The 142,494-nt window shown below is 38.8% G+C and overlaps 7 protein-coding genes across 17 annotated transcripts; 5 read left to right on the top strand and 2 right to left on the bottom strand.

The window, feature by feature from the left end:
• Positions 1-6,887: 6,887 nt before the first annotated feature.
• Positions 6,888-17,593, top strand: PYGO1 (pygopus family PHD finger 1). The gene is made up of 3 exons (XM_062583522.1): positions 6,888-7,004; positions 11,497-11,582; positions 13,379-17,593. Exons 1-3 carry the CDS (start codon positions 6,956-6,958, stop codon positions 14,498-14,500), a joined length of 1,257 nt encoding a protein of 418 aa, XP_062439506.1. The 5' UTR covers positions 6,888-6,955; the 3' UTR covers positions 14,501-17,593.
• A 6,426-nt stretch (positions 17,594-24,019) lies between these two features.
• On the top strand, positions 24,020-32,732 carry DNAAF4 (dynein axonemal assembly factor 4). Of its 2 annotated transcripts, XM_062584044.1 has the most exons (10): positions 24,020-24,176; positions 24,749-24,896; positions 25,681-25,814; positions 26,461-26,683; positions 27,419-27,564; positions 28,143-28,252; positions 28,966-29,119; positions 30,085-30,190; positions 31,307-31,353; positions 31,760-31,842. In XM_062584044.1, exons 1-9 carry the CDS (start codon positions 24,054-24,056, stop codon positions 31,315-31,317), a joined length of 1,155 nt encoding a protein of 384 aa, XP_062440028.1. In that variant the 5' UTR covers positions 24,020-24,053; the 3' UTR covers positions 31,318-31,353; positions 31,760-31,842. The 2 variants fall into 2 exon arrangements, with proteins under 2 accessions (XP_062440028.1, XP_062440026.1); XM_062584042.1 differs by lacking the exon at positions 31,307-31,353 and having other exon boundaries at positions 31,760-32,732.
• A 1,473-nt stretch (positions 32,733-34,205) lies between these two features.
• Positions 34,206-37,309, bottom strand: PIERCE2 (piercer of microtubule wall 2). Its single transcript, XM_062584033.1, has 3 exons — positions 37,276-37,309; positions 36,034-36,164; positions 34,206-34,968 (listed from the first exon to the last, which is right to left on the bottom strand). Exons 1-3 carry the CDS (start codon positions 37,307-37,309, stop codon positions 34,609-34,611), a joined length of 525 nt encoding a protein of 174 aa, XP_062440017.1. The 3' UTR covers positions 34,206-34,608.
• CCPG1 (cell cycle progression 1) lies at positions 36,292-61,249 on the top strand. 2 transcript variants are annotated; one of them, XM_062584200.1, is made up of 10 exons: positions 36,292-36,377; positions 42,025-42,096; positions 46,241-46,352; positions 47,341-47,420; positions 47,611-47,812; positions 51,909-52,163; positions 53,159-53,170; positions 55,363-55,484; positions 57,100-58,505; positions 60,501-61,249. In XM_062584200.1, exons 2-10 carry the CDS (start codon positions 42,037-42,039, stop codon positions 60,679-60,681), a joined length of 2,430 nt encoding a protein of 809 aa, XP_062440184.1. In that variant the 5' UTR covers positions 36,292-36,377; positions 42,025-42,036; the 3' UTR covers positions 60,682-61,249. The 2 variants fall into 2 exon arrangements, with proteins under 2 accessions (XP_062440184.1, XP_062440188.1); XM_062584204.1 differs by lacking the exon at positions 53,159-53,170.
• On the bottom strand, positions 61,238-70,024 carry PIGB (phosphatidylinositol glycan anchor biosynthesis class B). Its single transcript, XM_062584205.1, is given in 13 exon segments — positions 61,238-61,621; positions 61,624-61,723; positions 62,291-62,471; positions 63,247-63,457; positions 65,845-65,909; positions 66,401-66,612; positions 67,057-67,108; positions 67,537-67,677; positions 68,337-68,467; positions 68,637-68,741; positions 69,343-69,463; positions 69,695-69,827; positions 69,910-70,024. Coding segments are annotated over 13 exon segments (1,596 nt in total). The 3' UTR covers positions 61,238-61,592.
• A 51-nt stretch (positions 70,025-70,075) lies between these two features.
• Positions 70,076-109,208, top strand: RAB27A (RAB27A, member RAS oncogene family). Of its 9 annotated transcripts, none has more exons than XM_062583966.1 (9): positions 71,962-72,261; positions 73,146-73,291; positions 83,327-83,453; positions 98,968-99,140; positions 100,753-100,838; positions 101,585-101,688; positions 102,414-102,537; positions 106,760-106,995; positions 108,994-109,208. In XM_062583966.1, the coding sequence occupies exons 4-8, from the start codon at positions 98,988-98,990 to the stop codon at positions 106,956-106,958; spliced, it is 666 nt and encodes a 221-aa protein (XP_062439950.1). In that variant the 5' UTR covers positions 71,962-72,261; positions 73,146-73,291; positions 83,327-83,453; positions 98,968-98,987; the 3' UTR covers positions 106,959-106,995; positions 108,994-109,208. The 9 variants fall into 9 exon arrangements, with proteins under 9 accessions (XP_062439946.1, XP_062439950.1, XP_062439944.1 ...); XM_062583960.1 differs by adding an exon at positions 74,876-74,962 and having other exon boundaries at positions 71,963-72,213; positions 106,760-109,208; XM_062583956.1 differs by adding an exon at positions 74,876-74,962 and having other exon boundaries at positions 71,963-72,261; positions 106,760-109,208.
• A 4,224-nt stretch (positions 109,209-113,432) lies between these two features.
• On the top strand, positions 113,433-122,836 carry RSL24D1 (ribosomal L24 domain containing 1). The gene is made up of 6 exons (XM_062583542.1): positions 113,433-113,569; positions 115,907-116,020; positions 118,315-118,387; positions 118,836-118,899; positions 119,370-119,455; positions 121,348-122,836. The coding sequence occupies exons 1-6, from the start codon at positions 113,489-113,491 to the stop codon at positions 121,419-121,421; spliced, it is 492 nt and encodes a 163-aa protein (XP_062439526.1). The 5' UTR covers positions 113,433-113,488; the 3' UTR covers positions 121,422-122,836.
• The last annotated feature ends 19,658 nt before the right edge of the window (positions 122,837-142,494 follow it).

Raw genomic sequence — 142,494 nt, 5'->3', positions numbered from 1 at the left:
TATTGCTAAAATTTGCCCCCATTATCAACTCCCTATCCATATCCTTCCTACAGAGATCAGATGTACCCCATCATCCCTAAAACAGGAGAGGCTAAGCAACAAAGCAAAATTAATTCAGTGGTCCCCCAAAGATAAACCAGAACAGTAATATCAGACACATCTGGCATCTGTATCAAAGGCTGGAGTTTTGTAACCATGAGAAGAGCCAAAGTATTTTGTCTCACTACTAATACTTGTTGTTTTTAAATGAAGATACTGGGTTAAATCTATTCCTTGGCATTTTCCTTGACCAGAGCAGTAAGGTACTCATTGGCTTTTATGCAGTGTAAAAAGAGATTATTTACCCACCTGTAACCAGGGTTATAGCACCTATGCTGCAGACAGAGGTTGCCCATAGTGGTATCACATAACCCAGAACAGCCTAGAGGTGCTGAGAAAGGCTCTGCTTTTTTTTTAGTGACTCCATCTGACTATCTGAGCTGTGATTTCCATATGTTGCTAACCTTCAGCAAACAGGCATACCTAGTGCTTGAAAAAAAGGGTGTCAGTCAGCAGCGTTCAATGGCCCTGATGCATCCCAGAGACAGCACCAATGAATTGATGGCCTGTGAACTGCACTCTCCAAAACCACCAAAAGCAGAACCATAAAACAAGACTGTATGTATCTGTATGTGTGTAGGTTTCTTAAGATGAAAATCTTGTCAACTGAATATGGGTTACAAAACTTTGTATAAAGGGTTGGTGGCATTGTCTAAGAAAAAAGAGAAATCATATTCAGCAAGAGTACCTCTAATGCAAGCAGACAGATAAGAATGGGTCAGGAATACCCAGGCTTTTATTGCAGCTAGCTCTCAGCTAGTACAGAGGCACTGGCCTGAGATGAGAGAATATCCAGACAAATATCCTAAGACTGGTGAGCTTTTACTGCAAGATGCTCTACTAACTTAAATTATCCCTATTACTCCTTTAGCTTCATAGCAAAGATTTCACTTTGGCAATTCTACAATGAAAATCTCAGCAGAGTCATCACCTAAATTTAATTACTTAAAAATGCACTGATGCATAGGACAGCCTGGGACAAGGCTTGCTGGTGGTTTTACAGCATACAGACTTTGTAACTTTGTAACTCTCAGCAAAGTCATTAAGAGAGTCTGGATCCAAGAGCACATTCATAACCAATTATTGCAAAGATCAACATGGCCTTTGCAGAAAAACAGAAAGGGCACTTGAGAGAACTGCGTAAGTACAAGAAATAAATGCATACCTCTCTTTTCATCAAATCATGATATACAGGAAAATGGAAAGGATTAAGGATGATAATCCAAAAAAAATAAGAAATTGCATTTCTTTCATTTCCCCACAGAGTGTCCCCATTCCACTATTCATGCTCAACAGGAGAACACTTCTTTGAGTAGGGAAATAGTCCCTAAAGAGCAGCCTACAAAGGTTTGTTAAACACATTTATCTCTTTTTAAAAGGTATTACCTTGATAGCCTTAACATGACAATCTAAAAGTTCAATTTTACTTATCCTAGAGGAAGAGGGGAAAGAATACGTTCTTTGATGACAAGATGATCAGATGACATTTTTATGCATATATATATAAATCCACTGGATTTGACAAAACTTTTCTACTTTGGTATATAGATAAATGTAATATGTACATGTAATATTTAAGTTCATATAATAATAAACTTAGGTTCCTAAATAATCAGATGTCCTTCTCATATTGTAAATTTTTAGGTTCTATATTTATTAATTTTTATGTACTGGCAATAAAATCTTACAGTTTTAAAATGTTGGATACATTTTAGGGTTTTTATCTGTCATGCATTATGCTGCTAAGTGTTGTTGGCAAGAGTGTCTAAGCACTTTGAGACTTTTTTTTTCCCTTAAATGCTAGGATGTTGGTTTATTTTATAACTGTAAGCTGGAAAAGGCAGGTGTGCAGGTGAAAAAAAAAAAGAAAAAAGAAAAGAAAAAGAAAGAAAGAAAGAAAACAGAAAACAGCTGGCCAAGCTAAGTTTAAGAACTGTCCAAAAGTCTGTTTTGACTGTTAATAATTTTGCTCCAGTATGGATACAACATTAGAGTGCCTTAGCACACATTCCTGGGACTTTTTTATTGATCAGTACATGAACAACTTGTCTCAGAAGGTTTAGAAAAATGTACCATCAACCAGTGATCTGCTATATGATTAGACAAAGGCATGATCATTTTCAAGCTTTTTACTTGATTTCAAGCTATATAATGTACATATGGAAGAATTGGCTAGAGAAAACTCTTACATTCTTTCATGGAATAACTAGTACAGCAATCTGTTCTGTGCTTTTTTCCTACAAACAGTTTTGTATTCATTTTAGATTAAAGTTAAAACATGATTATATTTTGTTTGGTACTTTGTATTATGCAGATGATTGCTTAATGCAAAAGTTCAGACATTCTTAATTTTTGTTGATTAAAAGCAGAAATGAAACAGACATTGGCTTGTGAGACCTGGTTTACATCACCCTAACAGATGTATCATTCACCAGTAGGCAAGCAATTTGCACTGAAATAGCTCCAACGATTTGTCCTCAAACTTTCAGTTACAGTTACAATCCCCGAGACTAGGAGGGAGATGTGCTACATCTGATAGATCTAGAAGGGACCTGGTTGAACAAATCTTTCCTGTAAGACACCAGACACATATGCAGCTAGACTAAAAGAACATAAAAAGAGCGTCTCTGTATAACTTATAAACACTTACACATATGTTTAATTTTACTATCAGGGAAGAGGGAAATGTGGAGGAGGAGAACAAACGAGTCTGGAGGAAGAGGCATAATAGTCTGGCAAAACAACAAAAAAAAAAGATTTTTAACGTTGTCTTGTGCCTGACAGAGGCACAAGACAAGACAAGGCTGACTCCCTTCAGCCTTGATAAATAGTCCTATTTGTCACAGTGGTATCATGAAATGTGTATAGTAATTGTTTGTAGAACTAGCACTTTAATTTGTAATAACATGAAAAAAAGGCCTTTTATAAAAATGAACTATTGATTTTATTTATTGTTTTCCCCATATAGTAGGTGGAGGAATAGAATCTACTGATGCTGAAAGACTGTTATTAGCTAGGGCTATCACAACAAAGTTTCCCCCAAATGTGTCTCCTTTCTTCTATTCAACATTTTCTGTCCAGGAGGAAGAAGAAAGTACTGGCAATTTGGCTTAGGTTTCCACATGCCAGAATTCCTGCCTCCATGCTGCCAAGTCTCCTCATGCACGCGTGGTATCCTGATGCTGCCCAAGCAGGCTGGATGTACTGTGCCTGTACATGAGCCTGGAGGAGTTCCAGGTGTGTTACGTACATTGCACACTGCATAGGGGGTTGATTTCAGGGAGCTATTTCTATTATATTATTCTTCTGATGACACACTTTCCTTTTCTCTCCTAATTTTATTCCTCTTGGCCCTATAAAATCAAAAAGAAAGAAGCTTTCACTTCTTCCTTTTTGAGTTAATTTCAGTAAATTTCGCTGAGGTGTTTGTATTTTTTCCATTAGTGTACATTTATGCATTCATATGTTGTTAAAATGGGCTACTACGCTACTCTATTTGCTCCTGAGATAAGTAGTATATGCATGTGAAGGATGTGGTATAAACCCTTTAGATGACAACACTATGTTGTGGATTCATGTCTCATTGTTATTTCTCTCCTGATGATGATGCAATGCAGTGCTGAAAGTTCAGATGCTATGACAATGTTAGTCGTGACTGATGAAAGAACTTCCTTTACCTCCTGGTAGTTTGTATAGAAAAGCTCTTTCAATCGCCTTTTTTTTAACCTGAATTCAGGAAAAAGAACCTAGGCAAAGAACCTAGAAATCACGTAAAATAGTTTTCTATATATAACAACATTTTAAGGCCTGCTGTGTCACATGTGATTGAAGTTACTGTTATCTCATTGAATCCACTTTTTTTCAACAGTCAAGTGAGCTATAAAATATTAAACTTTAAAAAATTGTAATGGTTCACAACTGAGTACTCCTGCAGGAGTTATTGTTTAGAAGAAAATTAACTCAGACTCACAGAATCCTTCAGGTTGGAAAAGAATCCTCTGTAAGTCTCTGCTCTAATCTTCTGTCAACAAGGTCAACAATGAACTTAGGCCAAGCTGCTCTGAGTTTTGCCCAGCTGGGTCTTAAAAATCCTAAAAAAGAACAGATTCCACAACCTCTCTGGGCTCCTGACCCAATGCTTGACTGGCCTCATAATTATTTTCTTCCTGTCACATCCAGTCAGAACCTTCTTTTTTTTCAATCTATGACCATTATCTCCTGTTCTCCTGCTAGTAAAAAGCCTGAATCTGTCTTCTTAGTAACCTCCACTTAGGTACTGGAAAGTTGCTATTAGGTCCTTCCTAAGCTTTCTTAAATAATGCTAAGCTTTGAGAGAAAGAAATGCTGCAGTAATTTAGGACCACCAATGAGCAGGTGGCCAGAACCGTATTGTAATTACAGCTTTTGTTGACTTTTTTTGAATGCATGAGATGTAAGTGCAGGCATCATCTTGGGCAAGTCAACTAATTCACTTCAAACACTCACCATCTCAGCCATTTCAAACGTAGCTTCAGAAGTGAAAAGTCAGACCCACAGAATTTCACAGATCACACACTAAAACCTGAGCACAAGCTAAAGCTGAATTTGGTTGAACAGCAAAACAGAAGTAATTTTTTGCAATTAAGAGTACTGGGCAACATCAGAACTCCCTGCTCACATTTCTGATGCACACAATCTCCCCCTAGAAGCCTTTATAGACTCAGTGACATCAATCTGCGCATTTGTAATTACAGCCTACATTGCTATCACAAGGCAGCTTTGCACAAAAGCTTATGCAGTCCTAGGAGAATCATCTAGGCCTACAGCTACCTCCATCACAGAAAATGCAAATGTCTTCACAGATAAGATGCATAACATCTTCCTCCAAATAGACTAGCTCACACCCACCTAGCTGGCTAATAACAAGCTATACTTCAGCAAGATTACACAAAATTAAGCAGGAGATTCCCAAGAGAATATTGGCAATATGCTAGACTTCAAGGTATATGCATTTTGGGATGCTGCAAAGTAAGAGGTTGTGGATAAATAAAAGTGATGTCTAGGGAAGGGCAGAAATCATATAAAAAGCTGAACTTCTTTATTCACTTTGTTTGGAATAGAAATGCAAAATAATGTAAAAGTAAAAACATAAAAACATGGGTACCTTAGCCTTTATAAAAACATCACTTTCTCCCCCAAAAGGTGTCCCAAATACTGGAAAAGTTACAATTATCCATTTAACATGAAGTTATGTAAAGAAATAATGCTGTTATATAATGGAAAATAAGGTATTTAGAAAAAAGCAGGTACTTCACCCCTTGACATTATCTCAGTTGTGGGAAAATAAATCCTTATTCAAAACATACTTATTTTAATACAATTGTTTGACAGTTTTGGTCAAGGATAAGGACTCACTCTACTGTGCAAAACACTGAAAAATGCAAAAGAAGCCTCTGATACAAACTACTACATTTAGGCATGTCTTAAGACAAAAGGTATTGCAGGTTTTACAAAGCCCTCTCGAACTTCTACAGAAAACTTGACTCTCTTCATAGCAAGTGAACCTTCTATTTTTCTCCTGCCTGAATTTGCCATTATTCTGCTGAAGTGTTCTTTTGTTACTGGGTAGCACAAGAGGAGACTTTTTTTTCTGTACCCGTTACAAACTTAACTAGCTAAATCGCTCCTGAGCCCTTGCAAACCCAGTTTTCTCATTTTTGTTCTAGGACCGGACCATCCTCCCCACTGTTCTTCTGACCGCTTTGGTTTGTGGGCTCTGTGAAGCCAGTACCCAGCACTCTAACAAGGGCACGCGTCCTTCGAAGCCTCCCCCGCGTATTCTCTGGTGGTAAAACCGTGCGAGTGAAAATTTGGGGCGTATTCGCACGGTAGTCAGAAGTTATCTGTTAACACAGCAGCGACATGGGCACAGCGTTTCCTCCCCGAGCTCTGAAGGGAGGCGAGGCGGCGGCGCGGGCCGGACGTGGCGACCCTTCAGGGCGGCCCGCACACGCCTCGCACCTAATACCGCTGCACGGCAGCCATCTGGGGAGACAGAAAACTGGGGGAAACCCACGTGTTTCCACAGAATTACAGCGATGTCGGAGGCGACTGACCTCTCTCCTCGGCTTTGGGGAGGGACCGGGCGGCGCGGCGGCCCGCGGCGGCGGCGCGCGGCCTCGCGCGGGGCGCCTCGCCCTCGCCCCCGCCCCTCCCCCCGCCCCACGGCCGGCCGCGCGCGCCCAACGGCCGGCCGCGCCGCGCGCCGCTCCCGCCGCCGGCGAGGACCGGGGCGGCCGCTCGGAGGGCCGCGGCGCCGCCGCCTTTGTTCCGCGCGGCCGCCTGAGGGGCGGCGCGGGCCGGGAGCGCCGCGGCAGGGGCCGCTCCATGGCCGCGCGGCGGAGGGCGCGGGCCGCCCCGCGGGCAGCCGGCTGGGAGCGGCGGCTGCGCCCGGGGCCCGGGCCGGCGCGGTGAGCGGCGCGGGCCGCCGCAGGGGGCGCTGTGCGGGGCCGCGGCGCCTGGCAGCCCCGGCGGCGGGAGCCGAGCGAGGCGGGAGCCCGCAGCCGGCGGGGTCCCGCGCGGCGCCCCGCGGGCCCCCGCGCAGCCCTCAGGCGGCGCCGGCCGCGGCCCGCCGCTCGGCGCGGAGCCCCTTGCCCGGGCGCCGCCGCGCAGGGCCGCCGCGGCGCCCTCCCGCTCCCAAACTTTGCAAAGTCTGGCGGCTCCGCGGCTGGGGCGGCGGCGGCTACGGCAGCAGCGGGCGGCGGCGGCGGAGGAGGCGGGGGCGGCGGGGGCGGGGTGCGGGCCGGCGGCGGCGGCGGCAGCAGCATCAAAGAGCCCCGATTCCTGCCGCCCTGGGAGCCATGCGCCGCGGTCTGTAATGTCAGCGGAACAGGAGAAGGACCCCATCGCGCTGAAGAGATCCCGAGGTACCGGGAGGCCGGGGCGGCCGCCGGGGCCTAACACCCGGCGGGAGGGGGAGGAGGGCTGGCCGCGCCGCGCCGCGGGGTGCGCGCACCGCCCGGCCCCGAGCGCCGCCGCCCGCCGCCGCCGGGGCGCCCCGCGGCCGGCCGCTGCCCCCCGCGCGGAGCGGCGCGGCGCGGCGCGGCGCGGGCCGGTCCCCGCGGCGGCGGCGGGGCCGGGCGCGCTGCAGCCGCGCTAAGTTTGCACGGCGGGGCCCGGCCCGGCCCGCGGCGCCCGCCGCCGGGCCTCGAAATGCCAAACTCGGGCGTCGGTTCGGGTTCGGGTTCGGCCAGGGCGCGGGGCCGGGCGGCTGCGTGCTGACCGCCGTTTTGTTTTTCGGGAGGTGCTGCCTATTAGTATGCAGCGTGCATACTGTTGGTGCAAGGGAATACGGCGGCTGTGCCACATGTCCGAGGTGGTTTTGATGCAGAGCCCATAAATTACACTTGGGTTTTCACTCCTTCACCCTTGAATGTTTGTCTAGCTTTTGATTTTAGTCGGGGTTCCCTTTTTTCTTCTTGCCACCCGCAAATTTTACCCTCCCTCCCCCCCTCCCCTTTTATTAATGGTGCTGTTGTAAGGCTCTAGTGAGCTCTGGAGTATGCATTTCTTTGAAATGCATCGGGAAAAGGGCTGATACGCGATATCTCTCCTGATTTTAGCTGCACAACGGACTTTAAAGGGCAGTAGCAACTATGGTAGTTGTATCCTTACAATGATCAAAAGCAGAAATGTATCTCTGAATGAAATAATGGAAGATGGTCGGTTTCTTAGTTGGGTGAAAATTGTGACAAAATGATAAAACCTGGTATTTATTGCTTCTCTTTTTCTCAGCTCCCGCTTTACCCCTGGAATTCTATTGTTCGTGATGTTTTAAGCTTTTTATGGTTGGGTTAAGTGGGGAAAGGTGAGGATTCTGCTATGCATACTGCCATTGCTTTGCAGTTCACTTTTCTAAAACTAATCTAGTAACAGCTGGTTTGCAACCTTGAGAATGGGAGAATGAAAACATGCAGCAGTGTTACAAAGGAGACTGGGATTCATTAAACTCCTGCACTCTCAAGCCCTGATTCTGGAAATATTTAAGCACATCAAGAGTTTCACATGCCTGAGTTACCCATTGAGTTCAATGAGATTACTGCTTAATATCAAAACTGTTTACAGGATCAAGGCCACAGAATAGGCTTACTAAACCTGGTTAAAATTAGACTCCTTTTAGTTTACTGTCTGTAAAAGAAAGTATAATTGGCCATTTATATATCTTGGGAAAACATTCTTACTTAGATTCATACTTGCTGACAAATCCCTCTCAAGGTTTTTACAGGATGGGTGCCATAGTCTTTTTCGACTGTGCTTTATCTAAGTCGACTGTTTATTCACAGCATATATGAAAAATCATCATCTGTTCATGTGTAAACTAAGCTGCAAACTTCAGTTCTCCTGACTAAAACTGGAAATGTCTATCTTGTTTATATGCATATGTGAAATTGAAGAGAATATTGGATTTATCACAGAACTTCACAAACTCAAATGGCTGAAATAGCCATAATGTAAAAGAGGAATAGTTACTCAATACACATTTGTATCTCTAAATTCATATATATATATATATATATATATATATACACACACGATCTTTCAGATAAAAAGAACATATTTCTTTTTCCTGGAAAACTAGTTTCAGATGATAAAATATTTTTTTTGCTCAGTTAGTGCAAATATCACAACATTCTAAAATGCTCAGTACCTATTTCAATGAAAAGTCTCTGTGGTAGGTACCAAAAGTGACTTTCAGAAAAGTTTATTTTGGCTGCATGAAAATAACCCTTATTCACTCTTTTTTGGAGGTATGCTAGGACTAACATTCAATTTCCTTTCATGTATAAATTAAATCATTATAAAATCCATAGGGAAAACCTAACATCATAGGGCTAACTTAAATCATTGGCCTCACACAGTGAGAATTGAAAATACGAAAGCTTTGTTCGTTTTCAGATATAGGACCTAGTCCTGCAAACCTAGGCTTAGGAGTGGCTTTACCCATGTAAGTAATCCATACAGAAATCACTGGGAATTATCACTGAAATTCTTTGAGATCTGATCCTTCAAATATGTATGCATATAAATATTAGAATAAATGTATACATAATTTTATTAAAGTTTTAAGATATAGTAATAGGAAACAGTGTGCACTTTCATATTGTCCTCAGCATTGTACTTGATTGTAAACTTACTAATTTTTGTGTTACAAGCTGTAGAATTTAATTATAAGAAACTTATATATTTGTAATATTTTGCTATCAACAGTACAGAGTTAAGGGAACAGGAGAAAACTTCAAAGGGACAGTACTGTGAATCCCCGTCTTCACAACTACATGAAGTGAAGAATCCTAGAAAACAAGCTGATGGAGAGTGTGGGGACAGTTTAGAGCTAAGAGTTTATCAAGCAGATGATTATTACTTATCAGGTTGAAAGTTAAGGGACATTTGTATATAACTTTACTTGTGATTATTTATCTATATTAGTGGGGTTGCAGTGCTTCATAGCACTCTAAAATATATGCAGAGTTTTGCATTCTAAAGCAAGGCAAAAAGGACTTCTGTTTCAGAGTAATCCCCAGTTACCCTGGTGGTAGGTTGTACTGTGATACCTTATGCTCAAACATGAATTTTTTTTTGGAACATGGTCAAGACTTTGTGCCATGGTCTTTGAAATTCAGGCTTAAAATTTGCCAGTAATGATAACTATTGATTTGGGATGTCCATTTATCTTCTGAATGCGTAATGAAATGCTTTGGGAATTACACATATAAAAAATGAGATTAAATTTTAACAGCAACAGCCAAAGCTAAACAGAATTTACTGAAGTAGAGGCAGAGCTGGATTTTTATTGCAGGTAGGACTGGTAATTTCCCTGAAACCTCTTCATTCTTCCCCCCTCCCACCCCAAACAACAACAAAAAGAAGTGTGTAGGGGAGGAATACTAGGAGTGAAAATCTATCTCAATAGTAGTTACAGGCCTCCTTTCATCAGCAGTATTTGAAATAACTCTTGGATATTTTAGTTTGTATATGATAGGTCTAGTTTTCCTCTGTGTGGGAGATCTGATGTTACTTCACTGAACAGTCCTAAAGTTGGTTTAACTATCTACTGGGAATACTTGTCTAATGTAGAGCTGTTTAATGTTACACATTATGCTTCTTTGTGTAATACTATCCATAATTCACAGTTATCTTCAGGCTCTTTTTGGTAGTAAAGAGAAACCCATGTGTGCAGCAGCATGTATCTTGGTAACATTTGACTTGTGTTTTCAATATGAGTTTTAAACAAATAATACTACGTTTTTTTAGGTTATGTTACTGACTTTTTACTGTTCTCAGTAACAAAGAATAGTTTTTCTGTATAAAAATCTTTTTAAAGTAAAGAAGCTATTATTTTAATAGGCCCAGAGAAAACTATAATCACATACAGTTTATTAACGTGATGATGTTAATATCTTAAAATGTGTTGCTTTCATGTCGTCTGAAAGTGATTTTCATACTTTGTCTCAGGGGGTCATCTTTGCATTCCCAAATGAAGGCAAATTGGCTTGAACCCCGCAAAGGCAAACCTACCAGGGTAATGAGGAATGTATTAGAATCTCTTCTTTTTCTCTGTAGTCTTACTAGATTTTTAAAATTGAAAATCATGACTTACACAACTTTGGGAGTTTGTCTCTTTCTTTTGAAAGATGGAGATGAGTATCATGTCAAGGATAGATATTTCTTTGTATTGCTCCAAGTAAAATCAAGTGATCTGTAAAATGAGCATTCTTTATCTCTTTCTGTGCCAGAGCAGCGGTGCTTAATTATTACTCTGAGTTTTCTGCACAGGAGGGCAGGATTTAAGTGCAACTGTCTCATTATTTTTGGCAGGTGTCTTTTTGTTTGATGAAGTCTTGCATTTAAAGAAATTTAGATCTGATAAACTGGAGATCTGTCTAAACAATATGGCAAGTTTTCAGTGGTTTTCTTTCATAGATCTGCTGCTGTTTGCTTTTTCCTTCTCGGCATATTGTGACATACTGTTGTGGGTTGGTAGAATGAGGGTGATGAATGCCATGTCTGTGTAAGGTGGAGAATCTTAGGCATGGAAAGTTTTATGCAAATAAGAAATATTTCTGACTAGTGAAGAAGAGATGTTAAGAGTTGACGGACTGATGAACATAAAGTAAATGGAAATATTTATTCTAACTGCAATGATTGTGAATTGGATGTTAGAGTCCTAATGGTGTCAGCTGTATATGAAATATGCTACCTTTTACCTCCAGGTATGCTCCTTGAGAGCTGGTAATGCAAGGCAGCAGAGTTAATAAAAGCTCAGTATTTGTAATGGCCGTCTGTTGATGTGACAGACGAAGATTTAAAATAGTCTGTGAGGAAATTTAATGCAGTATTGCATTGATTGAAATTTTATAGGTGGTGACAGTGGATTGGATGGGTTAGGAGGACCAGGAGTACAGCTTGGAAGCCCTGATAAGAAAAAGCGCAAAGCAAATACACAGGTAAATTGTCTCCGGTTCTTTTGATTTCTTAATAGTGTACTTGGATGTTGGTTGCTAATATGACTATCTCACTGTTCAGAATAACAGTCCATTCTCACAAATAGAAGCATTACTCAAATATAGTTTATGTAAATGCTAAGTTCAAATCACCATTTTCTTGTCATTTTTATGAAACTTTATAATCCTAGTTATGCTCACCAAAGTTATTTTAGGCCTCTGTAGATTGCCAAAGCCCTATGAAGGGAGGAGCACAGTGAGACTGAAATGACTGTATTTGACCATATGGATTTGATTCTGAGACAGACTTTATTTTAATGACTTCGTGGCCATTGGTAGACATCTCTGTAAAATGATTAGCTGCCATAAGACTACTTTTCTTCTTACCCTTACTCCTATATATGTAATGGCTAATATGGCTAATGGATCTGTACAGTTTATTAATGTTTTGACAAAACTTTTGGCATATTCTCCTAGTGCTTTTCAAGCAAAAGCTGTGCTGCAGGTTCGGCTCCTTTCCAGTGAATGTCTACATAGTTGACATTCTATATAGTTGCTATTTCCAGAAAAGGAAGCCTAGATACAAAACATCTAAAGCAATTAGAGACCGATAATGCAGAATTTTCTTTTTTGTTCATTCAGCTTTATGATTGAGAGAGTCTGTTAATTTTGTACTGCCCAATGAGAGTAATTTTATTTACTTACATCAAACAATCACTTTCTGTTAGGCTTTTCCAGATTCCATTTAGATGTGGATCTGTTTTCTTAATTTTTGGTTTGTTCTAAAATAGTTGTGGTGAAACCTGCTCTGAGATAATTTCAGGCTTTCAGATCTCTCTTTTGCTGCTCTGGAGCGATGGTAACTGCAAAGAGAACACAGATCCGTTTCTTGACTCTTCTTACCATGTTCAAAACTTGCAGAACAGTAGAAACATAGGGGAAAAATGTTTCTTCAGTCTTTTGCTATCAGCACTTAGGGTGAAATGCGTATTATATGAGTACAGTTAGCATCAGGGACAAAGGTGACAGTGAACTGGCTAGACGTTCCCCACAAGCTAGTCTAGAATGAGCTTCTGTTGTATAGCCACTCAGATGATATTTAAGTGGCCTCTGAGCTCCAAAACATGTGTTTATTCCTTGTAACCAAAATTCCTTGTATTTTTATACCTACTGATGATACATTCCAGACCATCCTGACAATCACTGAATGTTCAAAGGCATAGGGAGCACCTTCGTCTGGTACATAGAAGGTAGAAAATTCCCATATGCAGACTCCTATATACTTTTCTTTTTTTGGGGGGGGGGGGTGGTATATAGTAACATCAGTGTTTCTAAGTCTGTATTTCCTCATAGAAGTGGATTTTCTTAGGAGGTTATATGTTCAGTAAATTGATCCCCAAACGAAACTAAAAATGTTCCAAATCTGCTCTTTAAAGCATTTGAAATGTTTTGTGCATGTATGTTTAAGTAACACATTATTTTCTGTTTCCTCATTTGTTAGTGAAAGATGAAGAAACACAAGTTATACATTAAGTAGTATCTTCAACAGCATGTTTGTGCAACTGCACAATCCTTAAAATACTGACATAACTATGAATCATTGTTAATCTGGGGCCCAAACTCCTCTCTTGCCTCCCCACTGAAATTTCAGATAGCCTGGCAGGGTACAGTGGTGAGCTTTACATAACAGCTGAATGGTTCTCTCAGCAGTAGTGCTGCTAATCCAGGACCTTTGTGGTTGGTCGTCTTGCAGGGACATATTAGAACTGATTAAAATGTTGTATTTAAAATATTTTTAGGGATCGTCGTTTCCTCCTCCATCTGAATATGCTCCACCACCGAATCCAAGCTCTGACCACCTTGTAGCTGCAAATCCATTTGATGACAACTATAACACTGTGTCTTATAAACCACTTCCTTCAGGAAATCCGTATTTTAGTAATCCTGGTTATCCTGGTTTTGGGGGCTATAACACTTTCAGAATGCCACCTCACATGCTGCCCAGAGTGTCCTCACCATATGGTGGTTCTTACTCTCTCAGAAATCAGCCACACCCCCTTCCTCAAAATCCTGTGGGAATGGGTTTCAGTCGACCCCACTCTTTCAGCTTCGGTCCACATGATAACCCAGGTTTTGGGAATCAGCCACCTTATAGTGGTGGGCAGATAAATCAAAATGTCAGTATTCCTAGTCAACATTTCAGACCAAATCCTGCTGAGAACTTTGGTCAAACTAGTCAGATACCTCACCCTGATGTGCCATCTAACTTTGGTCCTGGAAATAATCCAAATTTCCCAAATTCTCAGCTAGATTCAAACCATTCTTTTGTTCCTCCACCAAGCACTTACAACCAGACAAAATCATCAGCACAAAAGCAAGACTTTAGTCAAGGTGCAAGCAAAGCATCCAGCCAGAACACTGCTACTCATCAGCATCATCACAGGACAGAGGACATTGTGAGTCAAGGTAACAGTGACCTAAAAAATGTTACTCGAAACAATGTGGTAAATCAGGATAACAGCCATTCTAATAGTGCTGATAATGCTAATGCTGGCCATTCAAATGGGACTCAGAGTAAGTCCCGCCAGCCGCGAGGTAGCGCTGAAGGATGCAACTCTGAAAAGAACAACAAAACGCCCCTTCATCCCAGTCGTCATGGTCACTCATCCTCTGAACCAGTCTACCCATGTGGAATTTGTACACATGAAGTTAACGATGACCAGGATGCCATCTTATGTGAAGCCTCTTGTCAAAAATGGTTTCATCGAATCTGCACAGGTATGACTGAGTCAGCTTATGGCCTTCTTACAGCAGAAGCATCAGCAGTTTGGGGTTGTGATACATGTATGGCTGACAAGGATGTCCAGTTAATGCGCACTAGAGAAACTGCAGGACCACCTGCATTGAATACGGATGGCTAACAACATGAATTGGTGGTAGTGGCTGAAATACTTCTTACAAAGGTTTGATTACAAATTGGGTATTTTACTTTCTGCAGACAATCAGTTCTGTTTTATTATTATTATCTTTTTTTCCTTAATCTGTTTTCACTCAAACTTGCATCTCAGTTTTGGCACTCTTAGATGTGCAAGCATTCTATTGTTTAATCAGAAACAAGAAACACTTGATCTTGTAAAACAATTGACATCCGAGCAGAAGGAGGATGTGCATTCAAAATTTTGTTGAAGGCAGAAACTTGCCTACGTGAATAGCTCCTATTCACTGGTGTTAGTGTGTGAACTAGGACTAGCATTTAGTGCTCAGTTTTGATGGTACTATACTTGCAGGTGCTCGTTACTTTTATTATTATTATTGGTGATTGTCCATTACTGATATTCTTGCTAATCTTTCTTTGAAGGTAGTAGAGGTGACATGGAGGAATATGCCGTACTAATATTTTTTTTAAATTTAGGGATAAATAGAGGACTTAGTATGCCAAATAACTGAATCTTCCTTTTTAAACAATTCATTAACACCATTTTTAAATTTAACTTCATGCCTAGCAACAGAATGAAGCCCACTAACTCTCACACCTTTATATTTCCTTGAAAAGGCAATGAGCTCTTTGACTTCTCAGCAAATACTTAATTGCTGAGGACTCCTGCAAGGTCTTGCACTACTTAGAAATGGTTTAAAAAATATCTTGTCATTTAAAAAGTCAGAAAAGATCAAGATTGCAAAGTCCAATGCTTTAAATCTAGAGAATACCAAAACTAGGGTTGCCTACGTAACCTCTTAATTCATTTATCTTAAGCATATACATCAGGATACAGTCTCTGTTTCTGTTGTCATTGTCGAGTCATGCACCCCTGCTCCTTTCTCATTGATAGTTCTAGTCTCCAGCCTTGGTGCTGCCCAATAATTGTGAATGAACTACTGCAGAGAAAGTCCTGCCCATCTCCTAGGGCTTCAGTCATTCTGAGCTTACACAGTCCACCTGGCATGAAGAAGGGTGTGAAGGAAAGGAGTGTGCTCAGCACAAACTGAACTGCAAGATAATTTGGCCAGCAAAGTCTTAAAACTGAAATCGCACCACTGCCTCAGCCAGTATTTCAGTTTTTGGAAAAAACAAGAAAAGTCTTGGTTGAAGAAAAATACAACTCACATTACGAGATGCGAGTTCACTGCCTATCAGGAGTGAATAATCAAAAGTTTAGCTTCTTTGCTAAACTTGAAATCCTACTAAAAAGCATGAATGGCACTAGAGCTTCATGTGTGATTGTAAGAATTCTCTTTTAATATGGGTAATTTGATCTTATTCTTGATCTCAAATAACTGTGTTTTCTTTGGGTCCTTTTTGTTTGTTTTGTTTTTGTTAATATGGATGAGCATCTAGCCTTGAACATTTTAGCTTAAGCAGCTAGTTTGGTAAAGTTGTATATGCAATTGCAAATGAGATTTTTATGTAGAGAAAAGGTGTTATTTGTTTCTTTTTACTTAATAAAAGGTGGTACTCTGATAACAGACTCTGCTAATAATATGCACCACTGATGGAAAGTTTTAATTGACAGTCATTTGAAAACTAAATCATATGGCAAGCATTACAGGTACTAGTCACATTCCTTAATGTGATAAAAGGTGTTCAGATCTGTGGTGATGAGTAATGTAAGAACCTATATAGAATACAAATGTGTGTGTGTACCTTATCATAAAAGCTACTTTTATATACTAATAAATGAAAAATAAGAGGTGCTTGCCAGTTCACCATTGTGTTTGAATTAAATTGGCTCTACTTTAGTAATAAACTTTCCTGGGAGATGCATTTCTCTTTCTGCAGATATACATAACCCTTTTATTTTAATACTGACAAGTTTTATATACCATCTTTTGCCAAGGAAACATTAAGTGCAGTATCCCCCTTGTTTGTGTCTTACCTCTCATCAGGAAAGAGGAAATAATGTCCAAGGTGTGAATGAGACAATTCATATCTTGAGGATTTCCTGTATGGAGATGTAAAGAAAGTGTAATGCAGGTTCAGGGCTTCTCTTTTCAGCGCTATTTGCTTTGTTTAGTACAGAGATTATACTTAGTTTTGTTTTGTTAGGGGTGTTAAATTTAAAAAGAAAAAACCCACACAAACTCCTGAAGAAATATCTTCAGTAGTTTTCCTTGTAACTATTTGACTTCTGTTAGAATTTCCTCTTGATATCTAAAGTAGAAGCTAAACTAAACCTTGTTTAGGTAAGTTTGCTCCTGTGGGAAATAAAATTATTTCTATTTTAACAGCTTGCACAGTGAAGCTTAAGGAGTTGGTTCCGAATTACAGCAATGTGAATCAAATCAGAATTTTGTCTCCGTGTTTGGAAATTCACCAGAAGATCTGGTGATGATACTATTATCTAAGCACGCTATTCACAATACCCTATACCCCTGCTGCCCATTCCTAACATGAGAAGATGTTTCAGGGCATTTGTTCTCAGAAGTTCAATTAATGTTTTAAGATTTTGGAGCAGACACTATATTTAAAATAGCTATGTATTTCTTGAAATCTTTTCAATCAATTCTATGTCAAGTGAGGCAAGTGTTTTCTATATTAGTTAGCAAGACATTAGAATACACATATAGTGTTCTTATGAACTTAAAATTTACTGGAATATAATTATAAGGCCTAAATTGTATTTGTGAAAGTTATTCTAACAAATTACTTCAGTTTTTCTAAACTGGTACTATGTTGGGTTTGTAACCCAGTGAATTTTCTGAATATATTAACTTAAATATTGAAGGCATTAGTAAATGCCAATTTTAAAATATCAAATAAAACAAAAACTCTTACAACATTGATCATAGAAATATGACTGAATAGGATCTCAAAAGGTTATCTAGCCAGTATGCTTGCCCTACTGATATGCTCTTGGTATACCTGGATTCTTTACCTAGAGGGAGAATTACACTTCATTTTTTCTCTGGATGTATTGACTAGTAGTAGTTCAAGTATGCACAGGAAAAACAGCAATCATGTCTTATAGTAAGGTAATAGGAAAATGTCAGCTGGGTAGAAATAGAAATTAGTTATAGAAGGGTGGGAGGGAGGGAGGGCGGGCTGATTAGAATAGGTGAAGTTTTTGTATACTCTACATGAAACAATTTGTATTGAACTATCATGTGATTCTTTCGTTCTAAGTGACTTAGACTGCACTGGTGCTACACACCAAAATATTGCAAAGATTTTGTAAATCTTACAAACTTGAATATACTTGTGGAAAATGCCTGTGTCCTTTTTAAACAGCTCTCTGTCATGCTTGGAAGTATAGCCTATACTGCCACCCCCTTTTCTCCCTAGGCTGAAATAAACGGCTATAAACTGGATTGAACAGCCCTTAATACTGGCAAACTTGCTTTTTGCTGGAGACCAGTTTTAAATGAGAAAATATGTAATTTACCCTTTTAAAATACTCATTTTGTTATTAGTGTCAGTGAGTGGCAGTGCTGCTTATAGGCTAGAAAATAGATATCAAAAATCCTGTTTCTCACTGTTTTACTGATCCCTTGTGCAGCTTGAGGCGGACAGGTTAACTGTTTGTGCCTCAGTCTGTTCTTTTGTAAGACTGGATTAATGTTTACTTCCCAACGGTGTTTAGAGGCTTAGTTATTATTTGAGATCTTGAGATGAAAGATACTAAAGAAGTAAAAGGTAATACGATAAGTTTGCTCTATTTAAAACAAGGATATAATTTTGTTATTGTATTTTGGGCTGCTCAAACAGGAACGTACTTTGTCACCTCTAATTTTTTTTGACTAAGCACTAATTCTATAAGCACACTTTCAGGCTTAACTTCAAGCATGTGAGAATTCTTAATGAAGTCAGTAGAACTGCATGCCCAAAGCCAAGAACATTTCGAAGTGTTTGCAGTTCTGGGCCTGTGGCTTTTTTTGGATATTCTTAGGTAAAATGCTTTTTGTGGTTTGAGATTTTTGCAAGATCAGTGGTGTTCAAATGTAGCACCTCTTTTAACATTTTTCTTTCTTCCAACTTAATACAGATAATACACATCTGCATAAAATATCCTTTTCATTTATATATAAAACATTGCCTGCCAGTGAAAGTATTGGTGTAACATTTTTTTTAAAAAGGAAGTCATGCTGCTTATCATGTTGTATGTGACTTAAATGACTGTTTCATATTAAAACTAATCTTTCCTTATGTACTGCTTAAATATACCTGTTTTGGGATATCAGTTCAGTACTTTTTATACAATCTTGAATGTGTTCCACATTGGTGACATGTATTTTTGCAACTGCTTTTTGTTTTAATTTTAAATTAGAGCATGTCTGAAGTAATACATGCATTAGTGCTGTGGTGTGTGGCAAAGTTAATGTATGTAATTCAAATTGGAAAAAGTTTCCAGACTTTGTCCAACATTAACCCTGTGGCCAGGGATTAAATTACTATGTAATACAAATTATTTCATATCATGATGTGTTTTAAGCTACTCTATGAAGTATATGAAACATTATTGTTTATGGATTGGTAGCTGGCCTGGTATCTTGCGTAGAATGAGGTATGATAGATGATAGCAATTCATGATAATTAAAACTGAATACCTTTCAGAACATGCAGCATTTATGTGCATTGTAATCTTGTTGCCATAACATTAGTATGAATTCTTTAATATTAATCCGCTGACAAATGAGCGAACATATGGTAGTATGCTTATCGTTGTGAAAATCCTATTCTAACACTCCACACTTTTTTTAAAACAACACATGTAAGTTTTTTAGCTATTGGATATGATTAGATATATGCAGGAGGATGTAGAACTGGATGTATTTTAAAATTACTCTACAATTGCTAAGTTTTGTCTGAAGCTTTCTATATTAGAATAGACTCTTCCTTAAATTTGGAAAATTAAGTGTACTTAGAAATCTTAAGGCAATATAACTGTGCTATACTACATCTTGAGTTACACACATTCACTTCTGTAATTTCTTGTTGGATTTTGCTTTACATGGAAATAGTCCCATAGTGTCCTAGTGTTGTGCGCTATCAGTTCTGAGTTAACTAATTGTGAATGGTGTTCAGCCCCTTTGAGGTGCTGCCTGTAGCTTAAAGAGTATTCACTGTGGCCCTTAGTTTATTGGTTCAGAAACAGCTGAAAGATCATAGAGAATACCTATTTTTTTTATTGTTTAACATACAGGATGGTTTTCCTTTTTGTGTTTAAACAAACTGTTTCTCTCAAAAATAACTTCTAATTCAGCCTCATCTTTTCCTCAGAGGTTGTGCACTGTACCTCAGAAATAGCTGTATTGAGGACAGTTCGGTGACTGGAGTCATGAGAGATGTCTGTATTCCTAGACACTAATCTCATCTGCTGTTACCTGGATGTTTAATAAAGAATGGGCTCAGTCTGAACTTTCATACAATTTAAGAAAGGCAAGCCTTTTTATATATTTGTTCTTTATTATCTTTGCCTTTTATGATATTTTTTTTTCCTGAAATGTGAAATAATGTGTAGTTGTTGAGGGGTTTTTACTTTATAGCCAGTCTCTCCACCAAGCTTTTGTATATGGTCTTAAGAACAGACACTGTATTCTTTAGGGCCTTCTGACTTGGTATTTCTAGTTGGCATTCTCCTTTCAGTGTTAAAGACTAGTTGAAAAAGGCAAGTTACCAATCTACTGCCATCCAAACAGTACAAAATGTGAGCCGATTAAGATATTGTTGACATTTAAATTTTTTGTTAATAATGATGTGATATTTGACCCTTTAGAATAAGATATATCAGGATATAAATCACCCATTCTTGGAAAATGTATATGGCGATTTTGTCCAGCACTGTATGTAACTTTATTGCTTTCTGTTTTCTGGTTTCAGTTTCTTTTAAAATAAAGCTAATTTTTGTGGGGAAATGGCCTGTTGATTTCATGAAGATGATGTAATGCATAGATTAACTTTTCTAATGTTTTACCTGTGAGGATGTATTTGGATTAGGTGTAATCCAGGGCAAGAAACAGTTTGAGGTCATATTCATCAGAAAAGACATCTCTTATCTCTCTTGAAGGCATCTGCTGTTCTGTAGTGCCATTAATTTAGAGTAACTTGAAAGCAGATTAGAAAAGGTCTTGCACCCTAAGCCCTATTTCTTTCTTAGAGGATGAGAAGAGTTCAGATATTGTTTGGGTCCATGGATTGTAGATCTTTCTGCATTTGGAAGGAGATTATGCAAAGAATTACTATTTATTCTAATTTGCAAAATTCATACTAAGCTATTGCTGTTTGTTGAAATGTCAGAACTAACACAGTTAACTAACAAAGTGATTACCTAAACGATAATCTTTAAAAGCAACTAGTATGGGCCTAAGCCACACACTCAAAACTCTGTTCACTGGAATAAAAAACATCTCAGAATATATTCCTGCTCTTTCTAAAAAATATGGATGGATAAAAGAAAGGGGAGATAATTTAGAAAGGATGGGAAAAGGTCATTTATTAAATCAAAGATAAGAAAATATAAACTAATAAAAGGATTTTTTTCTATATATTAAAGCCTCTGACGTCATTAGAAATGAGCTAACTCCCAAAAGAGATGAAAATATATAGACAGCCAGAAAGTCCAGAGGAGTATTAGTAAAATAAGATTGGACTGGGATGTAAATCTCCATCTTTCAGAGCAGAGGAGATAGCAATTTAAGAATGAAGTTTTCGAGGGGGGATTTTATCTCTTTGTTTCTTGCACTTTTGCCTGGTAAGTTAGTGCCAACAGAAGAAAGATCCTGAATGGACTTTTAGTCTGGTATGATAATTGCCATATGGTTTATTTTGCCAAAGTGCCATAGCAAGAGCTCAGTCGCTTTTCCCAAGTAAACTAGCAATGTTGAATGCATATGAAATAGATGGTGTTTCTGCAGGTATGTATCAATACATGATTTACAAAGCTGATCCAAGACCTTGCTTCAGTTCCATTCCTGTATGTGGTATATCAGAAAAATCTGCTACATTAACTAGAAATTTGTTAGTGACATTTATTGCAAGTCTTCTCCAAGTGAAATACGTAATTCTTGCATTGGAGATCTAGGTCTTAATAAAACAGACATTGTTTTTCTTATGTACTGGAGCTATTATCTGTAACTCAAGAACAAAATACAAGTAACTAATTATGGCCTGTGTTGTATATACAGTATGTTCTTTTTGTCAGGAATAAGTAATAAGCTGCTTCTGTGTAGCACTTACTGATTAAACTAAAACAACACCTTGAAAGCCTGAGGAGAAGACAGAGGTCAACAGATCTAAGAGTCCTTATTGTCTGTGAATGAACTCTGCAAACTGAAGGATACATTCTGGATGACTACAGCTATGTTCTGGACTGGTAGGGGATTTTGAGTTACTACTACATTAAAATCATTCTAGCCAATGCTGCTGTTTAACACCCTGATTCAAAAACAATAACAAAAAACCCTCTTCTGTTACTTCATCTAGAATGAAGGGAAGTAAGATTTTAACTATTGTGTGCAGTTTTAGCCCCTCTAATCCTAATACAGTAGAACTGGATGAATTCAGAGGTTGGCAAGGAAGGTGAAGTCATGTAAAAGAAAGAAGTAAGCTAAGACACTTTCTAGAAAAAAAAAAAGTGCCATCTCTTAGAAGGCAGACAGCTCTGTAAAATCCTGAATGGCACAGAAAGGGTGTTGAGAAGTTCACTGTTCAATCTTGCCTCAATTTGTGTCAAGTTCATTGTCTCTGAATGCAACAACTAAGAGATATTAAATAAAGAGAACACAGGACAGGCTTAAAACAAGAAAAGGCTGGTCTTCACATGGAGAATCTTTCCTCAGTGTTTGATTCCCCTCACATCTTCTGTTTATTAGACTGAAATCTGTCTGCTTATGGAGACATCTTGTTTAAGTCTAGATACAGAACTAGAAACAAACAAACAAAAAAAAGTCTCATCTTCTTCCACTGAGGCTGAAAGCAAGACTCCTTTTTGGTGGTGCAGGTCTGATATTAGCCAGAAGTTCCATATCATGCAAGTTTTAAATAATAATAATAAAAGGCACCTTGCCTTTCAGTTAGATCTTTTTTTCCCTTATGCCTTCGAATGTTTTTGAAATGAGGAATTTAATTCGGATCTGATATTTCGGTCTGTGCAAGCAGCTGATAATAGTGATCTTGGTGAATGAGGGTGGAGACGATAAATCAAGAGATCGTATCCATTAGAATGCATTTCTTGCTCTGAAAGTTTTAAACCTTTGTGATACCTATTTATATGCTGCAGCAATGAACAGTGGTAGTCAGCTCTTAGTAACCACTACCACTTGAAGACAGAGCTATTAAAACCTGAAATCTTTGTAACATGATTCTTAGATGATTTATCAGAAGTTTTGACTGATATGTGCAATGTTAATCTCTCCTGGCCACATTAGAAAAAAGAAGGGGAAGGTGAGACTTTTCTGGTTCTTGTTGATTTTTTTTTCAGAGTTTTAAGGAATTGTATACTTTTGAGGAACTTGAGCATACCTGAAGATTCATCCAAAGTGTTTGGCTTGCCTTTCAACTGACATTCCCCTGAAATGCTTGCTTCTATATCCTAGACTTTATTTTGGCAGATACATTGTTTGTTTGAGCAAGTTTGAGCAACAATGCGCAAATTACTCCTGGAGTTTGCATTAAAGACAACAAAATGGACAAAACTATATAAGGCAATAGCATGAAGTTGCAAGGATGACCTAATTAGTTAGAGGACATCTGGAAGTTTCAGTGTATTGCTAAATCAGTACTCAGCTTTTAATACTTTTTACTAGAAATTCTCCAACTAGTAACAGGCTGTCTTGTTATGGAAAGATGCTTGGATAGTAAGAGTTGCATTCCTTCCTACTCTGCTTAGGTGTGAGTGATGAAAACCAGAACTGTGTGTTGCTTCATGTCTTTGGTAAGTAAATGGATCAGTATCTATAGTAGGATTTTGTCAACTAATCCTGCTTATATAAACTTAGAGCTTCCTTCACATCGCTGCGGTTACTCAGAGCCCCATGGATGGCTGTTACCGCTTTAAGCCATCTACAGGACTGCGGAAGTGAGGAACGCCTCCCTCGTGCGGTCTTGGACGGCCTGCGCCCTCAGGCGCCCGGCCCGAGCCCGAGCAGCGCTCCACCCCGAGAGCGCGGGGGCCGCTGGCACGGCGCCGGCGCAGCGGCCCTCGGGCGGCCCCGGGAAGCTGCCGGGCCGCCGCGGCGGGCCTCGCCGCGGCTCTCGCCTTCCCTGCGCGCGCTTCCCGCCGCCGCCCGTTTCAGTGTTTCTGTTTCTCGGGCGGCGCCAGGGAGCCGCCGCGGCCGGGGCCCTGCCGCGGGCCTCGCTCAGCGCCGCGACGGGCCGCGGCTCCCGGCCTGCCCCGCGGCTCCCGCGGCCCTGCAGGCGCGGCCCCGCGGGCGACCCGGCCCTCGCGCGCGCGGCGCCCGGAAGCGCTCTCGGAGAGCGGCGGAAGCGCGCCCCCCTCCCCTAGCAACGCCGGCGGCGCGCCCCTAGCAACCGCCGCCGCCATGCCGGTGTGGCTGCGGGACTACAGCTGGCGGCAGACCGACTCGGCCGTGTACCTCTCGCTGCCGCTGCGGGGCGCTCGGGCCACCCCGGCCAACATCTTCTGCACCGACCGGTACCTCAAGGTGGGGCGGCCGCGGCCCCCTAGCCCCCGGGTCGCTCCGCGGCCTTGGCCTTCGCCCTCCCCTCCCTCGGGAAGCTCCGTTGCCTCCGTGGGGCCGGGCCTCGGCGCTCGCTCGGAGCTGCGCTGCAAAGCGCACGCTCGGCGAGCCGGGGCAGCGCCGGCGACTTCCTAGCCTCGGGCGTCGCCTCCTCCCGTGTGCGCTGCGGGCTGCTAAGCGCCTATAACGCTGGAGACGGTCGCTTTATCACCATTCTCCTCCTCACCCACACTCAGCAGCTACCGGCTGCCTTTTCTCTCATAACTGGTCTGAATTATCCACATCTGAACAAATTGTGAATAAAAAAAAAAAAAAAAAACAAATTTGAAGTCCACTGCTTCTATTTCGGTTCTGAAGAACATTTTCCTGTCTCTTACTTGGTGTAATAAAATGTATAGCCTCTGTACAGCATACTAAGCAAATTACAGTTTTGTTAGTGGAATTTGTTTCTTGAGGTTTATTACATGTACTGAATATTTTGAATATTGATATGCAATAAAACTTTATATATTAGTACACATTTGCTATTTTTGTAGGTAAGCATCCCTCCCTTCTTATTTGAAGCAGTTCTATATGCTCCTATTGATGACACAAATAGCACAGCAAAGATTGGAAATGGAATCATTTTCTTCACTTTGTACAAAAAAGAAATTGCCATGTGGGATTCACTAATGATGGAAAATGGTAAGTTCTCTATTGTGAAAAGTAAATTATGCATAAAGAACCAAAGCTATTTCAAAACTCTTTTTCCGAAGAGTTTGGAAATTTGCTGCTTTTCTAATTGCATTGTTTGATCTAAAAAAGTACTGCTTTTACCTACGCAGGTGGCTTTGCATATGTAGTATCGATAAATCTCAGGAAGTTTATGAACTGTAATTTGTCACTGGAAAGTATGGTGTTAGTTGAGGATCTTGTATCATGCACCATTTGTTTTGAGTTGCCTGCCACTGCTTCAAGAAAATTATAGGTGATATTTGAAAACTTACCAGTTTCACATTTGCCTTCAAAATCTAACTTTTGGCAGTCACTGTTGTGTTCTTTTGCTGAAGAGCTGAAAAGAGATCTAAATTACTAGAAAAGCCTTTTTCTTTTGTGTGTGTGTGTGGGGGGGGCCACAAAAGTTCTCTGCCCTAACCTTGAAAAAAAAAAAAAAAAAACAAACTCTGAAATTTCTGCTTCTGGATCTCTGCAAAGTTAAACCCTATTGCTCATTGTTAGAATTGGGAGAAAACAGATCTATACAGAACATCTAGTTCTGGTATGTTTTATGTTTAAGTAAATCTTGGTTTTCTTTTTCAGAGATGTGCCTGATAGAATCCACTCTATGGATTTTTGAGCCATATTTTCTTGCCCTTTCTCAGATGAAGTAACTTGGACTTCTTTATGAACATAGTACATGACAGTAGAAATTTAGGCCTAAATTATTAGATTTATTTATTTATTTATTTATTTATTTATTTGTTCCCAGCTAACAAGGAAAAACTGCAGTATCTAAGAGAGAGTGCTGTTCTAAAAGCCCATGAAAAAGCAAAAGAGGAGGCAGAAGCAAAAAAAGTTACAAAACAGGAACACAAAAAATATGCTTTGGAGGCCACGATGAAGGTAAGTTTACAAGGACCTCTATCAGATGTGTAAATGTAAGCAGTTGCCAACTAATTTGGCAGATGCTTGTTACTTATCTTTATTATAGAAGTGAAAAATCTTTCTTCTTTGTATTTAAAACGTATTTATGAGAATAATACAAACAAATACTTTGCAGTTGTCTCTTTTTCATTAGTAATGCCAATGAAAATTTTCAACGAGGAGCTCAGATTTTTGTCAGTTGAAAGAAAAGTACAATAATTTGGCAAAATTTAAACTTTTGTGGCCTTTGCAGTTGTACGGGTGTGTAATCATTTGTCGCTGAAAAATGTATTGACTTTTTTAAATCTTCTTTATTCATTGTTACTTGTTACACCAGACCTGTTGTTACTACCTTTTTGTGTGATGGTTAGTTCTTCTGAATTTTATGTATTTTTAAGATACTTTTTTTCTCCAGAAATTTTTTTTCATGACTATACGAATGAAATGACCAGTCTTTTTACGTCTAAAAATAAATGCATTTTTCAGCATCTTTAATAACTCTGCTTATATTATTGCATTAATGATTGTACTGGGCTTGGCATATGAAACTGGGAAATAATGGTATCTTTTACTCAGTTCTCTTATTACTATCAGATATTACATATCAGTTTTATTCTACAAACAGCTAGAAGAAGTGGAAAGAAAAAGAATTGAAAATCTGAAAGAACAGGAACGGCAAAAGGTCACTAGGGAATTGGAGTTGTGGAAAAAACAGCAAACAGATATTGCGAGACAAGAAAGGATACAAAGAGAAAGGGAACTACATCAAGAAGTAGAACAACTAAAGGAGAGGCAAAAGCTAAAAATAAACAAACTTAGGATTCCTAATGAAGGAACTTCTACTAAAGGTTGTATTGTTGGAGTATATTTTGTTATTTTTACAAGCATTATAAAACTTTATTCCTGGATATTTATTTTTGTTTCCGCATACCATACTGAACATTTTTTTTCAGTTTGAGGTTATTTTTGTGTCTTTATTTTCTGTTTCTTTATTGGGCTAAAGCATGAGAGTCCTTAGCTCCCTTTTAAGTCACTGGAAATACACAGGCAACTTTTGTTCCAAGCTTTAGAAAAGTAAGGCAGAAAACATTTCTAATCTCTCTGAAGGTGGAATTCATGTTACAGCTGGACTATCTACTAGTTGACACGCAAAGAAGTCTCCTTTTGCTCTCTGTAGCCTTTATCTTGGTACAAAGAGTGCTGGTTCAGGAGGCTAAACCAACAGAAAAGTGTTCGTTTTTGTTTTAGTTGTGTGTTTGCTTTGTTAAGGTTAGTTTTAACTGTTGAACTTGGCCCACTAGGGAATCAAACAGGTGCCTGAGATATGGATGTCACAGAAATTTTTAGTTCACTTGTGACAGATAATTTAGCCAGTAAATAGGTTGTATAATATAGTAAGAACAAACCTTTTAAGAACCTTTCCTTCAAAAGAAGTCAAAACTTGTTCTCAAGTAATAGCTTGAGGTTTATTTCTAATGTGCAGAGTGATAAATTATGTGTACTTTGGAGTTTGTTAGAAAAACAAGAAAAAAATAACCCTTTTTCTTTATTTTTCATTTCTGGTACTCTAATTCTCTTTGCAGGTCCTCGTTCTGATAGTATGTTTTCAGAGAATTTAAAAGAAGAACTGTTACCAGCACCTCGATCTGCTGGTACAATTAAAATCAACTTTACGTCACGAGTTTTTCCTACAGCTCTACGTGAGTCTCGGGTAGCAGAAGAGGAAGAGGTAAGGATTGTTCTCTGTTTTAGTGTAGTGCTTTTGCTATCATCCAGGATGGAAGTTTTGCAATACTTCCATCTTCCAAGGAAGGCAGTCTTCTTTAAATAGTAATTTAAATACATATTTTTATATCTAAATTATTTTTACCAAGCTTTTGACTGTGGAGAATAATAAATAGCACGTTCTTATGTTTTTATTTTTTGAAAAAAAATTGCAGTATTAGTTGAATTCCATTATGTACAGTTTTGAAATTTCTTTATTTTTGTCTTTAAGCTTCTTTAAATTCTGTCTTTTTTAAAAAATAAGTTCACAGTTGTTTCTTCTGAACTCTACTGGATGAATGCAGTTGCTTGTGGAAGTACCAAAACAAACAAGCAAACAAAAATGTATTGGTTATGTGGTAACCTTAATTCATACATAGCAATAAAATATTTAGTGAAACTTGGAGCTTCTCATATCTCTATCCAAAAGTATGCGGTGAAGAGAATTATTTTGGTAGAAGTGAATGAATGGATGAAAGCAAAATATTTTTTTGGATATAAATTTTCCTGCAGAAGTAATACATTCATATTATATACTTACAGTGGCTACATAAGCAAGCAGAAGCTCGAAGAACAATAAATGCTGATTTGTCTGAGCTGGAAGACTTAAAAGAAGATGAAAAGAATCCAGATTGGTTAAAGGACAAAGGAAAGTGAGTTAGACTCCATTTGAAGATGCATTTAAAATCAAATTTATTAGTTAAGCGGTATGTGGCTGTTGTTCAGTTATGAGATACTTCTATTTATCCTAAACACAGATAGTGAGTGTCTACATAGGGGGGGATTTATTGATAGTGTGTAGAGTTTTAGGCTGATAAAAAGTCACGAGATTCAACTGGTGAAGCTCACGATGGACAAATTCAATGTAAGCACATGATGCATATTTTAATATTGAGACAGTTAATTAGTGGAAGAATCTAGGCAGATTTCCTTTTGCTTTTTTTAAATGTAAGTTTTTTTTTTTCTTTTTTTTTTACTATTTTTTATTTTTTTATTGAGACATTAAACATCTGTTTAAAACTTCAGGAATTTCATACAAATATTGCTATGTTTATGTAGCTGTGTTGTACAAAAAGGTTAGATTACACAGTCATATTCAGACATACATAGCTTTTACACCAGTCCTGTGTCCTCCGTTTACTATTCTTCATTGCTTTTAAGCAATGACTTTTTTTGTCAAGTTGGAAATCTAAATGCTATATTGTTAGCATTAAATTTAACTGAAATTTATGTTGAAAAGGTTATAATTGACCATTTTTAATGCTTAAATTTTAAATTAAAAAATGAGTTGTTGACAAGTAAATATTCATTTGACGATGTTCCACCTTGTTTAAAATGCATGTTTTACTTTTTGTTACACACTTAGCAAAATGTTTGCAACAGGAAACTATTTGGCAGCTGTAAATGCATATAACCTTGCAGTCCGGCTAAACAATAAGCTTCCAGTACTGTATCTGAATCGTGCTGCTTGCCACCTTAAATTGAGAAATTTACACAAAGCCATTGAAGATTCCTCTAAGGTATAAATAATATCATATAAATTTTCAGACTGTTATCTTATACATGATTATGATCTAATATAGTAATGGGTGGTTTCTGTTTCAAGCAGATCATTAAATAGCTTTTAAATTCAAAAATGAGATACAGAATCCATGGTGAAAGTTTAAAATTTGACATTGTGATTGACTAATGAAATTTCAGAACTTTTTTGAAATAAATACTCAGACCTATTGGGGCTGAATGGAAGTATGTTGATGCAGTACCAATTTCTTCACAGAAAAAATATTGTAGGAATATCTACACTTGAAAATAAGAGTACTTGCAGCAGGAAAAAATAAATCATATACCCAATACATTTTGTAATATGTTGTATTGTTCTTCATTTGGTGGGAAAACGAAAAAAGGTGGTAGTTAGGAGGAAGATACCTAACTTCCTCCTCCTTTCCCCTCCCCCAGGTCCCCAAGCAAACAAAAAAACATACATACATACATATTATATATATATATATAATATTTTTTAACATAGGGCTGGATCATCTCTATGTTTTAGCAACCATTATTTGTGGAATGAGAAGAGTGATCTCAAACAATACCTGAATAATTTGAAGAAAACTGTCTGAAAATTACTTGAGGCTTGAAACTTTTCTAGTAAAAAGTGCTACAACGCATGCACTTTTTAAATACTTTTTTTTGTAGCATTGAAGGTAATCTCATATTTGAAAATAGTAGTTGATTTTAAATAACATTAACATGATATGTCCTGTTTTTTAGCCAAGGCAGTAACACTGTATTTATAAAATTGTGGCTCTAGGGTGACAGATACAAATCTTAGTGACTAGATTCACAGGCTATATGGTTAAACCTGAGAAGTATCCTTTAGGTGAGAGAAGTATTCTTTAGGTATATTCTTTTTCTCGTATAAATGAGAAAAGCCAGAATATAGGAAATCTGAATATAAATATTTTGGGCGTTTTCATTTATAAAGGCACTAGAGTTACTGACACCACCTGTTCCTGATAATGAGAATGCTCGAGTAAAAGCATATGTGAGACGTGGAACAGCATTTTGTCAACTGGAATTATATGCTGAAGGTAAGATCCTGAATTTGTGAATGCTTATGCATTTATTTATGCACTTGTGAACGCATATGCTTGTCTTTAGAATGACGTATGCAAGTAATTCTGTTAAGGTCAGTAAGACTGCTCACACCTTTATTTTTTCAGGAGAGACATTAAAGGAGGCCTATACAATCTGCATCTCTGTTCATTATAAACCTCTATACCACTGACCTTAAAATTTTTTATTTTAATTTACTGGTTAATTTCAATCTTATTTTAAAAAAATTTACAAGTTTTAGGAAAACTGAGGAAGACAAGGAAATAGCTTTAGTGAATTGTGTGCCCTGTCTTTGGTCTGTTGAGTAGTCGGTCTTTGTGTGCATAACAGCCACTGATCAACCTATTGAACATAACAACTTGGTGGCCAAGGAAAAGAGATGTTGGTATTACTGAGCAATGAATGAGAGATCAGAGAAAGATAAATGTGGGAGATGAGTTTTTTACATTGGGGAGTATTCAGATATAGGATACAAGCTGATGTGGAACTAGTTTGGGGGTTAGGATTAGCTCAGTTGGTTAGGTTGCACTAGTTTTGCTGTTCATGAAGCAACTTTGTATTGGTTTTGAGATTTGATTTATATTTACACTATCAGCAATGACAGAACATATTTACTTGAAATAGTATTTTTCCTCTTAAAGATTTCTAAAATATTTAGTTGTGAAGAGCTCAGTAACATATCATTATAAACCTGTGCATGAAATCTGTTTTCATGAGCAAAATGTAATCTGTATGAACAGACCTGAATTAGCAGTATCCCTACTGAGTTATCTAGTAGTATCAGTTTGGTTTTGCAAGGCAAAGTTAGAAATACAAGATGATAACAGAAAGAGAAGAATATTCAAAATGTCACTGTTGAAATACTGATCTTCTAACTCCCTCTCATCTTTTTCTACCTCTGAATCCCTTTGCCCTGCTCTTACAGCTTCATTTGCATGTGAAAACCTTATTAAAAGAAATTTTGAACAAGATGTTATGTAATATTCCTTCCTATTCTTACATGGTTTCATAAGCTCTAGTATTCACAATTCGTGTATTTGTTCTTGTTTCCATGCACTTTTGTTCTGTCTTTAATTTTTTGTTTCCTGCAGAATGCTTTTGAACACTCTCTTCATCCATCTCGTATCCTTGATGTATGGTAAATGTCCAGTATGTTTGTGCTTTAATTTAGACTGTGATTCTGGTGTAGAATCTATTTGACTGGACTGCAGTGCTCATTTCTATATTTATTAACCAAATGGTATACCTACAACAATTGCAAGATTATCTGCAGGTAGAAGAATTACTATGAAAAGTCCAGTAACTGAAAATGTTTATATAGCAGAGCGTAATGTTTCCACTAAAATCTTTGAAAATAATATAAATATATATTTATTTACTGTCAAAGTTAAGCATAATGTTGTTCTGATTCCATTGTACTCAATAGCATTATCTATCAATATTTATTATGCATATGACTAGATAGCTTTTATTTCCAGTTAGTTGCTGAAGAGGATCACATATTCTTGCTTTGACTGACATGCTTATTAATGTATCTATATTAGGTCTCCAGGATTATGAAGCAGCTCTCAAGATTGATCCTAAAAATGAAACCATAGAAAAAGATGCTGAGAAGATTCGACAAATAATTCAAGGAACATTGCAAGACTCATGAAAAAAAGAAAAAAAAAGTAAGAAATTTTGAGGAGAAGGAATTTTGGTTCACATTCTGCCCAGAACATTGTTAACTAGGCATTTTGCTGTTACACTCAGAGCAACTACAAAATTAGTAAATGATTAGATATGTGTTACAGTTTTGTGGGAAGTATAATAGTGTAAGAGATATTTGGATATGTTTTATAGCATTTTGAGTCAAACCTGTCATGTATTTACTTTCTGTGAAAGATTGTATCATCTGAATAATAAAGCATTTTTTTGGGACTTTATTTAAAATTACTCATAATTAAACAAAATATTTGTCTGGAAATATTCACTGAATCTAAAGAGTGGATTTTTAAACAACTTCAGTAGCTACATATGGTCAACACTGTTAACTTTTTTTTTCCTCCACCAGAGCTGAAATGGTTATGTGGTCATGGACGTTAGTGGAAATATCTGTTGTGAAATACGAAATTTCTAAATGTATTTCATGTACTTCTGACATTTTATATGGATTTGCAATAGGAAATATTCCAAAATATATCTGCTTAAAAGTCTCAGACTTCAGGATTTGGTGTTATATAAACAGTTTGAATTTTTGTGCCTGTTGAGCACTCAGAATTCCTGCAGAAGACAGAAAGTCAGTCTATCTGTCTGTCTGTGTGTGTGTGTGTGTGTGTGCGCGTGCTTTCCTCTTTTCTTAGTGTTTGTACTGTTTGGCACATCTGAAACTAAAGTATTGTATTGAGATGTTTTAATTCAGGCACCCAATCTGGAAAATCTAAGCCTGAAAGGTTACAGGTAATTTTATGCACTGCAGAACATACTTTTTAGCAGTAAGCAATGTACATTAAATATTTACAGTCTATTTTGAAAGAATTTACTGGGCTGATGAAACAAGTTTATTGAAAAAAATGCAAATCTGTAGTTTTGTATTGCTGTGTAATGATTATTGTCCTATCAATGAATATGATATGACTCACTTTTTTTCATCCTAGTACAATTAGTAATCTTACAATGTAGCTATTCTAAATCAAAAATATTTGTAACTATATAAGAATATATATATTTCTTGAACTAATATTTTAATCTGTACTGGGTTCGCATTGACCGGTATCGTAGGAAAACTGCTACAATTAAAGTTGTTCAAAAAGGAGCACCCTGATCAGGTTACAAGTATTGTAAAACAACATGAAGCATGATAGCGTGTTTTGAAGTTGTGCACCTGTTATTCTGGTTAATGAAAGAATGTAATACAGAATGGTATTGTTTATACATACATTAATATTTTTATTTATTTATAACAACCTGAAACACTGAGCTTGAAGCAGTTTTGTTATGCTACATGTTTTATGGAAATCGTGAGCATTTCAAATACGTTCTTTTCAGCTGCAGTTTTTGTGGACTTGTGGATTTTCCACTTCAACTTGTTTTCTGAATACCATTTATAACTTTCAGGTTTCTGTTTAGAAGAAAATATTTATTATGCAGACTTACATTACCCTCTGCAATTTTTATACTTTTTGGTACAGTAAGAAGTTGCAGATGCTGCCTCCAGCTACTTTATCTAGAGCATTAAGAGGAGTGCTGAGGTGAGGCAGAAGTGGGTAGGATAGCTGCTGTTCCTTCTTTTCTGCAGATACCTACTGCATTGAAATGGAATGAGGGGGGCAATGCAGGAGCTTTAATGCCTCAGTTGAGTGTAATGTTACACTTACTAAAATATGGCTATGTTCTTCCATACATCTGCTGAGGGGAAGTGAAGATAAGAAAATGTAAAGAAGCAGAAGCTACTTACAGGTTCCTGATTCTCTAATTTGGTTCCAGAGCCTGCTAGAACAATCTGCATGTAACTGTATTGGCTATTTATATTGTAGTGATTGGTTATGGCCCCTAAAGACTATTTTGGATGTAGACACCTTTTCCTACAGCCACTTTCTTTTCCTGGCCTACACTTTAAGAAGAAAAGCAAACTGGAATTGGTTAAATGGCTCCACACTTCATAGGCACCCTCTTCTTCAAGGAGAACTTTTAGCTGGGGGTTGTACGAATGATTCCCATTTGCTTTTCAACACCATACAGTGTAAAGTGTGTGTAACAGGAAAGAAAATCTGCCCCAAAGTATTATGATACTTTTAAAGCTTTAATACAGTGCTGGATATAATGAAGTTTGATAGTTAATTTTTCAGCTGTTAATTTGGAATTGGCAGCTATGAAATAGAAAGTGTCCTCTTTTAAGGTTAGAGAAGCAAACGTGTTTGCTGAGATGAATAATGCCTACCTGTCTGATCTGATTGTACTGGGAGCAAATGGTTATTAAGCTTCTGACTTCAACACTTCAGTTGATGGTATGTATAGCATATCAGTCATATGCACGATGTTGATATTTGTGTCTTGCTATATAAAAATGTGAAGACTGGCATAGTTTTTTAAACCAGAAAAATACTTTTAATTAAAACAAGTAAGTCTTCAGGTCAATTTCTCTGGCACTTAACACTTTCTATAAATCAGTTATACATTTATCATTCTGGTTTCAGGAGTTTTATTTTTATGGGTTTAGGTCTGATTCAGACAAGTGCATTATCCAATGGACTACATCCTGCTTGATACATTGTACTTGGCCCAACAAAACCAAACTAAATCATATATTGACAAGCTAGTCACAGAATGATTGAAATAACCTTAGGAAAACAATTTTGAATTTGCTAAGTGCCTAGTCTTTAAATAAACACACATGAAAATGAGAGATGCGTTTCTACAGTGTGTGCTGCAAATTCGGGTAGTCGTATACCCTACTTCTGTCAAGAGCAGTGTTTAAATAGCTGTTTCTAAATGACCCACAGGTGAGCAAATGTGTTGAAAACGTCTGATCCTTGGGATGGTAAGTACAAGGTACCATCTGTGAGGTAGGTGGTATAGCACCATACTCGCTTGAAGTTGTTTTAAACAATAAAATCCGAGGCTTTGTCAAAAAACTGTTGGTTTTGAGTGTTTTGGGATCCAGCATACAGGAAAACACAGGATTTCCAGGATTTGTGCAGAGAGGCAGATGAGGAGGAGGTTTTATCTCGGTGTTGGAACTTGATGGCAGTTTCTCAGCAGAAGTCATCTTTTCCTAGTGAAGAGATGGATTCAGTCAGGCTTTCAAATGATGGTAAAACATTTCACATTTACTAAGTGTTTGTGGTCAACAAACTGTTGCTCAAGATGTATATTGAAATACATGCAGAATGGAGTCAGGAACTGTAACACTGCTAACTTTTGCCCTTATTTAGTAAGCAGTGGACAGTGATAGATGGACTAATGTTGACTCTGAAATATGGTAACAAAAGTGGATTTCCATTTTCTGCATTAGTGATAATCTTGAGTGTAAAAATATTTTGGTATTTTTTGATACGAATAATTAGTAAGGATAATAAAAATACAGCTAAGGAAAGGATGTAGTAAGGGTGGTTTGTGGGTGGTTTTGTTTTGTTTCGAACTTTCCTTTTCTAATGCATAGCAATATGTATGCTAAAAAAACCCTACCCTAAGCATACATTCAAATTACAGCTTTTCATAGCTTATGTTCACATACATGCGTTTTTTTTTCCATGGAGGGAAAGCATCAACATGACAGATATATGAATGGAAAGTGCTCTAATGTGGGATTGAAGAGCACATAGTAAGACTGCACTGATCAAGGTGCCTCAGTTTTGCTGAGCAAGCCACTGTGCAAAGGAATTTTTTTCCTTGCTTCTCAGTCTTTTAAGATTTAAAGGGCCTGCCTAGATAAAAACTGTTAAGGAAAAAAAAACAACCAACCAATCAACAAACGAACAAACTGCCTCTTCCTGTATTTGTTTCATTAACGAGGCCTGCTTTTCCCCGCTTCTTTTTGGAATCAATACTAGGCCCCTAGGGGGGCCCCCATGCCCGCGGCGTGGGCCGTGGCCGCCGCGGGGCCCGTCCCGGGTGCGTGGGCTCCTCCGCGCCCGCACAGCCGCCTCCGCCACGCCAGCCCGCCGCCTCCGCGCCCTCCTGCCCGGGGAAGCTTTCCGAAACGGGTATCTCGCGGCTCACGGCGGTGCGTTTCCACCCGTCCCGGCCGAGGAGGAGCACATCCTGCCGGTGCTGGCTGCCTGCGGACCCCTTGCCCCGGGTACACGCGCGGGAGCGGGGCCCGGCGGCGCCCCGTTACCGCGGAGATGGCGCCCGCCGCCTCCCAGCGCCGCAGCTCCCCGCGCAGCGCCGGCGCCCCCGAGGCCGAGTCCCCTCGCTCCTCCGCTCTCGGCGGCGCCGCGTTGCCATAGCAGCGGGGCGGCCGCCCCCCTCCCCGCGCGGTGCACCCTGGTTGCTGTAGTTCGCGGCGGGCGCGGGCGGCCGGGCGGGCGCAGGGCGCGGACTACGCTCTCCAGGGTGCCGCGAGGCGCGGCGCGGCGCGCAGGCGCCGGCGGGCCGGTGTTGTTTTGTGACGGCGTCACGGGAGGCTGCAGCCAGCGGCGTCCCTCGTCCGTCCCGCGCCCCGCCGGGGGCCGCGCTGAGGTGGGCGGCGGCGGCGGCGGCCTCCCGGGGCTGCCCGCGGCGGGGAGGGGGCTGCGCCGCGGCGGGGGCTGCGCCGCGGGGCCGGGCCCGGAGGCGGCTGCGGCGGGAGCGGGAGCGGGGTGACGTGCGCGGCGGCGGAGCGGGCCGGGCCGGGCCGGGCCGGGCCGGGCGGCCGTTAGGTGCCGTCGCGGCCCTGTCACGCGCCCCTTTGACCGCTTCCGACCCTTCCCTCGTCCGCGCCGCTGTCGCTGCCCGGCGCCCGGGTTGTTGTTGCTTAAACCGCTCTGGCCTGATGCCACATCTCGTCGCAGGTGTAATGCAATAACACGTTTGGAAGATAAACATGTATTTATCCACACGCTTAGGGTGCAGAGCAGGAAGGGCTGTGTTTCGGGGTTGACTGGTTTTCAGCAGCCACATTTGCATTGTTGTGAAAGCACACTAAGGAAGGGATCTTTAGGAGTTGCTAAATAGAAAAAATGTTTATTTGAGAAACAAATAGAACAGCTTAGAAGAAATAATATAAACTTGCATCAAACCCTGGGATATAATACTGCTATAACATGTTTTCATTTATGCTGTGGATCAAAGAAACTGCTATAGGGGAGTCTCTGTAGTTTCTAATTAAAATAATAACACAGCAGACGGATGAAAATTGTCACTCATCGTTTTCTTTGCCATCATTAATTCAGGGCTTTCTAGGCTAGCAAATTTAGGTTTAAGATAGAAAAACCTAGAGCTTTGTTTAGACTACTATTTATTTTGCTTCACATTGGAAGAGTAGGATGTGATATAATATAAAGACACACACATACGTATATGGGATAGCATATGTGATATTATGCTCTCAGCAAAACAAATACACTATTATTAATTGAAAATGTATTTTATTGGATACCATTTGTACTGATGAATTCATTTAGAGCAGTCATGTTGCATGAAACGAGAGCAGACTAAGTAACTTTAAAAGGTTATGAAAACATTTAATGGAGTCAGTATTTAAATCTAAAATTTAAAATAAGAGTATCAAGGGAAAAACATGCCTATAAGCTTTCATGCTGTTAAGTTTCTGGTTTGCATTTCACTAAGATTAGGGAAGGTAGTTCAAATTTCTGATTTTCCAGCAAAAGTTAAACTTTTACATTGTTTCATGTGCCCAAATATTGTTTCATAGTGCTACTATTGAAAAAAATTCTAGTACGTTATTTTTCTTCTTATTGCCATAATATTTGATGACTATATACTTATTATAAGATGTTTTAATAATGGTAATCATGAAACCAAAAAACCACATTTTTTTTCTAGTAGTTACTGAGTGTGGAATAGAAAATATCAGTTGCATTCTTGAGATTTTAACCTTGCATTGAAATACTGGAATTGATGTAGAAAGGATATTGAAAGGGATATTGAAAATAGAATGTCTTAAAATTGTTCCCAGTATAGTTTTAACAATTACTTTTTATTATTATTATTATTATTTTTTGTATGCATGGATAGATTAGATCAGCTTCTGGCCCAGTGAAGACGCACATCTGAAAGTTTCTTAAATCTAGTTTGGAAGTGGTCCATGTTTATTGTGTCAGGTTACTTGCTATGTTCTTCTAGCTTTTAACTAGCTTTTTATATGAAATATATTTCAGTTGCAAAAAATCCTCAAAATCCACCTATAAACATTTAATGTGATTTATAAGAGTATGTAATGGTTTAAGTTATGCAGCGCAGCTGCATTTTTATTCTGCAGTTTCTAATATATCTGAGATGGAAGAAAATGAGTTTTTGTATTACATGATAACAGACTATAAAGTGAAAACTTCCAAATTTGAACGCTTTCTTTAATAATAAATTATTACTTGGGTAGTTGTAACTGTCTGATGCATAGAAAGATTTTTTGTTTCCTGTTTGATGTATGGACTGGAATATATTTACTGCATAACAATTCTTTTGCTTAATCCAAATTGCTGAGTTAGACAATGTCTTTGAAGACTGCAACCCCCCCCCCCCCCCCCCCCCCGGTAGGCAATCAGGCTGGCTTAGTTCATCCACCACATATGTCCTATGAAGCTAGAGGAGGTCCCTGAGCAAAGCTTTATTTCTGAAGACTGAAGCAAATTTCATGGCTTTTTATCCCTCTTGCATTTTAAACATGCATGTTTGCAGAATCTTCTTGTAGGCACCTAAGAGGTGCCTTTCAGTCTGATGTCATGTCATCTGTCATTCATTTTGATAATTCGAGCAGTTATTCCCTATCAACTGATTTTTTTTTAATTATCCTTTTTGTATTCTATTTTTGTGCTTGCTATTAAAAGCTTTTCTGTTTGAAGATTAATTTACCTGAATGCAGTAAGCTATACCATATTAATAAAATATTCTAATTGGATACAGGTAACTTTAAAACTCCATTATCAAACCCTATAGCAATGATAGAAAATAACGATAGTTTGGCTGCTTGTCCTTATGTTTATTTTTGAATATTTTTGTTATGCAGGTTCCATGTGGCAAGGTCTTGAGGCTATAGTTTGAGGAAGGGAGAGAGATATTTAATGCTCTGTGGAACTTGAGGCCATGGTTATGTATTCATTAGAACTGGTTTTATGCTGTGCTGGGTTACCTGGCAGTATTGTTGTGATCTGGATGGAGAGGGAGTGCACAATAGCATTTATGTTGAGTTAGCTAGGGCCTCTGATGAAATTCTTAGCTAGCTAGAGGAAGACAGATAATACTTTGTCCAGCATAGAGTCTGCTGTTACAAAGTTAGAAATGCATTTACAGATTTTGAAAGGGTATCGAGATACCTTTTCGAGTATCTCGAGTATCTTTCGATCGAGTTGAGATATTTATTAAAACAGTTATTTAGAATTTTGGCATTATTTGAAGATATACTTAAAAATGGAACTACCAAATTCTACATGGGAGTTTCAATGTTAATAATATGACCACTTGAAATGATTTTTATTAACGCTCTTTGTAGCAGTTCACTGTTTTAGTATTTTAGTGGTTACCAGTTTCTCCCATCCTGTCTGTATGTTAGAAAATAGATTTGTGAAATTTGGATATGTGTCTTTTGGTCAAGCTTTTTACTTTTTGTCTTGTGTAATGTGTTTTACATTCTTTCTGGAGCTCAGAGATCCTTGTTCTTCTCAATCATCAGATTATATCTCTCATTTATTTAACTTTAATTTGGCTCTGGTCCTTTGGGAGTTGGAAACTCGGTAGCTGCATTGGTGTTTTGGTTAAAAATGTGAGATACTGTCTTATAGAGACATTTCCTTTTTGAATAAGTTACCACGATGTTTTTGGAGTAAAGAAACCAGTGTTAGATATTAGTCTCGTATGTACATTGCATGGTAGGATTATTGCTACAAGGCACTCCATTCATCTGAATTTGTTGTTTGTTTGTTTGTTTGTTTGTTTGTTTTTGGTTCCTTGTATTCTTTTTTTTCCCCTTGTTTTGATACTGTTTTCTCTCTCGCTTTTCTGTATACCTTTTTTCTGTCTGTCTGAGCGGCTTTAGTTCAAGTACTAGGTGGAGCACTTGTGTTCATATACTGAGAAGATTTTACAGTAACAATTGTCTTATAGGTGCTTTAGTAAGGTGACTGCTATGATTTGTGTTATTTTGAGTGGCAAGTAGTTCTAATGTGCTGCAAAATGATAGTGAGAAGTTCTAAGTATTCAACTACGTGCTCCGTTGAGCTACAATATTGATGTATAAATAACAGCAATATAATATTCAATTTATGTTATGAATTATCACAAGGAGCAATTTTATAATTCTTATTCTCTTTACCCTTCAAAAAGAAATTAAGAGCAGACCCCTGAGTTTTACTTTTTGGATTTGAGACCCCTAAGCCAATCATCTGAGATCACTAGTTCAGTTTTTGCAATGTAGCTGGCAATATTTCTGATAGTTGGCAAGTTCTGATACTGGTAGTTACCTGCCTTTGAAAGGTATGCAGCTAATGAATGCCTGGTCAGATTCAAAATGATTTAATGACAGAAAGTAAAGGTTAAATCTTACAAGGACTCTGGAATGCAGTCTTGGCTCTTTGGGCTTTTGTTATTTCAGTGATTGAAGAATGGTGTGTAGTATGCTTTTAAAAAAAAAGAAAAAACCAAAAGCTGATGTTCCCTAGCTGATATTTCAGGGAAAGCGTTAATGAAAGAGGGAGAAGATTAAAGGAAAATGCCAACCATATTCAATAAATGGAATATACATTTCTCTATATGTTTGATACATACATTGATTGCTAATTAATATTTTTGCTTTATAATCTGGAAAAGAGTCTCATTGTTTCCCCATTTCTAGAAGAATCCCAAATATCTTAGTTTTAGTTGATGAGGGAAAAGTATTCTGTATAATAACTAACTTGATGTGGAGATAGTAGACAAATGTTCACTGTATATTTGAGAAACTTAAGTGGTAGATTCATATTCACAGAATCACAGAATGGGTAAGATTGGAAGGGACCTCTGGAGATCATCTGGTCCAACCTCCCCGCTCAAGCAGCAGCGGCCTCATGTAGAGCATGTTTGCATTGTTGTGCTAATTTGTAGTCACATGGGCATGTTTAGGTATTATAGTTGAAGGTTTGTTTATTTTCTATGCTAACAAACTGGGAATAAAGGTAGGATTGGTATTAAAGTAGAGGGCAATTGTATTTAAAGAAATAGGTCCTGTTGTCTGTATTCTTACAGAGAAATAAAGCAGATGTATCGAGTTTTCAGAATTCTCTATGCTGTCAATGAGGTTGTTGTTTTATAGAAACTTTATTCAGTCATGATTTCCATTTTGTTACATTGGATGATTAACATAACATGCAATTGATTGGTTTCTTTTTCTATTTTTGAAATATTCTTTTGCAAAAGTAAATTATAGTCTATTTCATTTTAAAATGTAATTTTAATTTATAATGTACCAATAATAAATACTTATTGCTAGTGAAGGAGAACAGACAACTGCAGCCACACAGCTCTTTTCTGAAAATAACTACTTAAGTCATCCAGTAGTATTGTAGCAAGTAAAATTTGTACTACTTTTTTTTTGCTCTATTTTCATACTTGCCAAGTATTCTTCCAAATTTTTCTAAATCAGTACGTTTAAAGGCACTTGAAAAGATGAAAGAAATATGAAGAATTGTTTTGTCTGCTAGTTGATGTAGAATAATTCTAAAAGATCCTATTTTATATTCCCTCAAAAAAAAAAAAAAAGTAGAAAAGGGATTTTTTTGAATAAATCATAGTCTCTGCAGATACAACATTCAGAAATCTCTTCATCTACTGAAACATATCTTATGCAATGATGATTCAAATACACAAGTTTTAAATTTAATTAATGATTTATTGGCTAGCCAGTCATATTTTTTTAAGCCAGTCTAAGAGCTTTTTTAGCTCGTGAAAATAGTTATGTACCTGGAGCAAAGCCATATTTGCTCCAAGCATAAGAAAGGTAATATGGAACATGTACAAAATAATGTATTTTCTTTCTAAACTCGAACTTTTTTTTGAATTCCAGGATAACAGAGTATAAGTTAATGTATAGTATTCTACACATCATAATGTGATGAATGAAGTCGTCTTTTTTTTCTTTAATTTTTAACTATAAAAAACTATATATCTTGCATATTAAAAGAATCTATTTCACTTGCAGCTTGCTTTGAAAATGTCTGAAAATTCCAGTGATAGTGATTCATCTTGTGGCTGGACTGTCATCAATCATGAGGTATCCAATCTCAAATAAATGATGTTAAATAAGTTTAAGACTCACCATATACAGTAAAATGCCATTTCCGTGTTAATGGTTTGGTTTGTGTGGATTTTTCATGACAATGGAAGATATAGAATAAATACTTTTAAATGTGAAAATACAATTACAAAACTAGTGTTTAAAAATGTATACCCTAGTACTGTAGCTAATACAAATTTTATCTGTTTTTTTTTTTTTTAATAATGATTACATAGGTTTTACTTTGAAGAGCTGGTAGAATTTTAGTGAAATGTTCTCTTCTGTTCCATCTTTTCTGAAAACATTGGCTTTGTTGAGAAATGGAGTAATGAGGGGCAGGGCAGCTGATATTCTTGACCTTATGATGCAGGGTTGGCTAGCAATAAGAAGTATAGCAGTCTCGGAACTGAAAATGATGATTGGTGAGGGCTGCCATTCTTCAGCTTGGAATGTCTTGAAAACAGCAACAGCCTGAAAGAACCTCCAAAGTGGCAAAGGATTTTTCTGTGTGAAGCACTGAGTTGTGGAGAGAATTTCTCTCTCTCTCTCTCTCTTCTCCCCCCCCCCCCCCCCCCCCCGAGACCAGCAGTAGTTTGTAGTACAAGCTCTGTGTTATTCATGCTGGAATTCTGAGCTTCCTTGGCCCTACTTTCCAGGCAGAAGGGAACAAGGCCTAAAATATTCAGAAATAATCTAGATGTTGGCTTCTTGTGGAGGAGGAATTCATGTGGCACTGCAGGATTGAGCTAGTGGCAGCAGCTAAGAAAATGGTGCTTTTTTCCATTAGGTAAAATGTCACTGAAGAAATATGTTCTACAAGGCAATATACAAAAGCAATCTAATTATTGTATAAGGAAGTTATGATGGTAGATTGTGTGGCAGCAGACAAAAAGAGCTAACAAGCTATGTGTGCAAGGTTTAAAAAAAAAGTTTTCTTGATCCATAATCAGTTGATATGTGGGGCTCTATCATATTTGTAGGGCTAATTGTGTTTCAGTTACTCTTTTGATCTCTACTATGGTTTCATTTATTAGGTACACTTTTATTTGCTATGAATTCCCTCATTCTTTGAGGAAGACCTGGGCATAGCTATTTGCAAAGTCACTGTTATGTTTCTGCAGTTTTGGCTTGATCTGGTTGTTTGTTTCTTACTTTCTGATGTTTGACTAGTTGTATTAAGTGACAGTGGTTTTCTTAAAGTAAAAATCATTTTTAATTCATAGGGGAATAAAGCTTTAGGCCAAAAAGCCTGAAACGGTGGAAGGTCTACTGGGACAGGATTCAGTGTTGCCTAGGTGGCCACAGTATAGGTGTCTGAACCTGATCTTAGTTTCTAGGTTTACATTGTATAGGTTAAGTCAATACAGTCAGTGGAGTCTAGAGAGCAGGAATTCTTATCCTAAGGTAGACATTTGTATTTGATCAAATGATTTGCTGTCTTGATTGCAGTGACTGTGTTGATTACGAAGGTGACTTGGACAATTTACTCAGGTAAAGGCACTTGAGGTTAGATAAGATGAATGTTTTATTTTAGTTAGTAATGAATGAGGCAGGTCTAGGTTCTTCAGAAACTCTGAGAAACCTCTGACATATTAGTCTGTATCTCCAAAATATTATTTCTTTTTAGGACTAAAGATTTTTACAGCTCTTCTGATCTTCACTGATTTGTGGTTGCTGTTACTAAGTCTCATCCTGTAAACTGAGCGCGTTACTGAGCCAGAATCCTCAGAGAATATTTTCATGGAATGACTCTTACATGTTAACATATTGACTGTCTGGATCTTCTTGCTGCCTGTCCCAAAACATTCACTAGGAACAGTACTTGAGCTACAATGTTCATAGGAGAAAAATAGGAGGTGGCAGTAAAGATCCTGAGAAGTAATCAGTTGTTTCTGGTTCTTTCTGCCCTTTCCCTATTTGCAGATTATGATGAAAATCAAAACGATTTGAAAGAAACTATTACAAACTGGTGATTGTACTCAGGTTTTGAAAGCTTAGCTAAGTTTCAAAAGCAATAGTGATAAACATGCATGGTTTGTGACTTTAAATGTTGAGCTATGCTTTCATTTTTTTTGCAGCAAGTGGGTATTTAAGGGATAGTGAAAACTTTCTTACCTTGTTCACGGTTGACTGGCAAGTTGGGAATCCTTTCAGCAAAAGAAAAACAGATGGGCCACTTACTCCAGTCTTAGAGACCAAACTGGACACAGGAGCGCACAGATTGCCAGGCTTTACAGACTTCTAATTCCTAAAGGGCTTTAGGAATTGGCTAAAACAGCTGGGTTACTCTGCAGTGAAGTGCAAGTTTTTCTCTTCGTAGTTGGGATGGATATTTTACACTGTGACTAAAAGTGAATTATGCAGACTGATTAAATCAATGTAACACAAGATTATAGGAAGGCAGGAATATGTCTAGTCAAAGCAGAATACTATACTGCTGTGAGGAGACACTGGTAATGCCTCCCACTACTCATAAAAGAGGAACTGCTAATTTTGTAATCAAGAGAGGCACAGGATTGGGGTCTAGTGAGTAGACAGATTCCTTTACAAGTTCTTTGCTATTGATGGAATGTAAGTGTGATTGAGATCTAGCAACAGGTTAACTGAATGAGAGAGCTTAGACATCCCCAGCAGACTGCATGTGTTTAAAAAGGATGACTTAGCTCATACTCAGCAAGCCAGATTCCTATGTATTTTAACTAAAGTTTTAATATACTTAAGCTACATGCCTGATGTCTATCTTGCTGTGGAGCTTGTACAAAGTAAATAGTTTTCGTTACTCTTTTCTCCTCCTCAGTTTAAGAAATGAAAATAATATTCTATTATACCTGAGGACAATTGTCATATAACAAGTCTATATACATACTTGCCCATAAAGACACAAATAATTTTGTGTTTTCCTTTTTAGATTTCATTCAGATTTTAATAAGTTACAGTTGATTTTTTTTTTTAAGAAAATAACTTTGTAACATGATTGTAAAATGTGTCTTATTGCAAGTCTTTTTGAGGTACCTAGTCTTCCTGAAGTACAATCTCCTCTTAAAAACTAAGTCAAGCATGTTTGCTTAACTACTGACCTGAGGCAGACAGGGAAACTGATCTGAAAGTATTACTACTGCTGAAATTTCACACCTGCTATTACAAAAATAACTAGCTCTGTTTACAAAAACAGTTCAAGTTGTTTTGGATCAGAGTGAATTAATATTTTCCAGTTAGGTTTTGCAAAATTATATTTTTCTAATAACCTTACTGATGTTCCACCAGTCATTTTAAACAAAAAATTACAATATGATGATTGAATACTCGGGGTTGTCAACTGTACTGATGGAATTATGTGCCCTGCAGTCTCCTCATTTTGTTAAGCTTCAGTTCCTGTTTTGGTCTGAGATTATTGCTGACTTGCAGCTAACTTGCAGCTGACTAGTAACTAAGGCTTCTGTCTGGATTAAAGACAGAAATCCAATTTAGAGTTGATATAAAACTGTTCTGTGTTCCAGTGTTATTGAACTTGCATGTGCTTGTATTTTTCTGATGTCTTACTAGTAAAAGAGCTATTCAAAATTACAGTGGGAATTGAGATGCAGTAGGGGTATACGTATTTCTCCTCTATATTAATACTTCTTAGTGTTCGTATTGGTATACAAGATGTTCCATTTTCTGTGTGTCTATATTTATATACAACACATGGGCTTATATCCTAGAGTTTGGTCCCATATTCAAAACTCACAGGTGATAACCTCCTCTCTTTCTCTAAATTAAATTTAATAAATATTAATAGGAAATAGGATAAGAATCAACAAATAATAAAATAGGAAATAAGAATCAATTTGGAATACCTGGTATAGCTGTTAATTCATGATGTCTAAATTGCATATTTTTCTAGAGTTGTGTTTCTGTGCCTTTTTTCAGTCAGTTGTAGTCATAGGGAGTGTTACATATCAAAATTTGCTTCCTAGCTACTGAATATTTTTCTCACTTTTCTTTAGCTTCTCAAAATAATCTTTAATTTTAAAGGTTATTATTTTTCTCTTCAGTCAGTCCATTTTTATTATTGATGTTCTGTTTTCTTTGTGATCTTTTCCTACTACTACACAGTTAACTTTGTGTCAGTAAAGCTCATTTAAAACTCTTTTAACTTTAGGGTTCTGATATAGAAACAGTGACTTCAGAAAATGGAAGCACAAGTGGTAACCATGAATTTGTTTCTGAAGAATATGTTTCTTTGCAAGAAGAGCAACCAGTTGATTTCAGAGGTAAGAACTTAAAAGGGGAGCCATTCCATAAAGAATGCCAGTTGTCACCTTGGCACAAAAATAGTAGTTTTAATAGAGACAATATATGTTCCAGGTCTCTGTCAAACTACTTGTTTTGTCATTGTTGTGAAAAATATTCAGTAATCAACTTCATTTCTATTTAAAGAAAAAAAAATTAGAATTAGTAGAATGACTTTCATTCTATCAATACTTTAGACATCTTATAGAGTAGTATGTACTAGTGTAGTTGGAAGATAGCTTTTATAGTTCCTTTGATAAAAGAATTGTTGATATATAATGTCATACGAGTAATTTGGAAGGACCATCAGACCTTTTTTTTTTTTTTTTTTTTTTGTTGACATACTGCATTAGCATTTCTAGCATTTCTTGAGTTGGAAGGGCAAATCCTAGTTCGTATTCATATGAGTAAAATCCTTCAGTTTTATGTTTTAATTGTTAAATTTAATAATCAATATGTTGATATTGGGATGTGAACTGACACCAGTTCAGTGTGTTACCAACTACATTTTAACTTGGCCATGTTTCCAAATTCATAGCCTCTCCTAGCAAAACCAAGACTAGACACTTGAATTCTAATAACTGTCTGAACAATATTTTAACTATTTCATTATGTAAGTATACTGTGGTATCCTGTTACCTTAGGTTATAGGATTTTTTTCTTTTTTTAAAATCTAACTGCTTTTTCTACATAGGTTACTTAGAGTATGATCAGTATGAGCATTTAGAGTTTAAGTATTCTCCAACCACAGGTTCTGGTTCTGATGCTTATTGGAGAAATATTAAACGTGAGATTTAGTGTATATTTTCAGAAAACCTTTCCATTAAGGTTATCCATTAAGAATGGATAATAAAAATCTCCTACAGTATTACACATTCTAATGTTATTTAGGATTGAGAATACTTTGTAGGATTACTGTTTTTCATCCCTTGTTTTATTTTTTGATGAGCTTTTTTTAAAATTTTATAGCTCAGTGCAACAATGATGGAGTGGCAGCAGTGGTAGAAACTAGTCTCTCTGCAGTTGAGGAAACCAGGACGGTTCCTGAGGTAAATTATGTGTTATATTATTCAGAGGCTGCTGTTAGCCCCATCTTGCAATACCAAGTAATGTTTTGAAGGCATTAAAATAAAGATACTAATTTTCCTTTTTCAAAGCATTGCAAACTCTTGTTATATATTTTAAAATTACTCTATATTGTAAATACTTGAATAATTTTTAGGCCCTCGATTTTCTTAGGAAAAGAAAGTGCCTGACGATGGTTCCTGTGTTGGGACTGTTAGTGATGATTCCGACATTGTTACACTTGAAACTCCAAAGGTGGAAGAAACTCAAATTCAGGAGGAAGCTCCAGCTGATGATGAAGCAGCTCGAAGCTCGGAGGATTTTAACATGGGTTCCTCCTCTAGCAGCCAGTATGCGTTTTCTCAACCAGAAACGGGTAAGAACAGTAAATTCTTAGGCAGCTATGTGCAAAAATATCACTAGGAGAAAAAAAATCTTTGCTCAGGGAGCCTTCTTTGTTTAGAGAGAGGAAAAGAAAACCTCTTTTGGGGTACATGTCCATATACTTAGAATTTCTAGGACAACTCTGTTTGCCCTGACTTTCAGATTTTGTCCAAATATACGTCTGTAATGTTTTTCAGAATTAGTAAATTTGAAAGCATTCCTCTCTCATGTAGTGTTCGATATTTCAAAAATAGAGTAAATTTCTAGCATGTTTTAGAGAATTAAAGTAATTTTTAACTCATAGAAAAATTATAGCCTTTTTCTTGGCAATTTTGAGGGCTTTTGGAAAGTTGACACAGATGACTTAGCTACTGGGATAGAATGGATTTTTGGTACCCTGAAGCATAACTATAAACAAACACTTTTTGGCTACCTTCATACCAATGTAGAATGTATTTTTTAAAGATCATCTTAGTATTTAACAGTACTGCAGTGCAGGTTATTCAAGAAGAAGGATATGAAAATTTGGCCATTTAAAAAATTATTATTGTGTTACTCTTCTCTAGTCCTCCTTTCTAATTCCATTTGACTGCTTATTTGTCATCTCTTATGTTCTTATTCTCTTTCATAGAACTTTAGTACCTTTAACACCTTTGTATTACAGAATTTTACTTTCTACAGTAAATTTACTACAGAAGTATTATTATTTTTTAACTAAAAAAAATATTTTTTTTCTCAGAAGTAGAGCTAGACATCTGCAAAGGTTTGCTTATATTACGTGCTCTTATAGTATCTGTTGGAATCAGAAACTGACAGCTTAGCATCCAATTACAAACAGTGATCATTAGAGACAAAACTGTCCTCTTCTTTAAATCTTATAGATGATTTGACTTGATTTTTAATTTAAAATGTAGGATTTTTTTTCTCTTAGAGCAGAATTCTAAAAATATGTTCTTTTTTCTTCCTGTTTTTGTACACAAAAGTCAGTTGGCTGGAGAAGCTGAGGAAGATTCCTGATTGTGTAAGGGGATGGGGCAATGAGGTGAAAGAGCATGTGTCTCACAGTCTTCCTTTCCAAGGTGGTGTGATTAAATGTGATCAGCTTGTGTAAAGCTGATTGCTTATGGCTTGCATGGAGTGTTGTTAAAATTATCAGTACCAACTTGACTTGATCTTATAGTAGTGATATTCCAAACAGATGCAGAAAGCCAGTCTTTACTCGAGAATTTGACTGTCATTCTGTTTTGTTTGCTTTTTCAGAAGTGTTAAATTTGTATGTTTATTTGGAATGAGCAAAAGTAAAAATTTTAATACATTTTAAGACTTACGCTTGACCATTTAAATGAATAGAATTTGTTGAATTCCAAATGTACGTGTGGCCAGCAAGAATTTATTCCTTCTAATTTCTTCAGCTGATTTCAGCCTGATCTTCAATACAGTGCATTGGATTGACTGAGTATTGTAAAAAATATCTTGAGTACTTTTGCTTTTGTTTAAAGTTTCAAGGTTTTAGCAGTCAAAATGTTCATGGCATCTTTTTGCTAATGGAAATGTTCTTGTTGAGTTTTCTGTTGTGTGGGGAAAAGGATGAACTTTAGATTTTCCTAAAGTATATACTAAAATATCTACAAGGATTTTCTGCTACAGCTGAGCTGGCAAACCCTTCTTATGTAAGGGCAGATGGTCTCAACCACACAAACATAAATATTTTAATACTCCCTCATAAATGAAGTAAGCTAACTAGCAAAAGCACTAATATACTGAAATAAACTGCATTTACTATTGAAATATGTCCGTATAGAAACAATAAAGAAAAAATCATATCCATAGCTGACATTGTTATCTCACCTAGTTTCTAGTGTAGATCTGATCCTTTAAAATCACAGCAGAAGCTAACATTTTGGACTGCTTCTGTGATCACACTTGGTTTCATTTGCTTTTCATTCTGTCTGTTACAGTACAGCTTTTTACTGAATTCTTACAGCTGCTGTAAGGCAAAGTCACCCTTGTCTGAAAGGGTAATGCTGTTGACAACTTACCAGTTAAGTGTTTTTCAATGGTTTTAAGTGTCTTAAGCATTTTCTCTTGCTCTCTGATCACTTCCCCCCCCCCCTTTTTTTCACCCTTCTTTGGTGTACCAAAGAGTTTCACATTTGTTTAGGAGCAGCTTGTTCCTTAACCACTTTTGTATTCCATATGTGTAAGCTTCTTGGGCTATTGAAACAACCTTGAAAAACCAAATAAGCAAAAATAACACCCCACTGAAGTCTTCCTGTTCAATTTTTTTTTCATATATCTGACCTCTGCATTCTAGTAAGAATATCTCTCACCTGACAGAGTCATTTCTTGGTGCTTGTCTGTCTTCTCCAGGATTGGGGAAGGTTGCATTAGCTTAAATGGCTTGTTCTAAAATAGTGTCCTTTTCTGTCAGGTTATATAAATGTATTTAAGAATCTGCACGTCAAGTAAGCTGTGTTAAGTGGTTTGTCTTACTGCAATGTCTGCTTGGTCAGTCTGGTTTGACTAAAAATGGATTTTCTGGTAAGGGGGAAATTATCTTTTGCTATCTAACATGCTACTTGTCCATGGAAGTTAGAAATTAGGCATATTAGATGCTACTTGGTACTCTTTTATGGGGTTGCTGCAATCAATTCTGGTAAGTTGGAGTTTATTTTTGGTAAAGAATCTTAAATGGTAATGCTTTTCTTAGACTATGGCTAGCATTGCTTGGTATTCTTGTTTGTTCAGTGATGTGTGCATGGCTTTGCTTAAACAAATGATTTTTACTTGTGAAGTGTTCAAAGACAATAACTATATTTTTAAATTTGAATGGCAATTTCAGATAGAAGAATGAACAGCCATATTTCTTGAAGGGGTGTTAGCATCATGTAATTGCAGGCATCAAATTTAGAATCTTACTTTCCCAAGTGGGAAGACTCCATCATGTGCTGGAGGCCTCATTGACCACATTGAATCTATTTCAGGCATGTGAGTTAGGTACCTGAACATAGATATTGAGAGTTTTCCATTTGTCCTGCTGCCTTCCCCCTTAATATTTACCTTATACTTGAAAACGATGCTGTTAGAAGAGAGAAATTAAATAATCTGTGTTTATATGGTGGATTATATCAATTTATTTACAGTATCATGCAGTATTTACTGCTTCATGCTGCTAACAGAGAGCAAATACAGCTCTGTTGTTTTTTTCCGAGTTAGAATATATGACTTCTAGGTCACAGGGTCATGAACATACAAAATGGTATCATAAGTACAACTTTACAAAAATGCTATGAGAAATGGTTTTTATGGTTAGAATTTGTTTTTCTCATCTTGGCTGATCCAATCTTTGAAAACATCTGTGAGGTAGTAAAAGCTGTTTGGATCTAGAGTACTAGGCAGGGGCATCTGAGTGGTTCCTTTTTCTGTGATTGAAAATGGCTTTTTTGGAAGGTAGATTAGATGTATAATACGTAGTAGATGGTGGCTATTAAAGGTAAGCAAAACATATTTAAATACATTTGTGATGCAAAGCTTTATTCAGCTGCATTATAATATCTATATTAATGGAACTTTAATGGATTTTTTTGTCTACAATTGATGTAGATCATGGAATCAAGTGGTTTGAATGACAGATTATAATAAAACTATGTCTTTTTGTAGGTTTTCTTTTAGTGATTGTTGCACTTTTATGAAATAGTTCAGTCTCAATACATATGAGAGAAGGAAAACTGTGTTCTTAACCTTTCTACTTCACAAGAATTTGCAGAGGCGGTACAAGTAGATGCTTTAAGTAATCGGAAAACATTTTCTGATGGATGAATTATAAAGCATGGGCAACTGCTATGCTGTTTTTCCGTATAATTTTGTCTAGATTTTTCTGTCTTTTCCTTTAAAAATGGCATTTTGACCTTTGAGACCAAACAGTTGCTAATAAAACAAAATTTATAAAATCTCTATATGATAGTTTATGCTGAATGTTATGTAATGCTCTCAAAGACAAATGCCAAATACATTTTGCATAAGCATGATGTATTTTTGTACTTGATATAAATTGAATCGAAAAGCAACTATTCTATGTTGGTTTTCAGTTTTTTCATCTCGGGCTAGTAATGATGAATCAAGTAGTGATGAAACTAGCAACCAGTCCAGTCCCACAGTACGAAGACGTCGGGCTAAGAAGAGGCTGATCTCTAGCTCTGAGTCTGAGGCTGGGCTGTCTGCTGAGCCGGAGTCCGAACCTCCCAGAGAACAACAGCACAAGCGCCAGTTCAGTAGTGGCCTTAACAGATGCATCCTACTAGCTTTGGTAATAGCAATCAGCATGGGCTTTGGACACTTCTATGGTGAGTTTATAGAAAATGAAATACATAGAGCTGAGAGCTTATGTACTTAACAAATGCCATTTTATTTTGTTTCTGATTCTTCTTATTCCCTGCTAACATGATAAACCTAAAACCAAGAAAAAGCAACAGCTAATGTGTGGATAATAGAAGAGGGACCTTCAGCAGTGCATTTATTCACAGAATCAGTGGCATTGGAAGGGACCTCTGGAGATCATCTAGTCCAACCTCCCAAAGATTTCCTGGCGCTAGTTCCACTGCGGCTTGAACCCAGAACCTTCAGCGTGTAAAGCAGATGTGATTACCACTACACTATCCTTTCTCCCCAAATTATATTTAGTATATACTACATTAAAATTAAATAAAAATGAATTTTTATTTGTTTGTTCTTCCAGATAGAAATTTCTTGTTCTTTTCATAATGTGGTATGTATGCTGTCATTCCCAAGAAGATTCAGAAAGCCGTTTCAGGCTTTTGTCCGATATTTACTCAACTAATAAATGTAAGGGATAGGCATAGTTTTACAGCACTGCATAGTATCAATATTTTTTTCTCTGTAGTGAAAGAAATCTGCTATAGTTGTCCTTGCAATTTCAGAGTGGCTTAGTGAATCCAAGATCACAGCAATTTCTCTGTGTTCTTAGTGTATGGCCTAAAGTTGATTCTCTTCTATTATGTTTCAAGCATGAGCATTATGCAGATTGTTAGCTACCTCTAACAAAATAACAGAACTCAGTAGTGATCTAAATCTGCCTAGTGCAATCCTGATCTTGTAATTCATTTTCTAAGTGATAAAAATGATAGAGCCTTTATTATTCAGGTACTTCTAGTCTTATGTGAAAACATGTCTCAAAAAAAGACTTGTGGTTCCATATGAGACTGGAAATACAATTTTAATCAGGCTTAATTTTTGCTAGTTGTTAGTCTGTAAGTTTTGACATTTATTTTGGAGGATTTATAGTAATTTTCACTTGAACATGTTTTTTTTCTGTTCTTAGGTAAACCTGAAGGTAAGAGTCATGAATTATTGTTGATGCTGGGCTTGCATTCAGATAAAATTGTGCGCGAGCGCACGTGTGTGTATGTATACTTATAGTATATATTTAAAAAAAAAAAGTCTTAACATTTACTAGCATATGCAGGATAACAAGAGTTACTAATCCAGTCATGGGTAGTAGTGATGAAACCTACCTTTTATTTAGCACTTGCTTGCAGTTGCAGCTAGTAGTACTTGGTGAGAAAACTGATTGATGTGTATTAGCATACTAGAAGCAGAGAGGAATAGAGTGACTAGACCAATCTTTGGGTAGTGTTTTGCTGTGGTAACATGAGGAAGTGGTTTCGTTCCTGTTTATTGCTTTTTCTGTATTTAAGTTGGGATTGAAGATAAATATTATCCTTTGTAAGAACTGAGATGTATGGATGAGAAATGTTTTGTAAATGTGTTAAGGCCCCATCTCCTTTAAAGGAGTCCTGGAGCTCTGGGTAAGACTTATCCCATTTCACGTTTAAAGATGTAGAAGACAGCTAGGATTAGGTTTAATCAACAGTTCTGTCCTTATTGATATAAAACTGAGCTACTTGGCTTTGGGATATTCTAGGAGGGAGATCTGAAGATTGAGAAAGAATCAGGAGCTCAAAGAGGGCAAGCTTTTCAGGAACAATAGGTAACTGGAAGAGCTGAAGTTAGGAAGATCTTGTCAACAGGAAGTCTCTCCATGGACACTGAGATGTTTCATGTATTTTTTTTTTCTTTAACAATAAACCACAGAAAAGAATATTACCTTAATGCTAGGAATTTGGCAGACTACTTGGATAATCTGAAGGATATTGTGATCTGCTTATTCCATGTGGACGATAATTCTGTCCTGAGAAAAAGAGAAGGAGTGTAACTTTTTTCTTTGGTAATTCGTGTTTCTTTTAACATGAACCCCTTCCGCTAAATGCAGTCTTCAGATTCTTAGGACCAACAGACTTCTTTGAAAGGACCTATAAAAGATAAATCTGATGGTATTTTAAAATTCATTTATGTGGGGATATATCCTTCCAGTTGATGTTTTTTAAGGCTATGTGAACTGAAAATCATTGCTGTATACAAGTCATTTCCCCTTTGAGTTGAAGTATTCAGTTAAAACTTGTTTTAATAGAGCACGCTATTAGTCCAAGCTCATACTTGACAATATGCTAAACAGAACTTAAGACAGCACAAAAATACCTCAGCATAATAGCATTTACTCTTTTTTTTTTTTTTTTTTTTTTTAATATTAACCTTTCCCACCAATACAGGAACTTTAACTCTGCACATGTTGCATTGAATTGGAAAGAAATACCTAAAAATTGTTGTTGCCATCTGCTGTAGATCCAAGAGAATCTTAAAAGCAAAAACAGAAAAAAGAAAAAAAAAGAAAAAAAAAAGCATCACTGCTAGAACTTTAAAAACCACTTACAGCTGTAGGTAGGGCAGTACTAGTGAGGAAGTGTTATAAAATAGTAAATTTTAGGGGCTAATATGATGAAGATAATTCTTAGGAAAAGAAAAAGCTCATCTCAGCATCTGTCTCACAATTGAAAAATAGGATCTTTGCTGAATTATTCAACCTTCACTGTAATAGATGAGAATGACAAAATTGACATGCAAATACTTGCTGCTTTGCAAGCAGTATTTAAAAACTGTGTTTCTTCATGGAAGCTTAAATATTATGCCAATATCCTCTTATTTATGTAACTTTATTTAGCAGTGAGAGCAGTAGTTCCAAAATGATTAACACTTGGATTAATGCTCTACTCTTTTATCCTGGTTGGCTTGCATGTTACTGATTAATTACAAAAAAAATCACACACGTCCTTTCCTGCATAACTTTTGCTTGATTTATGTCTAACTTATTCCGTACAGTGTTCAAAAACTTCCTTTTTTTTTTTTTTTTTTTTTCCCACCAAACAAAAGACAGTGTAATGGAGAATTTGGGGATCTGTTTGAGAACTTGTTTCCCATTGGAAGATACAGAATCAGTATATAACAATTTGGTTTTATAATCTTTACTGTGTTAAACTGTTTTTAGTAAGTACTGGTTGGAAATTACAAGGTAAGAATGCCTCTGAATTTGCAGAGAAAATGAAGATGATGTTTAAGTTGGTCTTTTCCTCTCTTTGAGTCTACTAATTATTTTGAGTCAGACTATCAAAAGAAGTTTTATTTTTGTAGGTACAATACAGATCCAGAAACGTCAGCAGCTGGTAACAAAGACACGTGAATTAAAAGATATGAAAGATGACCTTTACCAGTGCCAACAAGAGCAAGGAGATAAAGCACATCATAAAGCGGGGGTAGGTATGAGTTTAGCTGTAAGTCGTGTAATTATTCTTATGTCCCTGTGGAATTTACACAGAGCTGAATTACTTTATCACACAAATACGTTACATACATTTCTTTAAAGTTTTGACAACGTCATTTTGTTCCCCACCCCACCAAACTCTTGATGAAGTTTTTGTAATTTGATCAAATGTTGAAATAAGATATAAAACAGGTGCCACTAACGTCAGCAGGCGATGAAACATAACTTGGGTTCTGAGAGTCAAATTATACTGATAGCTCAAAAAGAATATATATTACCAATTTGACTCTGTTTCCATATTTGAAGAGAGCAGTAAAATATAGATGTTCTGTATTGTGGCATTTTAAAAAATATTCCTAACTATTTGCTTTCTTTTCATAAGGGTGTCTGTATGTTTAATCTAAGTTAGATTTCCTTGTTATGATTCTTCAGTTAGGAGTTACAACATATATGTAGGATATTTTTAGGATTAGTTCTTTAGAATGCTTTTTAAAAGAGTTCAAAATATATAGCAGAAAAGTCAGACACTCTCCTGTTGAAAGAACAGATAACTGTAACAACTAGGCTGACTCGTTTCTTTCATTGAATGGCTGTGAAGTCATTGATTTTTGTTATTTTGAGATTCAGAGTAATACAGAGTTGTATGTACGGTTACATGTTAAGTCTGACTAGGAGCCATCTAAAACAGAACTTGGGGGATCTACTTGTTAACTTTCTTTTTCTAAGCACATACAGCATATGCTCTGTGATCTTCTGCGTCTGTTTGGCACTAGAATCTGTTTAAACAGACTTTTTCATATATGCAGTCCTAGGTAATAGTCTAGGAGTTATCTTGGTGGACTCTTTCTTTTTAGGAATTTGCTTTCTAAACTGTCAAAGGTTACTAATTTTTCAAATACTCAGCAATGTGTATTTTACTTTGTCATCTTTAAGTAATTAATAAGTAAGACTAGTAAGTGCCTTATAGGGAGTCTTAATTTTTGAACAATTTATGTTGCTGACATCAGTATTTATACATAATTGAATACTTTTAAGAGTTTGTTAAGGATGCCAAGAGATGGGGGAGATCCTCTTGCATTATAGTTACATGAACACGTTTTTCAGCAACAAATGTGGTTCAAAATCAGTTCCTGAATTTCTGCCTCAGTTGCCTCTTGATGTACTTGCTTCTGTTTATGTATTTCGATACATACATATTATTATGTATGTACATATTTATGTGGCTATACAGTAAACTCAGATTGCTGACTATAAAACAATAGCAAACATTTTTTTCATTTCTCTTTCTTTTTAGGCTAGATCAATTCAAGTATCTAGTTTACTATCTTACAGCCAGTTCAGTCAATACAAACAAGAGGTCATAATCTGTAGCTGGAAGTGGGAGCTTCTCACATGGTCTTTGTTGCCAAGAAAGTGTTTGTGTGCATATATTTGAGATAAACAAACTAGCTCTATTTTTTCATCTTGCTGTAGCATGTGCCACTGCATCCAAAGCAACAAGTAAACTCAGCCTGAAATACCTTGGTCTTTCATTTTTTCTAGTTAAAAGTGTAGCAATTCTCCTCATAATATTTTTGCTCTTTTTTTTTTTTTTGTATGTGTATTAGTCGCTCAAGGGAGATGTTGCCATATGTTTGACCTCTACTGAGGTGGAGAAGAAATCTTTTGAATCTCAGAAAAAAAATCTTGCTGCAGAAAATGAGCACTTAAGAGAATCTCTAGAGAAGGAAGAAAAAGCTTTGGCCTCACTTCAGGAAGAATTAAGGAAGCTAAGACAACAAATTAGAAACTTAGAAGATAAAGGTACTAGCACTGAGTCTATTGTCATGGAAAATCAGAAACTAAGGGAACATTTGGAAGAGGAAAAGCAAAAAAATTATAACTTTCTTAGGCAAAAGGAAACGCTATTTGCAGAAGCACAAATGTTAAGGAGAGAACTGGATAAAGAGCGTCATGTTACAGAAGCATTAAAAAAAGAACTGGAACAGTTAAGTTCTCATCAAACACCAGACAGTGCTAATGATGATGATACACTAAGAGAAAAGGAAGAAATAGAAACTTTGCGAGGAAGACTAGTAGAACTAGAAAAAAAGCTAAATTTTGAGCAACAACGCTCTGACCTATGGGAGAAGCTGTATGTTGAAGCAAAAGACCAAACTGAAAAACAGGAAATGAATGAGAAAGGACAAAAGAAAAGTGGTAAAGGGCAAAGTAAGACTAAAAAGAAATCAAAAGAATCATTTTTTGGTTCAGTTAAAGAAACTTTTGATGCTATGAAAAATTCCACAAAAGAGTTTGTAAGACACCATAAAGAAAAGATTAAGCAGGCTAAAGAAGCAGTGAAAGAAAACCTGGAGAAATTCTCTGATTCTGTGAAGTCTACATTCAGACACTTCAAAGATACCACAAAAACTATCTTTGATGAAAAGGAGAAGAAATCAAATGATAAAAGATATGAGGCAAACAAGAAAGCAAAAACTGTTTACCGAGAACATAACTTTCATGAGAACCTGAAGCACATGCACTACAGAGGACCCAACATGCCAAAAGAATTCAAAGATGGAAGAAAACATCAGTTTACAACATTTGAAAAAGATACAAATTCACAGAAATGTCTCAATGACCCTGCGTGTGATAGGAAACATCAGTTTGTCCTAAAGGGCTGCTCTGGTATTTTTGAATGTGCTCATCAAGAATTCATTAGTCTCTTTAACAGAGTATCAGATCCTATCAGGGTGGATGAATTTAATCGACTAATTAAAAAGTATTTGCAACAAGTTGTAGATAACTTCCATCACTGGAGAGAACTAGAAAATTTCATCAGTAAGTTTTTTCATAATGGGATCTTTATACATGACCAGATGCTGTTCACTGACTTTGTTAATGATATCAAGGATTACCTGGAAGATATGAAGGAATATCAAAATAATAATGAAAAAGTGTTTGAAGATTTGGACAAATACATCTACAGATACTACTTTCACTATGATAATTCACCACAATATGGACCCAGGTTTGTTTCCATGTTTCCTGAACAGTTAACAAAGTGAAGTAATCTTTGTAAAGACACCTAGCCGCCTTGTTTTAATAGGTGGCCTTTGAGACAGATATACATATACGTACATATATACATATATATATGTGTGTGTGTGTGTGTATATGTGTGTATATATACGTATATATATATTTTTGGATGTTAGGTTGGGAGATGTGTTATGGATCCACATAGCACAGTCTGATATTTTCACTGAGTCATTTAGAAAACTGTGCAGCTGTAAGTAAGACTAATTTAGACTCACCAGCTACGATAGTTATTTATTCTGTTATGTAGGCCATCTCACAAGAATAATTATCTTCCATGTTGTCCTTCCTTAAATGGAGACGTTTTCAGGTACATTTGAAGCAGTATCAAAGTGCTGTTCTGGCAGATAGCTTCCCTGCTGGCTCTGCAGAAGTTTCAGTACTCTTGTGTAGCTTAGTACAGTGTTGAATAGAGTAGAGCTACCCGAATGGCGCTCCTGAACCTAAATTTTTTTCAGACTTCACATACAAAAGACCTTGATGTGAATTGTTTCCCACACTGCTACATGGTTTCCAGTATTTCATGCTATTCTCAAGGCTTCTGGGGAGTAGTTGTGGTATGCTGCCTGGCTGGCTTAAAGGAGCTAGAGATAATGGACTGTTACCATTGCATAGACATTGGTGAAAGAATATTAAGCAAACAGACTTAATGCATTGTGTGGAGCTTGCACTTTGTGGAACAATTATATTTCTACATTTTATGTGGACTTTAATGTCACTATTACTACAAAATCAAATATTTTCTTGTGCTAATTTTTATGTGGTCACACAAGAAAAAGACTTATGTATATTTAAAAATTAGGCGTCGTGGACATAATGCAACTTTTCCCTATGTTGATATTCAGTGCAAAGCATACTTTAATATTTAGATCAAGATGCAGTTCTTTAGTAAGGTTTATCTTTTGGACTTACACTGTTTAGTCTTTCACATGCTTTTTGCAGCAAGATACCTGAACAATTAACTACTAATTAATAATTAACTAGGATTATTTAATCTTATGCGATATAGTACTTTTTCTTATGAAAGGCTGAGCACTGAGAATGATACTTCTATTAGTTAAAAAGCATTTTCTAATGTGTAGTTTTAAAAAATACATGATAATGTTATAGGTGAAAGCTTTATTTATAGTTCAAGTACCTCTTATCCATTCATTATGACAATGGGCTTTAATTTCTGATTAATTTATATACTTAATTTTTGAGCATTTTCATTCAGTTTGCAGAAATAGAATTTAAAATCTGTTTACTGATAGTATCATACAAAGTTTTGTATTATATTAAGGATAATAGCCTTATCTCAGTTTAGCAGAAGCTTAGCTAGTAAAATCATAGGCTAAAAGCACAGTATTATATCCTGTTGGAACTCTGCATCAGAAACTACAACAGGTGACCAACAGTGTTTCATCATTAGCAGCTTTGTCTTAAAGTCCTGATTGTAGTTATAGACATGAAACCCTCTGAAGTGCCTGTGTTTGTGAACTGTTTTTTTTTTTTTTTTTTTTTTTTTTTAAAGTTTCTAGGAAGTTTTCATTATTTTCTAGAGCAGAATGGAATAGAATTATCTGAAAAATTGTAGATTCAGATCTCTATTCAAGCATGATGGTAAGGATATGCAAACAGCTGTTCACCTGGCTTTATTCTTTACAGCGTTGGGCAACCAGCTGCAAAGCACTTGTATTTTTAGAAACAGACGATTACTTTTAAATGCACCATTGTAATGATGGTTAAGAAAAAGAGAAAAAACAAAACTAAATCTACTTACTTGCTTTACAACAGAAAGGACTATTTCCTACTACTGATTTGAATTTTTCTTTTCAGCCAGCCTCAGCCTATTAAAAGCTGTTCTTGACAATGTAATTTTGTTTCAAAATGCTTTTAGAGAGGTGTTTCTTAAGAGTAGTAATAAGCTTTTGTTTACTCCTTGCAGTCGACCTAAAAGACCTTCTTTTACACAAACTGAAAATTCCAGACATGAAAAACAAGCTCAGAAGTACCACCACCGTAATAAAAGAGAAGGTAAATGGTATAAACATGGTCGCAGTAATGGAAGACACATGGCAAATCTTGAAATAGAATTGGGGCAATTACCCTTTGATCCAAAATATTAAGTAATTTATGTATGGTAAAAATAAGATTAAAATGAATAATTCACATCCTCTCTGAAAACTAATTGTTTTTCAACAAAGCAGCAAGATGCAAATTTTTACTCTAAATGGTTTGACTTTTACATTGTTGTTAAGAGGCAGAAGTCAAGCTTTCTAATTTGCATATTCAGTACTGTTGCTTTAGCTGTTCTTTGGAAATGATGATAGTTTGGGTGCCAGCAGTATTGTTACAAAAACTAGGCATGCAGTGACTTGTGTATGAAAAATACGCTTAATTGCATTCCATTAGTGTAGTTCCAGCTTGAGTCATGCATAATGTACCAATAATTAACTCCTATGTTTGATATACTAACTTCATCTCATCCTTCAAAAAAATAAGACATTATGGTAATGTATTTGCTAGTGTCTGATAATCTTATACTTGTTTCTTGTCTTTTGGGGATTCAAGAGCCTGTTGAATTATGAAAAATTTGCTGTGCTGCACTCTAATCAGCTTGCTGATTTAAGCACTTGAAATGTCTTGCATATCTGCATATTGTGGAAGAAAAATAAAGAGACAGTGTGGGTAAAAGTCTTTATTTATAAAAACAAATCTAGTATAGCTCTACAGCCATATAAAAAATGGTCCAGTCTTGTCTGATTTCTTACTGTAGAAATAGTTATGTGATAGCTTCGGTTTTGATGATCACTAGTGTTGTGTTTCTAGCCCCTCCATCCTGTATTGCCACTGAAGCTGCCTTCCGAAAAATTTTTAGATATTTCAAAACTGTCAATAGCTGCCTAATCAGACTTCCCAATTTTACTTACCAGGTTTCAGACTCACTACCCTCTCTTTTCTGTAGTATAAGATCTTTTAAGTGTAGTACAACTATGTAAAAGTTTTTTCATTATATCTTAAGTCTAAAAACTGATCCTCAGGCATGATTCATTTCAGTTTTTTTCTGTAGACGTAGATGTGGCTTCCAACTCGTCCTTGAGGTACATGAGTATGAAAGACAGTGGCAGATTTCTCGTAGCCCTTTAAAGCTAGAAATGATGATATTTCCTGTAAATGAACATATATAAGTTTGTACAGTCAAAAACTGTATTTGGAAGCATCAGTACTGTGTTCCAAAGTCTTCTGGAAACCATCAGTTCAACTACCCTGTGGAAGTTTTGTGCTTTATTTAGAAAAAGCTGCAGGAACAAGAGATTCCTATTCTGTTTGATCCTATCAAAAGTGGATCTTCACCAGAGTTGGGTACACAGACTTTGTAAAAGAACTGTCAGGAACGCATACTCTGACTAGAGGCCTTGTTACTTTTTATGTGTCTATAAAGTCACTTAAAAGCATATAATTACGGGAACAGACTACACAGTAGATTTTTCAGTATGGCTTGAGGGAAATTCCATAAAAGAATATTTTATGGCATGTAGAATTTGCACAGAGGGCATACCTGAATGCTAAGTACATATCACGAACAGCAGGTATACTGTATTATGAACGAGAAGGTCTTTATTAGACTTACGTGTTTTAAAAAGCTATGGATGATAGCTTTCATTCTTATTTATAACTCTACCTTAATTTCTTTTGTAACTTGCTGTGAAGATTAGATTTTTGCAGTTACCATACCTGTTCTAGCACATTGAAGAAAATCAAGTGGCTGGGTAATAACGTATCATTGTAAAACTCCTCATTAAGCCAGGCAAGTGGATTAGAGTAAAATAAATCTGCTTCATCAATATAGCTCTCATTTCCAGTTAGGTCCGGGGGACACTGAAGGAATCTCATTTTTAAAGGACAATGAACGTGGCTAGGGAGAAAAAAAAAACAAAACATTTCTGGATAAACTGACCAAAATGCAAGACTTGAAATGACTCATCACCTAAAGATAAAAAAGGTGGAGTAATTGCTTTTTTTCCCTTGAGCCATAATGTTTTCTTTCATATAAAATACAGAAGGAAAGAACAAGTGAGTACATTCAGATCCAAGTTCCTGTGACTATATTTTTAGCAGTTCACAGAAGGCAGATTTATCTTAACAAAAATACCATCTGCATAACATCAGTTCTTTAAATAAAAGGTTCTTTTCAACATCAGCTTCACTTTGTAAATCCGCCTTGATGTTTTGTTTAGTGATTTGATGTACTGCAAACTTCTTGGAATAGTGACTTCAGTTACTGTATGTTACAATTACATTTCTTGACCTTCTAGTAGAAGTGAAGGAAATAATTTTTGTAGCAAAACTAAAAATTACTTGCTACAGTCAAAATAATATTTTAATTACTACAATGAAGCAATTTGAATTACTGTTATAGAAGTCAGGTAGTCCTGACTTCTTCTTTAAGACTACTGCATATCCTTGTGCAAAGCCCTTAAGGAAAAAAAAAAATTTGCTGAATTTTATTCTGTGGAATAAGCATTTGTCTGATTTTCCCCGTTTATTCTATATTAACAGTATGAAAAAAACAAAACTTGTCCTGTGTTCATTTATTCATCTCAATTTATTAAGTTTGGGAAAAAAACACCTAAATTTCTGCTTAACTACATAAATTTTAATATTACACACTCTATTAGCTATTTTATTACCTGTAAAATGGAGTAGTGTGGCATGGCATCATGATGAGGACAGAAGCTTGTGACTGGTAAGAGTTATTACACAGTTGCTGTACATGACTCATAACATCAAGAGAGCCTCGCTGGTGAATCAAGCCTGTATACAGTGCTGGGAGCAAGTTTGATAAAAGCAGGAAACTTGCTGCAGATTTCTTCCAGGCTTTCAGTTGTTCCAAAGAATATCCTAGAGAGACATGTAAGTAAGTTTTAGAGATAGGTAAATACTAACAATTTCATACACAATCTCTTGTGAAAATAGTAGTATTTACTGGAAAATCATTACTCAATTTAAAGCAATACCTTGTTTTGAAGTATTTTCTTAATACACTGTCCTCTCCAGTCTTTACTGTTTGAATGGAAATTCAAAAGGTTATAGTTTGTCCTCTTGCTGGATAAAACGATGTCAGTGTTAAGCCTGTCTCTTGGCATCTAGAAGTAAAATTTCAAAGCCAGTGCTTTACCTCTTTAGAGTTGAATTTTCATTATTGTGAGGAAGTAATAGTGCATTCAGTCATTTGCATGAATGACAGGTGATGACTTACTGATGTGTTCTGGTTTGCAAGTGTCCAGGTAAAGCCAGAATGAATGACACATGCTCTGCTACTAGCCAGTTGGCATTCTTTTTCTCCAGCATGCTGATAGCTGCAGCATTCCCTTCATAAATTTGGTGTGGTCCTTATTTTTACTAGTTTCTGAGCCACCGCCTTTGGAAAAGCTTATTCCTCTGTCTTTCTTCATGTTTTCTTCCTTTTCTTGAAGGAATTAATACTAGGAAGAGAAACATTTCTCCTGATGGGAGATCGCTGCAGCAACCTGTTTCTCACAGCCCTATACTTAAGATAAACCTTTTATAGAACACACCTTCATGTTCTAACCTATCCAAAGACCCTTATGTGCTTGGTCTCGGTCTTACGAGATGAAAATATTTTATGCAGCTTAGTTCTTCTTTTGATTCACCTTTACTGAATCAAAAGAGACTAGTTAAAATAGGCCTGTTTCAGAAGTGGAACAAATGCATTAAATTATAGTCTTCTGTTGGTCTGTGTTCTAACAAATTGTAGATCTTTATCTTAAATGAAAACGAAGTCCCGTCATTAGTCTGGGGTTTAAACACAAGTAGAAACATTCTATTATAAGCATTTTTTCTATTTAGCTTTTGGGAAACATTGTTAGCTTATCTTTAGGTGTGCTCAGAAAGAATTTTAAAATGAAGGAGCTTTCTCACTTTATATAAAACTTTTCAGCAATGTAAAGTCTTCTTTGTAACTGCTGAGTTACCAGAAATCTTTTTGTCATTTTTTCATTATTAAAGTATCCAAGCAGATGGTATTTAGCCCTTGATAAATTGAGAAAATGTCCTCATTCTCTTACAGAAATGAAAGTTAAGAGGGATATTAATAACGTAAAAGAGAGAAGTGATCTGACTGGAGTTCTTCCGCACGCAGAAGTAGAACTAGGTATCTTAAATCTGCTATTAAACTGGATGTTAAACTAAGCCAAGGCATATTACATATCTGATCTCTGTAGCAAACAAAATTACTGAAATAAGATTTAATTTTGATTAGACTAACAGAGTAGGTTAAATAAAGTCACACGGTTTTCTTTGGTTCATCTATTTTGAACTTGCATTTTAAATTAAAGCTATACAACTTCATGTTCTAGAAGTCTTGATCTTTCCTTTGTAGCTTTTTAACTTACTAGGTTTTAAACCATGATGTCACCTTTTCTGTAGATGTTACGCTAGTCTAGCTAATACTTGGTGTTGTAAAACATAAAATACTTCTTTATTAGGGTCTTTTCTGTATTTAACAACGACAGTACAAAAAAAGCAACATTTTAAGTGTTGCTGTTAATGCATTAGAACAATCTTAGCTGTCAGAAGCAATATGCTTTCCAGTTTAAACTGTGGACAGATTTTCTTGAAGACCCAACTATGCTGATAGAAAAATTAAAGTCCTCAAATGCCAATGGAGCAGTTCATGAGAGCTAGCTCTGATTTTAAAGTTAATCATGTTAGTTTAAATAGTATATTCCTGATTTAACAAATTCACCTTACTATGCCTGAAGGAAAAAGCACTCAGAGTAACTGCTCCCAAACTTATGTGGGAAATAGCCTTCACCTGGTGGTTATGTAAGAGCAGACAGGAAGACTAGCATCATCTACTGACACAACTGAATCTAGAAACAGATAATTTTAAGAGTTGAATTTTCTTTCTGTACACTCAAAGGCATTTGTGTTTCAGCATATTTGCAGAACTATTTGACAAAAAAAAAATACTATGCAGGAGCAAAAGCAGAAAGCACTGTACGAGTGGCATTGCTAAGAAATTAGGAGTAAGTGATGCAACTAAAAAAAAATTTTTTAAACAGAAAATACTTCTGTCCATACTAAGGATGCTCTACCTGTATTTCAGTGACTTGCTGTTTTTTATTGTCTTTTCTAGCTGTAAGCAAAGGTTAGGCTAATTCTAAGAAAGCTTTGTCAAATACAAAACCGTGACTATTAACAGTCTATATTGGGTTAAACTTATAAATAAGGAAGGTTTAAGATATTTAAAACTAAATGCTTACCACAAAAAAATATGCAAAATGGCAGCACTGGATAGATGAATCTGAATTCTTTATGGCTCAGCATGCTGTAATAAAATAGATATGGTACTATGGAAAGAGAATTAAATGCATCAGTCTTGTTGACAAAATATGTTTTAGAGCATGCAGGACTAAAAGAAGAGCACTTAAACATACGAAAAAGCTTTTGGCATTTAATCAGTTTAGAGTAAACATGCAAACTGTTACTTTTCAAGAACACAATCGGCACACAGCTCACTTGTTCATATTAAAAAGGCTATTAGGTGATTCAGAATTTTCATTTCTCCTCGGATTTCATGCCGAATTTTCTTAAGGGTCTTATCACTTCTAAAAAATAGATATATGCTAATTATACAAGAAATATTATTCCATAAAATTTGAGAAACTATTGTATAATTGATAGCAGTAGTCAATTGTAGTAGTTAAATAGTTTAACTTATTTAACTGAATACCATTATCTTTGTTTTACAGAAGATGTAAGCTTTGATTAAAAGACCACAACCAGGGAAATACAGTTATGACACTTTCAAAAAATTACCTGTATACTAACACGGTCCAGATGACTGCTATTAGAAAGATGCGATATCTTCTTGGTGCCTGTACACAGCCGTGTATAAAGAAAGGCAGTTGGGTACCCAAGATAACTGGTAGTCCCTGGGTAAAGTACCAGTGCCAAGGATGAGAACCGTAAAATGTTCCCAAATTCTGCAGCACATTGAATTTCAAGAAGTTCAGTTGAACTAGTACCCACTAGGAGACGGAGGAGAAAAAGTTAAGTAAGAATCCAAAGGGAAAATCAATCAATCAGATACATTAAATTAAATAATCGCCACTGCCCTTAAATGATACAGAATTTTTCATACTTAAAAATCTTACCTCCTTTCTACTAAGACTCCTCACAGACTTCATAGTCTTTAGCAGTTAAAAACAGAAATCTACAAGTTTTCTAGTTTGCTGATAACAGGTTTCAATTAATTGAGAGCAGAACCTATTAATTTGAAACAATATTCTGACAATTTAAAATAACTGAGAAGTCAGTGGTTAAGGTTTTATTACTTAGAGGCAATAAGCCAAACAGACGAAGATTAGAAGTCACAGAAATTATAATGAAAGAGTGGGAAATCTGAAATATCTGTCCATGTTAAAATGTTAAAAGTAACCTTGATTTTACAAATTGTGTTTAGAGCATCTTACCTTACCAAAAAACACACGGTCAATTATTAAAGAGGTTCCCACTGTGACCAATCTGCAAAAAAGGAGAGTTGGTTGCATTATTAATACTTGAATTGTTTATGTACTAGATTGTACTTTTCTCTAGATTGCCAAAACTCTCTGAAGAGTTACTGCTAATGTCTTTCAAGATTACCCATGCCCTTGGCCCTTTTACTGTAGCTATCACAGTCACCTAGTATCCTTGGAACAATCCCAGATTAAGCTGAAATCCTGCTCATGTCTTTTTTTCATGAAGTTGTTCTATGTGCTTTTCTGCAGCAAATAAGTACAGTCATTTAAAGGAAGCATGTCTCCTCTTTAAGCTTTTGCAGAAGGAGTCTATTCTTTCCTTATATCAGCTCTTTTGGGGTTTCCTGTCTTTACTGCAGTATGCAGTGGTGAAACTGATCCTCAGATAAAGCTATGCACAGTCATAGTTTGTTAAATTCAGAAAGGACTTACCCAACTGGAATGCAGGTGTGTAAGACAAGGTCAGCTTTTTTTTGTTCTTGCCAAAAATGATTGAAGACTAGAGGTATCCATGGAATAACAGCAGTGGGACGAATAACAATTGCAAGTGCTACTAAAGTTAAATATTTGCAACTAGAATGAAGAAACATAAGAAAAATAAGTCTGTCAGAAGCTATGATCACTTCTTTTGCAGACAGTGACATTTTAACAATTTAAATACTGTCATGTCTCAGACCAGAAGGTCTGTGTGTTGCAAATAACTTTGATTCTCTGAGTGCAGAGAATCTGTTTTTGCTAGGAGAGCTGACAACCATATAAGTACTTCACTACATGGAATTTCTAACTCGATGGACATACGTGTTTTAAAATAAGTACCTGGTAAAGAAAGTTAGTCGTGACTACAAATTCATCTGTGGCTGAACCCTAAATAGCCTTTGTTATCTTTTCCCAAGTTATCAAAACTCCAGTCCTCTAAAGTCTAAATTAAGATGCTTTGATCTAAAGTGTTGCTTTGAGTAGAGGAACTGGAATGAAGAAGTGATTTATATACTAGCTGTATCACTACTTCAGGGGAATGGGGTAAAAAAAACCAAAAACAACAACAACAACAAAAAACCCCACACAACCCACAACGGCTGTTCCTTCCATGATCTAAAACAACTCTTACTATATGAATAAAGTGTTTTGGTTGCTTTATGTTTTAAATAAAATGCAGCATTTCAAATGGTATCAGTTGATTGGTATTATCCCAAACCAAAGGTTACCAGTACTGTTAGCAGAAAGTTTCTCACCTGCTCCCCATCTTGGAACCTTTTATTGGATAGTAGGAAAGAGCAAAAATGGTAAGAAGGGTTTCCATGGTGTTTGTTAGAGTTCTGGTACAGGAATACCATGTAAACCAGGAGCACAGCTGGCAGAAGTACTGAAAATAATTATGAACAACAGGGTGCACAGGGAAAAATGTTAACACAATAAATTCTGTAGTCTTAAAAAAAGGTGATAATTCTTTTACTATCATTTTACTATTCCTTACACTGTAATGGACAGTGTTAATTAACATGTATAATATTTTTTTGAAGGCTGAAACTCACCACCCACTTTGCTGTTTCTGCATTTTCAAGGTGTCTCACTAATGAATAAAGCTTCACATCAGCAAAAGCTGCCAGAAGTGCTTGGACAAGTCTAGGGACCCATATCTACATAAGCAAAGAGAAAGTTTTCTTAATTGCAACAAAACCTGTTAAATTCTAAGTTTGAAGAGAGGACTAGAGAATTACTGAATGACTACTCAAACGTGAAAATACTAAGGAAATTAGTTTTTCTTGCGGAAAAAATGGTCCTTTGGCTAGACTAGTATTTTTGCCCCTCCCCCAACCAAATCAATGAAAATCTGAAGTTCAACTGAGAATTTTCAGAAATTTGGAGCAGAATTTTTTAAAAAATTGTCATTTATGTCCAATTGAAGGAAAAAGTGGCTGTTGATACTGAGTTGATGATCTCATGGCAAACACTGTTGGCATGAAACTCAAGATTCGTGGAGGCCAGGAATAATCCTCTGCAGTCACAGGCATCAGTCCTGTCACTGGAGCTCTATGAATGGATTCTGAACCATGCAAGAGTTAACTTATGTGAGGCTTCAAATTTGAAGTCTGTGCACTCATAGCTGTTTAACTATCAGATTCTAGATTTTGTATGTTATGTGGACAATGATAAAAAACCACAGTGGATTTAAATACAATGTTTTAAATTAAATTTTCATAGCAAATATATATTTTTTTTAATTCTAATTATACTTACCAGCAGTTGAACATCATCCTTAGCTAGGAGCTGTAAAACTTTATAGATGCTCGCAAAGATCAATGGGTATGAATAGCCCCTTAAGCCGTTTTCCCATTCCCAAGTCAGGTAGCCATAATTATTAGTATTAAGGATATATATCATGAACAACTGAAACGAAAGAGTCGCTAGCTAAGGTATATCAGACTTGCCTTAATCCCTCGTGAGGGAAAGCAGTGATTTTTTGTTACTGACGAGGTCAGCAGCTCCCTGCAGCGGGAGCGTGTGTCCAGGCACGCAGCGCTCGGGGCAGCAGCGCTGGCTGTGCACCGCGGGAGCGAACCCGCGCGTCCCCGCGCACGAAGGATATCGGAACACCATGCGATGCGCGACTTCCAGCGACTGCCAGTACTCGTCGGGCACGAAGCTCGTCTGCACCAGCGCGCAGTTGAGCCCGCGCAGCGCCACCGCCAGCGCCACCAGCCGGGGGCTCTCGCCGGGCGGACCTGCGGCGGCACAGCCGGGCTCAAGCACCCGCCGCCGCGCCGCGCCCGCGCCGCTTGCCCCGCTTGCCGCGCTGCCGCTTACCGCCGCCGCGCCGCCCGCCGGGGGCGCCGTACAGCACCGACCTCCGCTTGCGGAGCCGCACGGCCTCGGCCCGCCGCAGCCGCGCCCGCGCCAGCAGCCCGCCCGCCGCCTCCATCCGCGGCGCGGCGCGCATGCGCCGGCTCGCGGCACTTCCTTCCGGTCGGTCTAGCGAGCGGGAGGCCGCCGCTCCGTGGTCTCCTCGGTCCTTGAGGTGAGCGGTTGCCGCTGCCGGGCGGGGGGCGGCGGGCGCCGAGCTTTGCGTGCGCGCCGCGCTCGGCGGGGGGCCGGCGCGGGCGCGGGCCTGACGCGTGTCTCGGTGCGCAGGTGCGGCGGGCCGGGCGCTGCGGCGCCGCCTGCCGGCATGGGGGCGCGGCTGCCGCTGCCGCACGTGGCGCTGGCCGTGGCGCTGGGCGTGGCCAGCGGCCTCTACATCTACGGGCCCGCGTTCCCGCCGCGCCGCCCGCCCGCCGGCGGCAGCGCCCCCGGCCCTCCCGGCGGCGCCAGCAGCAGCGGCGGCGGCGGCGGCGGCCCTCCCGACGGCGGCAGCGGCGGCGCCCCCGAGAAGAGGCCCTGAGGCGGCCGGAGGAGGAGAAGGAGAAGGCCTTGCCTGCCTGCGGATCCGCTCCCTCAGCCGCGTGCGGCCGGTCGCGCCGAGGCCCCCTCTCCGCGGCAGGGACGAGCGCCCGCCCGGCCGCCCCTCTCGAGTGCCTGCGGAACAGACGCGTGAAACGCCAGGTGTCGTGCGTGCGCCTCGCTGCCTGCGCTGAAGCAACCCGGAAAGACAAGTCACCGCTGTGCTGCTGGATTTGATGCCTCTGTGGTTCTGCATCGATCTGGTCCTCTATATATAAAGGCTACTTTTATGCAAATACTTGTCACTGATTCAGTCCCTTTATTTCAGCTCTGTGGGAGCACATCTGTGTTGGTGGCTGGTGAGGGAGCTGCTCCCAGCGTTGCAGGTTTTCAGTAACGTCAGCTCTATTCTGTCTTGGCTTCTATACGTGTGTGTTTATTTGTTTATTTGTATCTGTGCACATACACACGTGTGTTCCCAGACACACATTCCAGTCCTTTCCCACAGTTATCTAGAGAAACGACGAGGGGAGAAAGAGCCAGTTTGGGCGAAGCGCTGACAACCGGCCTGAGCGGAAGGATGGCCGAGTCCCTCTCGGGTCTGGCACGCGGCGTCGGCGGCTGGGAGCGCTCCGGCGACGGGCGCGTGGACTGAACCCCCTGGTCTGTCCACGCCGCCTGCCCCTGGGGTGGGGCTGGGTATTTATCCGGCTCTCGGGGAGAGTCGGCTGCCCAGTCGGGTCGTAGTCAGAGGAGCGCTTTGGTTCGGTAGAGCAGCGATAGCCTCGCAGCAGGCAGCGTTTCCGTAACCCATCGCTCTCACCAAGCAAGCGAAATCTGAGACTGCAGGAATGAGTCAGTAAGTATTTCAAGATTTTAATGAATCTAAACAAAAAACATGCACGTTTTTGAGGAAAAGCTATTTCAGATTTTAATCTTACCATAGAATCTTGTTTTGATACCATGAAGGAAGAAATCATTTCCCTGGATCTGCTTTTATTTAAGGTCGTGGAAGGACGCGATGACAGGAGGCAGCAGATAGAGGAGTGAAGATGAAAGGATAGCAGTAGGTGCACTAGGCGATGCAGGTGAGGAGGAGGGTAAAATAAAGCTAGTTTGGGGCAAGAAGAGCCACAACACACTTGTGTGTACACAAGCACAGAAGAACTGCTGGGGTGACTTCAGCAACCTTTTTTGTTTATGGGAATGTTATATGTTGAAAAGTTTAAAAAAAAAAAAAAATCACAGCTGAGGTCCACCAAGTACTGTCTTTGTGAGCATAGCTGTTGGAATTGGTCCCTAAAGACAGGAAAATTGACTAAGAAAGGCTCAAAAAAAGAGGATAATAATTAAACTGATGTAGACAGAAGGGGTTATTGAGGCAATTAAGTTTAAGATCCTGCTTGCTGAATTCTTGAAACTACTAGGTTTTAAGTGGGTTTACTGGGTTGAGTAAGTGGAGACGGCACAGAAGAAAAGTCTGTCCGCCGCTGAGGGAAGGGAGCCAGCAGAGGGCGGAAGCAATTCACCAAGCTGGCCGTGCTGGAAAGTGCCTGGCCCGCAGGATTTCCTCTTGAAAACCTGTTTTGCTATAATGATTTCCTCTTTTCAATGTGATGTGACCTGCTTTCAAGACTGAAAAGGAGCACAACTTGTTTAATTAGAACTGCTGCGTAAGATTGAGCAAAGCAACTGGCAGGAGGCGCAGAGCCGGTCTGAGGAGAGCCGCTGGTGAGCGGGGAGGGAGCGCTGGCCGCCCCGCGCGCCCGCCCGTCCCGGGTAAGGTCGGCAGCCGCTCTCCGAGCGGGCCTGGGCCGGTGCCGCCGCGGGCGCGGAGCGGCCAGCGCAGGCCGGGCCGCACGGGAAGTGACGGGAAGCGCTGACGGAAAACTCCTGCCTGTAGCCCCCGAAAGGGCAGGTGGCTCGGGGGGTGCCGGGCCCCGGGTTGGGGAAGCGCAGCAGGCAGCGGCCACCAGGTAGGAGGGGGCGGCGGGGGCACCGGCGGGACGCGGGCTGCGCAGGGGGCCCCAGGTGCAGCCGGCAGCGGAGCTGTGATGGTAAAATCAAGCTGGGAAAGGCAGAAAGAAAGGTTTCCCTGAGCGTCGGAGCTGGGCAAACCAATGGCATGAGCAGGGCCCTGTTCCCAAGGGGAAAGCCCTACCGATCTGTTCAGCTCTCCCGTGAAATCCTGAGCTGCACGCTCGGCCCTCCACCCCCAGGTCCCTCTGAAGCCAGGGCACTGGCCGCCTCTCTGAATTAAATACGTGGGTTTTTTTTGTTTTTTTTTTTTTTTTTTTTTTCTTCCTTTTTCTTTTCCCAAGCAGTGGGGCCTAGTTTATGAGGTGGGGCAAAAAAAGTCTGAAGCCATGGCCCTTTGACGACCTGTGTATGTGCCACAAACACAGCTATACAAGTAGTTCCTCCCTGGCCTCAGTGCGTAGCAGCTGTAGAAAAAACAAGTTTCCAAAAAGTAAAGATGTGCATTTCTTAAAAAAAATAAAAAAAAATTGCATGTCTGATTTTTTAAAATTGGCCTTTGAGAATGGCAAATTATTTAGAGAAAGCAATGTAAGTGTGTTTTATCTAGTTACCCAGTACATAAATCTCATAATAGCATAACAACAGCTCTGTTAACTTCTTTCTGTACACTGCACGTTTAACAGCCTGCCTGCCTGCCTGCTGAAAGGGTTCACGAGGTCTAGCCAAGCTGATCTGCAGTGCCTGGGCTAAGCTAATACTTTGATCATCTTAGACCTAAAGAAAGTTTAAACCCATCAGAAAAAACTTCTCCCTTCCTTTTTCTAGATCTGTAAGTAACTGTATCATACGTGTTTTTTTATGCTATTACAAAGTATAAAGGACATGCTTAACTGTCAGAAACCCAGCTTTAATTTTTGCCTCTCCTTAGAGCTGCATCATGTGTATTTTGAGCATTCTGATTGTATGTCTTCTTCAGATGCTTTTCCTAATCATTTGTGCTTACGACTTTTTTGTCAGGATGGTACATATGTATATTTGGAGTATGACTGAAAAGATGATTTTTCTGTATACTTACAATTTTTATTGAAACTCTACAAAATATTTATCAGCTTCTGTGGATGAACTTTGTTAGCAGCACTGATCGGTTTCTAAAATTTATTCTGCGTGCCTTTTCTTGGAAATTTATTCCTACATACAGTCATCCCCCTAGCCTTTGGTTTTTTTTGTGTATTTGTAGCACTTTTGTGAGTGTTCCAAGTTATTTTTCAGCAAGAAAAAAGCACATAATACAATGTGCATTTCAAAAGTTGAAAAGTAACTGTAGGAATAGTATTTATGATGCTGAAAGGATGTCTTAAAAGTATGGTTAAAAAGATGGAAGAAAGAACAGTATGCTCCTGTGTTTCTAGTTCAGGGTTCTAATTTTATGTCTCATTATTTCTAGCTCCATAAAGGAGTTCTGGGTGCTACAACTGTGCTACAACTAATATTATCATAATTTTTACAGTTAATAAAATTTCTTATCTGCAACTAGATATCTGAAACTAGAATGTAAGTTTGTTTTCATCATCATCTTCAAATAGGAACACTTTTTTTTTTTAATCACTTGACTACACATTTCCTTTTTCTTTTGAAGAGAAGATTGTTGAGATAAAGGAGTTTTAAAGTGACTTTTTGCAACAAGTATTATAAGCAATAACCCTTGTTGTGTTTTCTGTGGATTCTTAGTTGTTCTGTTATGACCAGGTGTCTGCTGTGCTGGCACAATGGCCTCTGGTTAGTTAGTCCATGGGCTCACAGACCAATGCCCTTACTAAGAGCACAACAGAGAGCTAGCAAGAATTTAATTCAGAAACAGGCAAAATAGGCACTAGAGATGAGAGAAAAGAATTGTCATTCCTTATATTCTTTGTTATTTAATAGCTCAGCCAATAACTACTAAGGTGCATTTCAAATATATTAAACTTCTGATTTAAATAATCATCAAATATTCTCTTTCTATTAAAGCTGCATTTTTGTACTCTTCTTCCTTGTACATGTGAGCTGATCCTACAGATACAGTCTGATCTTATTTCACTAATTTCAAAGGGTAACTTCCATATTTATAGCTAAGCATTTGCAGGGCTGGGCTAGCCATGTGAAGTGCTCAAGAACTTGCGTTCACTCCTCTTGTCTTGCAGATATTGCTCATGCCGGAGGTAGATACAATCATGTTTACAGAACTAACTTCAAACATGACTGAAAAAATGTTTAAATACAGCAAAGTTAGGACATAATTATTTTTAAAACTTTTTTTTTTTTTAAGAGAAGAAACACAATTCTTTCCTATTTATACAAATATATTCTCAACCATTTTCTAGGAACAGCATTTGGTCATGAGGGTTTTTTTTTCCCTATTTTTTATCTGTTTCAGTTTGAAAACTGTGTCCCTGTCAGGAGGCAGGACTGAGTTGGACCACATTAAATCAGCTGTGTTCATACCCTTGGACCTCCAGTGGAGGTAAAGCCATGATAAATGAGGAGTCTTAGCTCCTATTTTCTTTCCTGAAATATCCCTTTTTTCATAAATAATACAATAGAGTTTACCTTTTATTATTGTAATAAGCTGTCTCAGTTTCTGTGGTTTATTTTTCAATCTAACAATCTTTGATGATTAAATGCTGCCATGTAGATTAAAATATGACATGAAACTAGCATAATTTTTCCTGTGATGTTGATGTGACTTCAAGATGTTGAAAAGATGTATGAAGAGTTTTTGTGTAGCACTGGATGATGGAATCCTTTTCATATACTGGAGAGCTCTTTAGAGCTGGCCTGGCAGGTTCTTCAGTATTTTAAACTGTGCTTGAAAAAAAGGTGAATGTCTTAATTCTAGGGCTGTGAAGATACTACCAAAATATAAAGCGTTGCAGTGTAATTTTTTGGAGTTTGCAAACCCACTTCCCAAGGCTGTTCCCTTTCTCTGTGGGTGATGTTTTCACTGAAGAGAATGGATAAGATGGACACTTCTGAGAGACAGTGTAAGGAAATGGGCAGAAAGCAGCCATGAAGACAGGAGCTTAGGATGAGTAGTAGAGCTTTTCTGGAAGTTTTTGTAGGAAGGTGTTGGTATATATAAGATTAATCTTCTAAAATTAAAACTTGAATTTGTAGGATCACCACAAAACCTGCAGCTGTCAGTGAATAGCTTCTCCTCCATGACAGGGATCCAGAGAGTTTGTTAAATGTGTGTGTGTGCTGCCAGTGTTTGGCAGCCAATGGGTTCCTGATGCTGTAGGGCTGGCAGGGCTGTGGCAGCTCTTGGTCTCTGAACCCTGGAACCCTGCAAGGTCACCAAATGCCCTGCCAGGTAACTGCAGATGCAGGCATGAAGGCCAAGAGCAATGTGTGAGATGGCGCATATACAGTGCAATATAGTGGGTAATTGCAGCCTTCTAGCAACAGGTATGACTGTGCAAGTCTGAAGATCATTGCTGTACAAGTGGAGATCATTGCTTTGGAAGAGGTAGGAGGAGGCTCTATTATGGCCATGTTCATATTCTTCAGAAGAGAACAGTTCATTCTTTTATCGTGTGACAGCCAAGGAAGTTGTGTGAATTGCATAACGGAATGGTCCAACATCTGCAGCCTTTTGTGCTTCCAGCTCTACTTTTTCTAAGCAAACGCAGTGGCAGTAAGTTGGTCACTAAGCATCAAGAAAGAAATAGACTAAATGGCACAAACAATTGGCCCAATGACAATTTGGGCCATAGCTGTGGCCCAAATTCTCTGTCTTGCCTGAAGGGAGGAAGGAGTGAGCTCAACAGAAATGTCCCATAGGCTGCCAGCTGGACTGTACCCTTTGACTGGGACTCGTAGAGTGATTTTTCGAAACACTATTTGCTCTTCCAGTGTGATTCTTTGTGTAAAACAAGTATGTGAATGACAGGATTGTAAAGAGTATATCCAGCTGAAATATTTTATTTGCAAATAAAATATTAGATACCTGCATATACAAATTAAGTAGCGGATTCCAGGTTAATTTTGAAGCTTGTGATTGCAGTTTTGCAATTGGCAATCTTACTAGTAGTGCATGTAACTGTCAGCTGAAAAGGCTATTTGTAGAAATGAGTAACGAAGTAATAATAATCAAGATTCATTTTTTTCTCCCTTTGAGGCAAGACGAGCACAGTAGATAGAGGTAGTGTCTCTTATTAGACCAACTGATATGGTTGGAAAGCTCAAACAAAGTTTCAGATACATTAGCCTATTTCAGATTTGAATTAGAAACAGCAAAACTTAAAATGAAGTTAAAGATAATTGAGGTACTGTTTTTGTAGTACTTCTGTTAAATACACTGACAGGCAGAGCAGCATATGTTATTAGAAGGTGGTGAATGTTCTCTTGCAGAAGTATTGCCGTTTTAAAGGAATCGTTCCATTTCTAATTAAACACTTCAGTGACTAGAGTGTCTTAGTAGCTGCTATACAGCCATGAAAGTGAACAGCATGTGCTCTCCAAAGTCAGCCAGGTTTCAGTCTGAGAGCCTGCTATCTCATTATTTTCATAACTATGTTGAGTTTTTCATTCAGTCCTCTTAGCTGCTCAGTCAAAGAGCTATAATGAAAAAGGTTGCTATGTGAACTGGAAAGGAAGAAGATAGTCCTTTCCAATAACATCCTTGAGGAAGGGGAATATTTGGACTGGACTGAAGGCTGCTGTCAGTGATAAGGACTAATATTACATGTAACATTCTGCCAACAAGTTATAGCAACTGGGCTCAGTAAGACTTTGTAGATAATATATTGAGTAGGAGGAATAGAAAAGTTGATTTAGTTTAATGATTGAAAATGCCAGTTTTCTGGCTTTCTTTTGTGTCTCAGTCAGTCTTGCAAGTATAATGCTTTGTATTAGTAGCTGCTGATAGAAATTACATTCCTTCTACAAACAGCTGCTGATAATTGCCTAACTTACACTTGGTGTGCTGCATTTCAAAACTTTAGGATAGCACTGAAATCTAACAACTGTGAGAGCAGCTCACACTGTGAAATTGTTCTCAGTTTTATAGTCTGTTGATGTAAGGCTTGCATGAGAGAGAAATTGCTGTTACAGTTTTTGCCAATGGGTGGTGCTTTCTAAATCTATTTTGAAGCATAATTAACATCCAAAATATAGATTATAGCAAAAAGTTAGGATAGTCTTCTTTTTAATTTCAAGTGTTAGTGTTAATCATAGTTGTTTTTTCTCCTTTGTTTGGTTCTAAACCACATTTCAGGCATGACTGAATGTGCCTCACTGAGCGTGCGGGTAACAGGTTAGGCTGTAGCTGCTGGTGTTACCCCTGTGCAATAGTGTGTTCCTCACCCAGCACTTTAAGATCTTGTGTGTGTAACAGCACATGCTCTGCTGACTTTCTCCCTAACAATGATTCAGCTTGGCAGGTCTTTTCTGTTAGGGCATGAACTGTCTGACTACACTTCATTTTGCCATATTCTTACTTGCATCCCAGAACAGGCAAGAGAGAATCTGTATAGAGTTGATGTCATCCAAGTTTGATAATAGCACTGTTGGAATTTGATCGTATTTCTTTTGATAGCAAAACTCATAATTTTTGGTTCGAATACATGTTTTCTAAGTTCGAATTGCTAGATTAGTATTCTTTATTTTAGTGTCCTTTAGCTATAGAGTAGAACAGATAGCAATAAATCTTTATTTGATAGTTCACTAGACTTGTCTGTGTGGATATGAAATCCATTGTACATAATGGGGCCTGACATGCTGCTGTTTTTCAGTAGAAATGTAAGAGGAGGCTTTGAAAGATCTGTGAAAAGAAGCTGCTGCAAAAGTGGAATCATGTTCATGTAGATTAGAAAAGATATTTAAACTACTAATACAGAGAAATTCAGCTACTTTTATTCTGTTTATTTTATTTTTACTACAAGATGTGCTTAAATTGAATTTGTATTGAAATAGAAGATTTCTTTAAATGCAAATTGAACACATTGACCATTTTTGAAAATAGCCATAGATAGGCTTGACATTTTTTTCCTCAGTTCAGACTATTTGTAGATAGAACTAGTCCTAGAAACTAATTGTAATTTGTTAGACTCTTGCCTTACTTAGCACTTGGTGTGTTGCAGTTGAGCATTGCAGTTATTACAGTAGAAATACAGTTCAACAAGCATGCATTAGCTAAGACATCCAACTTATCCTCTTCAGAATAAATTTAAAGTGAAAAAGACACTGTTGTCCTCTTATGAGGAGAATGAAAAATGACCTACCCTGCTAGTTTAACAAAAAGATGTCTACAGTCTTGTTTGTGCTAAGAAGAAAACCCAACTCTGTCCAAATGAGGACTCTGCTGAGGTCAATTTTGAAAAATCAGTGTCTCTTTCTTACTTGGCAATGACACACAGGATCAGGCAGTGCAAAGAACAAATGCCTATCTGTTAAGCTTAAGCATGGATAAAAGTATCCAAGTAATTTGCAGAACAGTATTAGTGTTACAGGATTGTCAAACATTGAAAGTTCTTTCTAAGCAAGCTGTAGTACCCTTGTTGCTCCTTGTCATTGATATGACGGCTTTCTGTAAAACTGTAACTTTTTAAAATATACCTGCTCTTCATACCTTTCGATGTGTAGATCACTGATCTAAAATGAGAGGTTTATAGCTCCTCAGACCAAAGATAGAGACATCAGCTTATTATTATGTATTTATAGCTTCTTAAGGAAATGCAGGGCCACTTCCATCTGTGTGCATTACTCTTATAGATATGCTCTTCATGAAATTAGGCACCCACTTAATAAGTGTTTACAAAACATGAAACCAATGTAAATCATACCTACAGAAGAACTGTAGCCTCCAAAGTGTTTCATCCATCTCTAGCTTAAATCTTCCTCTTGTAAGTAGAGGTGACGTAATTTGAACAGTGTAAATGTTGTTGGAAATACTAGTTCCCAAGTGGAAAAGGAGTTATTTGTTCAGTCAAAACAAATAATTTTGGTGTCTTTCCTGGAGAAAGATGACAGAGTTCTGTCTGAGGTCTACCAAGGTGCTGAAGTTGAGTTCCCAGTTGCTGGCAGGGATTCTTGCCTTTAGGCAGCAAGATAGTCTATGAAAACAAAGTAGATGCTTTTAAAATGTGTATTATCTTAGTGTTAAATTTGTGTGTTTTTCTTGGAGGGACTACTGTAGCCTTTGGAAGATACTCGTCTAGAGTTTAACTTGGAGTAGGCTATTTTTAAGAAGCTATTTTCTGTTTAAAAAGCCACTGACTTTAAACATACTGATACTTTATTTCTTGCAATTCTAAGAGGAAGCTCCCTAGTTATCACTATTAATTACCTAGATTTGCTTATAGTTGAAACAAAACAATATAGAAGTTTTACTTTACTCCATGATGTTGCCAAATAGTTAGCAGATATGTCTCTTTGTGTCTTTAGAGGTGCCTCTTGGGTTGCAGGAGGGCTGCCTGGCCTACTTTCGTTTTAATCGCTGAAAGGATATTGCATGATTTGATGCTGATACAGTTCAGCTTTTACATTTCTGGTGTGAAAACTGATGATCTGAGTTGCCTATTTCTTTTTTTTTCTTTTCTTTCTTCTTTTTCTTTTTTTCTTTTTTTTCTTCTTCTTTTTTTTTTTTTTTTTGGGGAGGCTGCTGATACAAGGAAGGTTAGTATAATGGATTTAGTCTCATCCTCTTGGATCTTTTTAGTGCTGTCTTGGAATATTGGCATATTACTGCATTTATAATGCAATGGACTAGGGTGGCAGTAAGTAGCAAGCTAGGTTGCATGGCGGCTGGTCACTGTTTCTCTGTGCTGAACTTCAGTGCCAGTGCAGTCAGCTTTCCTTTGCAGTTCATTGCCTCAGATCTTCCAATTTTTTCCACAGTGTCTTTTCACAAGAAGCTGTCTTTCTTCCAAGGATTGAAATCTGAATCTGTTGTATGGTTGCAGAAATCCATTTTTATCAGTTGGCTTGTTCATATCTTTTCTACTTACTTTTTTTTCTCTTCTGTTCTCTTTGCATTTGGTAAGTTACTTTTCTCACTGGGAAATAATTGCTGTATAGCATGTGATCTGACACTTCTTGATCTTTACAGCATATACACTAATCAGTTCTTAGTGTGTCTGGGTGGTGGATCGTGCTGTTGCTTTTCCCCTTCCCCCACCCCCACAACTTTTTTTAAAGTTTCCTGTTTGATTGCCAGTAGAGGTTTTATAGCACAGATCAGATTTGTGGATGCTGATGAACATTTCCCTTGGCTTCCTGCTGGTTGTTTTAAGTTCTTACAAGTCTGTTGGTGAGCGTCCGTTGTAGGTACTGGTAAATGCATGGTGAATTTTTAGTGTAAGAGTGTTGGAAAATGCCATTAGCTCATCAGAGTGCCAGAAGAACAGACTTCTTCACCTGAGTCAGGTAACCGGGAGGTGCCTGGAAGCAGCCGACACTGATGTTAAGCAGGCTCTGGTTTTTGCATTGGAGAGCAAAGCGGAGGAGAGTTCTGCAGCATTATCCGAGATGGATTGTTGCTAGATCTGTCTCTAGTGGCAGGTGTCCTAATCCCTGCTGAAACCATGGTAAGACAGGTAACAATCTAGCACTTTCTTCTTGGGAAAACAGCTGCTACAGGACAGTTTGGACATTTACAGCTTTTCTCAAGAGCGCAGACTACGTGGAAACAAGTTTGCTGACGCTTGAGATGAAGAACGCTCCACACTGTACAAATGTGTTTGTCTTCAAATTCTCTCCTTGCTTCCTAGACCTGTAAAACATAGATAATTTTTACAAGGAGGCCATAAATTCTGACTATTTGGACTGTCTTGTCAAAAAGGTTTCATAGAAGATGCAGGAAAAGTTAATAATTAACAGAGCTGGCCATTCCTCTGTAGAGCTGTAGCTTCAAAACTATGTTTTACTGTTGCAGGACTTTAAAGGCATAAATATGATCTGCTTAATACACTTAGAAAATATCCAATCTCTTATCCCTAAGATGAGGATAAGAGAGAGAGAAAGCTTTACCTTGGGCTGGCTGCAGTGGTTCCTGTTTCCAGGTTCTGCCGTAGCGTTTGCTTGTGCTGCCTGCCTCTGCAGGAGGGTCAGCTCAGCTCTTCATGAAGCATTTGCTGAAACACCGCACATGCGTTTTACCAAAAAACAGAGCCTTTAAGTACCAGTACTGCTGTCGTCCCTCTTTGCAAATTGGAGCCCTCCATTTTGGTATTACCTCTGCAGTTCTAGATCAGTGTAACTTCACCCATGGTGAAATAGCATTATTTTGACTATCTCTCTAACAAAGTCTTACTGTTTTGGATAAACCTCTTTTTTGGAGGGAAGGAAATCACTTGGTATTCCTCATAGCATGTTGGTCAGAGGAAAGTTGAGTAGCCTGATCTGTTACCTAAAATCACAAGCTGAAGTCTGAAAATAATTTATAAATAATTTCCTCCCTAGAGATGGCAAAAATGTGTGGGAGAGCTTTAACTCCTTTCACATTGCCTGTCAAGACCTCCAGGCGAGTGGTTGCTGTGTTCAGGGTGTGCAGCCGCTCCCCAGGGCTGTTTGCAACATGGCACAAGAATTGGTGCTTTGTTTATCAACATTTTTTATCATGTTCCTCTTTCCGCACTCGAGAACAGTTATAGTTATATTCTCGTGCACTATGGTCTAAAATTTTCTTCAGAATAACAAATTTTATTCTCTATTGATCAGGGAAGCAGTTAAGGCTATGTTGAAAATACTCGTGTTGCCAGAAACCAAGTGCCAACTTTATTATATGTGGGAGCAAAAAAAAGGGACTTTTAAATTTCTTCTTAAACTGTGGTGAAATTTATAGATGGATTGGAATGAGCCAGGAATGGTTAGAGGTTTAAAAACTGTAACCCATAACAAATGGTCAAATAAACTGATGTTAGATCTGGAAGGGAAAATGCTAAAGTAGCAGGTAGAAAAAGTGTTCCAGCATAAATAATAGTTCATCATCTCTGTATAGCAAAACTTACATGTTCACTGAAGAAAGGGCAATTAAAATTGCCTTGATTTGCAGGAAATGATGTGAGATAGTTGAGCACTGAGACAAGTGAATTAAGGAGCTTGTGGCGTTGTCTTTGTTACTGGTGGATGAACATGTTAAGGTTATGTTGCTGTGGGCTATCTGCATCATTTCTTAAATAAGACTGGAGAATAGTAATAATATGAACTTTCTTAATTTCCTTTTTCATTCCTCCATTCTTCTTGAAACCAAGACAAAGTTTTGTGACAAGTAACTCATCGTCTGTAAAAGCTCACATCTGTTAGATCTTACGCAGTGAGGACAAGACTGGCTTTGTCCTTCTCTGTCCCTCTCTGTTGTCAGTGTCTCTAATGTCCCCAGCCTCTGCCAATGGGGACTTCCAGCTCCATTTCACGTGGTCTTACCATGGTGTAAGAACCAACCACTCTGTGTTGGTTCTGCTATAGGGTAACTACTTTTGTCATCTGTAAAGGTGTAAAATCAGGCTGAAAACTGAAACTCTGTTTTGTTTTGGGTGCTTTTGTTTTATGCTTACTACATCTTATCATAGTAGACTACCATATTTTCTTTTTTTTTAATGAAACATTGCAACTTCCACTTTCCTGTGGCAAGGAGGGGAGAGGGATCACTAGTTTAAGCAAAGGACCAATGTTTGTTATGGTTTAGGGAGACCAAGTTAACTACATTGCTTAGTTTTCAAGGGAGGAGAAGAGATCACTTGATCTGGAAGCAGGGCCACATGACAAGCAGCTGAAAGTAATTAGGTGGGCAGGGGGTTGTGCGGGGCTGGCAGCTTTGTGCGCCAGGGCAAATTTTAGAGCTGTTGTTCTAAAATACGCTGTTCTTATTTTCTCTCTCTGCTGATAGCAATTGTAGATGAAAAGAAACTCTGTTTGCATGACTATGGTATTCAAGAGATCTGAGCTGTGTCAGGAAACTCATTGCTGAGGTACACTTGAAAAACTACAGATCCATTTGCTGTTGTTAAGCTGAGGTATGTAAATGATTTCTGTTGTTTATTTTCATAAGATTTATTACATTATTTTTCTGGAGCTGACAGTTTCTCTATGACCAACTCTTACTCTGTTAACAGCTTTGAAAAAATGATTTGCTGTACTTTTGACAAATGGACTTCAATATTTTTGGGTGCATTCAGTGTTATTGAATCCTCATTTTTCTAGAAGGGAAGTAAACAAAGTTGTGAAGTATACTGGTTTATGTAAAATGTATTTTTTGGATTTAAATGACAAATAAAACGGCAGGTCTTTAGTATATCTTTGTCATTGTTTTTTTGCTGGCTGGGTTTAGCAGTTGGTAAAGTGTTTGGAGCATGAATCAGCCTGAGGTGAACTGGAAGGGTTTGTCAGAGTGCTGGTAACAAAAATAGGAGAGAGCTCTGACAGGGTATGAGGGTATGAAAGAAGAGGATGTTCCCTCTGGAGTGGTATCAAAGTTTAAGAGCAAAAAACCCAGACAATGTTGTTTTAATGGTCATGGATTCAGTCTCAGGCAAGTGCCATACAGAGGGAAGGTGCTTCTGGTTCAGAACAGTATTGTTCTAAGTTAGTTGAGTTGGATTTAATCTCTTTGTAGGACACTGAGGGAAACAGATCTCCTTGGTTTTAAGGCAAACCTTGGTAAGTTTATCACTGAGATTAAAAAAAAATGGCTGCAAAGGCCAGTGTCTGGATTGAGTAACAATAAGAAGCCATTTCTGGTCCCATGCTGTCAACTGGCATTTCTTCGTGTGGTTACATAAAATTTGCCCTGTAGTTAGAGGGTGGAATTAGATCTGGATAGCAAAGTATACTGTGCAAATAACATCTTATAATACAGAGCAAAGTAACTTAGTATTTTCAAACGTTGTGCTACTTGAACCTTTTTTTCTTGCATTTGCTCCTGTGCTCTCATTACCATATATAAAGATAAATTATACCTAGTAAGCAGTTAAGATGCTGTTTCACGTTAGTGAGACTCTGCATGTCCATGAAGATCTATGCTAATAGATTTTGGTGCAGACTTGGACCTTCTGTGCAAAAGGAGATGACTTCTGAAAAAAAGCATTCTGCTGCATGCTGGTGGTAGGGCATGTGTTGTATTGCTACATTTTATAACAATTTATTGAGGAAATCTGGCAAGTAATATGATTTTTATTGATGGACAGCTGAAACGTAAAGTGGAGGAGGAAACAAATGAGTTATGTCGATACTACAGTATAAATTTTCATTTTGTATTTTGTCCTTGAAAACTTTCTGTGCTGAGTCTACTCAAAGACTTTTGGTTCAGGCTAACTTTCACTTTAAACTAAAACAGAATTTTATACATGTTTTTTGTTGTTGCTAAATAAGGTCAGTTTTGAAACAAGAAGATAATTTGTCTTACTTTTGATGATGCCGGGCCAGACTTTCAGTCTTTCCAGGATTGCATTCTTTTTTTTTTCCCCTGTTGTTTTAGCACTATTCTTGAAATCTAGTTTCTTCAGTATGGTGGTGTTTTTAACTGGATTGCACGCCAATGTGTTTGCTCTCGTGCATAATAAATAATAAAAGAAATGGTTTGTTACACAGTCTGTTCTTTTCTAACTTAAAAAAACGGACTGCAAGGAACCACAAAAGTGCTTCTAGTTCATATGTCTTTCTCAATCATTTAGTAGTGGTTTCAATCTGAAAATGAATTATGGTAAAGGAAATATGGGGAAGTATTTTATTACTGTATTTTGTATCTCATCAGGAAGAAACTGGAAACTGCCCATCTGATTATACTGCCATCACAATCATGAGTTTATAATCAGGCATCCTTTTTAGCCTAACTATTTGTCAGTGTGCTTCTAATTGAGGTTACAGGACAAAATTTCCAGCTCTTGCAGGATGTAAATAACCAGGGAGGAATTGTTCAGAGAACAGAAAACTGTATTCTCCACCATTACTGTGGCAAAGTCACAAGACTTTCCCAGAACTGTAATTGATGTCTTGCATAAAGTATCTTAGGACGATTTCTCTAGTCGTGATCATCACCTCTTGACTTAAGTTTATGAAGACAAGGTGACAAATTCATAAATGTAGCTACACAAATATGTTGTCTTGCTATTTCATTACAAATATCTACAGCAAGCAAAAAAGTTTAAATAAAATAACTGTGAACAAGGCATTTAGTAAACACTGATGCTTGACTCGCTGTAGTCTTTTTCCTGTGCTGTGCTAGACGGATTGTTTATTGTATTTGCTTCATTGTGGTTTATTTTTGTTAATTAATGCTTGTCAATTATTGCATTACAAATGTAAGTTGAATGTTCCATGTTTTAGAAGCTATTTCTAGCATATTCTACAGTAGAGTTTTTTTTTTTTTAGGAGTTAGTCTAATAACTTGGGTTATTTAAAAATTAATGTTTGAAAGTGTTGGGATTCTAATATTTGCAACAAGGCAAGATTTTAGCATGTGATGTTGCCCCTCTTTCCCTTCCCATACTCCCATGGCGTTCTGGTATACTTGCTGTTTTCCAGCATGTATGTTAAAGCTGCCTAAGTAATTAAGCCTGGTAAAAACAAACTAGGAAACTAATTCAGTTAGGAATTTGCTGATCCTGAAAATAAGGTCTTCAAAGAGAAATTGTAAATTTTGTGCCCATTTTCTAAATTTAATTCAAAAAAAGACAATCAGCAGAAGTTCTGAAACTATACAGAATTTACCAATGAAATTGAAACATCCTATGTGCAGTTCCTGGAAGAAGAAGACCTGGAACAGATCCTAGGAGAATCAAGGGAATGAGCTCCAGTCAAAGGGAAGTAGAAATAACTTTTTAAGGAGAAAAACTTCCAGTCACTTTTCTTCGGTCTGAAATGTTTGTCTTTATGACCAGGAAACAATTTAACTCCTGCCTCCAAAGGAAGTGTGTCAGGATAAGGTCTCTGTACAGAAATTTAGTTTTGATACATTATGGTGCATTTGTTGACATAAATAGAAGCAGAACTGGGATCTTTGAGTTGGGAATTCTCTGGGAGTTAGTTTCGGTAGGTATATGTTAGCATAGCCCCACTAAAATCAGGGGGGCTGTACTGATTAATGCTAACTGAGATTTTCTTTTTCACTTCCTGAAGTTGTTTTTATTGGAATTTCACTACTAGATATTTACTTCCTTCTATAGGAAATCATATGCACTGATTTGAAGTCAAACCAAACACTGCAAATTAAAGCCAGTGTTTTATTAGAAGATGAAACAGCATACCTACTTTAATAGTCTTTCAAAATAGAAACTTTGCTGGATGGTGCATTGCATGCTCCCAGTTCTTGTGACTTGTAGATAGAAATCCATACCAGAAAAGATTTTTTTCATACCTACTAGCACTTTATATCCTGTGTTTCATTTTAGAGGTTTGATGTCTTCTCAGTCATAATGTAGAATATAAGAGAATATCCTAATAAGTCACTGTGTGAGGTTAGGTTGTTACAATTGACTTGAGATTTTCTGACCCTTAGTACTGAATTTCATATTTACTGTTCAGTTAGGAAAGCAGACTGAATCCACTGTGGTGTGAAAACTGCATATGAAATTCTTTGATACACATTTTTATATAGGGAGCTGCTGGGATCAATTAGAGAAGTCTGATGACTGACTGTTAGAATAACTCTGTATATTTTTTTCTGAAATGCAAGTTATAGAGGTGCACCCTTGTGCCTTAGCTGAGCTGTAAGCTCACTGTTGCTAAGCTGTTGCTTAGCTATAGCAGAAATGTGCTGAAAAATAATTTTAATTGAAGGTTTGTGGGGGGGTGAGATAAGAAATCTCCTGCTATTGTATGGTAATTCTCGTTGTTAAAGCAAAACTTAGGGAAGCTGTATGTCTGCATAAAATTTTAAGAAAGAATTCTCAAGGATGGTGTCTACAGCATGAAGAACCCTGGCAAGAGCTGCCAGCTTTCAACCAGCGTGCTGTTCTGCAGCCCTCTTGGTGCTCGCAAGCAGAGAATAACTAGAACAAATGATACAGATGAAGGGTAGCACAAAACCTGCAATTCTCTCTGCTGTCTTTGCAAGGCTCATGCTTCCCCCCATGGGAAGAATTGGTGTAAGAACTCATGGTTTGCTATGCTGAGTATCTGAACTGTCTTTTCTGTGTATCAAGTTTGAATGATAATTCACATTAGAATACGGGATTCTGACCAGAGTAGTAAGAGGAATAGCGCTGGCAACTTGGGCTGAAAAACAACAGGCTTTTTGAATGGAAGCTTTGTGTTGTGCTGTTCAACGTGCTTAATCGGTGCTTCTTTTGATTTATGTCTTCCTTGAGGAAGGCTCTAGAAAGGAAGCTGTGCTAGGATATGGGTTGATGCAAACATTTTGCCAAAAGACTGTCTAAACATTTTGGCAGAATGCAGATTCTCAACAGAAAGCCTGGACAGTGTTAATGCCTGTTGCAGTTCTGCAACTGTGCAAGGAGGAGTTGTTGGAGGAGTGGGCTGACTTTTAAATTTTTACAAAAAAGTATGCTGTAGTTCTAGCTTTGCTTTGTGAGAAAAGATTGAGTGATAACTTTGAGCTGCAAACGATGCTCCTAAGATGACCGTGTCCCTCTGTGGTAGATCAAGACTTCTACTTTTTTGCTGCATGTGAACAGCTCCTCAGAGAGAACAGATGGGTGCCTGTTGACTGCAGCCTGTGTCTGTTTCAGGCAGAAATGGTGTTTTATTATGGAGCAAGCAAATTATGCCCAGAGTATGCTCAGTAAATTATTTCTAAACTTCTTAGAGCATTTTTGAAACATGAAAGCATCATGCATGCTAATTGGTTTCCAGACACACATTTTCTAAAAAAGACACTGCGCAGAGCTGGCTGAAATGACATCTCTGAGACAGTGGCTGTAACAGACTGAATTCAAGGGTCAGGCCCTTCTTGAGACCGTTTGAGAGCAGATTATTCAAATAACATGTCCACTTCTCCGTCTCTCCGAAGCCAGCCTGTAAGGCTCTGACTGCTTCCACGTTGTGGTGGTTGCCAGCATAACGTGAGCTCAGCACCTGCAAGGCTGCTTCTGTTGAGAGCTTGCGATGTGTTTTGACAGTTTGACAGAAGTGGATGCTTGCTTTGAGCCTTGGTTTTATTGGTCTGGCCACCTCCTTCCATCCCCATCCACTTGCACCCGTTCCCTGCTTTGCATCTCGGACTGCCCCTCTTCAGGTCTAACAGATTGGATTCTAGACTAAGGAGTAGAACGAACAGGCTTTCTGGTTAGTAGAGAGGGTATTTCTCAACTGGCAGTTTCCCTTATTTTCGCACAGATATTTATAAACTTATTTTGCCTGGATCCTTTTTTGCTGGATCCATTTAAGAAACCTTTCTGATTGAGTATTTCCACAAATAACTTCTTAGCATTTCTAATGTCATACCCAATGTTTATAAATAACACAGATTTTTCCAGCTCATCACAAACGGATATTGATTAGTTGCTCAGTCAATAACTTTGAAAAGCAGTTAGTTTTCTGAGGAAAAGGTTGTCAGCATGAGACATGACTCTTTCCCTTGTGGCTTGAAGTGTGACTTGAGCCATCAGTCGTGCTCCAGAAGGGTTAGAGTGCCTGGCAGTAAGCTATTTTCCTGTTGTTTGGCAGGTGCAGACAGATTAACTTCTGCTGGACTTAAAAATCTTCAGACACTTCTATGTTATCTAAGTAATGAGTAAATTATGAAGCCATCAAGAAACAAATAACCAGACCAGAATGCAGGAAATGCTATATACTCCACCCCCTGCCCCTCAGTGGTTGAACTAAATCAAATAACTTGCTCCAAAGATAAGGGCATATGGTAACATTGTAGAAAAACAATAATACTTAGGAATAATAGCAGCTGGAAAAAGCAAAGTTACTTTTGTTGCATCTTCCAATCAAAAACCTCAATTAACAAGGAGCAGAGTTTTTACCTCCTATAAAAAAACAAGAGAAACAAGTATTTCCGAATCCAAAGGATAAGAAAAGGACATTAAATTCTGCACTGAAATTCTTTTTTGCCCCACCTCTTTCATATGCTTACTCACCGCTTGTTAAGTGAATTACACAGTTTTGTTTTGTAGTCCAATTTGCATCATATTTGTGTGGATTTCAGCTTTATGTAGCAGTGATTAGTAGGTATCTTTGGGTTGTCTGTTGCTGACCTTCCCCACAGACTCTTAATGACCTAATCATGATCGTTTATCTCTGCCAGATCGTTTCCCTCTAATGCAGCATGCATCCTGTCGCCTTCACGAGCTTGGCAGCGTGACCTTTTGGAGAGACTTTATCTGTATTCCAGATATCTGTCTTCCAAAACAAGGTAAAAGACAGCTGAGAATTTTCCTACCCTGGAGGAATGAAACTATATATGCCTTTTAAAAGAATATTTTCCTCTGGCTGTTTACGGAGCGTGTGCTTTCAGAAGCATAAACAAAGAACCTGGCCTCACTGATGTGTTTGGCAGTTTACTGAATCATCCACAGAGGCTGAGCATAGAGCCTAATGCTTTCTTTAGCATGAGCACATGCTAAAGCAGTGTTCTCTGAGGTGTCACTACATTCGTATTCTAACTGTGCATGTGAAAAGTTTTATCAGTTTTTAGATTTTCACCTTTTCCTGTCCCTTGTACTCTGCTTTCTCATTTGCCTGCTTGTTCCAGCTATCTTGTGGAGATTTTATATCCAGGAAAACCCAATCAATGCTTGAAGATGTACTCAGTTCCTGTAATGCTGTGTGATTCTTGGTATCTTCTTTATCTTTCAGCAACTGTTTCTGATGCTGAAGTAGGAGTACACTCGTTTTCCTTGCTCTTGTGGAGTCCTGTCTGCTTGCTGAATGTGTGAGTGGGATGTCTTCTGGATGTTTCCCTGCTTTTGTCCATATGAGCAGCTCTGTGAGTGAAATCCTAGTAGCTCCTGTGTTGTGGGCTCGGGCACATCTGGAGGTGGATATGGCCGTCCTGTACAGCCTGACCTCCGCTTGGAGAGGGAGCTCGCCAGCATGACTTTTAGGCCAGTGAGCTGTAATGAGGCCGAGAAGTAGCAGCATATTCTAGAAAATCTGTGTGAAGCTCAGACACGGTATCTCTGAGACCATTTGGCCAAACTGAAACCACAAACCTCTGTGATACTCTTAATTTCTTCTTGTAACCTTCTGGCCTTACTTCTCCACCAGCACATTTGTATAAACTGCACTTCTGCTCTTGTTGCTCTTGGAGACTACATACTTTTCTCACCTCTCAGCTAGACTCATCAAATTGAAAAGGTTGTAAATTATGTGTAAGTCTATATATGACTGTGTCACTGTAATATTATCAAGAGCAAATACGATGTTGTGATGTGGTGCATGATGTGGTGCACATATTAAGCTTAGTTTGTAGGTAAACCATGAGCTGGGGCCTTCCTGAAATAGTTAGAATTGGCAAATTAAGGAAAAATGCCTGACCTCATTTGGAATTTCACATTTATAAGTTAGTGGAAAGTATGGCAAGATATGGAAAGATATCTTGTGATGCATTACAACTCAATGACTTTAATAGAGGCACATCTGAATGGCTGAGGAAAGAGTAAGCAATATGGAGCTGTTTTTGAAAAAAATCTGTGCTTTGTTTACTCTGGTGCTTACTTGCTTGTGGGACCATTGCTACACTGCTAGAACCTGAAAGCAGCTGCTGATGGGGTTCAGAGAGGTAACCTTGGGGACAGAAGCTCTTGTTCTCACAAAAAACACAACTCTTCTCAAAGAGTTTAACTGTTTTCACCAGAAACATTTGCAAATCCTTATTTAGCTGCAGTCTTTTCTTACCATGAAGCACTGTGAATGTTAAGGAAAAATGAATATAGGAGATTTTACTGATATTGTGCAGAGAGGTTGAAATTGTACAGAGATGCTTCAGTATGGATGACGTTGAGAGTGTTCCATGCAACGTTCCTGTCTTTATTTTTTATTTTTTTCCAGTTACATCCTGCCTTTCATTCCTGTATGTAACTCTGAGCCATCTCTACTGAAATTCAACCCTTTTTTTTTTGTTTGTTTGTTTTGTTTTGATTATGCTGAAATGCAAATCTAGTTGCAAAACTAACTGTTGTTTCCTTTCCTGGCTTCTCCATTCCTAGTTTCCATTTGCTTTCTGGAAATGAAATCCAGAATCTGTTGTTTTCCTGCCTGCCCTGTTGTGCAAGGTAGAAGTTTCTCACCACATCTGCAAACCTGTTGCTTAACTTGCCCCCTTCTGTGCCCCCTTTCTAGTTGGGAGCTTAGGGTTTTGTGTCTGGCGTCTTGTGTATGTGGATGTACATGTATTGTAGCTTTGTGTGCCTGTCAGTTCTTGTTCTTCCTTTGCTGAATTCTGTATTTCCAGCAAGGCTGACAGTGTCATGGACCATCTTCAGTTGAGATAGAAGTGACATCAACATTTGTAAACTAAAGCTTTGCAACTCATCTTTTGCACGCATTTTTGCAGAATCCTGCGTGCGCCTTGAGTGCCCTCAGAATCACTTGGATTCTTCCAAGAGACAATCATAGACACTGATGCTCTAATTCCTTCTAATTCCTTTATAGTTGAAGCCAAAAAGGGCATTGCAGTGAAATGTCAAGTAAAGCTAAAGCAATTGAGAGAGACCAAAAGAGCAAAGTTCAGAGTAAATAAATCTCTTCATCTCATTAGTGAGAGGAAAGCAAATTTGCCTTCCTGTTATTTATATTACAGAGAAGTCCCAGAAAGTGGCATTTTGGCTGAAATTAAAGCAAACCAGGTCATACATTTTCCTAAGGAAAAAATAATGGAGCTCAGAATATTTCAGCCCTATAAAGTCCTTATTTATTAACTTTCTTCCCCCAGCATAACAGTTACTGATTTAAGAAAAAAAGTCATAATTCATTTGTGTCATTCTTGCATCTTGTATCTGGCAGCTTTTAGCCAAAGGTTTTTATAAAGTGTTGGCAAGGAACAGCGTTTAACTCCCCATTCCCTCTTTATAAAAGAGCTGGCAAATGTCCAATGCTGACCAGTTTTGCAGGGGCTGAGGTGCTGCTGCTGCTGCCACAAAGCAGGGTGAGGCCATTTGCCATGCTTGGGCTGCGCGGACAGGAATGCGGTCCCTGCCGTGGGATGCGGGTGCTGGGGTGCTGAGTGGCTTCCCTCTCCATCCAGGGCACCTTCTCTGGGCTTCTGCTATGGCAGATCAGGTGACGTATAAAAAGCTATTGAAGTTAGCTCATTAAGTCTACGTAGCACCCAAGTGAGACGCTTTTTTAATATGATTTTACTTGCACTTACAGAATGCTCAAACCTGTACTACTGCATTATTGCCCTGTGCTTGTTCTCACGCTTTCTCTGTTGAGAGACCTGCAGTATTTTCTTTTTCTGTCTGTATGAGGCCTGCGCTCCTTTCCTCCTTCATTTTCAAAGCATTTTCTTGGACTTTTTTCACAGTATACTTACAAATATGGTTCCATCATATATGAATACAGTGGAAGCTTTTGAAGTAGACTGAGGCTCTTTCTCCTGTCACATACTACACTTGTTGTGATGGATCCCTAAGAATATATCCCTTTTTCTTCACTACGCTCATCCCTTTCTTGGTGGGTTGTTCTGCATTGCACAGAGAAAATGCAGACTTTGCTCTAGCGTGGCCCCTACCTATAGGGCATAGCCCGGTTCATTTTGCCCTGTTCTAGTAGGGTCGAGGCTTTCCTGAACAGAGAAGACAAGGCCAAAACATGACTCATCTTTCTTTGTCTGTAACATCTACCTCAAAATAGTGATGCTTGCAGAAGTTGGAGACTATTGAAGTTAACTGTAACCCGTAAAAAAAGTCTGCCCCCTCCCCAGAAGAAAAATGTGGTGAAATTTTGTGATATCTTAACATGTGAATTAATTATGGGCCTAATTGTGTTACTTGGCAAGTTCTAACTATTTTGTACTTTTATCATCGTCTCATAGGAGATATCATACTATTGAGAAAATAACTTTGATGATGCTGCAGATCTGTGATACTAGGGTGATGTCTGAAATGTATAAATAGTTGTCTTCATTTGGCATGAGGGGACTGAGTGTTTAATTGTTTAATTGTAACGTTTTCATGTGGAATAGTGGGTTTTGCCCTTGGAGGGCTTGAGTGGTGCAGAAGAGACCCAAAAAGAGATGTTTCCTTTTTTCTACTTCTTGTCTAAAATGGTCTTGTTTAAATATATATTGCTTCTTTGTGAAATGGAGTGGTGCTGCAAGTGTGATCTGAAGTCGGTCAGATTTAATTCCTTTACATTCCAGACTTTGTCAAGGAATAATTTTTCTGTTGTTCTTTAGAAATCTGTGGTAAAGCTGACTTTCACTGTGGTACCAAAGGGGCAGCAAAGTGTGCTCAAACCTCCGCATACAAGGCAGAAAGATAAAGATCAACAGTTCACATCAGAGGCTGCTGTCAACCTCCTCTCACCCTAGAGAAGAAGATGTAAAGCTATGAGCAGAACTGAACAGTTGTGATCCATATACTGCATTATTAATGCAATGACACTGTTTCTTGCAAGAAATGTTCTCACATTAAGATGTTTTATGGCTTGCGGCAGGTTTAGCAGATATTTTGTCTGCTCCTAGGTAGCTCATGCATAAATCTCTTCTGAAATGCTGTTTGCCTTTAGGAATAAATGGGACATGTGAACTGTGTAATTGCTTCCCAGCTGTACTGTCAAGCAGCACCCTCCTTAGACATGAGGCACACCTCTTTATCTCCGAGCACCCATCAGCATGAATGCAAACAGGTGACACGTAAGCTTGGCGGCTGGGCGCCGAACAGGTGGTGCTACAAAAGTACTCCTGCTAGCAGTAGTGTCTGCAGTTAGCCCTAACTATTCCTTTAGCTGAGTTTGGGGTAAGTGGTGTACTTTATTTTGAATTGATGTGCTTGAGGACTGTCTGATTAAGAACATGTACAAATTTCCTGTTTTTTTTTTTCACTGTGTGTGTCTGTGTAAATTTTCATTTGTAGATCAATGCTTATTTTTGCTTGTATTTTCCTATACTGTTACTTTGTGCCTTCATTCTCCCTTCATTTTCTTCCCTCCTCCAGCCGTGTAGCAACACGGGAATTGCATGTTTTGATCCAGGCCTTTTGTTCGGAGCGTGTATTCCCTGTCCTGTTCTGCACAGGAGCAATCCTGCATGCCAAGCCAACTTCCTCAGTTTATCCGGGAACAATGCTGCCATAGTCTCAAGTGTTTTATCACACAGGATTGTGATACTTATGTCCTGGAGGCAAAAATAGGAGCCTGTAACACTGATGCCTGTTAATGTGAAACTCCCTGGGGCTGGGAACTGCCCTGAACGAGAGCAGTGCCTGCTTTGCAGAGCATCCCTTCTGGCGAGGTAGTGTGATCTGGACCTGTGTGGGGAGAGGTCCGTGGGGACGGTTGTGCCGGCACAGATTAAATGACGGCTGTAAAAGTTCCATCAGCAGTGTAAAAGGCACTTGTTCATAGTCCCTTTCCATCTGCGTGCTATGCCATGTGCAATGCTGGAGTTGAAAGGGATGCAAGGGGGTGGAGTGGGGAGGTAGGTTTACAAAAGTAGAAATCCTGGAAGGCTTACTATGGAGTCTAAATTATTTCCATTTTTTTTCAGCTAAGGAGTTGTTACTCTTTTTTTTTTTTTTTTTTTTTTTTTTTTTTTTTTTTTTTTTAAGGGGGGGGGAATGATCATTCTACAGTGATTTCAGACGTTTTTTCCCCCTCTTTGTAGATCAGATAAATTCTATGATGTCCCTTCTCCAATTCTTCCTTTTTCCCACTCTTCTGATACAAGAGGTATCAAAATGTAGATGGAAAGACAAGAAAAAAATGGGATGAGTTATAGTAACAAGTTCATGGCTTGGTTAAATAACTTTCAGTTACTTAATGAAGAGTGGGGCGGGCATGTATTTTAAAATACACACGTCCTCTGTATGATATATACAGAGGTGAGTGGCAGCTGCTGCTTTATATGGACTACACAAGCAGTGGTGAGCAGAGAATTTTGACCAAGGAAACAGGTAATTGCCAAATAGTAGAGGCTTGATATTAAGTGTCTTAATATTTTTGAAGTTTTTAAAGTTGAATTGCAAGAAGGTGAGCTCGTCTAGTTAGAAAGAGGTATAACCGATCTGATGCTTTGAGCTAGTAATCACAGAGACAGGACAAAATCCTGCCTGTTGTCTGCTGTTGAGTTCAGGGAGGCAGGTTCCAGAACAGTGGCTTAGCTCAGGGAGCAGCCTTGCTTTCTGATTCTGTTATGTCTGTCCTTTTGTGAATGTGCATGTAAATATTACGCTGTGAAAGCATGAACATATTAGATTAAAGAAAACTAAATAAACAGCGTGTGAAAGAGCAGAAACTTTAGTACTTCTTTTAAACACTCCTTAACAGCTTTTTTTGTGAATAGATTCTTTTTTCTATAGCAGAGAGCTGGAGGTATCTGGTCCCTAGGACTGCTAGTCTTAGAAGCAGAGGGTGGAGATCACTTTTTAAATATTTGTACAGGGAGGAGGACAAGGCTTGAAACTGCTATGAAAATAACTCTTTGCATGTCTCCAAGGATAGGCTAGCTGTGCAGGGTTTCACAAGAACCACACCCTGGAGATATTTGAATAATAGATTGACATTGTGGGGTGCAGTAAAAGGTGTGGGCATTTCAAAAGCCAAAGGAGAGAACTTCCTTCTCAACTTCACCATTGAGAGCACGGTTTTATGCATCTGCTGTGAAGGGCTCCTAGGGCACTACCAGTCATTTGCAAACTGTATTTGTTATCAGCCATATGGAGGACTGAGGTTAAAGTAGTCCTCATGGTGTGGCATGTTTTATACAAATAGATACTCTACAAATCTGATATGACTTAGTAATGCGTTTAGGGTGTTTGCCACCCTTCCCCACTCCCCCATGTCTAACCAAAGGTTTTCACCTGGCTCTGATTAGCGGAGGCATGCTGAGGTTTTACCCTAACTCTTAACAGACCTGAACCAGCACGGTTTCTATGTCCCCGAGCATGCTAGTAGTAGCGATACCGCTGTCGTGCCCATTCTTCTGCCATCAGGTTCTGAACAGGGTGCAAGATAAACTAGCTTTCTTGCAGCATAGATCAGTTTACAGTGATCACGTGGCACTATTGTTCCTATCTTACCAGAAGTTTGTTCTGTATACCTACAGCTAGCTAACAAAATACCAGGAAGACAGGGCAAATACTTCTATCTGAGAACAACAGCACCATAAACCCCACGATGCTAACCTGTCTTTGCATAGTGTAACGGTTGTAAGATTTGTCTTTTAAAGCAATAATTAATTTAGGGATACTGAGGCTAAAATAACATGAACTTGAATAAGAAGGCCCTGTATTTTACACAGCCCTTTACTCTTGGCAGAATATCTGAGGGCAAAAGGAGGCGGAACAAGAGCTAGAAGTCTAAACCAAATCTAATCTTTAATTAAAAAAAAAAAAAAGCCTATTTGCCTTTTAAAACATTTTTCCTTTTCTTCTTATGCATTTCAAAGAAAAGAGGCTTTGTAGAACTGCAAGGTAGGTGATATGATTTTTATTTTTTATCTTCCCCCCTCTCAAGGAAAAAAAAAAGAAAAAAAAGACTTGCTGGTATGTGTGAATGTATTAGATCAATAAGAGCTTTTCATTTCTGTTAAAAATGTTCTTACGTCAGTGTGTCACTGTCTGTTCCATCTACTCACTTGAATATACCGCTCTTGCAGACCTCGATGGTGAATGCAGACCTGCAGTTTTGGTGTACTTACATACAAACATCACTGTTACTGATTGCTGCATTCCCTCCCCCCCACACTTTTTACTCTATTGCAAAACGTGATATTAAAAATGCAACAGTGGAAAGTGAATTAGCTGCCTGTGGCTTGGTAGAGAGAGGGAACTCTGCAGCTAGTACTAGGTAAGCCCTATTCCTGCAAGGTTTCACTGTGGTAGGTGGCATAATGTAAAATATACTTTGACTGGCAGAAGGGAGATTTCAAGGTTAGAAATGGCAGTAAGGCATCAAATGCCTTCCAGTGACTCTTCAGCTGGAGAACATCTGGGTAAAACTTGACTGTTGTCTTCACTGGATCGTGGTTTGTGCAGTAATAGCGAAGTCAACTAATCACAGTTGTGTTTTGTAACGGAGCAGAACTGGCACAAAGTCAAGGCTTTAAAGATAATTCTGACTTCAGTTTAATGGTGGTGATTGACGCCCACATACGGAGATTGAGATACAGAGTTTGTTCCAAACCTCAAGCTGTGAACTGATATTCAAGAAGTGAATTGGTGTTTTGCCACTGGTGCAAGCTGCTGCTTGTTTTATCTAGTTCAAGCTACAAGCAGCTCTAATAATACTTATTTACACTTGAAACAGAAAACTTTATTTTGTCCTTAATTTCATCATCTATCTTTTTGTATATTTTGGTACTTATTTTGCCCCTTAAAAGGGGCAATCTTATGTTAGATTTCTACTGCTTTTAGAGTGGTTATTCCAGACTTCTCCTTTTGCATTCGTTTCTTTGAAAACAACATAAGGCAGGTCACTGCTGTTTGTTTTGGGGGAGGTGAGGTCAGTAACTGCTTCACAGGAAAGTACTAGTGCACTTGTACTAGTCTTTGTAGTGTTCATTAAAATATCCAGGGATTGTCTTGTAAATTTTAGCTAGTTACTGTACTTCAATCAGAACGTATCTTCTAAGTGATTCTTGTTTCAGTAGTGCAAAAAGAATGAAGAGAATCGTCCTAAACATGTACAGGCCATGGAAAAATGTGTTATTTAATGACCTCTAGGTTCAAGAGTTAATTTAAATGATTTGCTGCTACCAGGAATAAAACTTTTAAAATGTGAAAATTGTTTTCTTGTTTCATTACAAACTAAAAGAAAATGTTTGCTTGGTTATTTTTCTTCCTGGTATAAAAGGACTTCTTTTGACACTAAAACATAGTTGTTAATAGAAAACGATTATCATACAGAAGACGACATGAACCAACTTTAGTTAAACTACTTTGAGAGTCTCTTGTTATGTATTCAGAAAAAGTTCAATAAATGTTAAATGTTTAAGGCAGTGTGATGCCTTTTTATTTAAGTATTTTGGGGAATCTGAATTATTCCTGTATATTAATAATCTCACAGTGAATGCAAGATCAGAGTTATATTACTGATATGTTTAAAGTAGATTCTTCCAGCTTCCACAGAGATTAAAACAGTTCTGCAACTCATGCTACAGGTATCTCAAATAGTTTTCTTTGACCTTGGTTTTTATTCTTTCTTGAAGAAGTTAAAATTGTGTTGCCTCCTCTTTGCAGTAAGAGGAGTGTTATTTAAAAAAAAAAAAAAAAGTACTTTTCAGCTGGACTGATAGCTGCCATAATTGAGAGTTTAATGTGAAAGTAGTGCAGAAGAGTACAGCATTGATCCCACTACTGGATTCTTTGTAGTTCAAATAGTGATTTGTATTTTAAATGTGACAAAAGATGCCTTAGCGCAGTTGTTGAATAACTAATGCTTTTTGCTTTGCTTTCTAAGGTGTCGCCTGAGTTCTCACTATGTCTGATGGGGACTATGACTACCTCATCAAATTCCTAGCGCTTGGCGATTCTGGAGTAGGAAAGACCAGCCTTCTTTACCAGTACACAGATGGCAAATTTAATTCCAAATTTATTGCAACGGTGGGCATTGACTTCCGGGAAAAGAGAGTGGTGAGTTTTCACAAATAGTATGCTCCTTTAAAACTATAGCTGTCTTTGTGATGGCTAGGTTTTATTTTAAAAAGTTTAACCTTCTGATGCTTATGTGGAGGCATACAATCCACAGTTACTGTGTAATTAATCTTCTCGTAAGGAAGTTAGTCTGCCCGCCCTAGCTCCCCCAGACTTGACATAAGAAGAGCTGATTCTCAGCAACCTCTCGCTGTTCTTTAGCAAGTGTTGATGAGCACAGCTGCTTGGTGAGCTGTGATCCTACTACCCGGAGTAGCACTCCCTATGCGAGTACTGATTGGGCTCAAGTAAAAATGGTTTTATTGTTTGTGAACTGAAATGGCTAGTGACCAAAGACTGCAGTGGTAATTTTAAAACCATTAAAAAAAGAGAATGAAATGATCTGTCATGATATGTTATCTTGCTTCCTAAAGAGTTACCGGTACCAGAGAAAAATTATGAAAAATAAAATAGAAAGGCCTTTTTAACTCCCAAATTATCATTAAATGTAAGGCAAACACATTTTCGATTTGAGACCGCAGAGCGCTACTTTATGACCAGTCGGATGCTGGTCCTTACTGCACTAAGGAGCTGAGGTGGCACCGTGCCCTTTCCTTTCTCACGCAGCAGCGTCACACACCTTCCAGTGCAGCCCGCTCTCGCTTCCCCAGCGTCCGGAGACCTGCATGGTGAAACGGGCATTGCGTAAACTGGCTTTTGAAGGATGACGTGCACCACAGTAATAGGAAGGAATAAATATCCTAATGAGATGCTGATCTGTGGAATAAGTTAGTATGCCTTTTGTGGGACAATAAATGTGGTGGGGTTACTTGATTAGCATATTTGGTAAATAAGGAGTAAGTTTAGGTACCTGATTCACATTAAGGACAGCTTGCTGAATTTGTGGATAAAGATGTATTTGTATTTCCAGCAATCCAAGTACAATGATAGTTCAAGGAAAAGAAGACAATGCAACCTAAAATGTTTTATAATGCACAAATATTATTTTTATCTGATCCTTCTAAAGCTAACGGATGTCCTTATTTATGCTTTTGTGCTGAATAAACTCTTCAGCATTTATTGTTAGCATCCAATTTCTTCTTTTATAAGCTAATATATGATAAGATCTACCCTCAGCTCTTTTTCAGCAATCTTTTGGCAGTTAAGAAGAAATGTCATTATCTTTATGAGTATATTGTGTTTGCTAATGAGGTTTTGTTAGTCGTACAAATATATTGCCAGATTGCACGATCTGATTGTTGCTGTCTTATAATTACATTTTAATTTGAACAGGATACAAGATAATAGTAAAAAATAAAAAATTGAAATAAAAAAGTAAACTTGCCTAAGGAAACTCAATGGCCATTCTGAATATATATTGGGAGTCCATGGTCTATTGGAAACTTTCTCCAGTTTTTAAAAATTCAACTACATGAATAATTAAAATGCAACTCTATTACTAAGTCATATAAAGCAGAAGGTTTGAGCCGTGGTCGGGCCTTGAGTCAGAAATGCTAGTTTTGCTTCATTCAAAATGTTAAGTATCAGGGTTTTTTTGCTGTTCTATAAAGGCTGGATTGCTAACACTGTCTTGCAAATTTGACTTTTGTAGGTCTATAGACCCAATGGGCCAGATGGCATTAGTGGCAGAGGGCAGAGGATACATCTTCAGCTCTGGGATACTGCAGGGCAGGAAAGGTATGTTGTCTTTGTTTGTTTTTCCCTATCTAGTAAGTAAGGCAGTTGTCAGGAAGCTAGACAAACAGAACTAAGTATATGAATTTTATTTATTGATTGTTGTATTTTAGTCGTATGACTTGACAGATAAGGGCTCTTACTTTAACAGTTTCCCATGAGTACGCATTAAGTCACAGCTGTGCTAAATTAAAACTTTTTTTTTCTCTCTGTCTTTTGGAAATCTTCAGTTTACTTTTTCTTGGCCGATTAGTACAGATATTTTTTAACCTTTTATATTTATAGTTATTGTTGTTATTATCATGGATATCTTGAGGTCTTGGGAGAGTCAGACAGATGAAGTCAAGTCAAAGGGTTCTTTTCTAGTTATCTGTTGAAAGACAAGAATCCTTGCAGCTGAATATCTTAAAATCAAGAACTGATGTGTGCTGTAACAGATTTCAGTGTTGTATGAACTTTACTGCTCTTCTGATTTCTTGATTAAGGTGTGCTTTAGAATATGAGGCTTGATCTACAGCTCTCAGGCTTGAGTGGAAGGTCTCGCTGACTTCCTGAGCCCTGGATCAGGCCACAGTAATGCTAGCAATTTGTGTTAGCCAACCATCAGCAGAAATAATTGTGATGAATATTTTGTTCTTGCTAGTTAAGTTTTAAGTTATCTCAGTTTTATAACTGTATACAGTTACATTCAGTTATGTATTCAAATTAACTTATCAGATGTGCCAGCTAACTTTACTTCAATGGTCTAGGTTTCGTAGCCTGACAACAGCTTTCTTCAGAGATGCAATGGGGTTTCTTCTACTCTTTGATCTGACAAATGAGCAAAGTTTCCTCAACGTCAGGAATTGGATAAGTATGGCATTTTTTTTTCTTGCTTGCTTGCTTGCAGGGATGTTTGCAAATATGAGGTGTTACTGAGAAATATTTAGAACTGAAAACTTTTTTTTTTTTTTAAAAAAAAAAGCTTTTTAGAGAAAAAAGAAAGTAAATGTTGCATTCAGAATTGTAATAACTGCTAGTGGTGGTTTCTAGTGCTTACCTGAAATTCAGCTTTGAATGTGTATGAAACCAAGCTGAGAAAACTTTGTATCCCTGACTGTGGTATCCTTCAGCAACTTAAATCTGTGAAAGCCGATGCAAAGTTTCAACTTCAGCTTTGCCAGCAAGGTTAACGGAAAGCAAATGTTACTAGGCTAGTGTGTCTAGGGGAAGCAGTTTCCAAACCCAGGAAAAAAAATCAAGAGATGGAAAGTATTCTTTCTCCCTTCCTAGCAGCTCACTGAAGACGCTTGGTGAGCAGAACTCCTCAAGCTACAAATACGGAGCTTCTGTGCTAATGTTACCAGGCTTCTGCTCTCCAGTTTGTTCACTGGGTGCGTGATAGTGCATGTCCACCTGCTCTCTGGTTTCTCTGCGCAGCAGGAGAAATCCTGCTAGGTAACAGCAAATACCTAGAGAACAGGAGTTTTCTTTCTTTTTGAGAGTCATCTTCCTGAAGTTCTTGTGTCTCCTTAAAGGTACTAAAATTCTTGGTGAGAACAGCACTCAAGTGAGCCTAATTTTTGTTGTTGCTGTTAGGTCAGCTACAAATGCATGCATATTGTGAAAACCCTGACATTGTATTATGTGGAAACAAGAGTGATCTGGAAGACCAAAGAATGGTGAAAGAAGAAGAGGCAAAGGAACTTGCAGAAAAATATGGGTAAGTAACTTCCTTCCAGTTATTGTTCTGTTTAAAGCAAAATGAAATACGCTCTCTGTGCCACTTCTGTATACTGGCAGGTTATTGTGAGAATAAGCATTTTAGAACACTTAACTGTCCTGTATAATATCTTGTTGCTGTCAGAGGTCAATGTTTTCTGCTTTGCCTAAAAATACATACTTAATTTTGTAGAAATCTCACATGGGAGATCAAGTAATCTTTCCTTGGTAGGAAACAAAATAAATCATTTCACAAATGTTCTGGAAAAGAGGTGGAATTTAGCTGGGAAGGCAGATTAATAACAATGATCTAACTTCCTCTTGCCTGTGCTAAGGCTTTCTGCAGGGCACAGAGAACCCATTTTTCTCAGATTTTTGAAGAAAACAAGAATAATACTAAGCAATGATACCCTAATTTATAGTTTGAGTTTTATCTCAAAAGTTTGTTGTAGGGCAGCTGCTGTCACTGGCACAGCTGTTGAAACATGCTGCCTCAGTTTCTCTGAGAGCCTCTGGACCACTTGCAGGCATCCAAAGAGTTTATTTTATAGAGTGCTGCGTTCTTACAAAAGAGTGATTCTGGTCCAGACCACAGTTCCCCATGTCTCTCCCCAAGCTGTCTGTGGGGTGCTGTGCTACCCTTTCCCCTCCTCACCCTTTCTTCACGGCTGTTCAAATTGCCTTCAACTGTTCAAGGAATTTTGCTGGGCCTGTGCCCTACCTGAGTTCTTAATGGCTGTCCTCAAAAGGTACTCATTCTCAGCCATATTTTCTTGAAGACATCTAATTGCTCTCTTAATCTTTTCCCTGAGAGTCCCCAAAACCACTTAGGCCAGCTGAAGGCGACAGCAGCCTTGCCTTTCCCCATCTCTGCTGGCACGGATCATGTGTCCCTAAAGGAATAGTGGCAAAGCTTTCTTCTGATGGGATTCTTCCAATAGTAAATTCCATAGGACTCTTCTACCCTGATAACTATTCCATGAGTCTCATCTCTGGACTATATTTGCATTCTAGTGAAGATCAGATGTGTATTTTTGAAGCAAGTCTTCTGAGCCATTTACAGTGATTTGATTCACATTGTGGAGTAGCCTTGTAGCATGTGAACTGGATTTCTTTTCAATTAAAAACTAAACCAGAAGATGTATTCCAGCTGCTAATGTGCATTCAGTCCAGGGGGTCGAAATAGCGCTGGTCCGAAGACCTGCAAAACGCCTCTAGTGTGAACTTCAGGTCCTCAGCCCTAATTGGCTTGTTTTGCAGGCCTGGTCCTGTTATGCCATGTTATTTGCTATCACAGATGTAGTCAAAAATTAGCTTTCCTTGACCTTGAAGAATCATTGGAAGGAGGCAAATCTGAAGCTGACTGTGCATTAGAGACGATTGGGTTTAGTGCAATATTACCTGCTTCCTTTTTCGTCGTCCTACCGACGTGTTTGTTTGAATTCTGTATCTCACAGCTAACAGCAAGTGCATGGGGCATTTTAACTGGCTGCTTATGAGGAGCAAAAACTTCTGGGAGTGAACAGCAACAGATGGCATGTTTCAATTTCTTAAAAGATTTGAAGGAGATCTTTCTGCATGTCACTTCATCTTCTGCAAAACAATTTCTGAAATGTTTATCACAGTGGCTGAAAATGCCAACTTAATTTAGGAATAGGGAATGAAAAGTCAAAGTTACAGGTCACATCTGATCTGCAGGCAGTTGCAGCGCTCTCTGCCCTGTGGAAATGAGACAGGATAGCTGCTAGACTTTCCCAAATGCAGCTGGGAGGAAGCAAGATAAATCCTGCTACAGCCAAGAGTCTGCTCATGACAGAAGTGGGTGATCCTGAATATCCTTTCTAGGGAAAGGCCTTGTACGAGTCAGTGTTGTATTTTGAAAATGTTCATAGAAGACTTAGATACTGAGACAGGATTATAGTATTTCTGACCATTCACTGGATCTTGCAAATTAGAGAGAAACAAGAAATACTTCAAATTTTGAAGGGATTATTTCAGCCTCTTGGGGAACAGCACTGAGGCGGCCGCCCTAGCACCACGCTGTGGGGAGCACTGAGCACCCAGGGTCAAAGCCCTCAGACCACCTCTCAAAGCACCCTGACCCTCCACAGCAAAGACGACTGGTAACGTGTGTTCGGTGCCAAGGTGCTCAGAAACTCTTGTTGTCCGGCAGGACCCAGGTGGGCTGAGCAGCATTGTGCAAACACAGGATAAACCTTTTAAATAGAGTTTGCAGTTGAAACGAATGGAAGCGGTTGAAGCAAGACGCGGTGGCCGGGAGGATCGCAGTCTGCATGGCAGGAAGTGGTGTCCCCACACCCCGCCTGAGCTGTGTCAAGTGCTTGCTGCAGCCTTCTAGAAAACGAGAGTTTGCAGGCGAATTTGGGAGTCGCGTGCTGGGAGCAGTTCCCGAGTACGAGGGCGCACGCTGGGGGGAAAGCACGCAGGCATTCGCTTGAAAATACTCCAGTCGGGTCTGGTACAACATGGGCCATAACTTAATATTAAAAGGATATGACTGTAGGGATCCTTAAATAATACATTTCTCTCTCTGTAAAAATCCTTTAAAATGAGGGTCCTCTACTGATTTAGGGTACAGTCTAAAGTGCTCTAGCAGGCATCTGCCCTTTCACTGTTCTGCCACAGTCAGACTTATTGTTTGGCAGGAGTTAGAATTAAATTTAGTTAACCTAATGGTGTCCTTTGGGGCATGGCACTCTCTGCAGCCCTTTCTCCTCAAAAGGAACTGTTATTTATTATCCATTGCTCCTGGTGTTGGTTACATTTGTTTGTCCTGGCATTAGTGTACAGATAGAAACCCCCGGTATCTTCCTCCCCTTACTTCCTCTTCCTTCTCTTCTCTTTAACACCAAAGTTAACTTTTCCAACCTTATGCTTCAAAAAATAAAGGAAAGAATATTCAGCATTCATCTACTGCCTCTTACTGCTTCAGGTTCTCTTCTTACATCTCTAGTCATCCTCCCTCAAAGCAGTGACTAATTTCAAACCGGTGAATGTCAACATCCACTAGGCTTTTTACTTGCTTGTCACTCTCTTCCCATCTGTTTTGATACTCTTACCCCTTCTCATCAACCTCTTTAAGTGCATAAGTATCCACTGGAGATAATTATGCTCATCTTCCTATTTCTGTATCCTACTTTTTTTCTTCCCCCTTGTCCCCTTCTGACTTGTATTTTCGGTCATCCTTATGATAATAATCATCTTCCTTTACTCAGTCTTCCCTTTCCTTAAGCTTCTTTTCGTTTGTACTAGCTTTGTTCATCTCCTCCTTTTATCTTGATAATGCTTGTGCTTACTCTTCTTGTTCTTTTTTCTGTGTCTGTTCACCCTGACAGTCTGAACTCTCCTATCTTTTCTCCGTTTCCCTGGTTCTATTTTGTTTTCTCCGTTATCTGTATTGCCAGTCATATCTGCTACTTTGCTATCTTGATAGGGATGTGGCATCCAGAGCAATGAAAAAAGAAGAGAAAATATCTTGTGTGCATTCTCCATTTTAACATAGATGCCTAGCTTCTCCCAAAATCTGCCTCCCAGGTCAGCATGCCTGGCAGGTTACTCATATATTTTTTCATGTTTGTCTGCAGTTATTTGGTATAGATGGGGGTGAGAATTGGAGTGCTCACTAGGGGAGGAAGGGTTGGTGAATTCCATAGAAGGAAGAATATCTTATCCCTAACTTGGGGCTGTTGACATGTGTTTTAAAACAAGTGCTGCCCCAGTTCAGTGACACCTTTTGTAATGATGACAAGAGCACCACATCTGGGGCCTTTGCTGCCTTGCCTGAAGGGGAACGTGCATACGAGCTCTCCTGTCTTGTGATGGTGCTGTAGCTGATGTGGAGATGGGTAAGCACAACACGGATATGCAGACAAGACCATGTAAAGTAATTGAATCTCTTGTGGGTGAGCAGAACTGGAAGAACAGACTTCAGAAGCATAACTTTTGGAATTCGTACCTACTGGTTCTATGTAAAATGTGTATTCCACAGTGTAAACTCATGCTTATCCTTCTGCTCCATCTACAGTGTGAGCTATTTTGTTTGTATTTCAGACCACTGAGCACTCAGTCCCTTTCTCCTCTGGAGTGTCAGTAACAGCCTTTGTGTGTTTTCTAAGCGTGTGGCAGTAATCATTTACTGGTTTTGTTCCTGTGAATATAAGCTGTATGATTTAAACTTGTTTTTTAAAAAAAACTTTCTGCAGAATACCGTATTTTGAAACCAGTGCAGCTAATGGGAGTAATGTAAGCAAAGCCATTGATACTCTGCTTGACCTCATCATGAAGCGCATGGAACGGTGTGTGGATAAATCCTGGATCCCAGAAGGGGTAGTACGCTCCAATGGGCACAGCTCTACGGAACAACTGAACGAGGAGCAAGAAAAAGGCAAATGTGGCTGCTAACTCAGTTACAACAGTTGAATTTAATGTGTATGCTAAGGTATAGTACAGTTGCAGCTTAACTGTTTAACCTATGGACCAATAGTATCATATAGTTACATTATGAAGCTATAACAATTCTTGGTGTTTCCTTTTGAATAACATTGACCATTGCTTGGAAGGTATGCAGTTTATTAGTGGATAAGGTAGAGGTTTATCAATTTGGTGTAACACTGGATGCTCCCTGAATTCTCTTCTTTAGAGGGAAGAGGAGGAGGGGAGTTTTCATCACCAAACTTAGAAAAATTTCTCTGTATGGGCAAGAGGAAAGAGTTGGCATCTGAACTGGACTCTCAGTTGCTATTTGAAAGCTCCACTGAATACACAGACTAAGCATTTAGAATAGATATTGTGACTGTTCTTCTTAGTCTCTAGTAACAGTAAGTTTTCTGACAGGCTTCTTGATTTTGAAAAGAACAGTTCATAATTCTATTTGAACAGAAACGTTTCACCATTTCATCAATGAACAACAGTAGTAAAGAGCAATCCTGCTTTTTCTGCAAAAGAATGCAAATAGTTCTTCTTTGCTCTTGCAAAGTATCATTTCTAGTGATGAAAGCTAAAAGAGCACTGTTCTGTATGGAATAAAAAAAATGTCTAGAGAAGCACAGCAGGTACACACTTAAAGCAGTTTGGGTATGTCATGAAATTGAACATTTAAACTACAACTGTACTATTTAAAATATATCCAACATATGTATGAGACCTCTTGGCACCGTTTGAATTTCCAGAATATGCATATACGTATATTTATTATGTAAATGGCATAAGTGTACATCTGTTGTTATGTTTCTTTTGTATTACCACTTGTGTTCTAACAGGAATGTAGGGCAACCTACAAGATTTCATCAGAGCTAGTGCTTTGTGCTGATTTTGCTTTGCCAAACATAGATTTGGAATGTTTCTTCAAATTTGGATTGAGAAATGAATAACGATTGTCTTCTGTGAGACATAGCTGTCTAAGAAACCAGTTCTAAGTCAGTATTTCTATAAATTCATAGTGCTCATTTTCACCTGCCAACCTTTGTGTCCTGTAAATCTTGGTTATTATATATGACTTGTTCATTTCCTTTAGATTATGTTTAAAAATTAATAGTTACTTTCCCCCTGCTCCCCTTTTCTTTTTCTTTTAGATCACGTGAATGTCTTTTGGTTTCAGTGGTTGATGTTACTCCTTGATCATTTTTATTTATTCTTATGACAACATAAAGAACAATCAGTATTTTTTTTCCAGACTGATTTGAGATGTGCCTACCAAACTGTTTATACCCTGGCAGAGTCTAAAGTATTGCCAATTAAAATCATAACATGCCAAACTGAGTCTTTTTACAGACTTTCCATGACTGTTTGTTTACAAAACTCCAAAGCTATTACTTCTTTAGAAATTATATATTTATTTATTTAAATATTCTGTCTGTTTGGCAACTGTGAGTTCAGGCAAACATTGACATCAGTTGTCAACACAAATTGCAACATAACAATTTTTTTTCGAAGGACCAAAAATGTAAATTAGAATAGGAGCTAATTATGAAATTGTATTTTTGATGTAGCCTCTGGTTGTATTAGAAATACAAAAATAAGCGTTAAAACTTGGCACTTAAAATATTTTAAAAGTAATGTATTTTTCTTTAACAAATGCAACATGTAAATATTAGATTTTTTTATCAGAACATGCACAGAATATTTGAAAGTGCAATATAATTTGATTGCTAGAACAGAGGTTAAAGCAGTTTATATTGAATAAATATAATTTTTCTACTATACAATACCAAGAATCTAAAATGCTTGTGGACTGGAATTACTGTAGTTTAACTCAGAGTGCCTTTTGAATTTACCATCATGTTTCTGACCAGCGGAGTATTAAACTCTACTGTAGGACACAACACATTTCAATGTACTTCAGTGTCTGAATTTCTTTTAAAGTAACTCTCTGCTTTTCAGAGAGTTGTAGTGGAACTTTGTCATACATGAACTTTAACAGGAGTTCTTGTGTTTACAGCTCCATCCAGTTCCTGACAACAGTATGGATTATTGCAGCCAGCTACTGAGCTAAGTGACTACTGAAAAGGTGTAAAAAATATTTCCTTTTGGGTACCTACATTTAAAATGGATATTAAATACTGAAACTGTCATATTTTTGTCCTGCATATTGTATGTAACTATTTACTACATAAAGAGAGTCTACATAAAATTGCTTTGATGCAAAACCATAAATTTTGTGGTGTACTTTAGTCTGTTCCAATTATTTTGTGATAAAACTTCGCTTCCTTTTTAGCTTTCATGAGAAATCATGGTAAATGTTTACTGACTGTGAATTACAGTATCCTTACTAGTCTAGCACTGATTAAAAAAAAATCAGAGTTTTCATGTGATGAGAAACTTCATTTCAAGAAAAATTTCCATCCTGTATCAGATGAAACTGTTAAGTTCTGTAATGGAGCGGAAAGTTTTGGAAAGCATTTACATTAAGATTCTTTGTCCCAGGATTTCTTGCCAGTATAAAATAGTTGAATATTCCTGACCTCAACTTTGTCCGCATTTGTTGAACTGAATTTTAGCATTTTGCTTTGTCTCAGTTCAGTGTTAACCTGTGTAAACGCGCTGTCTCTATGCCTTATGGCTTTTTTAGTTCAAATACTTGTAAGTTTTCTTCTGTGGCATGAGTATTCCTTGATATTCCTCTCTGGCACTGACTGAACCAGTCTGGTGGGGGCCAGTGCATCTTGAGTGATAGTGGAAGAAGCCCAACTCATAGAAGATCAAGATTTGAAGTATAGTAGTGACTCCAGTGAGCACAGACAAATACCAAACAGATGGAAAACAAAATGAGGCTCAAGATTCTTCCTCCATAGGAATGCTCCATGCTGGACAACATACTTGAAGGTGCCTCCTGTCCCATTACCAAAAGTGTACTTCTCTCATCCACCCCATATAATCCTGGCTTTTGCTTAGTGTATTGGTGTTTCCGGACTAATTCTATCCTCAAATGTAGTAAAGTTCTAAAATGGCTGCTCCTTAGCAGTCTTCTCAGTTAGCATTTCCAACCTGCTTTTCAAGACTTAAGCAGCATCTCAAACTTGTTTTTTCTTGAATGAATGAACTTCATGGGAATAACAGAGGTGGCATGTAATTCTGATATCTTTTGCCAGGTGTGGGGAGTTATAACACTTCTGCATTCATAGGATGTTCAGAAAGCTGCTAATGTGAGCACATAGCCTGTACAGAGTAATTGGAATTAGGCAATGCATTTTGTAAGGCTTCTCACCTTTTAGAAGTGATAGAGATTTTATTTTTCAGCCCAGCTGCTTTTGTGAAGAGCCATGTAGATGCCCAGATGTATGATATGATATGCTGGAGGGCAGAGCTGCTTTCAGAGGTTCCATGATATGCTGGAGAAAGGCGCTAACCTGTACCTCATGACATTTAAGAGGGGCAAATGCAAAGTCCTGTGTCTGGAGTGGAATAACTCCACGCAGGAGTACTGGCTGGGTGCTGACTGGCTGGAAAGCAATTTTTTTGAAAAAGCCACTGCCATCAACTGTAACAAACAATAGCAAAAAGCCATCAACAGCAAGTTGACCGGGAGCCAAAAGTGTGCCCCTGTGGCTTCTGGAACAGTGTCCTGTTCTGGCCACCCCAGTACGAGCAAGATGTTGACATACTAGAGTGAGTCCAGCAGAGGCCACCGCAGGCTGGAATACATGGGCTTTGCTCAGCCTTTGGAAGAGAAGGCTGAGCAGAACTCTTACTGCTGTCCTTACTGTACGGTGGGAGGGGATACTGAAGATGGAGCCAGGCTGTTCTCAGAGGTGCACAGTGATAGGATAAGAGGCAACAGACAAAAGTTGTCACATGGGGAATGGCTGATTAGATATTACAAAAAATTCTTCACCATGCAAGTGATCAGACATTGGAACAGGAGCCCAGAGAGGCTGTGGAATTGATATGGATACCAAAAAGTCGACTGGCCAGAGCAGAGCTCCTGAGCAACCTTATATAATTTGTCCTGCTTTAAGCAGAAGGTTGGTCTAGATAGCCTCCAGAAGTCCCTTCCAACCTACATGATTCTATACTTTACAAACCCAAATCTGTAATGCACATCTGTATGTGAGAGTTGCTGGCACCCTTCCTATTGGGAAACCTAGAAAAGTACTTAAGTATTTGCAGATCAGAGCTTTGTTACAAGTTTGATTGAGTTAATTGTGTTGACACATCTTGTGAAACAATACTTGCCATAATAATCTGTGTTAAAAACCAAACAAATGAACCACTCGTTTTGCTGCAAAACCTTCTCTTCTAGGAAGGCTGTTTTCCAGCTGGAAACCTAATTCAGTCTGTGCAAAATAACTGCTAAGGGAGTAAAGTCAAATACACTTTTTTGATAATTAATCTAGATTTTGACTCCAGCAATCTTCAATCTATATTGTCTTAAACTCAGGAGAGAGTACTTTAAACCCTCAACATAATGACTTTGTCTTGGGTATATATTTGGAGGAGATTAGTACCTTGGCATGAAAATTGTATTGAGAAAAAACATCTAATCAGAAATGCTTGCCTTCCTATCCTATCTGTGTTTTGGAGGCGTTGGTGGTGTAGTCTGTAATCTGCACTGCTTAAATCATAGAAGCCACCAAAGATCTCTCAGTATTGTGCCAGGAGCAAGCTGTTTGTAGTGAAATAAATAAGCCCATGGGAAAAAAGTCATATGGGCAGGAAACTCAAACTAATCAGAGTGAAGGAGAAGGCTTGTAATTGCATATGCCAAAGCACAGCTGCCCTAGACCTAAGTGAACTTGTTTACTGTCTTGTGGTTTTGCCTTTAGTTGTAAACTCAGTGTCTTCATAGCTTCCCTCCTAATATTGTCTTGTTTATGTGTCTCTACTATTTCCTCTTATCAGCTGGGTTGCCATGTTCTGTCACAGCTACAGAGCCTTCCCTCCGGCATGCAGCATGAGACTAACATCCTGTGCAGTGCTGTCTCGCTGAGTCAGCTGAGACTGTTCCTAGGGGCTCGTGTGATTGCTCATCACCGGTCATGCGCTCTAGCGGGGGCTCCTGCTGTAGGATGTGGCTGAGGCCTGGTGAGGTTGGTGAATCTGCCCTACTAAAACAATTTTTGTTTTCTTCCTTCCCTCTTTTGTGATACAACCCCCTTTTCTGCTGTTTGAGGAACCAAACAAAACAAAACAACCCTAAAGGCATGTGCTATTTAGCACAGGGATTTCCCCCCAGAGATTCTGATGGTTAGGTCCTTCTAAACAGAGAAACAGCAGTCATGGTGTTGGAGCCTCATATCCTGAGGAAGACTTCACACTTGAAGCCTAGGATAGCAACCTAGGATCAAAGAAGGAACAGAGAGAAGATAAGATCCCAATCCAGGCCCAAACAGTCTAGGAAGGTGCAGGGCACCCAGCACTTAGGTTCTTTCACAAGAAACAGGGAACATGGTAGAAGGGGAAGCAGTGGGAGCAAAGGGTTCCTTAGAGTAATCGAGGCAGAGCCATCAGGTTTAGACAGTACTTCAAATTCTGCTTTAAAAAACTAATTGTCCTGTAGAAAGTATAGATCTTACAAATGTGGAAATGGAGCAAGAAGTGATTTGATGTTTATATCCTGTGGGTAAATGCTTGTGTTTCTTGACATACTACTACTTTCTCTTCTACTTCCCCCGCCTCACCCTGTTCGTATAGTGATTTAGAAATTACTGCTCCAATACGTCAATGACTGGAGCTCTCTTACAGCTTTAAGGAAAGCAGAGCAGTGAGTGCCCACCAGTACAGAGCTCCTCTCGCTGCTGTTCACGTGGAGGCGTGGTGGCCCAGTTTCTCATTTTGGAGCAATGATCTCCTTCGTATTTTATATATGATCCATCTGTTGTCTTTCTCATGAGATTTTGCTAAGATATATAGGAAGCCTCATGGACCGCTCTACGTTTTGAGATGTTTAAAGCCTGCCAAAGAAATAAAGACCAATTAGAAAAAGCTTACTCTGCCTCAGGTAACTCACAAGGTATTTCAACGCTATTAAGTTTGATTTTTTTTTGTATTTTTTCAAATACAAATTTTTTCAATACAAAAAAGCATTTTTTGTATTTTCACAATCACAAAGGCCTTCAGTCACGTATTTTCTCTAAGGAAAACCCTGGATTTCCAGGCACGTTCTAACGAACTGATCTTTTCTGATCATCCCGTCTTGCCCGGGAGCGGGGTTCGCTCTCCTCCCTGCTGCCTGAAACCCAGCGCAGGTTCTCGGCGGGCCGCGGTGCCGCCTGCGCGACGTCCGTGTGGCGGGAACCGGCCGGCAGCTCGCTGCGGGCCACGCCGGCGCCCGCGGGAGCGGCACCCGCCCCCCCACCGCCGGCGTCACGGCGCACGGCGCACGACGGCGGCTGGCCCGCGCCGCGCCCCGTCGCTTCCGGTCAGGCGGGCCCGGCCGCTTCCGGCGGCGCGGCGCGGACTTCCGGCGGCGCGGCGAGGCGCGGCGGCGCGGCGCGATGCGGATCGAGAAGTGCTACTTCTGCTCGGGGCCCATCTACCCGGGCCACGGCGTCATGTTCGTGCGCAACGACTGCAAGGTGCGGGGCGCCGCCGCCCGGGCCCGGCCCGGGCCGCGGCCCCGGCGGCACGGAGCTGCCTGAGCAGGCGCGGAGCTGAGCCCGCCCTGAGCGGGCGGCGCGGCGCGGCGCGGGTGTCCCGGGGCTCCGGTGCTGCCCGCCCGCCGCTGCCCCGGCGCCTGCGGCAGCCCGAGCGCACTGAGCCTGCCCGGCGGCTTCCCGTGGCGGGCGGGCTCGGCGCTGCCGCTCGCCTCCGTCGTAGCTTGAGTAGTTCTGTTCGCCGGAAAATGGCCATAGGGTTTTAAATACAGAAAAAAAAAAAAATTAGCAAAGGAGAAGGTTAGATGTGAACAGGTGATCTGTGAAAGAGCAAAGGGTAGTGGTAGATCTGGCTGAGGAAAGCGGGGGAAAAACATGGTGAAAATGGGAAAAATACGTTTTTGAAGATAGTTACATCAGCTAAAGATTTTGTACTCTTCTGTGGGCACTTTCTTTAAAAGCGATTATTAGGTGGGAAGGGAAGTATGGGATGGCTGAGGAAGGAATTTTTGAAAACTCGTGGGTAAGGAATGCTGGCTTTTTTTTTAGTAAAGTTTCAGCTCTGCTTTGAACATTAGCTAAAGATTTTCAAAGTGATGTACAAATTAAGGGGGAATTAAGAACTGTAGACAGGGATATGAACATTTCTTCCCTCCTTCCTGTTGGTGTCTTTCTGCTGTTTTACCTCACTAAAGTGATGTATTTCTTTTGAATGGAAAATGCTGGTTGGATGTGGGAGAGTCAAGACAGAAGGTTGTTCTTTAGCTCAGCTGTTTGTCACATAATCCAAATATTAGTTTATGTAAAATGCCAAGTACAGACAGTGACAATTTTTTTAAATGTATCATTAGTGCACCTGAAAACTTACCCTGGATAAACGTATGACACTTCCATGGGTAGCAGTGGCAGATGCCTAAACTGAGTCTAGAATAACATAGTTATGAAATTGAAATTCAACATTTTTTTCAGTAGTCGCGTCTGGAGAAAGATAGTTTAAGCTGCAAATGCCAGAGTGAGATCCAGATATAGAACAGGGAAATAAACTGGCTGATCAGTTCTTCATGACTAAAATATTTAGAAATTATATAATGGGAAAAAAACTTTGTTATGGATTAATTCTTGTGATCCTGTCATAGTCACAGTCTTGTGCTGTCCCATGTATTATGTTTTGATAAGCGTTAAAGGCTTCATAACAACTTTAGTTTATTTTCCTCCCAGTAATGAGGAGGACTGGTACACAACAGCTAACGTTCTGTGGGCAGAATGAAAGACTGCTTTGAAATGTTTTCTCTGTAGTAACTTCCTTTGCTTGCTTTATTGCCTGGTGTAATTGCACAGTTCATCAAGCAGTATTGGGAACCTGCTTGATAAGAGCTCTCTTTAACTGTTAGTTGCTTTTCTGCGATTACAGTGAATAAAATTAATGCTACAGCATTATAGCAAATATTTAACATTATTCTTATGAAAATACGAAGTTTGATTTAATGTATTGAAAATGAACTATGTATGTTAACTTTAAATAATATGTTGGAATGACTTTCAAAATATAAAGCGTTTGCAAAAATATAAAGTGTTTGCAAAGGTCCCTCTGTGGCATGAATGTCCTTGCTAGGTTCTTACTTAGTCAAAGACCTCCTTAAGCAATAAAGAAAGATTTTAGTAATATTTCAGCTCTGGAAATTTAGTGGTGTTTTCAGTGGGACTTCTGTATATTACAGACAGCTATATTGTAGACTAATTTCTTCTTATTTACTTGGAAAATGACTATTAAACTACTTTTTTTCGAACCCAGTGGGTAGTTAGGGTTATGCTCTCATGAATTGTTGACTTCAAGAATATAGTTTAATTTGAATTAATTTTGATAATTCTTTGTGTGTCATATTTTGCAGTTTGTATTCTGGAGCAGTATAGTCTTACTGGACGAGATCATTATTTTATTTAACATTAAAGATATGAGAAATCTGTAATAGAAAAGAAAGCGAGTATTACTATGTTTCTTTTGGGTTTCAAGCCAAGTAAGTACAGCTATAATAAAACCTTAGAAATTTTTTGAAACCCCACAAATCTATATGCTGAACTGAGAATAAAAGCATCTGTAGTTACCAAAATGCAGTTTCATTTTCAGAATGATAAAAAATAAAAATAAAATCCCTTATAGTTGCTTAATAGCTATATCTCAAATTAAAATGACGAAATTTGAAAGGTCTGTGTTGTTTTCAGTGAGTGTTGATGTTAGAGAGGCTTCATTGTTTGATATCACACTTGCTTGGAAATGGGCAGGAATAACATAATTTGACTGTAAACTTTTTTTTTCTCAAGATATTTAGATTCTGCAAATCAAAATGCCACAAAAACTTTAAAAAGAAGCGAAATCCTAGAAAGATCAGATGGACCAAAGCCTTCCGGAAAGCAGCTGGCAAAGAATTAACAGTGGTAAGAAGACAAACCAGTGTATACAATAACTCGCTAAAATGGCAGAAAATAAACCCACTCCTCTTGCGCAGAGGTTAGGTTAGCTAGCTGAATGCTTTACCACTTAATTAGACGAGTGCTAGGGATGGAGTAAGTGGGGGAAAGGAGGGACTGTGGAGGGCAGAGTGAGACTTTTCTTGGGAGTAAGTTACTCATTTAGTTCACTCTATTGCTGGCTTCCATACTGAAGCTGAAAGGAGATCTGTTAATCTGGATTATGGGGGGTATAGGGTACCTTTCAGAAGTCTGTATTTTATATATTAATTTATATATACCCGTACACACGCATAAACACACCACACACAAGCTTGTAGGACAGTTACCTTTCAAAATCTCCTTAAAGCACAGAATGTATAGACGGAGTCTCTACATGAATAAGAAAGTTTCAGAAATATGTTAAAAAAAAGTTTCAGGATGAAGTTACCTCAGTGGTAAAAACACTAAATATGTATATTTGGCAGGACTATCCTTAAACGGTTCAAGAGTTACTCTAATTTAATTATCTTTTTTTGACAGAATACTAACAATTCAGTATGTAGTTTTGATACAATGATCTGCTACTGTCTGGATCTTCTTAGGAAGGATTTTTTTTTTATTTATTTGATGTTATTGTTAGACACCATCTTTAATCACTGTATTCTGTAATTATGTTGCTTGCTTTCAAGTTCTTTCTGGCTAATGAATTACATTATTGAAAAGAATTTAAAATCTTAATTTAATTTTACTTCATGCACATCTAAACAATGCTCTTATTTTGAGATCCAACATATCTAGGTTATGTATTAAACACAGTACATAGGCATAGTGCTTTGTTTTAGTACAGTCGGTATTCTTTCACAAATAAGATTTGGGGGGTATCTGAATAGTCTTGGAGCAATGAGAAGTACTGTAGTTTGGAGAAGGTGCCAGTTCTCACTGCTTTGAATGGTTAAGCACATTGAATAGAGCTTATATGTATTTTCTTGTTTTCCTGGATTTCAGTGTTCTTCTTTAAAAAATACACACACACACACACACATATATATCAAAAAATAAGGAAAAGCATTTGGAAAGTCATAGGCCTTACAGGCACTTGTTCATAAGGTATTTCTGAAACACTGTTTTTATTGCAGCTTCCAGTGTTTTTGTGCAATCATTCAGTTGTCCCCTCACCTTTGGAACTGAAAAGATCCATTGGCCAGTGTGAGGCAGCAGTAGTTTATCTATACATTCATGCACATAGTTTAGAAGACCCTGGCACTTTGAGTGTCTGCTACTGTTATGATATTTCCTTTGGCTGTGTTTGTGGTGTGATACAAAACAATGCTGTGTATTATAGTAGGTAAAAGCTGACTCAGTTTAGGAGAAAATCTGCAATGACTGATGATGTAGTACTGTGTGACAGTTTGTTAAAAATTAATTTTAGGGAATTTTAGGAAGAACGAGAAGAACAACTTACAGATGTTAGTATACTGTGTATCCTACAGCTTGTAGTTGTTTTTATTGTGCTGTTTTGTTTTGTTTTTTGCATGATACTACCCATTGCAAGAACTTGTATTCATTTCTCTTGTATTGGACCATGGTTTGTGAGTGTGTATGTGACATTTGCTACTATATGTTGTTTCCTTCATTGTCTTTTGCTCAAGTGAAGGTTGTCAGCTGGTCCGATAGCTCTGCAGAATCCAGATCTCCAGATCTCTGGAGAACAGAGATCCTGTTGTCAGGGAAAGATCTTCAGTTAAACTTCATATAAAACTAAGTATACATAGCAAAAAAAAAAAAAAAATCTCTCAAACCCTTAAATACACCACATCACCCAACTGAAATGTATTTCAGATGACTTTATATTTTTTATTAAGATGGCGTTCCAGTTTGAACCTTTCAAAAATTATGGATTATTGAATAAAACTTGTTTGACCTGCAGTAAATGTGTCCAGTTCTTCATGTTGTTAATTTTGCCTTCCACCTGTCTAGTCCAAGACATTTCATACTCCAGACTGGGACTTCCCTGTTCCTTTTGTCTCATTAGAAAGAAAATAGCCCAGGGAAGTGTTTGGTAAATAGCTCTCTTCAGACAAATCACTGTGGCATCTGGCATTTTGAGGTTGAGCGTTCTGATACATTTCCTTATAGTTTGCTAGTCTCTAAAGGGTGTTGAAGTGCAAGAATTGAGATTCTAAAAGAAAAAAAATACGTCTGATAGAGTGCTACAATAACTATGTATTGAGCTAAGTATGCTCCTGTATGTAATCTGTATTTACTTTTTATTTATATAGGATAATTCATTTGAGTTTGAAAAACGTAGAAATGAACCAGTGAAGTATCAGAGAGAGTTGTGGAATAAGACTGGTAAGTCATCCTAGCAAAAGCAAAAGATGGACTGTGAGCAGTTAAATTTTCTTTTACATGCACATTTTTCAGAAGACTTCTCAGAATACTGATGTCTGTAGCGAATGTTCTTTGAAAGTACTAGAAACATGACAAAATTCTTAATGTAGGATGTGTTGACTTCTGAGCAGGTGCAGAGTTTAACTTAATTATTTTTTTTCAGAAAAGCTGATGCAGCATTAATCTCTTTTTTAACTATTATCTTTGAAAAAATTAAGTGGTTCTCCAGCTTTTGTTGCGATATTTAGATATAGAAAATGTATGTAGGCATTCCTTTGCATTGTATAACAGCTGTTTCTGATGTAGAGGTTTCATATTCTGGAATACTGTAACGGGGCTCTATGAAATAGTAGATGTTTTTAACTGTATGTATGCAAGCACATTTAAAACAACTTTTGCTTTGTTTCAGTTGATGCAATGAAGAGAGTGGAAGAAATCAAGCAGAAACGCCAGGCTAGATTTATTATGAACAGGTAAGGAAGCTTGTATTATGGGACCTCTTGCAAATCCATGTTAGATGTTCCACCTTTCCAAAGATATGATGAACAGAACATTAAGATGGTTATTTGCTTGCTACGTACACAGAAGTCCAAGCAGTGTGGTAAAATAGTTGAGTGGACCAAACACCTATGCTGTATTGGCTGACTGAGAAAAATAGCTTTTGAACACTCAACATTAGTAGGTATATTTTGATGTTTCTAGTTTGAAGAGTCCAAAATTCAAACAAATTCCTGTTAAGAATTGATATAATTCTGACTCTTTTCTTGTTATGCATCTGTATGTGCTTGAGTCAATTTTCAAATATTTTTATGGTTATTTCGTTATAGTCACAATTATTTACCATTTACATACCTTTAATACATGGCATAGCTTTAACTAAACAGGAAACACACTCCTCTCTGAAGTTAATTTAATCATGTTTATTCTCCTACCCCTGCTTCAGATTAAAGAAGAGCAAAGAGTTGCAGAAGGCAGAAGACATCAAAGAAGTCAAACAGAATATCCACCTTCTTCGTGCTCCACATGCAGGTAAGTACTCAGTTTACCTAGTTTGCTTAGATTAACTTGTGTATACAATGTTATAATGATTTAATATTATTTTCTTGTATGACTAATTCTACAGACCAATAATGTGCATTTTTTTTATGAGTGATTTGGGTATTATATATGGAGAACAGTTCTTGCCATTAAACAAGGGTGATATCCTGATTCTGAATCAAGTGCACCCTTTTACTTATCTAGTCCTGCATGACTCTTTCTCCTTACTGCTCTATTTTAAACTGCAGTCAGTACCTGGTCTTTTCTGAACTATATGTTTGTTACTAATGCATTTATCTAACTCTTGCCATTGAAATGAATCATTTAAACTCAACAAACTGAACCACTGATTAATAAAAAAAAATACAGTAGTTAAACTCTACTTTTTGAACTTGTTAGTTAATAATACATTGAGAGTTTTTCTGTAGTTCAGTGTGTGTAATGAAGCTTATATGAAAATGCCATTTCTTTCAGTGTTAGGCCTACTTTTTTAATATCATGATAGTTTTAATAACTTTCATCAAAATCTTTACCAGTTCAGATATAAGAATGTATATTCATCAATGAACTGATTTTTTTCAATTGGCTTTCAGTTGCAGAAACCAATTCCTTCTAAATCCTATGTTTTCTGAACTCCTTATTACAAGTACTGGTTTGTGTTAGATGATTTATTACAAGTACTGGTTTGTGTTAGATGATGTTAGTAAAGTGGATTGTACAGATTCTTTATTTAAAAAAATAATGGGACACATGGCAAGTAGTAAAAAGTCTATCAGCAATGGGCAGAAATTGAAGCACAGGAAGTTCCGCTGACCGTGAGGGGGAATTTCTTCCCTGTGAGAGTGATGGAGCCCTGGCACAGGCTGCCCGGAGAGGTTGTGGAGTCTCCTTCTCTGGAGATAGTCAAGGCCCGCCTGGATGCAACCCTGTCTACCATGCTCTAGGTGACCCTGCTGAGCAGGGAGGTTGGACTAGATGATCTCCAGAGGTCCCTTCCAACCTTATTTATTCTATGATTTTATCCATTCATTATTGTTTTATATGTATATTAAAAAAAATACCAGCAATTTATCTCAGCAGGTGTTGGTGTGATACATTATTGAATATTAACTAGAGTTCTGTTTACATTTTTTCAGTTCATGTGTTTGTGTTAACAACAGTCTTAGGATTGTGTGTGAAACAGACTTTTGTCAGGATATTTTAAAACTTTGATATAATCTTGTTTTTTGATGGGAGGCAATACAAATCAGGAAAGGATCAAAAAGATCTTAAATTTGAAAGAATTAATCTGCATTTTTTGTCTGTTTTGTTCAGTTCATTAAAAGGATGATGCACAGCAGTGTGTAGTAGGTTTGCCAAGTGATAGCTACCTTTTCAAAGTCTTGCAATTCCAGCTGGCCTGAAAGAGAGCAGGATCAAATATCAGTTCTGTGCAAGTTTTCTTGTGGCATTATTAAGAACTATCATTATTGTCACCCAACAGCATTCAGGAAGGTTTAAATCTTTGTAGGTAAATAGTATGTGAAAGCTACTGATATTTAAAAAATAATGCATTTTTATTATTGCTGTGCAAAGTTCTGATTAGTTTTGCCAGCTGTGTCAAAGTTCATAATACTACATGAAAAAAACATTTACTGCATTTTAGATTTTTGCATAAAAACAGTAACAGCTTTACTGTTGCAGCAGTTCTTCAGTAGTTTTAGATGGTAATGGAACAGAATAGTAAGAATGGGTCAGCTTGAGTGGTTTACTTCTAAATTACTGTTTCATCAATATATTCGGGTTGAGTATTTCTTCTGGAACAGAGGGACAAATCATTTAAAGAAAAAAGTTATTTGAGCTTAGAGAGATGTTTTGAATTTAATCCTTTCTTTGCTTTGAAGGCAAACCGAAACAACTGGAGGACAAAATGGTGCAGAAGCTACAAGAGGATGTGGCTATGGAGGAAGATTCGTAAAATGCTTGTGCATTTATATTTGTGCCTCTTCAACAGTTAGCAGTTGCTAACCGTCTCTCCAGGCATCACTCAGAACTGTGCTTATATAGTTGAAGAAAAAATACTTTTCATTGAATAGTGCTCACTTACAGGTTATCTAGTTTTTGTCCTCGTAAAAAATTAAGTAATACTTGTAAAATGGTGGTTCTTATGGATAATGGTTTGGGCAGTACTTACAGTTATCTAATTTAACAAAACCTTGTCAATAGGTTGGAAAATAAAGCATATTGTTTGTGATACTTTATACTCTTTTTTTTATCAAGAAAAACAGTGTAATTTTCATTTTCCCTGATAAAATCAAGGTATAAAATATACTGGCCCTGGACTTATTTTTATCTGATAGTTGTCTGTAGTGGTAAAAGCAGATTTAAAAGGTATCTTAATATTTACAAGTTGGAACAATGCAGATTTGTTTTCTGTCTGCTTTTTGGGAATATTTTTCAGCTTATATTATAAATGCAGATTGTATGTAGGTTTTTTTTTTCTCCTCTGTGTTTGAGTTAGATTTCCCAAGATTAGATTGTAATTGATGTCTAAAGATTAGTTTATAATTGATGTCTAAGTCTGGCAAAGCTAACATAGAGGCAGGCCATACTGCCATTTGGAAAATAACAGGAATAGTGATAGCTTACAGCTTGAAGTTGGAACCATCAACATCCTCCCAAACTACTGAAACTCAAGTCTGAAATGTAATCAGGCTGATTCATATGCTCAGTAAATCACACTTTTGAGTGTTTATAATGTAACATAACAGGATTATTTTGATAGCAAAGATAATCATATTAAAGTATAAATATATTGCGTATCATATTGGTATTCATCTTTTTCATGTCATCAGTATTCAGATAAACTGCTCTTTCAGACAATCAACAGTTTATTTACAACTGTATGATTAGAGAAATCTTTAAAAAGCCTTTAAAATAGCATTTATCTCTTGTTAGTACTAACTACCCTGAAAAATAATTATTTGTAGTTCTGTTCCAAACTTGAGTATGTGCTAAATCAGTTGGAAAAATTACTTGTGTACTGCTTACATGTGTATTGCATAACTTGGGAAAGAATTAGATTTGAACATTTTAAGATAGGTGACAGTGGGGAATGTGTGACATGAATAGGGCATTGTACTCAAAATTTTTATCTCTTAATTTACCAATTATGTTTAGATATTTAGAAAGTTTTGATACATTTGGGGGATATAAGAGCTTAATTCAAACATAACTTCATGGAATAAACAAAAGAGTTTGTATACTTTAAAATTTGCTAATAAGGTGATGTCATCTTGTACGTATTTTGTATGTATAGTATTAGTATTTCCCATATAAACTGTAATATAGATAACATCTCAAAGGTATATAATAAATTGACCAGGAAATACATGCCAACAGTATAAATTCAGTAAGATGCTACAACAAATTCCTTGAACGTAGTGAAGGAAACACCCTACAGAAGGCTAGTTGGCATCTTTATGTGTGATTATACTGGCTAACTAGCCCCTTATGTTTGGATCAGGCCTTCACTAGGTAAATTCGATGAATTGTTTGGTTGGCTGAGTAGCTGAAAAACACATTTTATTGCTTGCTAGGAACTTAAATAATTGAAAATACTGATGTTGGAGGCTTGTTTGGAGGGAATAAGGCAAAAGATTTTTTACTCTAGTGTTTAATCTGCCAGTTTATTAACAGTGGGAAAGTATCAATGAGGTCAGTCTAGAAATTGAGGGAGAATCTCTAAATTTACAGTCTCTTACCCACCACCTTGCACTCAGTGTTTTATGGAACTTTTTTGGAGGAGGTTTCTGAAAGAAAATGAAAATACTAGGTGCTTTTCTGAGAGATAGCGTTTTTTTATAAAGTATCTTACTTCACCAATCACTAGTGATGATTACATTCAGTCTGCTTGTTACATTACTGTATTGGTAGTTAGTTTTGTTGGTGACTTCCCTTCATACTGCCCTCATCCTCAATGCTTTGCTTTTATTTTGACTGTTGGTAGTGGTGTGTGGTATTACTGCTGAATCCAGTGAAAGATAATTGAGGTCTAAACTGCAGATGATGAAAATGATTCCAAAGATGACAAGGTTTCGAACTGTAAGTACAGCAACATCCTCAGGGAACGTAAGATGAAAGAAAAATTAGTTTCAAAATGTCATATATGTTACAAGTAAATTAATTGTTCTGGGAATGTTCTGAATCTATAGAATTTCATTAGGAACACAAAGCATATGGAATGTGTCTTGTTCTTATGGATTACAAATGTGGCTAATACTTAAATACACAGATACAAATGTGTGCTGTTTTTCCGTGTTGCGTTTTAGGCACACCAGTATCCCACTTCATGTTTTAACCATGTCTGTGCTTTGCACGCTACTTTTAAAACTTCCTTGGTATTTTGGAAGGGATCAGCAGTGTTTCTTAACCCTTCCCCACCCTCTCTTGAATAGGCTTGAGGCTGGCAGCCATATGGCTTTGGATCTAGTTCTGTATCCCACTGTCTCACCAGTAGCTTTGGCAAAACCATTTATTCTTCTTGTCTTAGTATCTCAGCCTGTAAAATGTGGGCTTCTGTGTTACCCATCTTCCCTGTTACTTGATGTCATTAGTCCTTAAAGTGGAGTACTTTTCCAAAAATCTCATTACAGAATTTTTGTTCTGAGTTTTAAAGTTTTGATATTCTGTGGATGCCAAACATTAATTTTCTCCCAAACCAGTAAATCAAATCTGCAAAGCAGAGAATGAATCCCAGCCGATGAGATCTCCTGCATCTCTGGGCTGCTGGCAGCCTCCATCTTTTGGTGATACTTGACCTGCTGGCCGTTCCCCCTTCAACCACAAGTCCCAAAGAGCTGGTATTTAATGAGCATCTTTCATTAAATCTCTGTTCTAACGTCATATGTGCTGGTATTTAATGAACGTCTTTCATTAAATCTCTCTGTTCTAACGTCATATGTGCTGGTATTTAATGAACATCTTTCATTAAATCTCTCTGTTCTAACGTCATATGTGCTGGTATTTAATGAACGTCTTTCATTAAATCTCTCTGTTCTAACGTCATATGTGCTGGTATTTAATGAACATCTTTCATTAAATCTCTCTGTTCTAACGTCATATGTGCTGGTATTTAATGAACGTCTTTCATTAAATCTCTCTGTTCTAACGTCATATGTCGAAATTATTGGTCCTGTTTGTGTTCAGATCTAGCAGGAGCAGAGCATGAGGTGCTACTAGGACCATCTGTTAGAAGGCAGATGATGCGCCCATTGGATTAAATATTTAATCAGAAAAATCAATTATTTATGAGTATCCGGTAATGCTTAATTCCAGCATTCAGTTCATCTTGCTTGGTGTTGGCTAGGAGCAACGAACAGTTACATTTTCTTCTTTATATTTGATGCCGTTGGTGGCTTTTCTCTTCACAGCTTGATGGGCTGGATCTTAACGTATGTGTTACTCCGTTTTAAGAAATGCTTTTTTGTTTTCATCGCTGCCATCTTTTCTCAACAAGCAAAAGCAGATGTACCTAGGCTTTTCACAGACTGACTTTGCAAAAAAGGAGGACTGTGGCATTAAATGGTAATCTGTGAAGTGACTTTAATTGTATTTCCCCCCCCCCAAACTTTTTATTTAAAAAAACAAAAACCAAAAAACACCCCACCCTTGTCCCATCGGTACGTTTGGGCTGCCGGGCGGCCCTGTTTGTAGGGGGCAGCGAGCGCCCCGGGGGGCCGGGCTCCTGCTGAGCTCGCCCGGCTTCCCGCAGGCCTCTTCCCCGCTCCGTGCACGTCGCTCCCGGCGCTTCGTTGGGTCCCCGCAGGTGCCTTAGAAGATCTTTGGCCGCGCTTCGCTCCTCCGCGCTCCGTGACCCGAAGCGCTGCGCCGCCTGCCCTGCTTGCCAGCTGCGCGTCGAGGGTGTGCGGCCCCCGCACTGCCGCAGGCCCCGGCCCCCGCACCGAGCTGTGTGTGGAGGGCGCGCGGCCCCCGCACCGAGCTGTGTGTGGAGGGCGCGCGGCCCCCGCACCGCCGCAGGCCCCGGCCCCCGCACCGAGCTGTGTGTGGAGGGCGCACGGCCCCCGCACCGCCACAGGCCCCGGCCCCCGCACCGAGCTGTGTGTGGAGGGCGCGCGGCCCCCGCGCCTCGTGCCGCCACAGGCCCCGGCCCCCGCACCAAGCTGTCTGTGGAGGGCGCGCGGCCCCCGCGCCTCGCGCCGCCGCAGGCCCCGGCCCCCGCACCGAGCTGTGTGTGGAGGGCGCACGGCCCCCGCACCGCCGCAGGCCCCGGCCCCCGCACCGAGCTGTGTGTGGAGGGCGCGCGGCCCCCGCACCGAGCTGTGTGTGGAGGGCGCGCGGCCCCCGCACCGCCGCAGGCCCCGGCCCCCGCACCGAGCTGTGTGTGGAGGGCGCACGGCCCCCGCACCGCCACAGGCCCCGGCCCCCGCACCGAGCTGTGTGTGGAGGGCGCGCGGCCCCCGCACCGCCGCAGGCCCCGGCCCCCGCACCGAGCTGTGTGTGGAGGGCGCACGGCCCCCGCACCGCCACAGGCCCCGGCCCCCGCACCGAGCTGTGTGTGGAGGGCGCACGGCCCCCGCACCGCCGCAGGCCCCGGCCCCCGCACCGAGCTGTGTGTGGAGGGCGCGCGGCCCCCGCGCCTCGCGCCGCCGCAGGCCCCGGCCCCCGCACCGAGCTGTGTGTGGAGGGCGCGCGGCCCCCGCGCCTCGCGCCGCTGCAGGCCCCGGCCCCCGCACCGAGCTGTGTGTGGAGGGCGCGCGGCCCCCGCGCCTCGCAGTCTCGTGCCGCCGCTGCCGCAGGCATCCCCTCCGTACGCTTCAGAGGAAACGCGCGGTAAAAACTGCTGCCTAAAAGCTTTGTTCTGCCTGTGCTCTTAACCTCCTGAATCATAGAGCTGACTGGATATGAGTACTGCAAAACAGGTCCCAGGAGAAACTTGTTGTGTGGAAACTTCTGCTTTACCGCAAAATGCTGATGTGTGTATATATAGAGTGTGTGTGTGTACATATATATGTATGCATATATAGTAATTTATGTACCTTACTGACTTTGCTGTTCAGAATTTTGTAGTACCAGAGCGACGGAGCCCCGAACGCGTTCGAGGTCTGTCCTTTCTCTACACAACGCGGTTGAACACGGCGGCGTGCGTCGCTGGCGGGCGGCAGGCCGGGGGCTCCTGGCCCAGGAGGAGGTGGGTGTTTGAAGCCCCGGGAGATTCAGCTCCTCCATTACTCTTACAGTCTCAAAAATTCAATCTCCTTCAGCAGCCTAACTTATTTATGGGTTGCACTGAACTGCGACCAGAAAGAGCAGAAAGCAGAAATAAATCTACCACTGACAAAATTGCTTTTTTTTCTCTCTCTCTCTCTCTCTTTTTTTCTATCTATTTTTAGGGCTGAATTTCAAATGACTACACAGAAAAATATGTAAGAATTTATTTTGTTCTTGGTTTCAGGAGTAATCAGTCCAAATTCTGTGATCAGCTATTTCGGTTTCATTTGAGGCTGCCTAAATTAAAGTCACTGAAAGGTTTGGTGCTAGATGCTAAAGACGAGAAAATTTTTACTTTGAGCTGGTGACCTTATTACAGCTGTGGCGTTGTGAAAGCACCGTGTTGCTGCAGAGCAGGTGGGAACAGCGAGAACAGGGGTTTGTGGAGACGGTCAAGTTTGAAGACTTTGTTGTTGTGCTGGTTTGGGTTTTTTTCTACTTCAGGTCTCTTGTCTTTCATATTATGTTTAGTTTAGTAAAGTCACTTTTTTGTTTAAAAAAACTTTTGACGGTAAGAGACATCCGTTCATTATACGCATTCATGTGTCAGAAAGGTACGTTGCTGAGTAGATTGAGGATGTTGGCTCGAGCTCTGGCACGCAGCGTGCTTTGTTAGTGGAATTGTTTCAGGACAAGAATTAGCTCCTGAACAGAAATAGGTGTGTTATTTAATGGCAGTAATCCTGTACGTCCACAATTTACCACCTGGAGTCAAGGCAGGGGTCTTTGCAGGATTGAGAGAGAATTTCTTGTTTACGGTTATTTAAGCTGTGTTTGCCAGAGCTCCACCTTGCATTAACCTTGCTGATTAAGAGAATTGCTCGAGTAATCCACTTTGGAGTGGCTCCTGAGTGGAGCGTTTATGAAAGACTTTGCATTACTGCTTGCCAAAGTGAAACCCCGTCAGAAATTCTCCCCGTTGAAGGTACCGATTGTACCTTGCACCTCTGTTCATGCCGGGCGTTGCCAAAGGTAACGTTTGCAGGTTTAGCCACAGTGCAGCAACACGCAGGGAGTGCTGCGCTGCTCCTCTGGCACGGCTGGCGCCTGCTCTCCTTGGACACCGGCCCCGTGGCTTGGGCTGACTAGGGGTGAGATCGTGGGCCGCGTTTTGGCATCGATGCTGGCAGAAGCTGTGATACAAAGGTGACAGGAAATATTTTTCACTTTCACAGCTGATGTGGACTCATAGGTTTCAGAAGTGAATGCGATGGCTCTCTGAAAATTACTTTTACAGGCTGTTAAAGACTTTTTACAGCAGATTATATAAATTCAGGTCCTTTTTCAAAGTCCTCTTAGAACAATCTGCATCATACCCACATCCAGTAATCTTATTTCCAAACCAGAGAGTCCTAATCTATTGGTCTATGCTGTAGGAAATTATACTCCTTTGAGCACCTTCATTTCTTTTTCTGACATCTAGTCGTCTTATTTTGTTTGTGTGATGGAATTATGAAACATTTTTGTAATGTTAAAAATATGGAGGCACCTTGGATGGTTACACAGTTTTCTCTTTTGTAGCAAACTACTTTCTTAGTTAAATACTTTCTTAAATACTGCTTAGCTTTTTCCTGCATGTTTTGCAAAAAGCAAAGTTCCTCTTTTTCATGTTTCTTTTGATTTGAAATTTGCCTGATCATTCACTGATGTTTTCTCTTTATTAAAATTTAGTCGAGTCCACAGCTACCTTACTGCATTGGACATCTTAGTTAGCTTTCTGCTTTTAAGAGAAATGAGGTAGGCATCAATGCTTTTTAAATAAATAAATAAATAATAAAAAATAAATAAATAAAAACACACACACACAACTGTAAAGGAATTAAAATCTGTCAAAACAGATCTCAAAAGATGGCATCTGCTGCTCTTAATGAGCCAAGAATTTCACCTTGAATGCTCTTAGTTCACGAGAACTAGGGCTTGGAAATAAGCAATGCTTTTCTTCTAAATGTTTGAGCAGCTACATAGTTGATAACAGATGCAGGGAAGTGTTCGCTCGTACAGAGTTTTATGAATCATTTACCTTTTTTTAAAGTAAGTTCTGACATCCTAAATAGAGTCTGCCATTTCCCTTCCCACGCATTAGTTGTAATAGCTGGGAGGTGAGTAGACAGCTACACAAGTCAGCAGGCCTGAATTTTATTCCTGGCTCTGCTTTTCTCAGTAATCTTATTCAAATTGCTTGTCTTCTCTGAGTTGCTCCTAAAATGGAGATGACAGTACTTCTGTAGTTTGCCAATGAGTAGTGATTACTGAAAGGCATCCTTTCAGTCATTGTGCTAATACTTCTTTGAAAGACGGCTAGTTTTCCTTTTGTCCGTTTGATATTCTGAAATAATAATGGTCAAAAGCCTTTTTAAATTTTTTAAAATCTATGATTAAATCCCAAATCCTTTGGAATTGCTAAGCTACACCTAAAATTACTTTAAAAATTGTGATTCCTTTCCTTTTCATACTAGGTCCCTGACGATATGTACCCCTTAGTTTTGTTGTTGTTGTTGTTGTTTTAAAAAAAGGTAGAACTACATTGAGACTCATTGATACTGATGGGATCAGTTAGATTTCTAAGGAGTCCATTCCTTCTCTTCCAACTTTTATTCTGTTTGTTAAGGGACTGTGGTTGGACTTAACCCAGCAATTGATCTTAATTTTATCATAGAAGCCTGCGAGACACATTTATGTCATTTCAATTTATCTTACTTCCTAGCTCTGAAATGAGGAGTTCCTTTCACTCATCCTTTCCATCTTTTTTGATAGATTTCAGTTACCAAATGGGGCCCCTGGGGCTACGTTCAGTCATGAGACAGCTTTATTGATTCCTCTGGAAGTCAGCTGGGACTGTTAATGTGTGTGTCTCATCCAAATCGGTGTATTAGTCCAGACACAGTGCTGTTCAGTAATGACTCTATTGGTCTGGCCTGAAACACCAGACTGGAAATAAGGAAGCTCCAACGCAAACAAGAAGTTGGCTGTTGTTGCACTAGGTAAACGCCTAGAGCGTGGGACATCTTACATATTTCTGTTTCTTTTGCTGCGAGTAAACAATTGGCCATTCTAGTATCTCTTGTATCTAATAACATTTTGTATTCAGTATTATTTTCCTTTAAGCCAAGTTTCAGAAATTCTCTCAGCATATGCCATTTGGAAATATAATAACCAGTTTAAATCTACCAAATTTAGCACTGAAATATCTATTGGTTATTGGTGAGAAGACAGGGCAAAAGAGCTGAAGTATTTCCTGAGTTTTTACTGAGGATATAGATGCATGTATCTTGTGATTTCAAGGCTGCAGATTGTACAATTTTTAGCACAAAATGTAATCCAGTATTTAAAAATGTAATTTTATAACATTTTTCTTTAGCTCTGAAGGTTATGAAGAATGTATCTCAGCCAAATATGAATGCCTTAATGAATGTCTTAAGTCTCCAGACAAGCAGAACAGGTAGATAAGAGGTGAGAGAGACTCCACTTTTCTAAATCGGGTTTTAGTTCTGAAATTTGGGATGATCAGAATCAAAACTATCAACTCTTATTTAATTGTTAATCACAGCAACATTTGGTTTCATCTCACAATCCTCCAAAATCTTTCTTCCTACCTGACAATCCTGAAGGCTGTTAAGCTGAAATTGTGGTTGATGTTTCAAATCTTTCTGATATACTGAATTTTCAGGAGAAGGCAAATTTAGCATCCAAATAAACAATACATGGGCTACCATACTGAATGTATCTGATATTTTCATAGATAATACTTAAAACTTAAAAAATTTAAAAACTTAAAAATTTCCTTTTTTGAAACAAAGCACAGAAAGACCAATTAATTGTGTACCTTGGATTTAGATTTGTACTTTGGTGAGCTGATCTGTGAAAGTGCCCTGTGAAGTCTGCTGTCCTAATTTTTGTGAATACATTTAAACCCAGTAAGACAGAAGCTTAGAATGTGGGAATCTTCTCCTTTATTTTCAGAAAATTCTGGTGGAGTGTTTTGAGGGAGAGTAAAGTCTTTGGCCGAGATCAGATTTATGTGAACTGTATTTTAGAAACTTGATCTGCTGAGCCATTGCAGCCTGAAGGAAACAAGTATCTTTGCTGAAAACTTGGTGATGGGATCTCAGATAATCAGTAACTTAAGGCATACTCTTAAGGATATAGAAAATACAGTCACAAGAGCTTTCTTTCCTTGAATCAGAAAAACTTGAAATGAGGCTCAACATCCAGTCATTAGTATTAGAAATCACATCCAATCAGCCAAATGCCTTTCTGCTCTCCTTTCCCCAACAGTATGTTATTTTATTATTATTTTATTTAACATTATCATACTAGATAGTAGAAATCTGCTATAGAAGCTGGAACCTGAAGCTGCTTAGTGTATTGTGACTCAGCTGCCTGGCAAAAAGATCTTGCTTTGGCAGCCTCCAAACTGATCTTGTGAAATATTCCCGAGGGAAGGAGACTTCTCTCCAGAACTATCCTCCTTTGGTGTGACCATCTGTCTCTACACAGTCTTTTGGGCAAAAGTACAAATTACAAACAGGAAATTGCCCAGTTGCCAGATTAGCTGCAGAATATGCACTGATGCTCTACTCACTCGTAAGGATTTAGTGCTACGGTTCTTTGTTGGGAATAAAACACTATATCATATTTTTGCTTCCTGTCAGGATTGGATTATAAACTAAATCCTGCTCGTTTTGCTTTCAAAAATAGTCCCAAAGGATTTTGGTAGAATTAATTGCATATGAAAAGCAAGCAAGATCTGGCATTCTGTGTACTTTGAAAATGAAATAGAGGTAAACATTATCAAAAGCTGTAGCTTACTGATGCTATTTCAGCTTGTCTTGTGATCTGAATCCTTTCTGCTGAATACTTAAAGATGTTCATGTAACTTTAATAACATATCACTAAGAGTTCTGAAAGGGAAGAAGAGTTTGGGTATAAGATTTCAGTTCAACAAAGCTCTGAAATAACTATTTAAGTTCTCCTTGAAGTTAGGAACATACTTAGGTGTTTTATTGACTCTAGGTGTTAATGAAAAACTCAATTCCTCCCGCTTTCCTCCCCCTCTGCCTCAGATATATGTATATTTTTTTTGCTGTATTTTTTTCCCCATAACATTCTGAGGCTTTTGCTGGAGAGAGGATGTGAAACTCCTTTATGCTGCATTGGCAGTAATGCCCTGAAAAAGCTTTCTGTTCTATAGCTTTGGAGTTTGTGGAACAAATTTAACTTCTGGGAAAGTCTGGGTGGATGTATGGATGAGGAGCAATTAGGTATCAAAAACACTTGGTGAGCTTGAGAGAGTCATAGCATTAATTGTCCCAATTTCAATATTTGAGGGAATTGAAGGGAACCTTTGTCAGAGCAGACCAAAACCAATCTTTTGGCCCTCTATTCTTGTGTGATCCAATTCTATGTTTTTTGGGGGAGGTGAAGGTATTTCACCTACCCTCTGTCTTTGATGCATTTGAGTTTGCCAATTTGTAATTAAAGATTGATTTTTTGGATGCTGTGCAAAATCTCTTCTTGTTTCAATTACTTGTTCTCCAGCAGAGTTTAACAGGGAGTTGACGGTGCTCTGGAAAGATCTTTTGGGAGTGCAGAGCATATGGGGAGCAGGGGAGGTCAGGGAAAAGGCAAAGTTTTAATTTATCCAGTCCTTCAAAGTGCAGCAACCTAAAGTGAGAGTCCAAGAGTGGCCTGGTTAAGCCCAGTGCCCTGGGGCACCATCAATTTTCAGAAACTAATTCCAAGATCCTGAAAATCAGTAATAATCTCAGTGGCCCTGCGCGTGGGGGCCAAGCCATGGAGAGGAGAAGGAGCGCTCTTCAGCAATGCAGCCTCAAGCCCTGGAGCCACGGGGTTTCCTTGAGCGTGGGCAACTCACCGCTGACTTTTGCTTTCCTATATGGGGAATAGGGCTGAATATTTTGCAAGGATAATATCCAGTCTGTCTTGGATGTGCTGTGCCTTAGGCTGGGAAGGAGGAAGCAGGGTCTGAGGCCACCCCTTGTTCAAGGGAGACTGACCCTGCAGCAGCTTTTGTGCTGGCTGTGTAACAGCCAGAGCAACCGGCCTTTGGGAATCAGAAACTTCTGTGCCTTTTTGCTGCCCTGCTGCTTCATTCCATCTCTTCTGTTCAGTTGCTTTTACATTGTCTTGCTTGTACAGCACCTTGCATGGCACTGTCTGATTCTTGGTTAATCCTTAGGCACCCCTGTAATAAATGTCTCATGGGAAATAGTAACACACCGTCAATACTTAGTTGTGTTTTTGAAAGTTCCATACAAAATGCCTTTAGTCCAAGTCATTGATTCCTGGCCTGAATCTTTTGTTCAGAGGAAGCGCATTAACTTCTTGAATGGACTAAAATGACCTAAAATAGCATGATAATGGTCTCCTCTTGGAGTGGGGGTGCCATCTGCATCTCTGTCTGCCATTCTATTCAATTACCTCACATATTAGAGGCCAGAAGTCTTTATGGTGGTGTCAGTAATAAATCCTATGTGATAACTTTCTTACTGCTGTTACATGATCTTGACTGATTTAATGCCATTCTCTGGCAACAGCCAGTAGCAAAAGACACCAGGTCCCAGGAGCTAGCTGTGAAATTATTGCCATGGCACTCCTTGTCTCTAATCCCAAATAGAGGGAAGACTTGATGTGTGGTTTAAGTGATGAAATATATAATGCAATTTTAGTGTTTTTATGGGAATCTTTCACATCCTGTTTAGGTACTCATCCATCATGTGGTGTAATGGTTATTTATCAAAATGTATGAGAACCAAGGGAATAATTTCATGTAGGTTAATATTAGGGAAGCACAGTGTGTGTAAAACGCTGCTACTCTTTAGACTTTTGACTAACAGCTAACATAAATATGAGAACAAATTTGTGATGCTATTTTTCATGTTCCTTTTTGGGCATTTCTTTTATGTTATTGTGATTTGATCTGAAAGGTTCCCTTCTCTTCATTTTAGCCTATCTTCTCTGGATAGTGATAATGATATATTAAAATAGAAGACACAATTATTTAATCTTTTTTTACACGCACTTTCACTTTTAGCAAGGCAGCAAGCTGCAAATTCAGAGAATATTTAAGACTATTTCAGTCACTGTTTTAGTTGTGGTGCATTACCTATGTAAGTGGTAACTGATAGTATGCGCAGCATAACTATTTTTGTGAATACATTTACAAATGTAATTTATGTGTCCATTTATTTGTCTTCTGCATCATTTACATCTTTTAATTCTCATTGTTCATTTGGAAGAGTTATTTTAATGATTAGTATTCCTTTGCAGTGTAGCTGGAAAACATATAAGGGGGAGCTGCAGATACTGCAACATACCAGAGAAGCAAGCTTGTTATTTTTATCTTTCAAGAAATTATACCCACTTCCTGCCGTATATTTGAGAGGTATTTAATTTATTTTTTATCTACGTCTTACTGATCTCATTTCAGTTGTCATGCATTTCATTTTGTTGTTACCAAATCTGCACCAGTCTGAACTTGTGGCATCACATTTAGATTTTGAATTGTGTCATTGTCTTGCCATCTGTTAAAGCCCTGTTTCTGCTGAGGGCTAGTATGAGTGAGCCTCCAGTTGCTAGCCAAGTCAGAGAAAGTAACAGATTTTTAATTTGCAGACAGGATTGGAGTGATGGGGACCTGAACAGTGAGAGATGATTGCTTGGACAGTGGTTGTGTGTCTCAAACAGCCTGCTAACAGCCTGCAGCCTCAAAGAAGTGGCTAATGTTGTGCATGTGTAACTGCTCTTTGGAGACAAGCTGAGGGAAGCAGACTTCCTGCGGGGATCCGTAACTGCTGGATGCCCAGCTGTGTGTGAAAAGTGGGCACAGGATTAATTTAATAATGACTTCAGTCATTGTAAGAAGATGGAAGCTCCCTGTGGCCTGTCTTTAGACTTAATGTGTACTGAATCCATAGCTTCTTGCTTTGATAAATGAAAAGGCCCATGTGTAAGTAATTGCTGCTTCTATTTTCTATTGATTAGTATTCAGGATAAGCCACTCGAACTGAAGATGAAGACATTAGGTACTCCTAACTTCTGCTTGTTGAATGCATATACTCTGCCGACCATTTTGCACCAACAGGGTACTGGGTGCTCACTCAGCTGGTCTCCATATGCGAGTCTACCAAGCCACTGCTGACTGGAGACCAGGTCATCTTCTGAGGGAGCAGAAGGTAACTTGGAGGCTTGTATGTTACTTTGGATAAGGGACAGTAACTGGTGCCATTTCATTAAGGAAGACAGGAGGGAAGAGGCCTCAGCAGCTCAAAGCAGTTCTGCTGTTTTTGTGGTTCAGAAAAATCCCCTAAGCTTCAGTAAGAACGTACGCTGCTTTACGCTCCGTTCTGTGCTTGTGCTGCTGTGCATGGCAGGAGGAAGGGGCTGAGGACAGCTCTGGCAGCACTGAACGGAAGAGCAAAGGGCAAAGCCTGCTTGCAGGGGCTATGAAGACATCATGAATTGCTAGTCCAGAACTTTGACCAGAATTGCTAGCTCCTCTAGATCTGCTGTGGAAAAAGCGGGCGTAAAATGAATTTATTTGGGATATGGAGCGAGTCATCTGCATGTGACTTGGGTGCCTGCCCGCAGCGTGGCCAGGGCAGTGCCCGTGAGCACTGCTAACGCGGCTGGGGCTGGGGCGGCCGGGGGGCTCGGATCGGAAGGTGGAGCCTCCTCCGTCGTGCACTGTATGTGGGCGCTAGCGGCTTCGGAAGCGCGACTGCTGCTCGCTTGGGGCTGGCATTGCAGAGAGAGGTCAGATTTGCGGGCGGGAGCCTTTCCTAAACTGTCCTGCCTGTGGCTTGAGGCCCCTGTTTTTCATTTCAGCCCTTGCTCCACTAACCGGACCATTTTTCATCTGGAGTTTCTTTTCCTGGAGCTGCTCATTCCCTGATATCAGGGAAGAAATTACAGAAACATCCAGGAAGTCTGTGTTCTCCATTTATCTCTGTTTCCCGCTGCCTCATGCCTGTGTTTCCCGTTCATCTCAGTCTTGCCTTTCTGCCACCTCTGGTGCTGCATGAGGCCGTAAATTGTCTTTCCCAGGGAGCTGTTCCCTGGGGTCAGAGCGGGGCTGGGGCCCTCCACGTGCCTGGAGGTGCTGCAGCCGCCGAGCTGCCCCAGAGAGGAAGGGGGGAGCCTGGTTCCCCGTGCGCAGAGGTGGCCGCGGGCCCGTGAGCACCATCGCTGCCCTGCATCCGTCACTGTGACCCGCGGGGGCCTCGGACGCGGCCACATCTCTGCTTTGCAGGCCTGCGGCTTTCTGCTCGATAGCAGCGGCTGTGTGTGTTCCCGCTGCAAAATATTCGATTCTGGAGGTTTTCACTAAGAATTTTGTTGTTCTGTGAATGAATCAACAGACTGGGAATCAAGTAAGGGGAATGGAAAGCTATGGACTTGATTTCCCCTCCTGCTGCACACTTCATTAGACCAGGCTAATCTGCCTTATGACTTCTGAGATTTTTATTTTCTGTTGATGTTGTAGTTGCTGAAATCTAAACCTTATGGAGATTTAATTTACTGAGTCCTCAAATCTCTAATCCCATTTGAAGACAGCCCTGTTGTCTTGTGTCCCAGATTGTGAGATTGGTACTGAATTGTTTAATGCGTAGCTGAGTGCATCTTTGCAGTGCTACCGAGTTATGAATTTGCTTGCTAATTCTCAATGAAAGCACAGCTCTTGGCTGAGGCCAAGGCAGCCTTTTGGGGAAATTTGAATAAATTTGGGGTGGTGGTGGTTGTGATTGTTTTTCTTGGTTTTGCATGTGGTTTGGAGGAAGTGGGAGCTGGGGTGTTTCCTTGCAGGACAGACAGGGTTTTCCTTGTGGTACCACCTGGAAAGGCTTTGCAAATGCAAGCTTCTGAGTCAGCAAGAAGCCACCCTGTTTAGGAATTAGAATACATGCTACAAATTGTTTTGACAAAAACAAATGAATCTATAAATGTACATGTTTAAGCTAATAAATCTTTTCATAAGCATTCATAGCATATCCTAGTGTGATGCCAGCACATACCTGTATATAAAAAGAATATGGCACAATTTGTGTAGCTGCTATGGTGATACACAATATAAACAATTTAGGTTAAACGGAGGTGTGGGAGAGGAATTTAAGTGTTGAAATAATTTGTTATTCAGATGAATTGTGACTCGTAGCCAGAATGAGTGGTGCACTTCTAGATGCAGGGAAGTCTAAATTTCATGGGAGAATGTGTCGGGTATCACTGACAAACTTGTTTGTACTTCTGCCTCTGTTCCTGATGTGAGTGAGTTTCAAATGAGCTGTGCTCAAGAGATTTTGTTGTTTTAGAGTTACACAGTGGTCTGTACAAGATGATATTAGAACTTAAACATTTGCATCTTCAGAACTACTTAAAACCTTCTCTGCAGGATCTCTGGAGGAAAATAAATTCAATTATCCCTTCATCCCTTAAGTTCCTCAGTCTAATACTGAGAGACAAAATTAGAGACCCACAGCTGTTCTATGTAACAAAAATTAAACTTCTTTCATCAAATGTTGTATTTTCCCCTGTCCCATCCCCTGATTTAATATGATACATTTATTTAATTTCAAGATCTGTTCCTTTTTTTTTTTTTTTTTTTTTTAATCACCTGCAAGTTTTAAGTTTTGTTCATTAAGTTTTAAACATGTCTTGAGCTTGTTCTTGGGGGAAAACACCTGCATAGTAGTCTTCAGAGAACTCTTTCATGCTCCATGAGTGATGCTGTTAATCTGTAGTAGTAAATCTTGGAAAGAAGGTAAAATCTTCAACACTAGTTTTTAGAAGACCACATAATACAGTTTGCAAAATAATTATTGAAACACTTGGTCCATTTTTTTTCCTTTCCAACTCTCTTGATTAGTCTTATATCTTTCCTTTTAGCCTTAAATTTATACAGGACAGAGGCTGGCTCTTGTTGGTGAGAGTTGTCTCCTTGATGATTGTGTTTTGCTGCCAAACAATTTCTTCTTGCAGAGGAGCCCAGAATGTCCCTCCTTGAAGTGGTCAGTGAAATTACATAGGTGTGTCTTTTATAAGAGAAAAAGAAACTGCTCTGTTTATGTGTTTCCATTGAAAGTGATAAAGTAGCAAAAAAGTGTAATAAACAAGGACTGAAAAGCACTAAAACAGTAAGTGCTGGATTTAGGTCAAAAGGATTTCTGTTATTTCTGAGGGCCATTTCAATAAGCCAGCTGCATAGAAAATTCAGAGAAAGAGGCAACCATGAAGAACTCATAGATGTGAGTGACTAAGTGTTACTTATTCCTGAAATTAGGCACTCCTATCTAATTTCAAGACTGGCTGTATAATTTAATGTTAGCTGAGCTGCAGAGCAGCCTTTATCTAACATCGTGGTAGGAAATGGGGATCATAGCTGAATTATTTCACTTAAGCTGCTGCCAAAAATCCCTTCAGAGAAATCCATAGTTGTTGCTTTAGAGTAGCCTTGCTTTTGTTTGAAATGTTCTTGCCATAAAATCTGTTGGGTAGAATAGTGGAGCTGATACAGGACATCGTATGATCCTATTGTGGTATGTTGATGTGTATGAGTTCTATCAAAGATTTTACTGATAACTGTCCCCTTTCCCCTCCTGTAGTTACAGAAACTTGCCGAACTGGTTAATATGCTGTCTGTGATGTTTTACAATTTTCAGCTTAACTGTTCTCTCAAATCGAGAGAGAGCGTAGTTGGCCTTAGTTTGAGGAATTTCAAAGGATTGATTTGTGTGTTGTACAAAGCAGGTCAGAGAACAGCCTTTCCTTCAGTCTGGTCACTTGTACAATGACTCAAGAGGAATGCCCGGTCATTTGATCAACTCTCTAATGTTGCTAGAAGCAAATGATTGTGTTTGCTTTGTGGTTGCTTTATTACATCTTGCCAAATGTGAGGCCTCTCTGTTTTTCAAGGTCTGCAGGTGCCCTGTGGCTCTGTATGCATGCTTCTTGGTGCAGTTGAATTTTTGCCTGTGCAGCTTGTGATTCATCACTTCTTGGGACTCAAACTTAGGCTATGGAGGCTCCTGGAATGAAGGAGGGAGATAGAAAGGTACCTGTGTCAAAAATCTTGGGAAGCGCAGCTTCTCATCAGCCTCTCCAGGCAACAGTGCATGTGGGATAGGAGGAAAGATGATGAATGAAAAATGATGAAAAATGTTTTTTTTTCAGTCTCTGCATCCCTATTCAGCTAAAAAATTACGTAAGTTGTGGCTGTGGTTTTTTCCTGACATTGGTAGTTTTGTACTCTTTTTCTTTCTGTGAATGCCAGAGTTTTCTGTGACATTCTGCACTATCTAGGAGGATGATGCAGAAATCTTGAGTTGCTAATCAGAAAAAGTCAATCATTAAAAAAGGTTAATTTGCTATGCTGAGAAAAAAAAATCAGGACAGCTGTTTATAAAACAGAAAATGGTGCTTGTTAGTATTTGATGATTAAATCTTGTCAAGAATATTATTTGGTTATTTTAATATGTCTGTTATGTTCCCCTTTATATGAAAGGGCAGCAAATGGTGAATGTTTGTTTGCCAGGAGTATTTGATTTAAAAATAGAAAATGTAAAAGCACCCAAATGTGGGTGGTATTAATATTACTGGAACAACATACTCGTCTAAGCTCTGAACATAGTCATGATATGCCTTTATATGTTTTACTGAATCTTGCCGAAGTCTGTGATTATGCTCCCTATGGAGTCGCTAGTTTTTGCAGTGTAACACAAGTCACGGCTTTGAGTCCCCAGATTCAGTAAAGCACACATCCGCTTCCAGCTTCCAGCTCACTTTGGCACCAAGTTACAACACAGTCGGTAGTGAGCTGCTCCAAAAGCAGATGATCCACTTGCATACGTTGTTTTCCCTGGAAGGTCAGGCATTGTTGCTCGTCAGGTGTGTGCGTGTATACGGGTATTGGGGCTGGGCTCCCAGGGCCCCACAGCACAGGGCACAGCTTTCGGCTCCCTCCCAGCAGCATGTCCCAGGAGGATGCTTTTACCTGCCCTCCTGCCACAGTGCCTGGTAGGTTGCTCAGTACGTTATTTGCTGTTGGATATTAAAATGCCAAAGTGCAAAGTTTACCAAACGGAGAGGCAATCAAAGCAAGTGTGTCGGAAAGGTCATTGATGGATGATGCTGGTGGATGGGGAGAAATGATGCATCTCTTTTGGCTGACACAGCAGGGACAACTTGCCATGTCATGGACCCTGAAAGTAATGAGGTGATTTTTTTGTTTGGGATGCTCTACATTTCCATGGCTGTGACACAAAGGAGATCAGGAAATCTTTTATAAATAAGAGGAGCTTGTAGTAGAAGAAAAATACAGTTTTTATAGAATTTTAATTATAATTATTGAAGTGGAGTAACCTTTAAGAAAAAAAAGTCTAAGATATTACACATTTCTAGGGCTAAGCTAGCAATATCTTTTTAATTTGTTGAATAGCTAGAGCTATTCATTTGGAGCAAATCCAAGGAAATAAACTTTGAGCAATGAATCAGGTAGAGATTGTAAAACATCAGCATTCTAGTGATTACAAAAATATAATTAGTATTGAATCATTCAACATTGTAATAAAGGAGTTTAGTTTTTTTTCTCAACATATGCTCTGTTCAGTGCTTTGAGTCTGAATTTTAAAGTTGAAATATTTAATACACAATTGTAGAGACAAAGACTATGCTTGTCCTCGTTTAGGTCCTTATTGGGAAAAATAAGGATGAATAATAAGTGTAAGTAGCATCTAGACAGCAGAGCCAGTAATAAGAGTAAGACTTGCCATCTGGTAATGACTGGGAGCTATACTTACAGAAAGAGAAATTAAACCAAAAAGTAATGGATTCTAATTACACAGCTAAAAAAAGCCCCAAATGGTTGTTTACAATAAACTCTTGAAAGAATATTGCAGCTAGGACATGAGCAGAGATAACTAGTCTTATGAAAAACGGGTGAATGGGAACAGGGAATGTGCAATAAAAATACTACTCATATTGATATTTTGTCTTTAGTGTTGCCTGGTTTCATATTTTCTGTAAAATCTTCCACTGACCCTGGGAATTCTACCTACGCAAAGAGTGATCTCACCTACTGACAAAGGAAGGAGCTAGAGAATAAAGCAATTTGTCCTGTGGCTTGAGAGAAAGTGTTGATGTAAGTTGGTGATACATATGGAAGAAGTTGCAGCAAAGCAGTTCTTGAGTGCTTGATTCTGCTGCCCAAAACCACCATTATTGTCCCCTCATGACTATATACTTGGGAGATTTGCCTACCTTTAGTTTTAAAATTGTCACGGCTGAAATTTCAGCCTAAAAATCCTTACATGGTGTCTCTGGCTTTTTAGCAGGTAAAAATCATATTTTCAGCTTTTTAGCAACACATTTCTAGAGACTAGAGAGTAGCTAGTATGATTAATATTCAGAAAAAGTAGTGACTTGTGTCAAGTTGTCAATTACAACCATATCAGCCAAAATCAGCTGTGGGGAGAGCCTTGATAAAAATAATAGAAAGAGGTTTATCAAAGAAAAGTGCAATTTCATTAGAAACAGACATTGGTTGACAGGTGACTCTGATTAAAGAGATATTGTGATTGCTGGTGGACCTTCTGTAGGACAGAGCAGTTCTTGCTTATCTTGCATTAGAAAGAGATGCTGATAATCTTGTTGAGGAAAGAGTAAAATAAAAAGCACAGCTAGAAGAATATGAAGGGAGAGGAATGGGCATTTTCATGCAGAGAGGCTTGAAACCTATGGAAATTGCAGTTCTGTGAACAGTTTTGTGTATTAAGAGTCCTATTCTGATGTATAGCTGAAATGCAGTTTTAAAGTGAATGTGATTGCAGAGCCTCACTTAGAGTGCTGTGATAGATTTAGGAAGATGTTTGCATCTCTGTTGCAGTGATGCAGCAAATAATCTGTTAAAGCAAATGTGTACTCCATCACACACTTCTGTTTTGCTTTTTCTCAGGTTAAAGTTAAGATACATTACAATACAATTTCTTTATTGTTTCATGGATCTCATTAGAGCAGGAGGATAAATGTCAATGTTAGGAAAAATGGAAAGCTTGGCCTTGATGCCAAGAGACAGCCTCTTATCTTCCTTCAACTTGTTTGTGACAGTAAAGGTTAGGCAGGTGAAATCTCCGGCAAGGCACCTACTTCTTCTTTCACAAATCAATTCCCAGGTGTCCCCTGAGGACTCGCTCTCTGGCCCTGCACAGCCAGGCATCCCAGCAGAAGTAAATAAAATACACTAGACTTTATTCCAGACTATGCCTATAGACTTGTACCGTTCCACACTTCTCACGTAGGCTTCTGCAAGACGAATGTTTTCTTGCTTTACAGGTTCTCAGCAGTTATTAAAACAAACAAGTGGCTCCTATTGATTAGTGTGCCTTTCAGCAGCCCTCTGATGGATCGCACTCCTTGCCTTATTGTTAGCACAACACGTTTGGCAGAGTCACTGCCAAAAGATTCAACCGATGTAAAACGGAAGTGTGCTGATCTATTCCAGAAAGGATACAGGCCCCTTATCTCTAGGTGTGGAATGAATTTGTTTTAGTTCCCTAGCTGATAAAGTGTATTTTACAGAATGCTGTGTTTCCATTAATTGGCTCATATTATCCACTATTAGCAGCTAATTTGGAGAAAAATTTCCTTGTGTTTTTCCTTGTGGGGGAAAATAGCAGCCTCTGTTTTGAAACTGACTTTTAGCATTTGTGATGTTATCTGCCGCACTGGTAGCTGTCTTTTTATTGCAACTT

This window comes from Rhea pennata, chromosome 10, assembly GCF_028389875.1.
Source record: "Rhea pennata isolate bPtePen1 chromosome 10, bPtePen1.pri, whole genome shotgun sequence".
Lineage (NCBI taxonomy): Eukaryota > Metazoa > Chordata > Aves > Rheiformes > Rheidae > Rhea > Rhea pennata.
Note: the sequence above shows the minus strand (reverse complement) of the source record. Positions and strands in the feature narration are given on the sequence as shown.

Bases quoted from the DNA above. Each gene is read 5' to 3' on its own strand.
- CCPG1 (XM_062584200.1), top strand. From the start codon at position 42,037: ATGTCTGAAAATTCCAGTGATAGTGATTCATCTTGTGGCTGGACTGTC. The intron at 42,097-46,240 runs GTATCCAATCTC...TTTTAACTTTAG, and splicing joins GGACTGTCATCAATCATGAG to GGTTCTGATATAGAAACAGT. The intron at 46,353-47,340 runs GTAAGAACTTAA...AAAATTTTATAG, and splicing joins GCAACCAGTTGATTTCAGAG to CTCAGTGCAACAATGATGGA.
- DNAAF4 (XM_062584042.1), top strand. From the start codon at position 24,054: ATGCCGGTGTGGCTGCGGGACTACAGCTGGCGGCAGACCGACTCGGCC. The intron at 24,177-24,748 runs GTGGGGCGGCCG...CTATTTTTGTAG, and splicing joins GCACCGACCGGTACCTCAAG to GTAAGCATCCCTCCCTTCTT. The intron at 26,684-27,418 runs GTTGTATTGTTG...TTCTCTTTGCAG, and splicing joins TGAAGGAACTTCTACTAAAG to GTCCTCGTTCTGATAGTATG.
- RAB27A (XM_062583962.1), top strand. From the start codon at position 98,988: ATGTCTGATGGGGACTATGACTACCTCATCAAATTCCTAGCGCTTGGC. The intron at 99,141-100,752 runs GTGAGTTTTCAC...TGACTTTTGTAG, and splicing joins ACTTCCGGGAAAAGAGAGTG to GTCTATAGACCCAATGGGCC. The intron at 101,689-102,413 runs GTATGGCATTTT...TGTTGCTGTTAG, and splicing joins CAACGTCAGGAATTGGATAA to GTCAGCTACAAATGCATGCA.
- RSL24D1 (XM_062583542.1), top strand. From the start codon at position 113,489: ATGCGGATCGAGAAGTGCTACTTCTGCTCGGGGCCCATCTACCCGGGC. The intron at 118,388-118,835 runs GTAAGTCATCCT...GCTTTGTTTCAG, and splicing joins AGAGTTGTGGAATAAGACTG to TTGATGCAATGAAGAGAGTG. The intron at 119,456-121,347 runs GTAAGTACTCAG...TTTGCTTTGAAG, and splicing joins TCTTCGTGCTCCACATGCAG to GCAAACCGAAACAACTGGAG.
- PYGO1 (XM_062583522.1), top strand. From the start codon at position 6,956: ATGTCAGCGGAACAGGAGAAGGACCCCATCGCGCTGAAGAGATCCCGA. The intron at 7,005-11,496 runs GTACCGGGAGGC...GAAATTTTATAG, and splicing joins CGCGCTGAAGAGATCCCGAG to GTGGTGACAGTGGATTGGAT. The intron at 11,583-13,378 runs GTAAATTGTCTC...AAATATTTTTAG, and splicing joins AGCGCAAAGCAAATACACAG to GGATCGTCGTTTCCTCCTCC.
- PIERCE2 (XM_062584033.1), bottom strand. From the start codon at position 37,309: ATGACTGCTCTAAATGAATTCATCAGTACAAATG. The intron at 36,165-37,275 runs GTATCCAATAAA...CCGCGCGGGGAG, and splicing joins TGAATTCATCAGTACAAATG to GGGGGCGGCCGCCCCGCTGC. The intron at 34,969-36,033 runs GTAACGGGGCGC...TCTCTTCACTAG, and splicing joins CGGCGGGCGCCATCTCCGCG to GAAAAGATGACTTCTGCTGA.